The sequence below is a fragment of the Rhinatrema bivittatum genome, chromosome 7, assembly GCF_901001135.1.
Source record: "Rhinatrema bivittatum chromosome 7, aRhiBiv1.1, whole genome shotgun sequence".
NCBI lineage: Eukaryota > Metazoa > Chordata > Amphibia > Gymnophiona > Rhinatrematidae > Rhinatrema > Rhinatrema bivittatum.
This window is the reverse complement of record NC_042621.1, coordinates 198,195,626-198,320,600: the sequence shown is the minus strand read 5'-3', so window position 1 is coordinate 198,320,600 and position 124,975 is coordinate 198,195,626. Positions and strand designations below refer to the sequence as shown.

Below are 124,975 nucleotides of genomic sequence, written 5' to 3'. Positions count from 1 at the left end.
TCTGCATAAGTCACCCTGCTCCTGGCCTTTCGTTCACTGAGTTTGTGCGGTGTATATAGTAGAAAAGCGGCAAGGAAAAGTCATTCCCACCCTTCCTACCCCATAACCAATCCCCACCCCATTAAACTCCAGAATTTTCCCCCTAACATTCCTGTTTGCCACCTACCCAGAGCTGTTTCCCACGGCCTCCCCAATTACAATGAAAATGTTTAGAAACAGCAATGGTTACTTAACCCACCCCACCATCCTCTATGCCCCTGCCACTCCCCCCCCCCCCCCCAAAAAAAAAGTTCCATAAAAATAAAAATGTTTGGCATATAAACTTGTAAAAGGATATACGGCATCTGTACTGTGCTCGACCCGCTGTCTAGTAGATCAGTGTTGACAATCAAAGAGTAATTTCTAGCCCAAGATAACACATTGCAGATCACTCTGGGCCTTCCCACTCCATGTGTGACTTCTGCAAAGGAGATGTCGCCCCTGCAATAACAATCGCACCATTTGACTGAGTGCCGTTCTTCTGTCTGGCCGATCCCATCATATCTGTGAGGTATCTCCTACGGGCGATGAGACTCGGCCATTCCTCCCTATCAGTTATTGCCGGCATTTCCTGATTATCTCGAGGACTGACACAGCGAGTTTGCCTCCCCTTCCCAAGGCCACCCACACGTGCCACTGCCCTGTTGTTCCTTGGAGCTATATGCTCCACACTTGCAGCATGTGCCGAAGAAGTGCCATTTTGTCCACATGCTGTAAAATATGCCATCACCTCAAATGTAGAATTGAACCCCTTCCAGGTACCATTGATCTGCACCATTAAAATGTAGAATTGAACCCCTTCCAGGTACCATTGATCTGCACCATTAATTTTGCTGGGTACAAGAGCTGAAACTGGAGCTGTTTCTAGAGGGAAGGAGAATGTGTGGTAGCCCTTTACTCCTCCCATTTCTTTTGTGTGCCATATTGTCAGGAAACAAAGCAACCCTGCTCCCTCTTGTATGTTAGAGGACCTGACTCTAGCTCGAGAGTACCCACTCCTTTGATTGAAAATATGTGAAACTTCAATAAGAAGGCTTGAGGGATATTGTTATTAGCGCAATTGCTTCCCGAAACCTGATGCCTCCATTCTAACTTCAGTTTAGGGTCATCCCCTGCAAGACTCAGCAACTCATGTAGGAAACACTCAAGGAAATTCCCTAGCATTCGAGCCCTCAGAACTTTCAGGGATGTTAGAATGGTGCAATCTGTCCTCAAGATCCAACACCTTGTCCTCAAGAGTCTTAACCTACTTCTTCACGGTTGCTAGTGTATTAGCCATGGTGGACTCCAAATCTTCCACCACTGATACCAGATTTTCTAACTCATTCACTCACAAGCACATGACATCAATTGGGGTCTTAATATCAGCCACAGAAGCAGTCATCCAACCTAGATCTCAAACTAAGTTGGTGCGAAGCTCTTTAATTTCATTTAGAATTTGCACCATTGTAATTTAATCTGCTGTTGCAGCCACCCCTCCATTCCACCAAACCTCTCCTTCGCTCCAGTCTTGCTCCCTCTGTCTCTCCGGCCTCAATGTTAGAAGTCAGTAATAGGCCGTTCCAGCATACCACAAGTCTGCCCAGAACTCATCCTATAACCCAGGGGTCAGGAACCTATGGCTCGGGAGCCAGATATGGCTCTTTTGATGGCTGCATCTGGCTCGCAGACAAATCTTTAATAAAAAAGTAAAAATCTAACAAAATCCCCCCACCCTCCTGATGCCCCCCCAAGACCTCCAAAATTAATTTACTACAACCCCCACCCTCCTGACCCCCCCAAGACCTGCCAAATGTCCCTGTGGTCCAGCGGGTGTCCAGGAGCGGTCCCCTGGACTTGGGCTGTCGGCTGCCAGTAGTCAAAATGGCGCCGATGGCCCTTTGCCCTCACTATGTCACTGGGGTCGACCAATGGCGGCGGTAGCCCCTGTGACATAGTAAGGGCAAAGGTCCGTCGGCTGTCAGTAATCAAAATGGCGTCGACGGCCCTTTGCCCTTACTATGTCACAGGGGCTACCGCCGCCATTGGTCGACCCCAGTGACATAGTGAGGGCAAAGGGCCATCGGCGCCATTTTGACTACTGGCAGCCGACAGCCCAAGTCCAGGAGATCGCTCCCGGACCCCCGCTGGACCACCAGGGACTTTTGGCAGGTCTTGGGGGGGATCAGGAGGGTGGGGGTTGTAGTAAATTAATTTTGGAGGTCTTGGGGGGAGTCAGGAGGGTGGGGGGTTGTAGTTAGTATGGCTTTCACGGAATTACATTTTAAAATATGTGGCGTTCATGGCTCTCTCAGCCAAAAAGGTTCCCGACCCCTGCTATAACCTCACACACTACTGCTTCTGAATATTCCAAAAAGTTCAGAAGCACTTCCTATGTAATTAATATCCAGTTAACCATAAATTACCATTAGAGATATTGGGAGAGGGGTCAATAGCTCTGGCAGTTGAAGAGCTTCAGTGAAATTCGACTATCCCCATTGTGCTCAATAGTGCTCCCAACAAGTTGTTTTCACAATGGAAAATCTGGCTGCAGTTATCTTTGACATCTCAAACTTCTGTTCCAGGGAATCTGGCTCTACGAGTTTCATTGACTCCAGTTTTCGCTATAGCTCTTTTTGTGGTTCCAGCTTCCCCAGTGAAGATTTTGGATTCAGTGATTTGACACCTGACAATTCTAGAGACTGCTCTAGCTGCATCAGGGATGGAGTTCCAGAGACTCTAATTGCAACCTTTCCTGACTTCGATCTGGCTACGACCAGGCCTGATTCTGGGACCTTACTTCTTTAAGGTGGCTTTGAGATCCTGTGAGCACTTGGGATATCCAGATTTAAGTCCAAGTGAGCCCTGGGGCATTTAAAAATGCAATTCTTAGCAAGTCTTTGTATCCTCCCAGTATTCTACTTTGCTCTCATAAAACCATATATTCCAGAGAATATTCAGAAAAAACAGGACTCAAAGCCCCACGATGGGGTGTAAATTTGACAGGGGTAATGACGGTGCAGTATGGAAACTTGCAGCAGGGCTATAGAGTCTGCTGACTCTTTAGGCAGTCATAGAATTCTTATCCTTTATCCCCAAGAGAGCTAGTCATGCCTCTGCAAGTTGCACACCTTGGACTCTTTAGTGTCTGCCCTATAAAAATGCTGTTTGATTTGTTGTTGCCCAAGTCGTCTTAGTAATTCCAGTTCCTGGCTCTCCATCTACCATTGGATCTACATCACCAGCTCCTGGCTTCAGTTTCGGGGCTCTACCATGACCTTCTGGCCTAGCCTCTCCAGGTATACTACCTCCTTGCCAGGCTGGAGCCTGATACCAGCGGAAGAAGAGGAAAAGTGCTCGTATCAAAGCAGCAGGGCTGGTGGAGTTTCTCAGGTCCTGCCAGCTGAAGAGGAGTCAGTCAGGTTAGAACAACTGGAGATTGACTGCTGTTCTCTGCCACTCTGCCTTCTGTACCAGCATGTGTACATATTGAAAACTTGCAACTGGTGCTCTCTGACACTGATCTTGTGCATTGTGAGATTAGCAGCAGGATTTGCCTGCTGTAAGTTTTGAAAAAATGCTTGTGATGCCTGTACAGAGAAGACAGACTAGCAGAGAGCATTGGTATAGATAACAAATATGAGAGCCTTATAAAGAGGCTCTATCTCACTGGAGCAGCATAAAACAAGGAAATCCCTAAACACGCCCCTTTTTTAAAATCGCTGGCGATATTGATGCGAAATTTATAGCATTTTGATGACTCTAGAGGTAGGTTAGGTGGCTAAAATTTAGCTGGCAAAATTAGGGGGTATTCCGGGGGAGTAACTGGGAGGTGTTGAATTAGCCAGCTAAGATAACCAGCTAAATCCAATATTCAGAGTTAGCCGGCTAAGTCTGTATCAGGCCAAAGAGCTTCCCTAAATTTAGTCAGCTACCTTTTAGATAGCTGGCTATAGACAATAACTATTGAATAAACTTCCAAAGTTAGCTGGATAAGTTTATTCAGCTAACTTTGCTATCCTGACTGTGTCTGAATATGGACCTAAAAAAAAACAAAAAAAACCGCAAAATGGGATGTACAGAATGTATTCTCTTTGTAGTTAGTCATGGCTATTTTTGTACCTGTCCAGTGTTTCTTGCAGCATCTTGGGTCAATTTCATGGATGTAATAAATATAATAATGATGCATTGTTAATAAAATGCAGTTCTTTCCCCCCCCCCCCCCCCTAACCTAATGCAATTTTGATTGCTAGTGCATTACTATTGACCAAATTTTGTGTCTGGATATTTAGTTTTATTTACTTGCAATGTTCAGGACACAAAGGGTGGAGTTATATTTAATATCTGTAAAGAGATACTTTCAAAACACCATTCACAGACAGTATACCTAAACCCCAAATCATTCTCCCAACAGATCTGTCTGAAAAACAGATCAGACCTTTAGCTACTGTAAACCAATACTGTAACTACCCTGAACATGATAGCTTAAGACATATCCAGCGGATTTCTTTTGCTGTTTCTATACCAACAGATGGTAAGCAGACTATGCAGGAAAATAAGATTGTCCAATCACATGGCATGATTCAACATCCAATCAGAAACTTCCTTACAGTTGAACTTTAGGAAGAAGAAAACGGGCTTTACTTGCGTTGTCCTGCGAAGACACTCTCGGTGCCTTCGTAGTTATTTGTGTCAGACACCACCTGATTTACGGCTGTGCTGAAAAGGGCTTTTACAGCAGCTATAACAGCAGCAACAAGTCAGGTAAGTCTGTTGAGCACTCTGATTGCAAGAGTATGCACGCAGTTTAATAATTATTTGAGGATGCTTTTCAGCTGTACAAGCCCTGGAAAAATTTGGTTGTCAAAGAAACCTAGGCTGCTGCACATATGGCGGGGTAACAAAATGGTCCAGACTGATGAACCGAACTGGATATTTTCTTGCAATTAACATGCACAGATTAAGTACAGTGAGAACGGAGGCGGCTCTGTACTATCTCATTCTGTTGAGCTAATTATCTTTTCTCAGTTATCTCATTATATCGGTCTAATAAAAAAAAATTCAGTAAGATCTTGGCACCAGTATCCCTTTTATTTGCCCATATTATGGCTTCTACGACTGTATCTTTATTATAGGGCATAATATAATAGATCTGGTGGAATAGCGAAGTTTCTGTATAATGAAACTTACTATGAGTTACCCACATACGGTAGTCACAACACAATATATAAGATTTGCCATACTGGCAAGATCAAAGGTTCATCAAGCCCAGTATCCTGTTTTCAGTAGTGGGTAATCCAAGTAAAAATCGATAGATTCTATGCTGCTTATCACCAAGCAAGCCCACCTTAATAATGGTTATGGACTTTTCTTCCAGAAGCTTTGTCCAAGCCTTTTTTTAACCCAGCTACACTACCGCTTTTACCACACCCTCCGGCAGTGAATTCCAGAGTTTAATGATGCGTTGAGTAAAAAACATTTTCCTATTTGTTTAAAGGTATTGCTACTCCCCTGGTCTTTATATTTTTTGGAAGAGTAAACAACTGATTTCCATTTACCCACTCCACTCATATCTCCTCCTGTCAGCTGTCTCTTTTCCAAGTTGAAGAGCCCTTACTTCTTTAGCTTTTTCTCATAGAGGAATCGTTCCATCCCCTTTATCATTTTGGCCATTTTCTCTGTACCTTTTCTAATTTCACTATATCTTTTCTGAAATGCAGTGACTAGAATTGCACACAATACACAAGGTTTAGTCATATCATGGAATGTTACAGAAGCATTATAATATTCTGTTTTATTCTCCTTTACTTTGTTAATAATTCCTAGCATTCTATTGCTTTCTTTGACACCGGCACACTGAGAAGAGAATTTCAACATATTATCCACAATGATGTCTAGATCCTTTTTCTGGGTGGTGACGTATCACAATGTAGACCCTTGCATTGTGTACCTATAATTTGGGTTGCTCTTCCCTGTTTGCATCACTTTTCACTTGTCCACATTAAGGGATAGATTTTAAAAGAAATGCATGCGTGTCCATGTGTGTGCAGTTCCCAGCGTGTGCACATGGATGCACTGATTTTATAATATGTGCTTGCTGACGTGTGCATGTTAGAAAATTTGTTGGCCGCGTGCACATGCGCACCTGATTTTAAAATCCTCCGTATGTGCGGGCAGCGCATGTGGAGGGGGGGGGGGAATTTTAGTAAATTACCCGTGGCGTTGCAATTAGGCCTTCCCAGTTCCCTCCAATTAAGGAGCAGACTGGGAGGGAACTTTCCTATCCCTAACCCTACTCTTCCTACCTTTTCCTCTCTCCACCCTGACCTCTAACCTAACCCTAACTATCCCCCATTTTTTTTGTATTTTTTACTTACTGTTCCATCTGAGCAGAAGTAACTTCTGCGTGCCGGCCCGCTGCTGGTGCGTGCTTCCCCGGAACAGCGGCTAATGGCCGCTGTCCTGGCCGGCATCTGCCACGCCCCTCCCCACTCAGACCATGTCCCCCCCCTCCCCTGGCCTGCCCCTTTTTCAGAGCCTGGCACTTGTGTGTATATTGGGACTTACGCGTGTGGCTGGGCCCTTTGAAAATGCGCACAGGGCCAAGCCACATGTGTAAGTCCCAAATTTTACGGGCACGGCCCTTTGAAAATTTGCCCATAAATATCATCTGCCATTTATATATATAATCTCACAAGGTTCTCTTGCAATTTCTCACAATGCTCTTGTGATTTAACAACTTTGAATAATTTGTCTTCACCTCATTCGTTGTTCCTGTTTCTAGGTCATTTATAAATATGTTAAAGAGCAACTGTCACAGTACAGAACCCTGGGGCACTCCACTACTCATCTTTCTCCATTGAGAAAATTGACCATTAGACCAACACTCTGTTTTTTTATCTTTTAATTAGTTGTTAATCCACAATAGAACATTGCCTCCTATCCCATGAATTTTTAATTTCCTTAATCTCTCATGAGTTACTTTCTCACTTTCTGAAGTGTTTGGCAAACTACCTCAAGAGGGATTCATTAAGAAAAGGAATGGGAGTAGCCTAGTGGTTAGAGCATGGTCTGTGAACCAAGGAAACCAGCATTCAAATCCTGCTGCCAATCCTTGTAACCTTGGGCAAGTCACTTCCCCTTGCATTGTCTTAGGTACAAATGTACCCCTAGATTTATGAAAATGCAGCAGCCCAGACAGGTATCTATTCCTGAGAGAGAGAGACTATTTATAAGGCTTTCATAATACTCAACTATTTATATCTCTATAGGAGGGCCAGCTAATAGCTCGAGGTGAGGTTTTGATGATGGTTTAGGGTTTAGAGGCCAGTTTTACATAATAGTACCATGGTAGAGAGTCCATTAAGCTAAGACGAGAGAACATTGTGGAAATATCATCTTTGTGAGACTTTCCTCACTCCAAATGACATCAAATCTTCACCGAGGTGTACTGTGCTGTTCGTACGTCTCACTCTGCATGTAAAACTGGCCCCTAAACCACCACCAACACCTCACCTCGAGCTATTAGCTGGCCCTCCTATAGGGATATAAATAGTTGAATACTGTAAAGGCCTCCCCAGAGGTGCCCTTCTCTCTCTCTTTCTCTCTCTACTCCACTCCACTCTCCTCTCCAAGCCGAGAAACAGCTGAAATGCAATTTGCAATCTTTAACACAAATTGTGTTACAGCCATTTCAGGCACAGCTTAATGCCAGGAAAAAAGGTGTAGTTATTTCCAACGTTAAAAACATGCAAAAGCATGTGTTATGCTATTGCACAGATCAATATTGCCCCTTATTTTAATTAATCCCGCCCAAACCCGTCCCCAATCCCACCCCTTCAAAAATTTGCATTTGCACCATGTGGTAACATGATTAGCACATGCGTTAATGCCATAACACATTTTAATGAATGACCCTATTAAATTGTAAGTTCTCTGAAAACGCAGAATATAAATAAGATACAGTATATCAACCAGCTCTCCTTTAGTTTATTCATATCTTCAAAAAATCTAACAGATTGGTGAGACAAGACTTCCCTTGTCTAAATCCATGTTGCCTTTGTCCCATTAAACTATCTACATGTTCATTAATTTTGTTCTTTAAAATAGTTTCAACCATTTTTCCTGGCCCTGGTATCAGGCTCACCAATCTGTAGTTTCCAGGATCACCTCTGGAACCCTTAATCATGGTATTAGTGTATTTATTCATGGTATAGTGTTGAAAGAAAAATGAGTATGCAGCTTTCCACTTCAGTATTTTTATGTAGATACCTCTTCTTTCATAATCTTAGGGCCTTATTCAATTAGGATTTTTTTTCTGTAATCACAGAATGGAGGAAAAGTCTTATTTGACTAAGGCCCTTTTATGTTTAAAGAATTATTTATTTTCATGATCGGTGCCAATATACTCTTTATTTGTTACATTAACTAATAGAAGTCAACTTTAGGTAATGTAAAAAAGAAGAGCGACCATAACAAGTGTTATATTTATACTGCTTTTTGTTGTTATTATGCATTTTTCTTTTCTAAATGAATATTTGGAAAACATATTCTAATTAGTTTTTAGCTAAAGTATTTATTTTGCAAACATAGCTATAATTTTGGAGCAGGCTATTTTGAAGCATTTTCCTTGTATAAGTTTATGAAACAGAGCCGTAATTAGGCAAGGAGGAAAAATTTGAGGGGATCTGAATGTATGAAAGCATTGCTGATTATTTATTGGCTATGATGAAATGCAGCTTTTAATGAACCATTGATTTATGTGAAAGTCCAACACCTTGTGATTGTATTAAGGAGGAATATGTAAGAGGAGGCTATTTAAATAGTGGAAAGTCATAGACAGCATATGTTGAATACAATGGATAGTTATTTGGTATCTTTCTTTTCCAGGAGTTTTGAGCATAATGCAACAGAAAGCTGCAGAAGGAAGCCAGTCCCCTTGGCAGCAGTCATTTGAAAATGTTAATGCTAGTAAACCTTTTCGTTGTCCGCAATGTGGTGAGCACACCAGGTTCAGAAGCTTGAATGCCTTAAGAGCACATTTGGACTACAACCACAATTATGAGGAAAAAACCCTCATGCAGAATGCCAGTTTGCTTGCTTCTAATAAAATAGATCTAAAAACTTCCCCAGCACTTTGGATAAATGGCATATTGGGGAGCACCAGAAATCTTATAACACAAAAATCTTCATCTGTTAATTTGTGTGATATGTCTTGTGAAAACATAAAGAACAGGAATCCATCGGAGGTAGTGGCTGAAAATGCTGCATCTCTCATGGTAACTCAACTACCCATAGATTCCATTATTGATCAGAAGTCTGGGCATTCAATAACTGATACCAAAGCCTCTTTGGAAGCTCATGTGAAAAGCAAGTTTAATCAGATGGTGGAAGCTGTGGATAGAACGATAGAAAAGAGGATTGAGCAGCTTACCAAGGAGCTGTCGCAGAAGACCACTGAGTTGTTGGAAGTCCGTGCAGCCTTTTTGCAGTTATCTCAGAGAAAACAGGAAGTACACAAGCGAGAAAGAGCCCTGAATAGGCAGGTAGATGTTGCAGTCGAGCTGATTGCTGTTCTGAGGCAACGTCTAACAGAATCTGAACAAGAACTTCTCAGGAAAGAGGAGTAAGTGAAACTCAAGCGAAGGAATCGTAGAAATGAAATACAGTGAAATTGTATTAAAAATCCAACTTTTAATGTAAAAAAAATATAGATCAGTGTTTCTTATGTTATGTGATAGGTAATTTATGCTACAGTTTAGACATTTATATAACTGCAAAAAAAGAAGGTACGACAGGCCAGTCTTCACAGTGGGTTTCATCCCCTACCAGCAGATATAGGCAGAGTTCCAGATTTCTTCTCTGACGTTCCCTCCTACCGTATATAGGCTGGTTCAGCAGGGAAGGAGTCAGTAGGTTCTTAACCAAGCTGGTCCCTAAACCCTTTTCATCCTCTGCTTGCTGCATATTATTTGTGTGCCTCTGAACCATATTTCTTTTCTCCCCTTTTGCATTTGTGTCCCTCCCCCCTTTTTTTGCATGTATTTCAAAAGAAAGTGAATGAAAAGATGCACCGTGCTCCCTTGTGTGGGGAATATTCTTTGCTTGAGCATTTCTCCTGTTCTTTCTCCCCCTGGGTGTTTATTTCTGTTGAAAAAATTCTCCTTTTTTAATGGCCTAAATATGGCTTGAATTGCAAAAGAAAAGGAAATAGGTGTGCCCTCACCATTCGAATAGTCCTCTAAGGGGCAGTAATCATTGTAGTCTTCTTTAGCTCCCCTACTCCCCCCCCTTAATGTGCTCCATCTTAAGTGCTTATTTTATATGTTTATATATGTTGCTATATTTTCTCCTCTTCTTTTTACTTTCTTTTTTACTACAATTTGGGGTGGGATTTGGACTGGACTGTCAGGAGGAAAGAAAATTAGCAGATAAGATCTAAATGTACCTTCTTCTTCGTCCAGTCAGAGCAGTCTTCACAGTGGGATGCACTTGAGCTGTACTCAGGGTGTGAAAGTCCCAGAGCTGCTTCTAGTACTCCCGTGGTGAACTTTATTTCCTCCCTCTCATGGGATGCAGTTTGCAGCCCTTCGTAAATGTATCCACCAAGACCTATGTGGCTGTCGATAGGTACCACCAATCTAAATTTTGCCCAAGATGCCACCTGTACCCTTATCACATGTGCTTTTAATTTACGTGGCACTTCCTTACCATTTACTATGGATGCTGAGGCTATGGCTTCCTTAATCCATCTTTAATTGAAGTCTTGGATGCTGCCCTTCCTTGATGTTCTCCTGTATATAGGACAAATAGCCTGTCTGTCTTCCTGAACCCATTCGTGGCCTTTAGGTATTTATGAAGAATTCTTCTGATGTCTTAAGAAATGAAGTTCCTTCCTTTTGTTAACACATTCTGTCTTCTTGATTCCTGATCAGGAAATAAATTGGTTGAGGTGGAACACCGTCACCACCCTGGGGAGGAATGATTAGACTAGCTTAATCGTTATCCTCTCCTTTGAAAAGGAAAGATACAGTTAGTGGCATAAGAGGGCCTGGAATTCTGAGATTCTCCTTGCTGAGCATTTGCCACCAACAAGGCCGTCTTCCATGTCAAGCCCCTTAACTGGATTTTGTTGAGAGGCTCAAAAGGAGCCTTTGTTAATGCCCTCAAGACTAAAATTCAGCCCATACCAATCGTTCCTGCCCAAGGTGGTGATGGTGTTCCACGTCAACCAGTCTATTTCCCTATTGGGATTTAGGAAGACAGCATGTGTTAACAAAAGGAAGGAATTTCACTTCTTAAGACATCAGAAGAATTCTTTTGAAATATCTAAAGGCAACGAATGGCTTCAAGAAGACAGAGGTTTATGCAGTGGACATAGGTGTTTTACTTCCCTTTAAGAAACAAACTAATCCGGTAGTGATGCTATGGATGATCTAGTCACCTGTCCCCGTAGCACGTGATTGCTGCCACCTGAACTCAGAGAATTTACCAACAGTCCTTTGTCTAGGTTGTCTGGTAGAAACCTTCCTTGTGTATCTGTTCCTTTGCATGCACCATTTCTCAAAGTTTCTCCAGATTCTGGTGTAGGTTTGTGATGTAGACCTTTTTTTGCTTTAAAAAAGGTTGTGATTGCGCATGTGGAGTATCCTTTTCTCCTCAACTTGTCATAAGAGAGAACTGTGCCAGATTTTCCATTCTGATTGGGCCCTGCCTCAAGAGTCCCGGTTCTGTCCCGAACCTAATTGGTTCATGTAAACTTAATTTCATTAGGTCTGTGACCATCAAGTGCACAGAATGTGACAGTGACCCTCATATCAGAACTGTACACCCTGAAAAGGTAAAATCCAAGCCTCCGGATACCCTGGCCTCTGGTGGGAAGGAGGAGTCAGTACAGGTATCAGAGCCTGATATTACTCCAAAATGCACTAAAGTGTGCGGCGGAGGTCACAGCAGAAGATCCTGCACCAAGATATGCTTAGCTAAAGTATATCCTAGAGAGCAACCCGAGGAAGTAAAAAATTATGTTATCATAAGTGAGCAATGCAATAAATCTTTGGCGAGATCAGAATACTTTGACTAGTTTAATGTCCATGATAATTACTCTCTCTACAGTCTCAAAACCTGTGTAGGGACGGGGAGAAGAGTGAGCAAATATGTCATAGAAGCAATAGATGGCAGCAACAAGTCAAATTTACCTATGCTCATCAAATGTCATCAGATACCCGACAACAGGGATGAAATTCCCTCACCAGAAGTTGCTCAACACTAAACTCAGTTAAAGCCTATAGTCAACTAATCAACCTTTGGATCCAGATGCCAAAATCCTGCTGCTATTGCATAGAGATATGCCAGTGCTGAGTAGAGTTCAGGAGTTCCATGCTGGTCCAGATGATGCTCCTTAAGCCTATCAACTTACCTTAGGATGGGTAATAGTAAGTGAGGTCTGCCTCGAATAATGAGACCAAGCATTGGTGTGAAAGCCACAAGTATCTTGATGAATGGACACACTTTGTTACTTGAGCCATGTACTAAGGATGCTCCTGGAATTGAGCCCTAACTTTAACTACCTGCCAGTCTATGTCCCCTGCAGACTTGGGAGAACACCTGGGAAACTCAGTGTTCCAGGCTACAGAGGATGATGACAAACCTACTCTTTCTAAAGGAGATAAAAAGTTTTTAAGAAACATGGACAAAGAATTCTTTAAAGATGAATCAGACTGCTGGGTGGTGCTTTTGCTATTACGGACACCCAGACCTCAGCTCCTTAACTACAGAACACCTTAAAGAGAAAACCAGAAACAAACAACCCTTTGTAACCTTTATGCAAGACATGTTGACCAATGTTCATGCAGAGCCAGTTCCATCTTTGAAAAAGGATGAAGAGTGTTGGTACCTACCTACTTTTGGGGTGTATCACCCTCCAAAACCAAATCAGATTTGAATTGTATTCAACTTCAGTGCTCAATTCCAAGGGTCTCACTTAATGTTCTCCTCTATGGGCCTGATATGCTCAACAGTCTATTGGGGGTCTTAATTCATTTTAGGAAAGAGCCCATTGCCATAATAGCTGACATCTAGCAAATGTTGTATATTTTCATAGTATACCCAGAAACTACCTAAGATTCCTGTGGTATCACAATGACGACATTAGCAAAGAAATTGTGGAGTATAGAATGCCAATCCACATCTTTGGTAATAGTCCATTGCTTGCAGTGGCCATCTATGGGCTCAGAAGGATGGACCAAGAAGGAGGAAATGAATATGGCAAAGATGCCAGACATTTTGTAGAAAAAGACTTTTATGTGGACGATGGATTGAAGTCCTTATCCACTGAGAAGGAAGCCATTGACTTGTTAAGAAGAACACAAGCAATGTTAGCAGAGGCCAACTTGAGACTCCACAAAGTAGCCTCCAACAGTGCAGAAGTGATGACATTTCCTTCAGAGGATTATGCAAAAGATCTAAAGAATTTACACCTGACAGTAGACATATATCTCCAGTTCAGCGTAGCCTTGGCTTAAGTTGGGATCTAAAGAGAGAAGTCTTTACTTTCCAAGTCTCAACCCAAAAGAAGCTATACGCTCATTGAGGTGTCTTGTCCACAGTCAGCAGTCTCTATGATCCATTGGGGTTTGTGACTCCAGTTACTATCCAGAGCAGATCTCTGCTAAGAGAACTTTCATTAGTGGATACTACACTGCCTACAGAACTGAGACAAGAATGGGAAAATTGGAAAGATTCCCTAAAAATTCTTGACTAGCTCCACATTCCACATACAGATGTTTTTGTACAACTTGCTACTGCCTGCTGCAAAATGCTTTGCATCTTCTCAGATGCATTTGTAAAAGCTGCAGTGGCCTACTTGAAAGTAACAGATGCAAAAGGAACACCTCAAGTGGGACTCATCTTCGTCAAGGCCAAGTTGGCTCCACAACCAAATTATACCATTTCACACCTATAGTTGTGGGGAGCAGTATTTGCAGTAGAAGTGGCAGAGCTGATAACAAGTGAAATGGATATTCTAGTAGATATAGTCAATTTCTACACTGACAGTAAAGTAGCACTGGGCTACATCAGGAGATTTTATGTATATCTCAGTAATAGAGTGGAGCATATATGAAAGTCAACACGTCCAGAAAAATAGCATTATGTGCCTACCAACCAGAACTCATCTGATCACGCCACAAGAAGTATGCCATCTAACAAAAACAACATGGTTGACAGGGCCAGATTTCCTTTTAAAGCCTGATCACATAACTCCAGGGAGCTCCTTTGAGCTTAGGGACCCTGATTCTGATGCAGAAGTTCATCCAGGAATGACTGCTCTTGCCACCAGCATTGTTTAAGAGAGTAATCTGGGAGCTCATTGCTTCTCAACATGGGTAGCACTAAGGAGAGCCATAGCGCACCTCATTCATATCACACTTTCATTTCATTAACCTATTAATAGGAAACCAGACACCTGCCATTACTGGCATTATTATAGGAAGCTTCTCTCAGTCAACGAGCTTACCATAGTAGAGAGTACCATCCTCAGCTGTACCAACAAAGTATGTGCTGAGGAATTTAAATACATAGGCAAAGTTGTGAACCTTTCTAAAGATAGTCCCCTGAGGAAGTTGAGCCCTTTAATTGATAAGGATGGCTTGTTGAGAATTGTTGGCCATCTCATCCATGCTGAATTAGACAAGGGAGAGCAAAACCCTCTCAATGTACCAGGTCAACACCACATATCTACTCTGCTTGTATGCATTATCACAAGCAAGTCAAACATCAAGGTCGACATTTCACAGAGGGAGCTATTAGAGCTGTGGAATTATGGATCGTTAGAGCGAAACGATGCATTGCTTTTGTAATCTTCAAATGTGTTAAGTGCTGCAAACTACGTGGCAAGCATCTAGGACAGAAGATGGCAGATTTTCCAGTAAACTGATTAGCACTGAGCCACCATTCATTTATGTGGGTTTAGACATATTTGGACCATAGCCAGTCATCGCAAGTTGAACCAGAGAAGGATGTGCAGATAGCAAGCAATGGGCAGTAATACTCACATGTATGAACATCCACGTGATCCACATCAAAGTAATCGATTCTGTGAACACATCAAGTTTCATCAATGCCCTTAGGAGATTCTTCTTAAACCATGGTCCAACAAAACAAATAAGTTCTGATTGTGGATCCAACTTTGTGAGCACCTGCAAGGAGTAGAACATCAACTCAGAGAAGATCAATAGTCAAACTGTTAGGAGTACCTGACTGGCTAATTTTAAAAGAATGCATATGTGCCCATAAACACGCATATCAGCATGCAAGTAGAGATACGCTGCAATTTTATATCGTGCACAAACATACACGTGTATCATTTAAAATAACCCGCCGTGCATAGGTGTGCATGTGTCCTCCGCGTATTACCAGCAGGGCTTTTACATGCATATACTCACACAAGGGCAAAACCAGTTTTTTCATAGAGAAAGAGATAGAGGGCACTGTAGGAGAGACAATATGACACTATATGTACCACTGTAAGAGGGGCACTTTCAACTCAGGGTGGGTTTGGGGAGGGAGTGCAGTGTTACAATGGTGCTACAGACCCTTGCACCCGGGCCATGGGGGAGGGAATGAAGGATTTGAACAAGTAAATGTAATCAGATATTTACTCTCTCAGATATTAGAAGGACTAGGGGGCACTCCATGAAGTTAGCAAGTAGCTCATTTAAAACAAATTGGAGAAACTTCTTTTTCACTCAATGCATAATTAAGCTCTGGAATTCATTGCCAGAGGATGTGGTTATGGCAGTTAGTGTAACTAGTTTTAAAAAAGGTTTGGATAAGGTTCTTATGATTTAAACCCACCCTGAGATGAAAGTGCTCCTCTTACAGTGGTAGATATATACAGTGTCATATTGTCTCTCCTGCAGTTCTCTCTCTCTCTCTCAACACCACACCTTGAATACTGTGTACAATTCTGGTCGCCGCATCTCAAAAAAGATAATAGTTGCGATGGAGAAGGTACAGAGAAGGGCAACCAAAGTGATAAAGGGGATGGAACAGCTCCCCTATGAGGAAAGGCTGAAAAGGTTAGGGCTGTTCAGCTTGGAGAAGAGACGGCTGAGGGGGGATATGATAGAGGTCTTTAAGATCATGAGAGGTCTTGAATTTGTAGATGTGAATCGGTTATTTACACTTTCGAATAATATAAGTACTAGGGGGCATTCCAATAAGTTAGCAAGTAGCACATTTAAGACTAATCAGAGAAAATTATTTTTCACTCAATGCACAATAAAGCTCTGGAATTTGTTGCCAGAGGATGTGGTTAATGCAGTTAGTGTAGCTGGGTTCAAAAAAGGTTTGGATAAATTCTTGGAGGAGAAGTCCATTAACTGCTATTAATCAAGTTGACTTAGGGAATAGCCACTGCTATTAATTGCATCAGTAGCATGGGATCTTCTTGGTGTTTGGGTACTTGCCAGGTTCTTGTGGCCTGGTTTGGCCTCTGTTGGAAACAAGATGCTGGGCTTGATGGACCCTTGGTCTGACCCAGCATGGCAATTTCTTATGTTCTTATGTTCTCTCTCATATATAGTAGTTCAGCAGTCTTGAAAATCCCTAAAACTTGAGATTTCCAGACTTGCTCTTCATCAGGACTAGCAGTAAAGTTACATGGATAACACACCGATGTGTGCCATGGTCAGCTTTTCTAAAATTCGGAATTTTGCGCCTAACTCTTGGGAACCCCTTGCCCCATCCCTTTTCCACCACCTTGTTCTTGACACGCACATGGGTATTTACACACGTACTTTGCAGCTTTTTAGAATTTATGTTGCTCATACATGGCCCACATACGTGTGTATGGGGCCGTTTTTGTGCGAACAACGCTTTAAAAATCTTTCTGTGAGTGAGCAGCATTGCAAGTGGGTTTTCAATCCTCCTCATTCTTCACATATGGGAAGAGCTTGGGTGCGCAAGATGAGGATTGCTTGTTGTATCCTAAATTCCATGCACTTAGAAACTGGAATAACCTGACTCACCTACGAAGTTCTGATTACACTCCTGGCAGAAGTGTCTGCCATCATTAATGCAAGACCTTTGATTCCAATATCTTCAGACTCAGAGTCACCTTCGCTATTGACGCCAGCCACACTCTTGACCCAAAAACTGGTATAGCTCCAAATCCACCTGGAGATTTTGATAAGAAAGATCTCAGACAATAGTGGAGGCAAGTACAAAACCTTGCCAATATGTTTTGGAACAGTTGGAGATGTGAATACCTCCCAACCCTGCAGACTTGCAATAAGTGGCAGTTCAGTTAGGCAAACATCCAAGAGTGGCACTTGCTACCCTTAAGAGAAACATGGGTGTAACTGGACAGCATGGCAGATACTACCATAACAAACTTGCTGGCAGATCAATGGACCATATTTCCCTTTTCTGCCATCATTACTATGTTACTAAGGCTCTGTATAAAATTTGCAGGGCTGCTTTTTCATAGGTAGGGTTGCTGCTGTTTGATCGCTGTTAAGATATGACAGGTTTGTGCTTGTTTTGGAAGGTGTTTTTTGCAGAGATTTGCATTACTTCATAATGTGCCCGGCATTAGAGGGAAATTGTGTTGTTGTTACTAAAGTGATTCTAGAATTAGAATACTCATTTGAAGTTTATTATTTAATCATAAGGGGTAATTTTTTAATTGACTACATTGACATAAAGTATGCAGGTACTTTTTACTTGCAGATTTTATGCTGATTTTCAAAGGGAAAGTAAATGTGTACTTATCTTTTGAAAATGATCCCACAAAGAATACCCACCTATGTTTACACCTGCTAATGTACATGCATAGTTTTTTTCCAGGGAAAAAAGCATGCATATTTTGAAAATTCAAAAGTATGCATGTAAGTGCAAACTCCACTTCAATGCTGTCTCTAGGAACACCTCTGCTTACTGCAGGTAAAGTTACCTAGATACAGGTCCTACCTGCACAAGTTTACTTTTCTTCGCAGATCTCCGCCTCACATCCAGCAGCCCGAGTTCCATTTGGCAACAGGAGATTGGAATCTATGGTGCAGTGGGCCAGGTGCTTCTCTAACCTGCTCTTCTTGCCATTGGTGCCTCTCCTATCTGGTTCACAGCTTCTTGAACCACTGTAGACATGTGTGGTGAACTGCACTATTTAAATAGCTGATCTGAGAGAAGGGTCAGGTTCACTATGCAGCCAGCTGTGCTTTACTGCTGTCAACTGGGATTGGGCTTCTGGGGGGGAGGCCAAAATGAACACTTGTACCAGGGCCCAAGTGATTATTACTCTGCCACTGGAGTTTTTTTGGGGCACATGTTAGCCTGGCTTGCCAGTTGTTCCTCTTGCCTTGCAGTATGGTAAAGCATTAACTTTTATTTTGTGACTGTAATAAGCATTTTTTTCTGTGCATTTAAGTGCTGCTCTTTTCCCTATTGATTCCTAGGGAACTGAGGTGAATAGCTGTGTTTCAGTGAATATCAAATAAACCAACTAACTAGCTAGTATGCAGATAGACAGTATGCGAGTAAATGTTTTGGGCTTCTTGTTCTTAGCTTATGCTGATATCGCAGCCCAAACATGCTTAGTATTATCTCCTTGCTTTTCTATATAAAGCCAACATCAGGTGAGTGACTTTGCATGTCTGAGAAAGGTTAATGAGTTTCACGGCTAGAAAAATAAAACAGTTAATATAATCCACGGCTTGGAGCTGGGTAGTCCTAAAATGTTTCATAAAACTCCTATTGTTGTATTGTTCACTGCTATTTGGCCTTCTCTGCAGCCTCTGTGGGTCTGAGTAACTAAGATTTTATTTGCCACCTTGCCAAAATAGCTATAAACCTCTGGTTATTTTCCAGTAGCAAAATGGGTGAGTCAACTCCATTATGCCTAGTTCATTTTCATATGTTTTCAGAATCAGCTCAAAAGACAGTGTCATCACTCTCAAATTTGAAAACAGTTGCAAAGAAAAAAATGTGTTACTGAATCTTGAGAAGTGGTAATTTCCACTAACAATTGTAAAACAGATAGGTTACGACAGTAGAATATTTTCTTTGGACTTGTATTTTCAGATGTTCTGTATGGTAGCATTGACAATATAAAGTTAAGAGGGCAGTTGAGTTGTGCAAGTGGTAAAGGTTGATGCAGTCAAGTCTGTTAACTGCCAGGTATGTGATTGTACACTGAAGTATTTATTGTTGTTAGGATCCCCGTCCACATAAGGCCGCAGCCGGGTCCCCTTACCTGCGCTGGCAGGCGACCCACTCCAGCTCCCCTCCGTTGCCGCTCCTTGCGGCTGACACCAACCGCTGCTACAGCGGCCTGCTCTCACGGCGTCCCTGCATGCCACCACGTCGAGCTCTGCGTCTGGACCCCCTAGGAGCACGTGCCACTGCTGTGAATTTAAAGGGCCCGCAGCGGGAAAGTTCCCTGCGGCCCACAAAGATGACGTCAGACAAGGTGGGTATATATACCCTGCCCTGCCACTAGCACTTTGCCTCAGCAACTGGGCCAGCTCAGTCTTGAGTGTGAGTTCTGCGTTCCTGATTCCTGCCTGACCCAGCATTCCTGCCTTGCTCCCTGTTCCTGATTCCTGATCCAGTTCCAGCTTGCTTCCTGTTCCTGATTCCTGACTCCAGCGTTCCTGCTCCTCGTCCCTTCAGATTGATCTTCTGGTTCTAACCCAGCCTGTTTAACTCTGATTGACCTCCACCTGTCCACCTCTGCTTGGCAAACTGACTCTGCTTGATCTCTGCCTGTCCTGACCTCAAGCCTGATTCTCTGTTTCTGCTTGTTAGCTGCCCACCTTGACCTCTGGCCTGTACCTGGTTCTGCCTGTCTGCCACCCGCCTCGACTTCTGCCTGTCTGCCGCTTCAGCCTCTCTCTCTGGTTCCACACCTTGAGAGACCTCCGCCTAAGTCCTGCCAGCCCCAGCACCCAAGGTCTCAACCTGCGGTGAACGAGGGTTGGTATAGGTGAAGCTCCAGTAGGATCTTCTCCGCCCGTACTGCCTCCCGACGACGAGGACCAACAGGGGTTCACTCCTGGTAGCACCAACCTCGTCTCGGCTCAAGGGTCTCCGTTCCTAACAATTGTTTAACTTTGATTTACTATGAATTATTCTCAAAGCACTTAAAACATGGAAATATCGTTTTGTAAAACGCATTTTATCATTGCACTGAAGTTGCTAAATAATAAAGCAGTTGTTCAATAGTACAAATCTAAGACAAAGTCAGTGAATCTGACTTCAGTGTCAGGAAAAATAGTGGAAACTATGCTAAAGAACAAAATCACAGAACATATAGAAAGACATGGTTTAATGGGACAAAGTCAGCATGGCTTTACCCAAGGCAAGTCTTGCCTTATAAATCTGCTTCAGTGTTTTTGAAGGGGGTTAAAAAAAACATGTGGATAAGAGTGAACCAGTAGATGTAGTGTGTTTGGATTTTCAGAAGGCATTTGACAAAGTCCCTCATGAGAAGCTTCTAAGAAAACTAAAAAATGATGAGATAGGATGCGATGTCCTTTCGTGGGATGCAAAGTCCTTTCGGGGGATGCAAAGTTGTTAAAAAACAGGAAATAGAGAATAGGATTGAATGGTTAGTTTTTTTTAGTGGGAAAAGGTAAACAGTAGAGTTCCTGAAGGATCTGTACTTAGACCGGTGCTTTTCAATATATTTATAAATGATTTGGAAAGGGATATGATGAGTGAGGTAATCAAATTTGCAGATGACACAAAATTATTCAGAGTAGTTAAATCATATACAGATTGTGATAAATTGCAGGAGGACCTTGCGAGACTGGACGATTGGGTGTCCAAATGTAGGATGAAATTGAATGTGGACTAGTGCAAGGTGATGCATGTAGGGGAAAATAACCCATGGTATAGTTACACGATGTTAGGTTCCATATTAGGAGTTACCACAAAAAAGATCTTGGCGTCATAGTGGATAATACATTGAAATCGTTGGCTCAGTGTGCTGTGGTGGTCAAAAAAGAAAGCAGAATGTAAGAATTATTTGGAAGGAAATGGTGAATAAAATGGAGAATGTCATAATACCTTTGTGTCATTCCATGGTGAGATCGCATCTTGAATACTATGTGCAATTCTAATCGCCGCATCTCAAAAAAGATATAGTTGCACTGCAAAAGGTATAGAGATGGGCGACCAAAATGATAAAGGGGATAGAACAGTTCCCCTATGAGGAAAGGCTAAAGATGTTAGAGCTGTTCAGCTTGGTGAAGAGATGATGGTTGAGGGGGGATATGATAGCAGTCTATAAAATCATGGGAGGACTAGAATGGGTAAATGTGAATCGATTATTTACTCTTTCAGATTATAGAAGGACTAGGGGCACTTCATGAAGTTAGCAAGTAGCAAATTTGGAGAAATTTCTTTTTCACTCAATGCACAATTAAGCTCTGGAATTCTTTTTTAGAGGATATGGGAAGGGAAGTTAGTGTAGCTGGGTTTAAAAAAGGTTTGGATAAGTTCCTGTAGGAGAAGTCCATAAACTGCTATTAATAAAATTGACTGAGGGAATAGCCACTGCTATTACTGGCTTTAGTAGCATGAGATCTGTTTAATGTTTGGGTACTTGCCAGGTACTTGTAACCTGGATTGGCCACGGCTGGAAACAGAATGCTGGGCTTGATGGATACTCGGTCTAAGCCAGTATGACAGCTTTTTATGTTCTTAAAGATTTCTTAATTCTTGAAGTAAGCTGGCAAATCGTATTCCTTTTTATTTTTATTGTAAAATGCAGCAGATAAATGTTTCCGGCTAACCTTAGATTTATTTATTTATTTATTTAAATGATTTATATACCGGAGGTTCCTGTATAATATACATATCACCCCGGTTCACAAGGAACAGAAACTGTCGCTACATTTAGCGGTTTACATAGAACAGAATAAGAATAAAACAGGAGTTTTTACATTGAACAAAATAAAGTAAACAAGTTTTTTACATTGCACAAATTATTTATTTATTTTATTTATTTAGCATTTTTCTATACCGACCTTCAAAGTTAAATACCTTATCAGGTCGGTTTACATCGAACAGGGACATAAACAGTAAACATAAACAACTTATTATAATCAGGAGAAAAACAAAGTTACATTTAACAAGGACTGCAAAACTTGGAAGCTTAGAACAGCTGGAAAGAAGGCTTAAAAGGGTAGTAAGTTAAGAAACTAAGACCTAAAAGTCCGTGCTAGTGCTAGTTGAGCTGTTAATCGAAGTAGGTTACTTTTCTTCGTGTTCTTGGCTCTAGGGGAAAGCTTGTTTGAACAGCCAAGTCTTAAGATTCTTTTTAAATGTAGAGTGGCATGGTTCCAGACGAAGGTCTGGAGGGAGCGAGTTCCAAAGTGAAGGGCCCGCTGTGGATAATGCACGTTTTCTCAGAACGGATTTCGCCGGTTGTGTGATTAGTCTGTTCTGATAGGCGCTTCTGGTTGGTTTCACGGATGTGTGAAGTTGAATTTGAAATGTTAGGTTGAGAGGTGCGATGTTGTGTAAGGCCTTATGTATCATCATTAAAGACTTGAACTGGATCCTGAATTTAATCGGAAGCCAGCGGAGATGGTGGAGGATTGGGGTGATATGATCTCTTTTTTTGGCATTTGATAAAATTCTTGCAGAGGCGTTCAGGACCATCTGAAGTGGTTTGATGGTGCATGCTGGTAGGCTTAGGAGGAGAGAGTTACAGTAATCCAGCTTAGTGAGAATGATGGCTTGTAAAACCATGCAGAAGTCTCTGTATAGGAGGAGTGGTTTGAGTTTCTTTAATGTTTGAAGTTTGAAGAAACATTCTTTTGTTGTGTTGTTGACGAATTTGTTGAGACTGAGTCTGCTGTCTATGATGACTCCCAGGTCTCTAACTTGTTGCGTGGTGGAGAGCCCTGCAGTGTCCGGATGTTGGTTAGTGTTAGAATGTGAGGAGGGGGTATAGTTTTCCGGTGCTATAATGAGGATTTCAGTTTTGTTTTTGTTTAGAACCAAGTTGAGGCTGGTGAGTAGATTGTTGATAGCTGACAGACATTTATTCCAGTATGATATAGCTTTGTGTAGGGAATCTTCTATAGGGATGAGGATTTGAATATCATCCGCGTATAGGTAATGTCTTAGCTTAAGGTTAGTGAGAAGTTGACAGAGCGGGAGCAGATAAATGTTGAAAAGAGTTGGGGAGAGGGATGATCCTTGTGGTACCCCCCTCTTGGATTCGATGGTATGGGACTCTTTGTTATTTATCTTGACCTTGTATGATCTGTTCTCCAAAAACGATTTTAACCAGTTAAAAGCTACTCCTGTAATGCCGATGTCTATTAGGCGTTGCAGGAGGCATGAGTGGTTTACGGTATCAAACGCTGATGAGAGATCCAGGAGAGCGAGGAGGCAAGGTTGGCCCTTTTCTAGGTTGAAAATGATAGTGTCGGATAATGATGTTAATAATGATTCGGTGTTCATAGTCTTACGAAAGCCAAATTGGTTTGAGGTGAGGATATTGTTTTCGTCAAGATATTCAGTAAGTTGTTTGTTTACAACTTTCTCCATAACTTTGGCAATGAAAGGGAGGTTTGCTATGGGTCTAAAGTTGGCTGGGTCTGAGGTGGGTAAGTTAGGTTTTTTGAGGAGCGGCTTGAGCATGGCTAACTTGAGTTGGTTCGGGACATGTCCTTGGGTGAAGGAGCAGTTAATGATGTCTGCTAAAGGTTTGGCTATGGTGTTGGTGATCAGACTCAATTTGTTGGATGGAATATGGTCTGATGGATGGGAGGATGGTTTTATCTTTTTGAGAATATTCTCTATTTCTAAAGTGGATGTGAGTTCAAAAGTGTTGAGCACTGTTAGTGAAGTGTTGGGTTGTTTGACATTTGGGTGTGATGGTTGTTGATCTGTTGGGAGTGGTGGTTGTTGAGCGGTTGAGTGTGGTGTTTGTTGGGCGGTTGATCGTGATGATTGGGGGCTGAGGTTGATTACGTGTTTTGGATGTGTAGATGGTCCCTTGAGGGGGGCTAGGAGTGAGGTGATTTTGTTGTCGAAGAAGTCTGCCAGTTCGTTCGCTTTATTGAGTGCTTGATCGTCTGGAATGGTAGGTGCCGGGGGTTTTGTGAGGGTTGATACAAAGGAGAAAAGAGCTCTTGAATCAAAAATGAGGTGGTGGATTTTTTGTATATTCAATAGTGTAGCCGCACTATTGAATATAGCCAACTATCTTATTTATTTAAATTATTATTTATTAAAAACATTTCTATTCCGTTTATCCACAATACTAAGTGGATTACATAAAAACATATGCAATAAAATGAAGTCGAAAATAAAAACAACACATAAACATTCACCAATAAATCCATAAACTAAAGTAAAAATGTAAGTAAAACCAAACGACTATACACAATGTTCTCACATTCGCCTAGGTACCTGTTAGAATACCTGTCCATGATAGTATCTCGGTCATCTTTTAGATTCTGGGTCTGTTTCTTTCCACATCTTAAGATCACTGTTTCTAAACACATTCATATGCTTGCTTGAATAAATATACATAGAAATATAGAAATGACAGCAGAAAAGGACCAAATGGTCCATTCAGTCTGCCCAGTAAGCTTATGGTAGTTTGTACTGTGCCATGTAGGTTACCCCATGCTTATATGTTTCCCAGAACATAAAAGTCAGGGCCCTCATTGGTTGTTTGAATTCAGTTCCTGTTACACTTATTTTCTCATACTTATCTGTTACTCCGACTGCTGAGTTCAGGGTCCTTATTGGTAACTTTTTTGTTTCTGATTTCCTTCCACCCCTGCCATTGATGCAGAGAGCAGTGTTGGAGCTGCATCAAAGTGAAGTATAAGGCTTAATGTTTGAGGATAATAACCGTCGTATCGAGCAAGTTACCCCGATGTTTGAACTCATACTGCTCAGATTAATGCCTTGTTTGATGTTGTTTGGATGTAAATCCTATTTCTTCATTCCCCCCTGCTGTTGAAGCAGTGAGCTGCGCTGGATATGCATACAAAGTGAAGTATCAGCAGGGGAAAAGGGGAATTGGATTCATTCAGCAATCAAAGGCCCTGACTTTTATGGTCTGGGGAAACAAGTATGGGGGTAACTTGCTGATGCAGCGGTTGCTACCCTTAATCAATAAGACTGTTACTTTGATGCAACTCAAACATTGCTCTCTGCTTCAACAGCAAGACGTAACAGGGAATTGGATTCAACATCAATCAATGAAGGCTAGTGTGGGAAACAGATAAGCATGGGAGGGGGGGAGGTAACGGGGAACTGAATTCAAACAACCAATGAGGGCCCTGACTTTTATGTTCTGGGAAACATATAAGCATGGGGTAACCTACATGGCACAGTACAAACTACCATAAGCTTTTTTGGTAATTGAAGGTCTGAATCATATCACCCCTGCACCTTCTCTCTTCCAGGGTATACATATTCATATCCTTCAGTCCCTCCTCATAGGTTTTCTGATACTGAACCCACACCATTTTGGCAGTTCTTCTCTGGACCACCTCCATCCTGTCTCTGTCCCTTTTGAGATGGCTCCAGAACTGAACACAATACTCCAGGTGAAGCCTCACCAAGGACCTGTACAAGGGCATCACCACCTCCATTTTCTTGCTGGTTATTCCTCTCTCTATGCAGCCCAGCCATCTTCTGGGTTTAGCTTTAGCCATGTCACATTGTACAGCCACCTTCAGATTGCTGGAAACTATCATCCCAAGATCTCGCTCTTGGTCTGTGTACATCAGCCTCCCCCCCCCCCCCCCCCATCTCATACTGCTCTTTTGGATTATTGCATCCCAGATGCATGACTCTGCACTTCTTGACATTGAATCCCAGCTGCCAAATCTTCAACCATTCTTCAAGCCTTCGTAAATCACTTTTAATTCTCTCTACTCCTTCTGGCGTATCCAGCTAGTTGCAGATCTTGGTATCATTTGCAAATAGACAAACTTTACCTTCTATCCTTTCTGCAATGTCACTCACAAAAATATTGACCAGAACCAGTCCCAATACCGATCCCTGTGGCACTCCACGTAACACGGCTCTCTCTTCAGGGTAGGTTCCATTTACCATTGCATGCTTTTCCTATCAGTCAACCAGTTTGTAATCCACTCCACCACCTTGGCACTCACTCTGAAGCTTTTCATTTTGTTCACAAGTCTCCTATCTGGAACGATATCAAAAGCTTTGCTGAAATCCAAATAGATGACATCGAATGCACTTCCTCGATCCAATTCTTTAGTAACCCAATCAAAAATAAATCAGATTTGACTGACAGGACCTTCCCTCTGGTGAATCCATGCTGCCACGGATCCAGCAACTTACCGGATTGTAGATAGTTCAGTATCCTTTCTTTCAGCAGTGTCTCCATTAATTTTCCCACCACCGAAGTGAGGCTAACCGGCCTGTAGTTTCTAGCCTCCTCTCTTCTGCCACTCTTATGAAGCAGGACCACAATCACTCTTCTCCAGTTTCACGGCACCACTCCCTTTTCCAGATTTCTATTAAACAGGCCATTTAGCAGACCTGCCAGGACATCTCTGAGTTTTTGTAGTATTTTGGAGTATACCTCATCTGGCCCCATGGACTTGTCCACATTCAATTTTCCTAGCTCTTCCCATACCTATTCTTCTGTAAAAAGACTAATATCTAGCCCATTCTCTTCTACGGTCTTGTCAACCAGTAATGGTCCTTCTCCAGGGTCTTCTTTAGTGAACACAGAACTGAAGAATTTGTTTAATATTTCTGCCATTTCCTTGTCTGTCTTGGCACATTGCACCTTGTCACCTTTCAATTTCACTATACCACTTCAGGCTTTCCTTCTTTGTCTTGTATATCTGAAAAATGTTTTGTCACCTCTTTTTAGCTCATGGGAAATCCTTTCTTCTGCTTGACCTTTTGCTTTTCTGATTTCTTTCTTTGTCTCCCTCCTTTCACCAGGTATTGATCCCTGTGTTCCTCTTTTTGGGAACCTTTATACTTCTTGAACACTGATCTTTTTGCCTTTATTTTTGCAACTAACTCCTTTGAGAACCAAATTGGTTTCTTTTTCCTTCAACTTTTGTTTACTTTTCTAACATAGATTTGTTGTCTTTTTAATATCTCCTTTTAATTTAGCCCACTATCATTCCATTTCGCCCATTTTCTCCCAGTTTTCTAATTCTTCCTCCATTCATTTTTCAAAGTCCGTATATTTGAAATGCAAAACTCGGTTCTTCGTGTGACTTCTTTATAACTTATTCGCAATATCAACCCCTACTGTCTGATGATCACTTGTTCTCAGGTGGGCACCTGTCCGGACATTATAGACATTATCCCCATTTGTGAGCACGAAGTCCAGGATTACACTGTCCCTCGTGGGATCCATTACCATTTGTTTGAACATAGCCCTTTGGAGGGTGTCCAGTATCTCTCTACTTCTCGTAGATTCTGCAGAAGGGATACTCTGGTCTACATTGGATTAAAATCTCCAATGAGCAACACTTCTGCATTCTTTCCCATCTTTTCGATGTCTCTCTGTTGTGGGACTAAGGGCGGGAGCGCTAGGGGGCGCTCCCGACTTCTGGGGAAGGGTGCCCTTGCAGCGAGACATACTCATCTGGAACGGAGCAACCCAAGCCCTGCCAACCTGGTCTCAGTGAGACCAACAATGCAATGTTGGTCTCTGAATGGTCCTCTGACCATTCCAAGCCCTTTCAGACCAGCCGCTGGGTAACGGCAGAAGGCGGCAGGCTGGACTAGGCTGAGATAGGCGAGGACTGGAACATGGAAGCTGATGGCTTCAGGATCAGACAAACTCAGGATCAGATGGACTCAGGATCAGACAAGTTAAAATCAGAGGACATCGGAGGAACTCTGAAGGAGAAGCCTCTAAGGCGAAGATCCAGGAAGACCAAGACAGCACTCTGGACACTCAACAAAGAGCAGCCAGGACGGACGAAGTGGAACATCCTGAAGACTATAAGCCTGGAGGAAGAAGAGCTCTTCAACTTCACCAGATGAGGAAAAATCCACCAGCGCCCTACACACCGCACCTGGGGTGGTCGCGGACCACTGGGCCACAGCGCGCCCTACACAGCCCAACCGGCTGGTCACGGATCACGCTGGGATGGATCAAGGCGAGTCCAGGAAGACCTCTCAAAGACGGACATCAGGACATGGTAACGAGGTCAAGGAACATGAAGGCTAAGACAATGGAGACATCAGGATGGGCGAAGCATCAGCAAAGACCAGGAGAGAAGACAATGGAGGATCCAACGAAGAACATGGAATGCCAAGCAGGAGTGAGGAGTACACGGAAGTCAAATAGAAGACCAGCTCCTGAAGGACAGTTCCAGGAGGGAACAAGCTCCTTGTGAAGGCAAAGTTGAACTGAGCACGGAGCCCTTTTGTAGGGCGAAGCAGGAAACATCCAGGGAGGAGCCTGAAGAGAACCACACCTGCACGTGTCCTTTAAATCTGGAAGGAAGCCGCGGGCCCGCCCCTAGGAAGGAGCAGGAACAGGAAGTCAGGGCCCTGGACAGCGGCAATGCAGGGCAGCGAAGGGAGGAGCCGGAGAGGGCCTCAAGCAGGCCCCGACATCATCAGCGGTGTTAGCCACGCAGGAGAGATCCGGGGGTGGAACAGCCGAGCAGGTCCCGGCTTCAGCGGCCCCCAGGCCGCAATGGAGAGAACCAGCATAGCTCCTGCTGTGCCAGCAAGATGGCGGCTGGGCTGCTAGGGTCCGCGGCATGGGAGGCTCCAGGCTGGCTGCGAGAGCGGTGAAGATAACGGCCTCCGGGCCATGAGGGAAGTCAGGCTGCGGCCTGGCCAGGCTGCAGGGCGGCGGATGGCGGTAAAAAGCGTCTCGTGGTTCCAGCCACGGGCCGCATCGCAACACTCTCATCAGATCTCTGGTCTGACCCAGTATGGCATGTTCTTAATGTTCTTATGTCCCTGCACTTCTCTCCAGAACTCCCCATTAAGGGGAAGCCTAAGCCCCGGAACGTGCATATGTCCCAGGGCTTCGAAAAAGAGGCGGGAAGGGGGCGGGTCCGGGGTCGTGGTGGCGGTCCGGGGTGGTCCCGAGTCCTCCATCACAATGGCCTGTGCCAGGGATGGTGTGCCGGCGCGTGCAAGTTATGCCTGCCTTGGGCAGGCAAAACTTCTGAAACAAAGGTAGGGGGAGATCTAGTTAGGGCTGGGGGGCGCGCATGTTATAAAATCGGGCGTAGATTTGTTTGCGCCGGGTTGCACAAACAAATCTGTGCCCGCGTGCAGGTTTTAAAATCTGCCCCTTAGCGAGGACCTCACCTTTTGCCGTTGCTCATTCCAAAAGTTAGGGCCTGCAACTTAGATCACACACTCTAGAGTCTCACATACCATTCAGAAGGAACAGTCATTATAAACTGAGAAGACAACCTTAGAGTAAGCATAGGCTGAAAGACTTTTAGGATTGAGTTAAGACAACCCAGAGCTATACCATAGAGTGCCTTATACACAGTCATAATGATTCTGAACGTAATCCAAAAAAGAATGGGTATCCAATGAAGACATGGAGTAATATGCTCACAGATGCTTTGCCCCATCACAATTTGAGCAGCAGCATTCTGTATAAGCTGCAGTGCTTTCAACAATGAGTCTGGTTATCCCAAGTATAAGGAATTATAATAGTCAATGTTGGAAATTATTAAACTATGGAGCACAGTTTTTAAATCACTTTAGGAAAGAAATGGCTTCACGTGCTGGAGCATACTGAGTTTAAAAAATCAATTCCATGCCAATACTTTAATCTGAGATTTGAAGAATAACTACGGGGTTATTTTCTAAGCCCTTTTCGCGCGCGATACGGCTGTATCGCGTGCGAAAAGTTTGCAAACCACGCTAAAAGCAGTTATCGCGGTTCGCGAATGCAAATTTGGAATTAAGTATTCAGGGGCGGAGTTGGGGCGGGGCAAATGTAAAGTAGGGAGGTCTTATCATGAACCGCGAAACAGCTGCGCTGTTGGCGTGGCTCCTAACGCGGCCAATAACTACACCTCTTTTAATTGCGATACACTGTATCGCGGCGTATAGCGCACACCGCGATAATATCACGGCTAACGAAAAATGTAGAAAACCAATCCCCACACACCTGCAAAGGTAGTGCTACCCAATAGAAAGGCCTGTTCTTAGTAGGTCTACCTTCCCAACACCATCCACACATTCACAGTGTATGGGCCAGGCTCACTCCATGGCTGAGCAGGCCCGACACAGACATCAGGACGTTGGTCGATGTCGCGGCAGGTACAGGCAGCGCATCTATCTCCCACGAACCTCATTACTGGGTATGCCAGAGGATGTTGTAATGATAATAAAGGCATTTTACAAACAAAGAAAATTTTAAGCAATATTGACAATCCAATTTGAGATTTTATACATTATATTAGAGCATTATTAGTTATATTACTGAGGGGCTGCTGCTGCTGCTGGGACACTCTCTATATTCTTATCAGAAATAAATTTAATCAAATGAGATGGTTGAAAAAAGCAATATTTAACTGACTTATAAGTTATACAACATTTGCATGGAAATTTTAGCTTGTATTGCGCACCCATTTGCAAAAGTTTAGGTCTTAAAATAAGGAATACTTTCCTTCTCTTTTGTGTCTCTCTTGTTACATCAGGGAATACTCTTACATTTAGTTGGCAAAATTTTTCATTAATATTTCTGAAGAATAATTTTTGGATCCATTCTTTATCCGAATTTAATAAAAAGGATACAATCAAAGTGGAATGCTGTGCCTCTTCCACACTTGTGGATTCCAATATTTCAGTCACATTTAAAGGTGAAATTGATTGAAAATCTTGCCCGCCAGAGGATGTTGTGATCAGCAGGTATCGCCTCAGCTCTCGTGCCATCCTGGAAATATATGAAGACATACGAGTTGCCCTTGAGCCTCGAACCCGAAAGAGCCGTGCCATCCCCGGCCTGACCAAACTCTTGGCCGCCCTGCACTTCACAGCAAGTGGCTCCTTCCAATCCACGGTAGCTGTTGTGGGTGGGATGTCACAGAGCACCTTTTCACGGTGTCTGCACCAGGTCACTGAAGCAGTTATGGCCCGCATGCCTCGATACATAGCTTTTCCGCGCGACAGACAGGACCTGATGGACCGCAAGCGTGGTTTTTATGCCATTGCCCGCTTTCCGAATGTCATTGGAGCTATTGACTGCACTCATGTTGCCATCATTCCACCCCGTAGCCTACCACAACAGAAAGCAGTTCCACTCCCTCAACGTGCAAGTGGTGTGTGATGCTGGAATGCGGTGATGTCCAGTTTTCCGGGATCAGCGCACGATTCCTTCATACTCAGGCGATCATCTCTGTTTCGCAAATTTGAAGCTGGCCTGTACGGTGATGGTTGGCTTGTAGGTAAGATATAAGTTTCCATACATCTAACATATTAGCAATGTTCATCTCTGTTATGGCACACAAATGTGACGTGTACGCCCTATCCGGATGGAGTGATATGTCCCCATCACAACAGGTCTCAGTGGCTCATAGTGTTACCCTAAGTGGTGGAATGGCTCATGCATCCAAACACTAACTATGGGCTGCCAAGCAAGAGGTACACAGCAGCCCCAGTATGGCCTGTATGTGGCATGGCATGTTCACCTCACCGCACTAGTGAACAGCCTACACTTAATTCGGTATAGCCATGGTTAATGGCATTGTCCAAGGTGATTCTACAGTTGTGCTGTAAGGACAACCCACAGCCACTGGTGTTCCTGAGGTCCTGACGTACATGATACTTCGCATGATCACTTCTAGTCAGTTGTGCACATTCAGGGGCAGCCAGTTGACATCATGCCTGTTATTGGGAATGCATACCTACATAAAAGGTCAGGTTGAGCAGATATGTCTGTACGCAATGACTACAGTGCATGATGCGTATGATCCGAACACAGGGATATAATCTGTAAGGACCGTGAGGTTAAGGACCTACCGCATACACACAGCTGACATAAATTTCAGTGTCTAGGGGCCCTTCATGTGCTATACCTCCTATTAGCAGCACACCTGCTATGGCACAAAGCAAGCATGGAGCCCCACAAATAGGGTGTTAGGGAACAAGAATGGCCTACCTCGTCCCATCTGGTTCTACTGCATGTAGTGATCACCTAAACGCATGTGACATCAACATCAGTATTTGTAATGGCTTGCCTATTTCATTGGTACAGGAGACTCAGCCTATGGATGTAGGCCCTGGCTTATGACCCTAATCCTCCAGCCTGCCACGGCGCAACAGATGGCCTATAATGAGGGCGTACGAGCTACACGCTCAGTCATCGAACGTACCTTCGGCCTTCTGAAGAGCTGCTTCCGGTGTTTGGACAAGACTGGGGGAGCGTTACTGTATGCTCCCCCCAAGGTTGCAAGGATAATCTTGCTTTGCAGTGTGTTCCATAATGTGGCTCTTCGGCATGGGATGCCTATGGCTATAGATCCAGACCTCAGACCTGATCCCCCATGTGTGCGTGCACGATGGCATGAGAACACAGTCAGTGGCAGGCAGCTTCGGCAACACCTTATACAGACACACTTTTAAGGTGTCTGTATAAGGCATGGGACAGAACCATGCCCCTGCAGGGCAGTTTGGCCACTGATGGGTTAGGACATAGTTGCATGTGCAGACCTCTTTTTCAGTCTGCTACTTCCCAGACCTGCTAGGTCTGTCCACCCAACAACTGTTTGGGGGTGGTGCTCTACATCTGAGGGTATAGCCCATAATAGGGTGGCTAAGTGCTGGCTCGAGGCACTGGTGAAGTGCTCTATGTGTGTGACTTATTAAGTGCCATTTCATTAAGCACTTGCTACATACTGACATGCCACCAAGGATGACGGTACTGTACACACTTGTCCTCATGAGACACAACACACTCACACGCCTCCCCAGATTAGCTTACACCTTACAACAATTGTAGCTGTATTGGGCCATACCTCTGTCAGTCCCTAATGCCATCACGGTGACATGCACAGACGTATGTGAAGGTGCCTCATCACTGTAGCATCCCACAGCATCAAACCTCTGGGGTCATTGCAGCTGGCCGAAAGGAGAGCCAGCTATCTGGTTGCATGCACATGGTTGTGGCGGCTGTATGCTGCTACAAGGAATCGCTGCGAAGGAAAGGAGATGCATGTACAGTTCCCCCCCCCTCCCCCCCCACACACAGCTATGGCAGTATGTAGGCCACTGTGCTGTCATGGGTCCACTAATACTGTGTATCAGCCTCCATAAACACATGTAGTACAGACATGAAACATCGGTCACGGTTTGTACAGTGCCAGCTCCCATGAGTCGGTGGTTCTGTTTCACACACACCTTCCACTGGGCTCCCTGTAACTGACTATGCATGTACATGTGTTCTGGCCTACATATTCATGCAGTACCACTTGAAAACTATGGCTGCTCACATCATGTATCTGGCTGTGACTGTGAAACCAGTGATGTGGGGCTCAATGGGTAGCCTGGCATAGCTGTCACAACCGGGCAGTTGTGGCTGCAAAGGGTGCAGCCACCGTGTATCTTGTGTAGGAATGTCAATCCTGAGATGCTCATGTGCACATTGTCTACCGTACATGTATATGGTCTGTGAATATTTGTACAGTATGTAACGCCTTGCCCATCATGTCCCCAGTAACAGTCTGAACTGTTTAGTCACAGTACAGCTACTGATGGAATAGCAGCAGAGCTCAGGGTTGGTGTCCAGTGCACACCTGCCATCCAAGGCGTACCACACACCTGTGTCATGCCAGATATGGCACACATTATCTGATGGAGTTAGTGATCAACACAGTGCGCATGAGAAGCAAGGAAATAACCACCTGGCCATGCATGGTCCTGGAATGAGCACACACACAGGCCGTCAGACTCTTCATGATATAGATGTCCCCTGTTGGGACACACAGCCACCATTTAATGCAGGCCGTAAATGCTCCTGTCATAACATGTCACTTGTAGAAAGTATCAGCAGTGCTGTCTGCACTGAGCTGCCACATGGGGGTACCCACCCACATGTCACATATTCCGCCACAAAGGTGATGGGCTGACTGTTGGCAGCCACCTCGCAGACAGACTGTCACCAGCAGCACAGCTGATGGGCCAGGCTGGCAAAGGGAGGATGCATGCATGTGTACACTGCTCTATTGAGTGATAGATGGCCATTACTGAGGAGTGAGCCCTCACAAGCGGACTGACAGGTGGATGTGACGATGATGCAGTCCCCCTCAATGTGGTGTCAGGGGCCCTTCGAATGTGTATAAGGTGCAGAAAGTAGCAGGCTGCAATGTATTAAGACATGGAGATCTGTGCAAATTGCCAATGAGGCTCTCAGGACTGTAACAGAGTGCCTCTTCACCCAGGGCCTCAACAGATGGGCTGCGCAACCGCCTACAAATGGGTCAGTGCGGCACAAGGCACAGATCTGGGTGTGGCTGGTGCCACGTAACCCACTGCAGTTGGTTCAATAGCACAGAAGGCATGCTGTGTACTGTGGAAGCACCTCCGACCAGGCATTTGTACCCTGACAGCACGCTCCTGGTGAGCAGACACACAGTCATTGACGCTCGTGCAAACACAGCCCATCATAACCGTGTTGGTTCCACCAACGCCCTCATCATAGCAGCCTTACTGCTGAGTATGATGACTAACTAATGTCGCTGTTGACAGATGATCACACAGCCCTCCAAGCACAGGTCCTGATGTCGAAATAAAGGACTTCAATACTCATATGTGAATGTGTCCCTAGAGCCTAAGCCTTTCGCTGAACCCGCATTACCCATGTGTCGGCCGTATGGAGGTGGCAGAATACAAAAGGAGGCTGCACAGGGTGGAATGTATGCATGAAGGGGGCCAGATATACAGCTAGGCAGGTGATGAGGTATATTGATGTACAGCCCACGCCCCTTTCCTAACATGTGTACTACCCCTTTGCGGCAACAAACCAGGCGTGGTATAGGAAGAATCGGTGATCAATGAGCGGGAACAATGAATATGTGCTAGGTGTCCTGATAGAGGCGACCAGCCTTTCAGCACACAACCTATGGACACCATATTCCAGAGCTGTTTGGAACACCAGCACATGCATGGGTGTGAGTGATAATCCACTAGCTGACACATATTACTGTACAGCAATAGCTGTTTCCACACTTGCTACTTGCAGTGATGAGGATGACAGGGGTTCAGACCGGTGACAAACTAATTTCTCCCTCTATCACAATATTGGAACCATTTGTGGGTGGTAAGGTATGTAGGATTGACTGCACTGTCGCCCTCATACTGTACAGTACAATGGTAGGCTGTGCAGGAAGGGGAACAGTTGGGATGATGTTAGGTCTGCACTCTGACCACAACCCTATCTCCGTCCAGTCCGCCCACAATATATGGAAGCCCATCCCACCCAGCTTGTGTAAATGCCACGGGTCGGTGTGTGTCTCAGCCATTATGACACCAATGTTGCTGGCCACAGCACCAGCCCATACCAGGATGGCATCTCGGGGTACAGGTAGTACCTAGCCTCTGCGTAACACGCCCTTCCTCTGCACCAACCGCTCTCAGGTTTGCCCCTCAACCATGATACCATGTAGATTTACATATAAATAAATAAATAAATATAGAGCTGCCATGTACTGTACCTTATAAGGGTGCATCCTTCTGGCAGCACGCCACATGGCTGCATCCGGAGATGTCCTCCACAAGGGGATATCAGGAGGGCCAACGTAGCCATGAGCCCCTGCCATTCCCGGCTACAGTGTGGTAATACCTGACACTTGGCCAAGCACATGTGCATCCTTAACAATTGTGCTCCATGCAGCACCAAAGTTCTGTGGTCCAGGAGCTCCATTAGCTGGATGCGCAGACGTTAAACAGGCTGAACGCTACATGCTGTATCCTCAGACATGGCAACCTGTCCTTCATGAGGTGGAATGTGCCAGGGAAGCAAGATGTGCCTAAGGGCGCTGACAAACAGCATTGCAGTGTTCAGTGTTGCACCTGGCCTGTGAACCACTACATACACAGGCCACACAGTGGGCTGCACATCTAGGCAACACCTTACACCATGTATGGCAAGAGGTAGACTGCTCAGAGCTTCCGGATGTCCACTTACAGTGGCAGACCATCTGTCACAGATTGTGTCCTCCACGGATGCACAAACCTACTCATAATTGAGTACAGAAATGTGTGACACCCGGTGATACAAATACTCGGTACACTTTACTGACTAATAACAGAACAACAATCATTTAGATGCAGCAGAACCCCAGTGGACTTTCCCTCCTATAGGTGTGCTGTTCAGAAGGTTACAGGTAACCAATGTTGCTCACACATCATTATCAGCAGAATATTAGTGTTTCCACATACTGTATGACCTCTGGCAATGCCTGACAGCCTATATGTGGAGAAGACCCCTTTACCTCACTGGCCAAATATGTATTCCACAGGAGCTGGCAGACAGTGGTTTTCCCATTCACTGCTAACTGAGCTGTGTGCAACGATAGAGGGAATATGGGCCAGACATGGGCCTACATGTCCCTCCGATTGACATAGATGCACCCATTTTGCTCCATTGGGAGGGTATACGTCCCATTCGCATGATGTCCCTCAAGAAAGGCTTGCAGGTACAGGAGCTTCAAGACAGAGTATGTAGAAGAACAGGGTTGAGGTGGGTATATTACGTGCTGGTGACACAGGTCATACAGTATGTGGAAACACTAATATTCTGCTGATAATGATGTGTCAGCAACATTGGTTACCTGTAACCTTCTGAACAGCACACCTGTAGGAGGGAAAGTCCACTGGGGTTCTGCTGCATCTAAATGATTGTTGCTCTGTTATTAGTCAGTAAAGTATACCGAATATTTGTCAACACTGACAGATACCTGTCAGTGGACTGGACTGGTTGTCCAAACAACATGCGCTATCAACAATGACAGTTAATCTTGGAGAGTGGCTGGTATATGTGTGTGTGGCGAGGTGAAATATGTGAAGACACTGTAGGACTGTGGACCACACAGTGTTGGCTGTCAGACAGTGTTCACATGGTGGACGTGGCCAGCATTATAAAGGGTCCATGCACACCCCACAGCTTGGAGACGGCACCGGAGGGATGTGTGTCACAACGGATGGTGACCCCTTCTTGCAACCCGTGCCCTTTTCTGGCTATCAAAGTAATATACTGGTGGTTAACAGTGACTGCACACCAGCAGTCACCACATCTTTGTGCACAGGGACACCAGATCAACACACTTAAGGCCTGTTGAGCATGCCTTACACCGGTTGCACCATGTAAACGGGTATGACACATTAGCATTAATATATTCACCTCTCCGTACGACTAGCAACAACCTAGTTACCTGGCCGCTGACAGTCTGTGCAATTCCTTTAATACACGGCATGCAGATAGCAACATAACCCTTCCCATGCCTCACCTTTCAGTGGCCCACAACCTTAAGGCTAAGACAGTAACTATAGGAAACCTTTCCTGCCACACAAGGAATCCATGGACATGCTGCCATGGTGGGGATGTACACTGATATATGAGTATGCACAGGGTACATGCTTAGCATGTGCAGATGAGAATGGCGGAATGGCTACATACTATTGTATGCCAATGGCGCCTGGAAATTAAGCGTATGCATGAGCCACCACTATCATGGATGTCCTGCATGGCACCAGAGGTTGGAAACTTGTCTGTCAGTCACCCAGCGTTGGTCGAAGGCATCTTCCGTTTACCAGGACATGTGAGAGACCAATCTAGGAAGCAAATTCGGTTAGGCTCACATATGTGGTGTTTGTCAGGCAGAGATAGCTATAATACTGAATACTGGTAAGAATACGTGTCTGGACTCATCACCGCCAACAGTGCCTGACATGAGCACTGCAATTGCAATAGACTGCTGGCCACCCCTTCCCACACAGATCATGAGAGCAGACATACATCAGAACGCTCCCTTACTGTGCATTCCCTGTACTGAGGAACAGTACCTCTTCTAATGTGAGGGACATGTCATGTACTCCCCTAATGTTTACTCTGCAGGGTCCCCCTTACCGCCATACTACTATTTGAACATAACTGTAAGGTTTTTCAATAGCAAGTCCAGATGTTGCTATACTGAACCTCAGACAGGGGGCAGTTGTGAAAATCAGCATTGGTCCAACGTGTGATGCAGCATGCTAGGTGTGGCGGGTGTACACCAGGGGCACATTAGGAACATAACGAGGACACAAAAGGTGGCATGGTAAACCGGAATTTTATTCCTTACAACATTGTGCAGGGTATAGTGATGTATTAGATCATCAGTTTAACCATACATTAGATGTTCCTAGGTAGTCATAATCTGCAAGTACTAGATAGGTAATAGATCCAAAGTGGTCCAATTCCATGCTACTTACTTCACTCCACCATAAGGCGTATATACTGATATGCAGGTAGTGGGTGTTATCAGTACTGGCAAAGCATGATTACCTAGGAAAAGAGAAACAGGAAGTGGCACCCCAATAGCTAGGATCCTGCAATACATAGATTACCGCTGGACAATATACAATGTGTTGACTGGCATAGGCCCCAGGCGATCCATGTTGAAAGAGTGCACTGAAAGGGGACTGCCTGAGAGGCCGGCCGGCAGAGTGAAAGTCCAGGCCCCAGGCGGTCCATGTTGAAAGAGTGCACTGAAAGGGGACTGCCTGAGAGGCCGGCCGGCAGAGTCAAAGTCCAGCCAACAGACAAGGTATCCAGCAGTTCAGCATGTAGGCAGCAGGCAAACACATGAAGGGTGTGGCAACAGCAGTGAAGGCCCAGGAACAGACAGCAGCGGCATGGCGAGGAGGCCCAGGAACAGACAGCAGCGGCATGGCAGCAGCAGTGAAGGCCCAGGAAGAAACAGGCCAAGTGCCATTTGGCCACATGAGGCACAGAACGCACCCCACAACCAGCATTAACAGTCCTTGAGCAGACAGGTCATCCCACAGCACACTGCCAGAATTTACAGCCCTTGAGAACAGAAGGCGGTACACAGCAGAGTGGCGCAGCAGATGCAGATGACACACAGCAGAGTGGCGCAGCGGATGCAGACGGCACACAGTAGAGTGGCGCAGCGGATGCAGACGGCACACAGCAGAGTGGCGCAGCGGATGCCGGTGGGCCAGGTGACCAGGTGGGTGGGAGGTGGCGCCTCATCAGCTTTGCATGGTGCATCCTCTTCCATCTCGACGGCACTGCCCCTCTGTGGGGAGCAGCCAGTGGTGCATCCTCTTCCATCTCGACGGCACTGCCCCTCTGTGGGATGGCCATCCCAGTGGTGGGTGGGACTACTTGCCCTACCCGGTTTGTGGTGCCTGATGGTCCCCTCAGGGCCCCTTGCCACGTCGTGATGGTCCGGTGGGAGGTGGCAGGTTCTTGGGGGGACGGCCCCGGTGGCCTCGGGACCCTGAGGGACTTGGCTGGGATGTTGACGTTGTGGATGATGAGGCCTGCTGGTCCGGCATCCGCTGCAGGATTTGCAGCAATATTGTATTGTGTGTGCCAATCGCTGCTGCGAAGCTGGTGCCTGCCTGTGTGAATGCTGCAGTCTGGAGCTGGGAGTCGCGGCTCAGCTGTCTGACGGCTCTCCTCAGGCCACGCAGTTCCAACCTGATTTGCTCAGCCTGTGTGGAAGTCATCGGGTCGGGGTTGGGTTGGAAGGGTGGCGCTGCTGGAGGTGCTTGTGGTGCTGGTGTTGGGACTTCCGGTTCAGGGGGATGTACCATTGCTGCCCCAGCTGCTGGTGCAGGGCTGCATGGAGACATGACTGGTGTGGACAGAGTGGGCGGAGTTTGCTCAAAGGGCATCGGGCTGCTTGGGTGCTGAGCAGTGGGGGAGGTCCCTCACTCCATATCCTCAAGGGCCTCACTCAGGGTGAGGGGGCTGCCTGTGGCTGCTGTTGTGGGCCGCACCTCTTCCTCCTCCTCCGATTCCGACCACTGTGTCATTGCATCTATGTAATAGGGCCTAGTTAGCATTGGTGGCCGCCTTGTCCCCGGTGGGTCACTGCTGGTGCCTGGGCCCTCCCAGCTGGCATCTGACGTCTGCTGCCTGGGACCAGAGTGCTCTGTAGAAGATGGGGGAAAAAAGGATATACAGCATCAGTACCACAGCGTTTGGTTGAATTAGAGTAACATCAAACATGGACATGTAATCTTTGACCAACATGTCATTCTGCTTATACAGTTATGATGTTTATATGTACCTAATGGCATGGGGGATGGGGCCTGAATCTCGGCGGTGCAGAGCACAGGGGGAAACTGACATTGTCAACAGTTGTAAGCATTTCTTTCACATCTCAGACTGGTAGCCTCTGCCTGGGGGATGGGGGGGGGGGGCAAGACTGTTCTCGAGAGCACATGGGGAACTTCAACAGAAAATAGGACTAAACATTGTGTATGAACCTTGCACAGGACAGGGGGGTATAGGCCTACTTACCATCTTCGAGGTGGGAGGTATCAAGGCGTGGATCCAATCCCTCGAAGATGTCTGGTCCCAGCCGCTGCATGAGACTCCTCTCCATATCCGTGAAGCGGATTGGGCACGGGGACCTTCCTCCTGTCTCCCACAGGTATTCATTCCGCTCCGCAATCTTCACCTTGAGCTGCGCCTTGATGTCCCTGTAACGGTGGGCCACCTGCTCCCTGGTGCGAGGTATGCCACTTTGGCGTCTGATGTCCGCAGCTATGGTGGCCCATAGCTGTGCCTTGGCTGCCTTGCTTGTCTTCACTGCCAGGTTGCCAAAGAAATGGGCATAGTGACAGAGGACGCCTTCAATCAGCCGATCGTTGTCCTCCTGGCTGAAGCGTATAGAATGCTGCCTGACCCTTGCCTGGCTGCCTGGTTTGGGTGCCACTTCCGGAGGCACCCCATTCCCACCATTCTCTCCTGCCTCACCCGTTCCCCCTCCCCCACCCTCCTATCACTTCCCTCCTGCCTATCTCTCCCACTAGCCCTGTCCCTGCTCCTACTCCTCACACCCCTACGACTAGGTCCCTCTTCCTCCCTCCCCTTCTCCCCCTCCTCCCCCTACTCTCAACTCCCCTCTTCTGTCCTCTCCTCCCACTCCTGTCACGCTCCATCCTCCATCACATTCCTCCTCACCACCACCACCACCGCACTCATCCTCGCCACCACCAACAACACCACCACCACACTCCTCCTCCTCCTCCTCCTCCTCCTCCTCACAGATAGGGACAAACAGGGAACTGACAATATTTCACTCTAACACTGATTACACAAGACACAGGTAAAGGGAAACAGATGACAACAGTGAATATTACAAGACAGCGCACTCAGTAATCAAATTTCTAACTCCTCCAAAATTCTAAACCTCCAACACCTACCTCCTCTCCAAATCTCCTTCCAAACCCTCAAAGGAGGAGGGGCAGGAAGTGACCTTTTATACATGTCACATTATCGCAGAGCGCGGTACTTGGTTTCACTTTTGTCCGCGTACTGCGAAAATGTCACGCAGCGCGATCATTTTTTACTCTTTTCATCGCGAAACGCGAAAACAGTTTCGCGATTCACGAATACATTTTCACGAGTCGCAAAAACTTCGCGGCACGCAAATTTTTCCTGCTGCACGGAAAGAGCCTCATTTGCATGGGAACGCCCCTTTTATTAACACGGGCGGTACCCATGCGATACCAATGCGATATTGGTAAATGAGGCCCTATGTGTCCATAATTACTCCTAAGTTTTGCACTTGTTTAGAAATCATAATTTTAATGCCTTCAAAGATTAAAAAGGCTGACAATTTCCTACTTGGAAATTTTGAAAGATATATTTCAGTTTTACTGATGTTTAAAATGAATCCATTCTCAGTTAACCAATTCTTGACTACTGCAAGTGACCATGTCCTCAACAGAAGACTCAATTGGGACATAAAACTGAATGTCATTAGCATATAAAAAATAGCCAACATTCACATTTGCAAGAAGCTGACACAACGTGAACATATATAAATTAAAAAGTAAAACTGAAAGAACTGAACCACTTGGTATTCTGGAATCCAAACCTATTGGGCTTGAATAATCACTGTTTATTACAATTTGTTGAGATTATTCACACAAGATAATTGATTATGGTTGCATTCAAACCTATGTCACGCAATCTTCACAGCGGTACCCTAGGATTCATCATGTCAAATGCGGCAGCAACATCCAACAGAATCAGAAAAAATTATTTCCTATTGTTGAACCTCTGTTGAATTACATCAGTAAGTGATAATAATAAGATTTCTGTACCATGCATTGGCCAGAAGCCAAACTGAAATTTATCCAGCAATTCCTTCTCTTCAATATATTCATTACGTGTTCGATATTCAAAAGCCGCGTAATGAGTTATGTGGCTAGAATTTAGCCACATAAGTCAGGGGTGTTCCGGGGCCGGGCAGGAGGCATTTTAGGGAGGAGCGGAGTTAGCCGCATAAGTCATGTGGCTAACTGATATTCGGAGTAAGCTGCTTAACTTATGCAACTAACTCTGGTCATGCCATAGCGCTGTCCTAAAGTTAGCCGGATGCGCGCATGTTAAAAAATCCGGGGTCGGCACGCGCAAGGGGGTGCACACTTGTGCACCCCTTTGCGCGCGCCGAGCCCTAGGGGAGCCCCGATGGCTTTCCCCGTTCCCTCCGAGGCTGCTCCGATTTCCGATTTCGGAGCGACCTCAGAGGGAACTTTCCTTCCGCCTCCCCTCCCTTCCCCTATCTAACCCAACCCCCAGCCCTACCTAAATCCCCCCCCCCACCTTTATTTTTTATTTAATTACGCCTGTCTCTGGGCAGGTGTAGGTTGCGCACGCCGGCCAAGTGCCGGCGCGCGATCCCCAGGCCCAGCAGCAATGGAGAGGCCTATGGTCATGCCCATGCCCCGCCCCCAGACCACCCTGCCCCCACCACGCCCATTTTTTCAAGTCCCGGGACTTACTTGCGTCCTGGGGCTTGCGCGCATCGCTGGGCCTATGCAAAATAGGCTCGGCGTGCGCAGGAGCGGGTTTTCGGGGTTACGCGCGTAACCCTTTAAAATCCACCCCTAAATATTCAAAGTTAGGAATAGGAAAAATACTAAGTCTTTTCAAATCTAACTCTGATTTAGCAATTAGCATAAACCCATCTCCCCTTCTTCCCAGCCTTGGACAATTAAAAACAGAAAAGGGAGGAAATGACATCTATTTAAGAGGCAAAACATCCATATCAGTTAGCTAGGTTTCAGTAATGCAAAACAAATCAGGAGATAACTTCTTAATCAAATCAACTATTACCGGAATTTTCTTCTTTATTGCTTGCCCATTGATCAGCAGAATCACAAATAGCTGGTAAACCATACAAACACAAGGACAAATTTGCTCGAATTACAGTATGTAGGAAGGAGAGCCCCAAGGAGCATGTTTCTTAGTTGTGCACCTCACTCTGGTGTGCCATGGCTCTGGCATCGGCCCTCAGCTGTTATAGGGCTGGTGAATGATGTCAGCAGTGGCAGAACCAAGCCCGGGAAACCAGGGACTGCTGGAATCAAATGCCAGAGGCACACAGAAGCAGGCTCAGGTGAAACAGAGCATTTGGTAGAAGATTTGCAAAGCAAAGCAGCTCGATGTAATCAGCTGAATCCACTGGCGTTGGCCCTCAGCTGTTATAAAGCAGGTGAATGACGTCACAGTTGGCAGAGCCAATCTCTGGAGACCAGGGACCACTGGAATCAAATGCCAGAGGCACACAGAAGCAGGCACAGATGTCAACAGAGCGCTTGGTGGAAGATGTGCAGAGCAAAGCAGAACTAACTTTAGGACAACTCTTTGGCCCGATCAGACTTAGCCAACTAAGTCAGCTGGCTAACTGAATATTGGAGTTAGCTGGTTAACTTGGCCGGCCAACTCAACTCCTCCCAGTTACACCCCTAACTTATCCAGCTAAATTCTAGCCTCCCCCCCCCCCCCCCCCCCCCGTCTTATTAGCTGGCTAGAATTTAGTCAGATATATTCCCAAATATTCATTTTAGCCTGCTAATGTCTGAGTTAGCCAGCTAAATATTTTTGAATATGAACCTCATACTGTTCAGTAAATGCATTAATGCAGGGATAATGCACAAAATTGCAAATTGCACGCATTATGCACCCCTTAAAAATTGGCATAATGTATTTAAATGACTTGATTTGCATGTAAATGTATGCAGAATAGGTCATGCATATGGAAATCAAATAGTGCAGCTTGTGGTGAAGTTGGCAAGCCATGTTACTTGATGGAAAATTACCTACAGTTCAAGTACAGCATTATATTATGGATTGCAATTCTTGATGTACATGTTCCATCATTTGGGATGAATATGTTTGTATAATATACTTGGAACCTAGCAGGGAAGATGTGTAATCAAATATAAATAAATAAAGAAGATCAGCCTTTGACAGTTGCAGTTAAGTCTATGTAAATGAATGTTGCTTAGATATATGTACAAATTAGATGATGATCCATGTTATGTAGCTCTCAGATGCATACTTGCAGATATAAAGTGCTTCTCATTTGCTGTAACAGAATAAAGACATTTGGGGTGTGCAGTATATCTAGCCATAGAAGGCAGTCTGTAGAAGAGAGACTTATGAATGTGTATGATGTTTAAATATTGCTCTATTTTCATAACTTGTGTCTTGCAGGGAAGTTGTTACTATCAACCATTTTCTGGAAGCAGTAGCTGAGAAGGAGGTTCGGGGGAAAGCGAGGCTCCAGGATTTCATCGAAAATCTGCTACAGCGAATTGACAGGGCAGAAAAACAGTTAAAATATTATCAAAGTCAGAAGAACGAGTGCAGTTATTCTAACATTCCAGAACATGTGGTAGGCCCAAAAATCAGATTCTCTGAACTGAACTGTTAATTAAAAGCTCACTATTGGTGTTCTTATGTTAAATGTGAGCGGTCAGAAAACTTCCATATTTTGAATATCTTGCATTCCAACCACATGTTCCTTCTAAGGTTTTTACCTTTGCCTTGACTTAAATCTTTGCTCTGTTACCCTGCTTATGATAACAAAATATGGAATGGGACAGGATGATGGTGCTAAATAGCTTGATAGGTGCCAGCATTCTATGTTTCATTCTCCAGTGCTGGGGCCGTCTCTTTCTTCTCTCAATGTTGTAATTTTATCATTTGCTTAAAAAGTCCTTAACTTAGCAGTATCTGCTTATATATAAAAATATTCAGCTGACAGTTAAAATGCCTGAGCTCCTTTTTTCATTCTCATATTTATTTAATTTCTGATGGTAGGATCAATGTCAAACTCTTGAAAGTGCTTCAAACTTGGTCTGTACCATCATTATATATCCAAGTTAAGTCAAGGCATTTATATACTGCCACTTCATAACCCAGCCCAGCATCACATGGTTTCATGTAAAGCAAGAATGATTGATGAGTAGATTTGGACAAGGACATTTTTAGAAAAAAAGGGGCATATATATTAAGAATACACTAATAAAAATGTGCATTAAACAATAGCACATGTTACAAAACAAAATTATGACCAGTGTAGTAAACTAATGATATACATAGTGAATGTACATATGAAAAGTGCCCTAAATATAATGTATATGTACTATGATTAGTGCAAGTGTTAATAAGGCCTTTTATGCATATAATAACCCGACTCCTCTAAATGCACAAGACTCTTTCAGATTCCCCCAAAATTGCAAAGTCTCCTCCATTCAACTTTAGAAGTCCTTGCTCACCCCCCACCTCCTTCAGGATCCTTCCAAAAGGGCCCTCATACTAATCCAGCAGGAAGATAGTCACAAATCTCCTGCTGGCTTGGCATCTAATGATGAGCTAGTGCTGCCTTGATCATTTAAATATGAAGGATATATATGATTTTCCATTCCTTCTTTCTAGATTAACCCACAGTGCCACCTTTATACCTCATAAGCCCTGTAGTTCTGTCACTTTAATATTATTTTTTTATATGGCACCACTCCTTTCCCCCTTCCTTCCTACTCCATCCTTCCTGAATAGATTAGAGCCTGGTATAAATAGATTCCAGTAATAGTTCTCTAGATAGTATGTATCTGTGATCGCAACTATATCCATTAGCCTTCACCATGACTGCTTCTAGATCTGGGACTTTATTTCCCATACTATGGGTGTTTGTGTACATAGCTTTCCACCTTTTTTTCCATTTCTTACCTGTACTTACCTGAGGACCTTAGTTTAAAGCCCTCCTTAGTAGGTTTGCCAGTCAGTTTTGGAAGGTGCTGCACCCCTTCGACAGGTGGACTCTCTGCTCAGCAGTCCTTATAACATTATTCCATGGTCCAGACAACCAAAACGCTTTCTTCCATGCAACCATTTATTCATCTTTCCTGTCTAAGCCTTTATCCTTAATTGAGACGACTGAGGAGAATACCACCTGTGCACAGACTAATGTCTCTGCAAATTACCCCCCCCCCCCCCGGCGTGGAGGAGATAATACGTCGATAACACAAAATTTCAAGTCCGAGATACTGTGAGCTAGGGCGACCCAATGGATGACTAAAAGAGCATTTTCCCGCTGGTTGACAAGACTAGAACGATGTTCGATAATCCTGGTTTTGATCTTTTGAGGCGTTTTTCCGATATAGAGCTTCTGGCAAGGACATGTGATGACATAAACAACTTCCGATGTAGTACAATCTGAATTGAAACGCAAAATGAGTGTTTTATTCAAAGAAGGATGACATAATGTAGACAAAGATAATGAGTGAGAACAAACAGAACAGGTACCACAGGAACTGTGGCCTTTAAAAACTGATACAGGAGGGGTGACTTGAGATAGTTCAGAGTGGACTAAAAGATCTTTAAGGTTTTTCCCCCAATGAAAAGTGAACCGGATGGGGCGAGCAAATACCTCATGCATTGATAACAGGGGCCAATAACGGCGTACAATTGATGTAAGAGCTTTGCTCTGTACTGAAAATGGCAGGATACAATTAATGATACCTTCAGAAGAGCGGGACTGTGGTAAAAAAAGGAGATCTTGGTTGACATACAAGGCGTGTTTAAAAGCTTTTTTCAAAATTGAATAGGGTTACCCTCTCTCTCTAAACTGGACTAGCATCTGCTTAGCGTGGGTAGTAAATTCAGATCTAGATGAGCATAGCCGCCAAAGTCTTAAAAACTGGCCAAAGGGAATATTGTTTTTCAAAGCATAGGGATGATGACTATCAAAGGACAATAGAGTGTTACGATCCGTTGTTTTCCTGAAAATAGATGTCAAAAATGTGTTTGAATCAGATGAGATGAGAATATCTAGAAACGAAATGCAAGAACGATGAATATTGAAATTAAATTGTAGATGACCATTCCAATTATTCAACCAGTCTAGAAATAAGACAAATTGAACATCTGTGCCTGTTCATATTAGAAGAATGTTGTCAATATAACAGAGCCAGAGGGAAATATACATCCCCCAATTAGAGGGGTAAATGAATTTTTCCTCAAAGTCAGAGACGTAGAGGCAAGCTAAATGCAGGGCCATCATAGCACCCATTCAGGTGCCCTTAATTTCCTGGTAATAAACAGACTCAAAAAGGAAAAAATCTTTTGTCAAAGCTATTCTAGTTAATGAAACCAAGAAATCAGTGGGAACACGAACCGGAGCCAGGCGTAAATTTAAGGTATCTTCAGTCAGGAGGAGAGCCTCCTCCTCCTGAGGTATGTTAGAATAGAGTGAGACAATATCCAGTGTTACAAAGAAGAAAGGCACATTAGGAATAGGTAGATTCTGTAACAACGTGATCAAATGTGAGGAGTCTCGGACAAATGAGCGACTTTTAGGGACAAATGGCTGGAGAAAGAAGTAGACAAATTTTAAAGAGGCTCAAGCAGAGAGACTGGATCCCAATTTTTCAATATCAATGCGCACCAATTTTTTAAATGTTAAAAGGGCAGGATCAAAGGGAGCAGGTGGATTTTTTTGACATAATAGAAGCATCACGTGATGATACAGAATCAGAAAAAAAACATTTTAAAGTTTAAGCATTCGGAAAAACCTATATAAATGTTTTTGGACATCAAATGGATCATACATGATAGTGGGTATAAATGACATGGCGAAACACGGGACCCTGTCGGGGGATTGATTGAAATTTGATGATATGTTCAATGTAAATCGTGGAGTGGACGTACCAACTAAAGAATTATCACATTAATTTTGATTCAAGTGTGGATCTTTAATATAGCTTTCCTGCACTATTCCCCTGAATTTTTAATTCATTATGAGCCATACAATTCTTCTGGTTGTCACCTCCTGATCACCCATCAACACCGCTTCCCCCTGTTCCCTTTCACACTATCATTGTAATGCTTTTTATGATTCACTTATGTTTTCTGGTAAATGTCATCTTTTTTTCATTGTGTTCTGACCTCCAGAAGGGAGTTTTAACTCCCCAGAGGTTGCCGAGAAATGTAATAAGTTAGTCCAAGAGAAAGATATCACCTTATTTTGTTTTTTTATTTTATTTGTTAACTTTTATTTCCATGGATGTACATGGCTGTCCACACTGCTTTATCTAAAACAAATTATGTGACTGAAAAAAATGAATAATCATCCATCCAGTCACTATACGTCAGGCCCAAATGTAACTTCACAGAATTAATTGAAATGTGCTCAACCCAAATAATCAAAAAATGTGAAAAACACATCTGCAGCATTCCAAGGGTTTGACTATGTATAAAAGCTCCTCTAACCACAGCTAAATACTGAGCAAGCAGGAAGAGGCAGATCACGTATTTCCTGAAGAAAGTGAATCACAGACTATTGTAGGAAGTCGAATGTAGCCTGCGCTGGCAGGCTAACTGAAAAGGTTTCAAGTAATGAAACTCAACTCTCCCTACAGTTGTTTAGCATCAAATGCTTGAAGCCTGATGGTAAAGATTTACAGGTGCATAGAGCAAGGTAAAAATGTTACTTGACGGATCTGAAGTATTTTATTTACGGTACGCGTGCCACTCTTTAAAATAGAATGCACTAGGGCTAGATCCTTGTAGAATGGCATACAGCAGCGTTAGTTCCCTTTAGAATGACACACAGCAGGACTAGATCGCACACCACTGGATAATAAAAATGTACAAAAAGCTATTGCTTACCAAACGATATGTCAACTTAATGAAAAACTAAGAATGTTTTTGGTCATTACTGTATTGTTAGTGGCTAGTGTTTTTAACTAGTTTTTCTGGTGGATGTCTCCCAAATATAATCATAAAAATGTGGACTTCCTCATGTGCTTCGAGGTATAATGCAGAGGCTTCTAACAATGGAGTTTGTGCTAAAGGTGTTTTATATGGTGTTCTTCTGTAGTATACATTCTTCACTGTGCTCTGTTTCATTACTTTAATGGAGAAATGACCTGTAAAATCAACTGTAACTTTATATCAAATGTTAAAATCTGGTCTAATGCACGTAGCGGGCAGTTTTTAAAAGCATTTGCATGAGTAAAGAGTGTTTTACCCCTATAAATCAACCATCTGAAAATTTGCCCTCCCTTAGGGCCTGATTTTAAAAGGCATTTACTCACTCATAAGGGCGCTTTACTTGAGTAAATGGCTTTTGAAAATTGCTATGCTAGTATGTTACATTTACGAGCATAACTCCTTTGAAAATTAGCTCATTAATGTGGATAAAAGTACGCATGTTGTTCTACAAGGTGCAATCTGCATTAAGAGAATGCATTCTCGGGGGGGAGGCATATTTCAAATCATACTTTTGCTTTGCAATGTGAAGCAAAGCCCGAAGTTACAAAGTACCCAGTGTGGACATTTGGAAAATCGCCACCATAGTTTTAGCACCAAATATAAAATCTGGGAATCGGAAAGGAATTTCATTTATCTTATCTTTCTCTGTCATCTGTGGGTCTAGTAAATCTGTATTGTTCAAATCCTTTCTGACATACATGTATGACATTAAGGTGTCAATAAAAAAAAAAGTAGTTTATGGCTAAGTTTGTTTTTAAACAGTTGCTTAAAGAAGATTTCCACTAACATGCACATTATGAATGTTATAAAAATCATATGTCTGTTTTAATACCATTTCTGCCACTATCACTTTTTTAGTTTTTATGGTTTTAACAGTATATTAGTGCATAAACATTATATTAGAAGCATAAATACAGCGATATCTTCTAGCATTTTGACACGTGTCTTTGCAGGTTACAAGCATTCACAGGTTACAAGATGGATGCCAAAACGGAGCACAGAAAAAGGTAAAACTAAGAATATTTCTATATTTAAAATTTGGAGTTTTCTTGTTTGCATACTATATAATCAGAGGAGGACAGTCTAAAAAGTGATATGAAAAATTAATATTTTCATCCCTTTATTTGCAATAATCAGATAATGGTTAGATGGGCAACATATAGAAATCAGAAACTGAATCTAAACAATCCAGACCTATAGCTTGACTTGGCCACTGATTGGCTTCTCTAGTAAAGAGTGAACTAGGAATGTGGCTTGCATGCTCTGCTCACATTTTCTGTATATTGCAGTTCTGTAAATTGGGGTTCTTAACATTTTTGCTTCTGAGGCATCTCTCTTAGTTGCAAAATTCCTCGGTCCTTCTGTACTACAGCAGGAATATTTTTTTTTTCAGGGGTGTGGGGAGAGGGCAGCAGGAACTTTCTTCTCTATTGGACCTCCAGCTCATTCAGAACTGGGGTTAGTAACTGATATCTTGAGCCTTCATTTACTAATACTGAGGAATGTTTTCCCCCTATTTCTATATCCCCTCCCAATTGAGCTAGCCCAGTTATCTTCAGAGCCCTGAAATCATGCTCCCTAAGTCTGGCCTTTAAGACTCACTTGCACAATGGCTGGGATTCCCTTCCTTCTTTCAAGGGGCTGTGAATGCTGCCTGTGTAGCATCTCTAGCCCCAGCCAACCCATAGAGTGAAAGACCCGACCTGAGAATCAAACCCAGGCCCTCTGCATGGCAGTTCACCAGCCCCAGAAATATTTTTCTGTGTGTTAATCAATCATGTATATTTCAGTTTTATTTTTATTAGTTTTTGTTAGATTTGACAGAATCCCAAAACCCTCTCACAGACCTGAAACTCCGGTTGGGAACCTATGTTCTAAAAATTACCAAGAAGACTTTCCAGTTGTTTGGAAAGTTGGATGTTTAATACTTTCAAAGAAAGGATGCTCACAACAAATGTGGAGAGATTTACTTATTTAATTAATAAATTGCAATCCCACAAGACCCCAGAACCCAAAGAGTTGTGGTGTGGTAAGGACATTTTGAGAATCCTTTACTGAAATTCGCTCTTCGGTGGGATGTTGATACAAACATTATTTAGATAATAGGTCAATGACTGTTTACACAGACTACTACATAAGGTCATAGAATGGCAATCAATAAGATGTAACTAGTATTTAGACTGTAGGTCAGTGACTGTAGGTTTTTAAATCAATCTTACTGGAGTTCTCAGATATAAAAGACTATTGCTTAAATCAGTTGGAAAGGTATACTCTATGGCAGGGGTCAGGAACCTATGGCTCGGGAGCCAGATATGGCTCTTTTGATGGCTGCATCTGGCTCGCAGACAAATCTTTAATAAAAAAGTAAAAATCTAACAAAATCCCCCACCCTCCTGACGCCCCTCAAGACCTCCAAAATTAATTTACTACAACCCCCACCCTCCTGACCCCCCCAAGACCTGCCAAAAGTCCCTAGTGGCCCAGCGGGGGTCCAGGAGCGGTCTGGGAGCGATCTCCTGGACTTGGGCTGTCGGCTGCCAGTAGTCAAAATGGCGCCAATGGCCCTTTGCCCTCACTATGGGGTAGATTTTCAAAAACCGCGAATAGGCGTACTTTTGTTGGCGCTCCAGGCTCCCGACACGCCCCGACACGCTCCGACACGCTCCCGACACGCCCCGAAAACGCTGGATTTCAGTAGATACGCGCGTAGCCGCTGAAATCCGGGATCGGCGCGCGCAAGGCTATCTATTTCGTATAGCCGGCACGCGCCGAGCCGCGCAGCCTACCCCCGTTCCCTCCGAGGCCGCTCCGAAATCGGAGCGGCCTCGGAGGGAACTTTCTTTTGCCCTCCCCTCCCCTTACCTTTGTTGGGGGATTTACGCCTCCCGGAGGGAGAAGTAAATCCCCGCGCGCCAGCGGGCCGCTAGCGCGCCGGGCCGCGATCTGGGGGCGGGTCCAGAGGGCGCGGCCACGCCCCCGGGCCACCCCGGGCCGTAGCCATGCCCCCGGGCCCGCCCCCGGAAGGCTCCCGACACGCCCCGAAAACGCCGCGTGGTTCGGGCCCGCCCCCGACACGCCCCCTCCGAAAACCCCGGGACTTACGCGAGTCCCGGGGCTCTGCGCGCGCCGGTAGGCCTATGTAAAATAGGCTTACCGGCGCGCAGGGCCCTGCTCGCCTAAATCCGCCCGGATTTGGGCAGATTTAGGCGAGCAGGGCTCTGAAAATCCGCCCCTATGTCACTGGGGTCGACCAATGGTGACGGTAGCCCCTTTGACATAGTAAGGGCAAAGGGCCATCGGCTGCCAGTAATCAAAATGGTGTCGACGGCCCTTTGCCCTTACTATGTCACAGGGGCTATCGCCGCCATTGGTCGACCCCAGTGACATAGTGAGGGCAAAGGGCCGTCGACACCATTTTGATTACTGGCAGCCGACAGCCCAAGTCCAGGAGATCGCTACCAGACCCCCACTGGACCACCAGGGACTTTTGGCAGGTCTTGGGGGGGGGGGGGTCAGGAGGGTGGGGGTTGTAGTAAATTAATTTTGGAGGTCTTGGGGGGCATCAGGAGGGTGGGGGGTTGTAGTAAATTAATTTTGGAGGTCTTGGGGGGCATCAGGAGGGTGGGGGTTTTTGTTAGATTTTTACTTTTTTATTAAAGATTTGTCTGCGAGCCCTGGACCCCCGCTGGATCACCAGGGACTTTTGGCAGGTCTTGGGGGGGGGGGGGGTTAGGAGGATGGGGGGTTGTAGTAAATTAATTTGGCAGGTCTTGGGGGCGTCAGGAGGGTGGGGGGTTGTAGTTAGTATGGCTCTCACGGAATTACATTTTAAAATATGTGGCATTCATGGCTCTTTCAGCCAAAAAGGTTCCCGACCCCTGCTCTATGGGCTATACAAAATATCCAAAGATGTTCATTACCTTGAGCATAAATTTCCAAATTCTATTTCTGTGTGTGAGAGAGGCATGGGGAACGATGTTTGTGCATGTAAGCGAGAGTTAGACTTTGTTTTTGTGTGTGTGTGTGAGAGAAAGAAGTCATTTGTGAGTGTGTATGTATATGTGTGTGAGAGATAGAGAAAGAAAGGCAAGGAGTTTGGTTGTTTCTTGTGTAAGAGGGAAATTGTGTGTATATGTGTGAAATTGAGACTTTGTGTATATTTGAGAGAGAGAGCTTGAATTTGTGTGTGTTGCCGACAGAGATTTTGCCACAGCGTGTGTGTCTGTGTATGTGTGAAATATAGATTGTGGGTGGGTGAATGTGTAAGAAAGGGATTGTGTGTGTGTATGTGTAAGAGAGAAGGAGGTAGTGTATGTTTGAGAAATGGAATAGATGTGTGCATACGTCCTTGCAGATTTCCATTCATGTAGTTTTTCAACTTATATGTGTAACTTTCCGGTGCTCTCAATTTACATGCCTTAATGGATTATTTTCCAACTCATGTTATGGCCTTTTCGCATGTGTTAAGGTGTTTTTGCATGTGAAAAACGCCTTAACGCATGGTGCGATGCTAATTTTTAAAAGGGGAGGAGTCGGGCGCGGGATTTTTGTACAAGTGGGCTGACTTCACATTTTACCCAGGTAGAGAGTCCATCAAGCTAGGTTGAGAGAACATTATACAAATCTCATCTGTGTGTGAGTTTCCTCACGCCGAAGGACATCAAATCTTCACAATAGTGTACTGTTCTGTTCGTACGTCTCACTCTGCATATCAAAGTGGCCCCTAACCCCTACACTACTACCTAAACCTCATCTCGAGTTACTAGGTGGGCTTTCTATAGAGATATACATAGCTAACTACTAGAAGAGCCTTATAGATAGGCTGGCTCTCTCCCCCCCCCCCCCCCCCCAGTGGTTGCAGGTAGGAAATGCGAAGCACTAAGATAGCCTATTTATCGCCATGTGCGCTATTACCATAAAACACGCCCCTCTTCCTATCACATGCGATAGTTTGATGAATCTAGCCCTAAGTTACATGGGATTGGAAAAATAAGTGCTTATGTGAATGGGAATGAATGTCATCCTGCTGCATCTGATATAGTCAACATCCATGCCTTTTTTTACTGAAGCCACATAACTGAATGCATAATTTTCCAGGCAACAGTTAATGTGCCTGAGTTGATAAAGGTCATAAATGGAAATCAGCATTGACATAAAGCTGATTTCCTGTACTTCCTGTAAAGAACATTTAAAGACATGGCTATGCTAAGATAACATTTTTATTTAAATTTAAATTTTTTTAGGAAGCTACAAAATATAACTTCTAATTACGTGTGGCTGCATCATATAAGTTTTGTATCCAAGTTCAGATTTTTGTGTGTGAGGGGAGAGAGTGTTTGGGGAAATGTTCACATCTTTAGGATTTTTCAGAACATTGTTACTACTGCTTAGGAATCAACAGTTAGAAAACAGCTCAGATAATGTTGTTAAAATTAGAAAATTGTTTTTCGACAACATTCACTTGGTGGCTTTTATGAAGTCAATTTATATTGCTTAAAACAGAATGAGGATCTTTTCTAAATTTGCGTGCAAATAATTATAATAAAAGTGTTAAATCTGCCTTAAGATGGATGGGAATGCTCTTAAAATTATCATTTCCTAAGCTATATGGTTTTGCTGCTTTCACACTTTTCTAACATATCTTGAAAATAACAAGTCTAGAATTGCATGGCAACTTAAAAGATTGCTTTTTGTGCTGCTTTTCCTCCTCCTTTGAGCCTCACCCCAAAATGTATTCCATCCCACCAGTTGCTCTTCCCTTTTCAGCCTGATTTCAGTTCGTCTCTCCTCCTCTACCCATCTTTTTTTCCCTCCCTCCAACCAATAGGATGGCTCTCCTTGACCTGGGCTTGGCTGAAGCAGCAGAGGCTCTCCTGCCCTTGACCTAGATCCACCAAAGGCAGCTCTGAGATGACTCTCCTGCCATCACAGCGATGGGAGGGAGGTCAACCCAGAGGATAGGCAGTTTGCTAGCATGTACTAACTGAAGCTCTTTCTCCCTTGGCCTGGGCAAATTAGATAGGAGAAGAAGAAGGGGAGGGGAAGGGGTTGAGTCTCAGTAGCTACTGCCCTTCCCTCAAGACATGATAGTTATTGCCACCCTCACCCCCCTGCATCTTCCAGAGACACAGAAAATTAGTACGGTTCTTATCTGCCATTGTATCCTATATAAGAAATTAAGACTTGCCATACTAGGTCAGACCAAAGGTCCATCAAACCCAGTATGCTGTTTCCTACAGTGGTTAATCCAGGTCACAGGTACCTGGCAGGCTCCCAAGGGGTAGATAGATTCCATGCTGCTTATCCCAGGGATAAGCAGTGGATTTCTCCAAGTCCACCTTAATAATTGTTTATGGACTTTTCCTCCAGAAACCAGTCAAAACTTTTTTAAACGCAGCTATACTAATAGCTTTCACCACATCCTCTAGCAATGAACTCCAGAACTTAATTATGCGTTGAGTAAAAAAAATATTTTCTCTTATTGGTTTTAAATGTGTCACCTAGTAACTTCACTGTATGTCCCCTAGTCTTTGTACTCTTTGAAAGAGTAAACAACTGATTATCATTTACTCGTTCCATTACACTTATTATTTTATAAACCTCTATCATATCTCTCCTTAGCCATCTCTTCTCCAAGCTGAAGAGTCCTCTTTAGCCTTTTCTCATAGAGGAATCATTCCATTTCCTTTATTGTTTTGGTTGCCCTTCCCTGTACCTTTTCTAATTTTGCTATATCTTTTTTAGATGTGGTGACTAGAACTGCACACAATATTCAAGATGAGGTCGTACCATGGAGCAATACAGAGGCATTATATATTCTCTATTTTATTCCTAATTTCTTTCCTGATAATTCTTAGCATTCTATTTGCTTGCTTGGCTGCTATTGCACACAGAGCAGAAGATTTTAACGTATTCTCAATGATGATGCCTAGATCCTTTAATGGTGATTCTTACATTGTGTAGCTATAAATTGGGTTAATCTTCCCTAAGTGCATCACTTTGCACTTGTCCATATTGAATTTGATTTGCCATTTGCTTGGCCAATCTCCCAGTTTGGCAATGTCCTCTTGTAATTTCTCACAATCCTCTTGTGATTTAACAGATTTGAATAATTTGTTAGCAGCTAAGTTGATCACCTCACTCGTCTTGAGGTCGTTTATAAATATTGTTATGATATTGAGGTGTTTGGTGAATTCTCAGGGGCAACAGTGATGTTATCTCCTACGGGGAGGAGCCCCGTAGGGAACTGAAGCACCGGGCTAGACTCAGATGCACAAACACAGAGAATGTATCTTTTATTATACAGCTATTGTGGTCCACCAGAGGTGGCAGTAGAGAGTAGATTTGATAGCAACAGTCTGTGATCCTTGGTGTAAGAGACCCATCCCACAATGGTGGTGTAAGGCCCCGATGCAGATGTCCAGTAAGGCACTGTAGGCGAGACGGACTGGCAGATGTTATACACACTCCTTGTAGCTGAGTAGATAGAGTTCCCAGTGAGCAGTAGAGAGAGGACCCTAGGTATCAACAGTCTGAAGTCCTTGGCAGAGGAGACCCGTTCCACAATGGTGATGTAGGGCCCGATGCAGATGAACAGCGAGGAGCTGAAGATGGACAGACTGGAGAAGTAGTACTCACTCTCTGTAGCTGTAGGTAGTGTTCCAGCAGGTTGAAGAATATGGAGCAGGCACCAGGATAGACACACAGGCCCTCAAGGAGCGAGTACCTGTATCAGGATAGGCACCTGGAAATAAGCAAAGGGCCCCCGAGGAGCGGGTACCCAGGTTAGTAGACCCCGAAGGGTGAAGGTGGCTTCCAGCAGAGTAGAAGCGGCAGAGCAGCTTTAGCCCGGAACGAATCCAATCTGTTGCTAACTCAGCAAGAGTCAGCAAATGGGCAACCTTTTGAAGAAGGAAGCAGTGACGTCACTCAAGGGGGGTGCCCCCGAGGTTCGCACCAACACTGCTACAAGTCGAGAGGCATGCGCGCCAGAGCTGCTCCGGGGAAGCCGGAGGGTGCGGCAAGGAGATGCTACGGACGCCATTCTTCTGATGCTGATGGAGAAGGCTGAAATAGAGGTGAGGCATGTCGGGCGAAGCCGTCTAAGACCGATGGACGCAATAAATATATTAAAAAGCAGTGGACCCAGGCCAGAACAGATCCCTTGGGCACCCCACTATTCACCTTTGTCCATTGGAAAAATTTACCATTTAGCCCTAGTCTCTGTTTTCTATCTTTTAACCAGGTCACAATCCACAATTTGACATTGCCCTCTATGCCATAACTTTTTAATTTCCTAAGAAGTCTCTCATGAGGGACTTTGTCAAATGCTTTCTGGAAATCTAGATACACTATATCATCTGGCTCACCTTTTGCCACATGTTTATTAACGTCCTCAAAAAAATGTAAAGATTGGTGAGGCAAAACTTCTCATGACTAAATTCATATTGGCTTTGTCCCATTAAACTATGCCTATCTATATGTTTAGCAATTTTTTTTATAACTCTTTATTTATCATACTTTTTCGGCATACATTATACATATAGGTCCAATGTACATCAAATACACAGCACAATACAAAAAGGAAATCAGGGTCAACAGGTAAAGGAAACCCATAATACAAGTGATATAAACCCCATACTTTTCCATATCTGTAAAATTCCCCCTTTAGGTCAAAGTGAAGTTTTTCTAAATCAGCAATATCTTGGACTTGGGTCCACCAGTATGCCAAGATAAGAGTGAATTTCCAAAAGGTGGTGATAGTGAATCGTGTCGCCAGTAGCAGCTGTCCAACTAATTTCCTGCACCTCACCAGTACCAAGGATCCATCCCACTTCCCAAGAAGACCTAGCAAAGGCTGAACATGTACAGCAATATCCATAACATCAGCAATCTCTTGTACAACTTGGGACCAAAATGTTCGGATTACAGGACAATACCATCACATATGATAAAAGAACCTCTCTGGCCACATCCCCTCTAGGAATCTAAACTAGCATCAGCAGAAATCTTTGAATAAAATAACGGGGTGCGGTAAGTCCTATGCAATAAACTGACCATAAGCTCTGTACATCTTGGCAGATGGTAATATGGTGAGCAGAGGTCTAAATAATTTTCCAAGCTCTAGAATCGAGATCCAGACCCAAATCTGCATTACAAATATCAATCAACTTTTGGGAAGTAACTTTACAAATCTAGCAACTAGTATACCCCGATAAATGACCACTACACCTTAAGGGAACCCTCCCCAATGATGAAACTTTCCATGCCATTTACAGGACAAATAGTCTAAGTGACCATCTAATGCCCATCGCAATTGGAAGTAGCAGGCTCGAGAACATTGATCTAACTCATAATCACTCTGAAACTCGATAAACTCCATAAAACCATTTTAGTCCCACAGCTGGGCTACACATAGGAGGCCCTTATCTCACCACTCTCACACATTGAACAAGAAGGCACAACCGGAAGTGTCCAAATTAGCATAAATAGGGGCAACAGGTAATAAACTCCCATGAATCTTACCCAAGAATTTATTGACCTGTGCCCAAATCTGCAATGTATGAGCTAGCACTGGACTGGTTCCACAAACCCTTTGGCTTTGTGCAGAGTCTGAGAGCAAAAATATTAAAGTAGTCAGATTAGCCAAATCCACCTGTTCTCACTGTAGGGCCATCCAAGAATCTGCATGGTTGCTAAACCAGGCTTTTAGACAGACCAAACATGTAGCCCAGTAATAGAGACGAAGATTGGGTAAGTCCACCCCCCTCTGGCTCTTGGGTAGCCATAATTGATCCATCTTAATCCTAGCTGGTCACCTTGTCCAAATAAATTTAATCATGGAGCTACATAAACCAGTGAAAACATGGGCTAGTATGAGACAGGGAACATGCTGAAACCTATACAGCAGCTTCGGCAAAATGTTCATTTTCAATTAACTAATTCATCCAGCCCACAATACATTTAAATAATCCCAATTCAACATATCCTGTTTAATTTTACTTACCAGCCCAGAAAAATTTGTCGCATACAAATCTTGACATGAATTAGGGATACAGATACCTAAATACTTAAACATCTCGCACACTCGCCGAAAAATTGAGAAACAATCCAGCAAGGTCAACCTAGGACCAAAAGAAAGAGCTTGGACATATCCAAGTTTATTTTATAGCCAGAGAGAGAACCATAGGAGCTTAGAAGGTCAAGTGGAACTAGATCTGACATGTGCAGGTTAGATGGAGATAGCAGACCATCATCAGCATATAATGAGATTTTGTGCTCTTGGCCCCCTAATTTCAAACTATGGGTAGATTCTTAAACTGTCTCTTATTTCCTACTGTTATTAAGTAACAGTAGCTGGGTTGTGCCTTACCGCCACCGCAAGAGGCTCAATAGCCAGATCAAACAGCAGGGGTGAAAATGGACACCCTTGATGGATGTCACGTGCTATAGGAATAAAAGTGGATAATACTCCATTAATTAAGAGCCTGGCCCTAGGCCTTTCAAACATAGATGATCCCAAGAGACAAATTTCTTCGGAAAACTAATATGAGTCATCACCTCAAATAAGAAAGCCCATGAAAGCCTATCAAAGGCTTTTTCTGCATCTAGGGAGAGAATTAGGGCTGGTATACCTCTTCTACGAGCCATAGTAATAATATTAAACAATCGCCTGGTATTAGATGTGGACACCCTACCCTTCACAATACCAATTTGCTCCTCTGAATCAAACTAGGAAGGATCTGCTGCAGTCTCATCTGTAACATTTTAGTCAATATTTTAATATCAGAATTAAGAAGAGATATGGGCCGGTAAGCCCAACAATCTGCCACATCCTTACCTTTTTTGTAAATCAAAATAATGATAGCATTAGTCATCGCCCCCAAAGACCCACTTACTAAACCAGCTGTGTTAAAAAGTGGGAAAAGAAATGTCCTGGTCCCATCGGGACCAGGACATTTACCACCTGGGAGGGCCTTAATCATAGACTGAATCTCCAGCATAGGGGCTGATAGCGATTCTATCTGAGCCTCCGTAAGCTTTGACAAATTCAAAGTACAAAGAAAATCTTTGATAGCCTGTGAACCAGGCCCAGTAGCATCCTTATAAAGCTCTGGGAAGAAGAGAACAAAAGCCTTCTCCACCTCCACAGGGTCTGATGTGACACCCCAATTTACTTTTTTAGTTTTATGAATGTGAGTGCGATTAGTTTTTTGCCGGACCGCCCTAACTAGAAACACCCAGACTTATCACCAGATTCATAGAATTTGACCCTAGAGTATTTTAAGCTCTCCCAATCTTGCCTATCTCTAAAGATGTGAGCTCTCTTCTCAAAGACTCCAAGTGCTGTCTCATATGATCTGAGCACTCTCTTTTATGCTGGATTTCCAGAACTCTTATCTGACCCCTAAGCACCTCTGCTTTCTTTCTCCTCTCCCTTTGCAGAAAACTAGCATAACTGATAGCTTTAAAAGCTTCCCAGCGTAATGTGGGCATATCCAAGATTGCAGATTTCAACAATATAGGTTGAGGAATCAGAAAAATGATAATTTCAATTACATGTGCAAGTTTTAAAATATATAAATTTACATGTGTAAATCCTGGTTTTGTGCGAGTAATTTGTATTTTTTTCACACTTAAAATAAATGTATATGTTTCTAAAATAGGTAGGAAAAGTATGTGTGTACAATACATTGAAATACATTCTAAAATCTACTTTGTGCTGACTGGGTGTGGTGTGTATTGTTTTGTGTTAACAGATCCTGTCAAGGGGGGACCTGCATCATATTGTTTTGTGTTTAGGGAAGTGGGTCTCACCAGGAAGGAAGTACTTGGGGGATTCCAGCCCCGTTTGTGTTTCAGAGTAGAGAATCTCTCCCAGGAAGGGGCCTGGGGGTTCTGGTCTTGTGTTTTGCTTTACACACATAATCACAAAAGTCTGAAAAAAAGTGCATACCACCAATACAACCTGGGGTTGTGGTTGTCTTTGTTGGATTATTATGCTTCTTAGTTCAAGCATAATAATCCAACGCGATAATAGCCTATCATGTTTTAGCCAGTTAGTCCCTTTGCCAGTAACCCTAATATTCAGCACCAACTGGTTAAATGTAGCCAGATAACCCCAAGTGAGTAAAAGACATGCCTACATCTCTTGGCTCAGATTTTGACCAGGTAGATTTAGCTGAATATTCAGCATCACAACTAATAATGTAACAATATCTGTATAAAGATAACTGAGAGAATTTACCCAGTTATGTGCTTATCGAGGTTTTGAAGATAATAATACCAAAGTTAATATTTCTATTTGAAATTACAATTAATTTCTTGCCTGTACTCCAGGATGGTAACAACTGTTTCATTGGTGACTGCTCAGTTCATTTTCATTTTTCTGATAAACTGTAAAACAATTTCTTTCATTATTCTCCCCAGTTTGCCGATGTCACAGCAAGTAGGAAGCCTAAATGCCTGTATGTATGTTTGTTATAAATCTAAACCTTTAATATATCTAATACAGCATGCTTGATCATATCTGTCATTGTCATCTTATCTGTTATAAAACACATTTCTAACTTTCTTTGAAGAAGCTGAAAAACAAAATGTGAACATTGTTCTACTTTGTAATGTGGTTCATATTTTGAATAGGGTATCGGTTATTTTGCTAAATAAAAATTAAAGAAGCACTTTGGCGTAGCTGACTCAGAAGCTGACTGGTTGAAATGCTTCAGTATCTTCATAATAGTAAAATATATTACTGTTTTCTCCTAACTACAGGAAATAAATTCATATATTATAAATCTGGCATGAGAACAATAGGATTTCCCAAATCTGTCATAGAGTGCTATGTTCTATTGCAGGGATTCCCAAACTCAATCTTTGGAACCCTGACTCACCAGCAGTTTGTCCAGACGCATTAAAGATATATAGTTTGATAAGATATGCTTTCATAAATTTTGATAAGGTCCAAATACAATTAACTTTTTGTCTTATATGATGTAGTACTGAACTGAAGAGAACTAAAATTCATTTTATTTCAGAGTGTACCGAATCAGATTTTTTTTTTAAACTTCACTTATCATGTCTGATAACTTTGGGAGTTACCTGGATTAAAAAAAACACCTTAGGGGCGCTCTTCTGCCGGCAAGCAAGATGGCCGCGTAAGGAACTTGCTCCGCTCCCGACACAGCAAAAATAGCAGCAAAACCCCGATTTAAATAAGCTTCCCCTCAGAAAAACCAGCGTTACGGCAAGCGCTAGCACTCAAGCATACTTTGGCATGGCGGTGAGGAAAAAAGCCTTGGATTTGAAGCAGTTCCAAATTAGCAAGCTACCTCCTGATCTCGGCGGTGACCACGAGGCAGGGCCGGAGCAGGCCGCGGACACAGCGAGCGAGACGCCGTTCCAGGTACCTGACCCTTTGACTGGGGGGAACACGGAATGGGCAGAGACAACTGCCCAGCTTAAAAATGACATTTGCGGCTGGTTTATTGAATTTCGGGCCGATTTAAAAACACATAAACAGGAACTGATGGCCTCAATGGCGGACATCTGCGAAGACATAGCAGGCTTAGGCCATAGAGTTGATGAGCTTGAGACAAGAGTGGATGCGCAGGGGGCTTCATTAAATAAAGTGGCTCTGCAACAGGACACTATGGAAGGAGAACTTGGAACACTACAGGAAAAATTAGAGGACTTGGAAAATCGCTCCAGGCGGTGCAACATCAGAATTAGGGGAGTCCCCTGAATACACTGATGCCATGCAAATAGCCAGTACCATTTGCAAATATATTCTATGTCAAAGCCAGGAATCAGGAGATCAAGAAATGGGAACTCTGACTGACCCCATATGACTAGAGAGGGCGCATAGGGCCCTGGGACCAAGAACAGACTCAAGGCCACGAGATATCATTCTATGCTGTCATAGCTTTTTGCAAAAATCCAAAATTATGGAAGCAGCCAGCAAAAGAAATTCCTGGTCGTGGGAAGGCCACTCACTATCCCTCTTTCAGGATCTGGCCCCATCTACTCTCCGCAAACGATTTGAATTGAAGGAAATTACTGCATACCTTTGGGCTGAAAATATCAGGTATCGCTGGACCTTCCCGTTTGGACTTCAATTCATGATCAATGGCATGACTTCTTGTGTCAAAACGCTCGCGAAAGCTATTGGAGCCCTTAACAAGGCTGGCCACCAACCTAAGGAGAATGACTTCGACCAGATTCTGTATTACTGTTCAAGACAGAGTCCAGCAAGGCCCTATTACTTGTTCCCCTACTAGAGTACTCAGAGTAAGGTACAGGCTTACAGGCTGGATTAAATTGGATCCTAGAAGCAGAGGAGCAGGATTTTGCCCAAGAAGCTGCTCTGTGCAGATCAGCACAGAGGGGGGCAGAAGGGAAGAGAGAAAGGAAAATCGTATTGGAGGGGAGTGAGGAGGGGCTGGAGTGTGAAAGAGGATCAGCCAGGGATCTTAGAGAAGAGCTTGGTATAGGGGTGATTGAGGGGAGGGCTTAGTCGATATGAAGTAAAAGTTTCTTATGAAAGAATGGGAGCAGATGATTACAATTAAACCAGTACGGTAACTAAAACAAGGGTGATATACCAGTCTTTAACAAAACACAATATCAACTAAGGACATAAATATCTGTTGTTGTATATAATAAACATGACATACATGTATTCAACAATTATAGTCATTAAATCACAAGTTTTCTTTAAAATTTATATAATTTATTAAAGATACATCTTGTCACAACTCAACATATAACCTATAAATGTCATATCAATATATTTAATCAAACATAATCTCATCTGAAACATGTATTCAACGCTATTCAACGCTATTCAACGGCCAGTCAACGGACTTGACGGGCCGTTGAATAGCGGCGGTATGAGGACGCGTTGAGTTATGGCGGCATGAAGAGACGCTGAGTTGTGGCAATATGAGGAGACGCTGAATTGCGGCGGTATGAGAAGGCGTTGAGTTGTGGAGAAAAAGATATATGATATTGGAGAAGTCCTTTTAAAGGATGGAATTGGAGACTCTACGGTGTTTCTGTTGAAGACGATCGTGGAACCATACATTCTAACTTGCATTTCAAAAATTATAGATACGTGTAGTGTGGATACCGATATGTTAGCAGTTGGTTTAGGACAACGGAGAATTGAGGCTCCCATGTGAGGGGGAGTACATATGAAAAAGTAGTGTTAAGGATAACCCCTGAAGAAGCTAACTTGCGAAACAAGGTCCTTGTCGGGGATTGACAACATAATACAGTATTGAATATGTGGGGATTGTTAATATTTTACACAGTATTAAGTATGTGAGAAAATTAAAGAATTGAATTAAAAGAAATGTTGACTCTGGAAAGTTAACGCTTGTAAAAATACTGTATCAGGGTTCATTCATCCTTAGTTTGTGTACTGTGTACTGCAATCTTCCTGTATGTAAAATATGTTCTTGGGTAAGGTGCAATAATGATGGGTAATTTTAAGTAAAGGATTGGTTGGATGTGAGTGAATGGTTAGTAGATTTTATGGGATAATTTGTGTTTGGATTTATGTGTATTTATGGGAGAAATTTTGGGGGGTTTGGGTATCCACACAATGTTGAAAAATATAAGTAATAAAATAAGAAAATGCTGGAAGCAGGCGTAACTTTGCGTGCGCCGGGCTGGCTGCCGTGCTCCATGTTCCGGTCCGGGGGCTGGTCCAGGGGCCGCTGTCACGCCCCCGGAACGCCTCCGACCGGAACCACACCCCCAGACACGCCCCCAAAACGCCATTGTCACTCCCGACATGCCCCCGAAACGCCGCGTCACTCCCGGCACGCCCCCCTACATGCCCCTCCATGCAAGCCCCGGGACTTGTGTGCGTCCCGGGGCTTGCGCGCGCGCCGCCGAGCCTATGCAAAATAGGCTCGGTGCGCGCAGGGGGGGGTTGGGGTAGGTTTTCGGGGGGTACACGCGTATCTTATGCGCGTACCCCTTTGAAAATTTACCCCACAGGCTTTCTCTCTCCCTCATACTCACAAACAGGCTCACATATATACACAGGCTCTCTTTCTCTTACACATGCATGCTTACATTCACACACACACACACACACACACAAGTATTCTCATACACACATGCATGCTCACACACACAGGCGCCCTCTCATAGACATGCAGGCTCACATACACAGGCACTCATCCACATGCAGATTTGCATGCACACATGCACTCTCTGTCTTTTACATATGCAGCCTCTTACCCACACTCTTTCTCTCATACACATGCAGACTCACACACACACACAGGCTCTCTCATACACACACACACACACACAGACTCTCTCATACACAGGCAGGTTCACACACACACACACAGGCTCTTTTTCTCTCATATATACGCAGGCTCATAACACATATCTAGGCTCTCTCTCATACACACAGGCTCACACATACAGCCGCTCTCTCTCTCTCAAATGCATGCAGACTCGTGCACACACACACACACACGTAGATACACAGGTTCGCTCTCATATACATGCAGGCTTTCACACATAAAAGTTCTCTTTCATATATACGCACAGGCTCACTCCCATACATACAATCTCATTCGCTCTCATATACATACAAGCTCTCTCATAAACACACACAGACTTGATTTCTCATACACATAAGCTCTCTCTCTCACACACATACACAGGCTCTCTCATATTCACACGCAGTCTCTTACTTATACATATGAGGCTCTCACACACATGCTGCTTTAAAACATTAAGGAAAACAGTTATGAGGAATGCAAAGAAATTGGGCAATGTTGTATACTTGGAGAGGAACTTACTATAAATTAATTTTTCTAATTGTATTTCCTTTAGTTTAAATATTGGCTGTTTTTCCCTAATTTCAGGAGTTGGGAGAATCATCATGCCACTTCCAATATTCCAGATATGAAAATTAGTTCCACACAGAAAGCAAGCATACTTCTGAAAAAAGGCAATGAAGATAGAACTAGAGCTCAGCAAGTCAAGTTCTGCTATGAACCTGCAGATGGTCCAAATGAAACATGCAACCTCCAGAAGAAAGGAGAACACATACCTGCTGCTAGAAAGGCTAATATTAAATCCAAGGCAGGAAAGAAAATTAACACTTGCAATAATAATCAGAAATAGAGAGATATCAACTCTAGACTTCTGCAAAGATAGGCTTCCATAAATTATTTGTTTACATTGTTATTATTAAGAAAATGTTTGGTACATAAGCTGAGAATTTAGTTGTATAATAATGTTTGTACCAGAACAACTTCAGCACTTTATATCTTTACTAGAAAAATAATGAACTCTTAAAGTAAAATGTCTAATCTATGACTAGATGCCATAAAAATTAGAATGTATTGTGCATACATTTGTAACAATTATGAGTGATTTCCCCATTTTTGCATATAAAAATAGCCTTTAATTGTGTCAAGTTCCTTTTCAATTGTGTTCATTTCTCAAGAAGCAGTCTGCATTATGAGATGCAGATGATGCTTTTTTATTGGACTAACTAGATTTCAAGAATAGAAAGTTATACTTCTTTTTTCAAGACACTTAAGATTGGCCTTGATGTTTATACGTAAAGCAAATACTACAACAAATTAGAAGCAAGTACCTCACATACAATGAAAAATATGTAGTTTAAAGATGCAATCAACAAACAACTTCACTATTAAAAAAAAATTGGTATCAGAATATTCTTTACTTTTCAATTATAATCTGCTGTCTTTTGCCCACAACGGACTATAAACAGAATCATTAGTAAGCAACGAAGCTCAAATCGTTTATCATTTCCTTTTTTAGATTTGTGACAGGTTTACTAATATCAACTATTCATATCAACCTTTATTTGATATCAAAATAGCCAAAACATACGTATCAATTTGTGTTTTCTTTCACGCATCACCATTCTTGTTGCTTTAATATATATCACCCAGCACCAACAGTGTTTTGACAATAAGCTGCCTATGGCAGGGGTATATGTAAATCTCACTAGGAACAAAACAGACGAAAAGGATATGTCAATAAATTCTAATGCTGTAGTGCATTTAAAAAATATATAATGCTTTACCTTAACTTGACAACTAGTCTCACACATATACAATAGAGCAATTCTGTTCAAGAATGCTTTTCACTCTTACCCTGTTTAAAGCCTATTGGCTAACACAATAGACACATAGAAAAATCCGTTCCCTTAATCATTTAAAGCTAATGTGTCAAAAAAATGATCACACCGAAAAATGAATTGGGCAAACATTCATATAAAAACAGACCATTCAATTTCTTTATTAAGGCTTGCAGAGGAGCTATCTGTAGTCTATAGATCCATTTTAGTTCATGTCTCAAAAAACTAGAATCATATATTTCTACTGTGAATGTTCACTCAAGGTTTTGATGGAACTGAAAGCTCAAATCCTTGAAAACATGAATAGCGGTAAGGCAATGTCCAACTAGTGAAGCTTCTATTTTCTGTTGATGAACTGCAGTCCGATATTCAATCATGCAAACCCTTAATGCCCTTTTAGTTTTACCGATGTAAATCATTTTGCACAGACATGATACTAAATATATAACACCACTAGTAGAACAAGTAGTCCAAATGATCAATTTATGTTTTTGAAGTACATCAAATGGCAAGGTATTACCTTCAAACACTTAAAGGCACACAGGATAGTGCCGACAAACATAGTGGCCTCTTATTTCCTCTGTCATAGATGCAGATGAAAACTCATCATCAAACACTGAATGGACAACTTCATCCTGAATGTTAAGATCTCTGCGTAGTGTGAAAAAGTGGAGAAGTTTTAAAAATAGAATGCAATTGTGTTTCCTAATACTAAGCTGCACTCAGTAAATTTGTGATGAATAAGGTAGAACATATACCAGCCATGAGTCCAAATGACGGATTTGAGGATGGAGCAACAGTTCATGATTGCTCCACTGTACTTTCATTTTAGACTTCTTTATAACTGTGGGAGAGTAACCCTTCTCAATAAATCTATCTTTTTTATCAGCAGCTCCAACTTTATACTAAACCACAGGAGAACATAATTCCTGAAAACGGAAAAACTGGCCAAAAAGTAAATTATTATGTAACTTCTGTGGATGACAACTTGAATATTGTAATAAACATGTTGGTTTTCTAAGTATGGAAAAGACAAATTTGTCCACCACTTTATTTATCATGATATCTAAAAATGGAAGACTGCTCTTACTTACTGAAGATGTAAATTGTAAGTTATGATTGCAGCCATTAAGCTTTGTTAAAAATGCTAGTAGCATCAATGCACCTCCTGTCCACAATAATAAAATATCATCTATAAACTGATGCCGCAGGTTAAGAACTGTTGAAAGGGGCATTGAGAAAGCCATTGATTTTCAAAGTTACCCACATATAGATTGGCCTCATTGGGAGTCATAGTGACCTCCCTCTCTGTGCTTTTAACTTATTGAGGTAGGGACTCTCAGTTGACCAACACGCGTCTACAAAACGTCATTAAGTACTTGTAAAGCTCCATCTCTAGTGAGATTTAATTCTGACGCAGGTAGCTTCTTGCTGAAACACCATTGTTATGTGTTAAGTTGAAGCATAACAAGAAGGGTGATATGTGAAAGAAAGCACAAATTGATAAGCATTTTTTGGCTGTTTTGATATCACATAAATGTTGATGTGAATATAGATATTGGTACATCTGTCACAGAAGGTATATAAAAAAAAGAAGTGTTAAATGATTTGAGATTTGGTGTTTAACCCATTGTGGGCAAAAGCAGTTTATCCAAAAAATCACTAGTTGATGTAACCAATGTTGACACAGAACTAAATCCCAATATTTGAAGTTATATAATAGGAATTAAAATATTCTTTTTATTATCATGTAATTAAAACTATTATCTCATTTTTAATGGTTGATAATAATATCTATGAAAAAATCTTTTTATATAGAAAGATAAGACCTCAGCACCGGTATAGAATCTGATATTTAACAGAAACTAATTAACCGGTCGGTACAATCACTGGTCTATTATCTTCCTTTTGTTTTTTTCTTTTTTTTATAAAAACAGTCTCTCAATTTTCCATTAAAGTGCTGGAACTTGCATTGAAGCTTTAACCCGACTATTGAGGCGGAAAGTCCATTGCAAAAAAAGCCCGCCCTGATGCAGGTTACGAAACATTGACAACGTCAGCAGTTTGGCGGTTCTAAAAGAAAAAAACATAGTGGTTGTATTAGCCTAAGAAACACAATTGGGCGCAACAGCACACAACTAGTTCATAAGCAATTGAACAAGTTGTTAAGATAAGCACATTTATGTTGGGACAGTAACTCTCTATGCGGGAGTACAAGAAAATTGAAAGTAATTTTGCTCGCTTTGCAAATGCTTAGTCAGGCGGCACAGCTCAAAACTATCATAGTTTAAAGCTTTTCCAACATTTTGAAGTTGCAATGTGTTTAATATATAGCTTCAATGCAAGTTCCAGCACTTTAATGGAAAATTGAGAGACTGTTTTTATAAAAAAAGAAAAATACAAAAGGAAGATAACAGACCAGTGATTGTACCGACCGGTTAATTAGTTTCTGTTAAATATCAGATTCTATACCGGTGCTGAGGTCTTATCTTTCTATATAAAAAGATTTTTTCATAGATATTATTATAAACCATTAAAAATGAGATAGTAGTTTTAATTACATGATAATAAAAAGAATATTTTAATTCCTATTATATAACTTAAAATATTGGGATTTAGTTCTGTGTCAACATTGGTTACATCAACTAGTGATTTTTTGGTTCAATTATTAACTAGTTAATCCCTTATTTTCTTACTGCTATATCAAAAGCAGTTTATAACTGAAGTGCAGAGAATATTTGTATACCACTTTATTTTTAAATAGTGAAGTTGTTTGTTGATTGCACCTTTATACTACAGATTTTTCATTTGTTGTTTGTACGTACGAGATCCTGCTCCGGGAATTTGAATGCGAAGGTTCAGGCATGTTTGGTATGGGGTGCAAAGGGAGAGGAAGAGGAACACAAGGGTGGAAACAAAGGCAAAGTTTCATAGTTGGGGGTCCTCCTCGACCTACGGAAGCACCACATGTTTATATGCAGTCTGAAGTTTTCTGGGTTATTTTTCACCCACAAAAGTGCAGGATAGAGTCAGGGGAATTGGAACAATTTTTATAGTTAGGGTATGAAGAAATGTTTTTAACTCATGTATAATGGAAGTGTGCACCATCAAGGGGTGTTGCCACGCTGTTAGTAACCCTAGTTATAACACTTTTGGCTAAATTAACAGTAAAAAATAAACACAAAAATAAAATATTAGCAACGTATCCAGTTTGAAGAGCAATTTTTCACTGGTAAACTTCTCAACTTCTATACATAAATCATAGGGAAGTTTTACCATCCATCGCTAAAATGACAACGTAGCTAGGCAAGCAGTTGAGCAGTTTACAGTCTAGAAGAGTCTTACCTATGAAAAATTAAAAAAAATGTGTATGTATAGCTGTATAGTATGACATCCCAATATTCTGTAGTATTTATTTACTAAGATTCCGTAACAGAGGGGGTCATTTTCTAAAGGGATCACACTTGAAAATTGAGGTAGAGCTGGGACGGAGTCCGCACCTTTCACGGTGGTGCTATTGGGTGCGAAAGCTGGCAGCGATCGCACCGCGGAGTTGCGATTGCTGCCGGATTTCGCAGGCCCGCCCCCCGCTTCGCCTCCCCATTACCACCGGATTCTCTAAGGTCTGCAAACTTAGAAAATCCAGGCCAGAAAAACAGTGGTTCCCAAACCTGTCCTGGAGGACCCTCAGCCAGCCGGGTTTTCAGCATATCCATATCCACAGTGATTATGCATGAGATAAAATTTTCATGTTATAGAGGCAGTGCATGCAAATTTATCTCATGCATATTCATTGTGGATATGCTGAAAACCCGCCTGGCTGGGGGTCCTCTAGGACAGGTTTGGGAACCTCTGCCTTCGAACATTTGAATGTAAACAGGACTCATTACTCTTTCTGAAAATAAAATAATTTTTCTTACCTGTTTCCTGACTCTAGTTTATTCTAGGACTCTCATCCATTCATTTCTATGTCTATTTTTATCCTTTTGGTTTATAGATCAATACATTAATTGAGATTAAAATTATATTCTCGTTTATTCTTTTGTGTAGTCTTTCCAGCATGCCTCTTACTTCCTTGTCCCTGGTATTTTCTCCTATATTTTCTGTTTGTTTCTTCTGGTTTTCTTTCAATGGGTCTGCCTCACTAATTTCTAGGGATGTGAATCGTTTTAGGACGATTAAAATTATCGTCTGATAATTTTAATATCGTCTTAAACCGTTATGGAACACAATACAATAGAGATTCTAACGATTTATCGTTATAAATCGTTAGAATCGTGAGCCGGCACACTAAAACCCCCTAAAACCCACCCCCGACCCTTTAAATTAAATCCCCCACCCCCCCAATGACTTAAATAACCTGCGGGTCCAGCGGCGGTCCGGAACGGCAGCGGTCCGGAACGGGCTCCTGCTACTGAATCTTGTTGTCTTCAGCCGGCGCCATTTTCCAAAATGGCACCGAAAAATGGCGGCGGCCATAGACGAACACGATTGGACGGCAGGAGGTCCTTCCGGACCCCCGCTGGACTTTTGGCAAGTCTTGTGGGGGTCAGGAGGCCCCCCCCAAGCTGGCCAAAAGTTCCTGGAGGTCCAGCGGGGGTCAGGGAGCGATTTCCCGCCGCGAATCGTTTTCGTACGGAAAATGGCGCCGGCAGGAGATCGACTGCAGGAGGTCGTTCAGCGAGGGTTCCGGCGCCTCGCTGAACGACCTCCTGCAGTCGATCTCCTGCCGGCGCCATTTTCCGTACGAAAACGATTCGCGGCGGGAAATCGCTCCCTGACCCCCGCTGGACCTCCAGGAACTTTTGGCCAGCTTGGGGGGGGGCCTCCTGACCCCCACAAGACTTGCCAAAAGTCCAGCGGGGGTCCGGAAGGACCTCCTGCCGTCCAATCGTGTTCGTCTATGGCCGCCGCCATTTTTCGGCGCCATTTTGGAAAATGGCGCCGGCTGAAGACAACAAGATTCAGTAGCAGGAGCCCGTTCCGGACCGCTGCCGATCCGGACCGCCGCTGGACCCGCAGGTTATTTAAGTCATTTGGGGGGGGGTTCGGGAGGGTGGGGGATTTAATTTAAAGGGTCGGGGGTGGGTTTTAGGGGGTTTTAATGTGCCGGTTTTGCGATTTTACGTTTTTTTGATTTTTCACGATTTTTCACGATTTTTCACGATATTTTACCCCCCCAAACGGCAACAATACGATTCCCTCCCCCTCCCAGCCGAAATCGATCGTTAAGACGATCGAGGACACGATTCACATCCCTACTAATTTCTTTAGTCTGGGCATGTATTCTTTCCCCAGTTTTCTTTTTACTCCTGTCCCTAGTTTATATATGTTTTTCCTTCCCAATTTCTCTCTGTCTTATGAGTACTACCTTTGCCTATTCCTCTCTTTCTTTCTCAAGTCTCCCCACTTAAATGTGAATTTTAAAAGCCCGGCGCACGCCAAAACTGGGAGATACGCAACAATGTTGGGCCAGCCTATGCCGAGCGGATTTTAAAAGGTGCCTGTTATGTGCATACTTGCCACTATGCGCACACATGAGAAGGTCTGAAATGGGGCAGGGTGTGGTCTGGGTGGGGCACAGATGCGCGCCAGGATCCCCTACCGCATAACTTTACTTCTATGAAGTAAGTATGTAAGTAGTAAAACAAAAAGATATAGGCAAATCAGTGGGGTTTTAAAGGTAGGAGCTAACAGAGGAAAAAGGAGGCTATTAAACTAGGGGAGTTTGGAAGTCCTAGTTCTTACCTGGCCGAACTGGGAACAAACTGTGAAACCTGGTAGTGCCGTCAGCATGCATGTCTTTTAAAATCCCCCCCATTTACGTGGTAGAAGTGACATTTGCGCGGGTAGGTGTGCATCCACTTAAAATTGCATGCAGTCAGGCTATTTTATAACATATGTGCATATACACGCCTATGTTATAAAATGGCCACATCACTGGGCGCAAGTCGACAAATGTGTGTGTACATGTGTGCCCGCACGCTAGTTTAAACGTTACCTTCCCTGGGTGGTCCTGTGTACTTCTGAAGCCCTTCCTCTCCAACCTGTCCCCTTCTCCCTCCAGGACACTGTAAATCTTTTGTCCCTCTTAATCCTTTTCTCATGTCAAGCATTCTCCCTATTCTTGCAATGTTAAACTTTTGAGGCTATTAAAGTTCCTTTTTTTGGGGGGGGGGGGGTGGAGTGTCGAAACAATGAGCTGACAGCACCTTTACAATAGAGCATCTTAATACTATTTGTTATTCCTTTTGAGACTGTATAAATGAGACACCGTGGATCTACATCCTGTATTCACAATTTGTTCTTTTCTCACAGGACAAGCAGGATGGCAGTCTTCACATATGGGTGACATCACAGGATGGAGCCCAATCATGGAAAACTTCTGTCAAAGTTTCCAGAACTTTGACTGGCCCCTACTGGGCATGCCTAGCATGGCACTAACCCTGCAGCCAGCAGGGGTCCCCCTTCAGTCTTCTTTTTTCCGCGCAGCAGTAGCCTCGCGGTAAAGGAGCTCTGCAGAGATTCCTGACAGAAATTTTCCTCACGGAATTACTAAAAGTAAGTTTGCCCCACAGGGGTCCCTCCTTTAACTTTTTTCAGACCGCAGTACTCCGGTAAGTTTTTACCTGCTTTCTGTCGATTACCGTCGAGTTTGGCCCTCGTGGCCTACTGGCCGTCGACCATACCGTGGCTCGATTTATTTCCATGGCCATGGCGTCAGGGTTCTGTTGGTGCCCGGACTGTACTCGCCTGGACATGTCCATCATAGACCCCCATAAAGTCTGTGTTATGTGTCTAGCACGTGAGCACGATGTCTTGACAGGCACCAAATGTGCCCTAATGACACCAAAAGGTCGCAAGGCCAGAATGGAGAAGATGGAACTTCTCTTCCATGCTCAAACCCCGACTCCGTCCATTGCATCGACATCGTCAGAGCCGGCACCGTCGACTTTGTACCAGCATCGACCACCGGCCGGTGACCGCCCAGCATCGACGACTTCTCGGCCTTCGACACCCGCTATTCCCCCTCAGGACCGAGGGGATCGTGGAGACAAACATCGCCATCAACATCGTAAGTCTCGGACCATCGAGGGAGCGAAATCATCGACCTCGCCATCGTCCGAGCCGCTGAAGAAACCCCGTCCAGAAAAGGCACCGGCCATTTCTGCGACTGGGTCACCAAGGCAACCCTCACCCGACAGGGGATCAGGAGCCGCGACTCCGCCTTTAATGGTGGTCCCTCCAGCTATGCCTCTGCCTCCTTCTTCTGTTCCAGAGCCGGGGCTGCTTGCTCCAGGTCTCCGAGAAGAACTGGACCGGATGGTTCAGGAGGCCATCGACAAGGTGATGCAATGACTCCAGGTGCCTCTGGCACCGACACCGGTACCAATTGCGGAACCGTCCACTGACCCGATTCCGGCAGCGTTGGTACCGCTGCTTTCCAGGATGGAAGCGCTCATTGCCGCTCTTCCACCGATGGATCCAGGGTCTCCGATGGCACCGGTGCCCTCCCCGCTTACATTGTCATTGGGAGGAGAAACACCATTTTGCATCCCTCCATCGGGAGTTCTGCCTCAGCTATTGATGCCGATATGTCCCTCACCACCGATCCAACCATCGGTGCCGATATGTCCGTCGGTGCCACCGAGCCATCCATCGATGCCTGCACCGGTGCCTCTGATATTTCCTCCGATTCCTTTGGAGCCTAGACCAGGACCTTCAGGTATTCCACCACCCTGTCCCCCTCTAGTTCCTAGAGGGACAGATGCTGATCCTTACGACACCTGGACTGATGATTCCTCTACAGACACCGATGATTTACCTTCACCCACTGAAAGTAGGAAGCGTTCTCCTCCAGAGGACCTCTCCTTTATAAATTTTGTGAAGGAAATGTCTGAATTGGTCCCCTTCCAATTGCAGACTGAACAGGATGATAGGCATCAGATGATGGAGTTGCTCCAATTCCTGGATGCCCCCAAGGTAATAACCTCCATTCCTATCCACCAGGTTCTTCTGGATCTCCTGAAGAAGAACTGGGAACATCCTGGCTCCAGTCCACAGGAAAATTGACACTACCTGTTTGGTGCAGTCAGCTCCAGGCTTTCAGAAATCACAATTGGATCACCACTCTGTAGTGGTGGAGTCTGCAGAGAAGAGAGCAAAGAGGTCAAAGCCTCACTCTTCTGTTCCCCCTGGCAAAGAACAGAAGTTCCTAGATGCCATGGGTTGCCGAGTCTTTCAAGGGTCAATGCTCATCTCCCGGATTGCCGCCTATCACCTCTATATGACCCAATATAACAGGGTCATTTTTAAACAGATACAAGACTTGTCGGACTCCCTGCCTCAGCAATTTCAAGAACAGCTACAAACCCTAGTAAACAAGGGTTTTGAGGCAGGCAAGCATGAGATCAGAACATCTTATGACATCTTTGATACTTTTACTAGAGTATCTGCAGCTGCTGTTTCGGTGAGAAAGTGGGCCTGGCTCAAGTCTTCTGACCTTCGCCCTGAGGTACAAGACAGATTATCCGACATGCCTTGTCTCAGAGATAATCTGTTTGGCGAACAGATTCAACGGACGGTGGCGGAACTCTCATCATGAGACCTTAAGACAGCTCTCTCTGATGCCTTCCGACTATTCTTCTAAGCAGCCCTTCAGGAAGGACTCTAAAAGTCATTCTTCCGCCCAAAGAAATCCTATCTGCCACCAGCCAGATCCCGTGCCACTAGACCTTTTCAAATAGCACAGTCTCGTCAAACACGTAAACAAAAGCCACAAGCAGCTCCTCAACCAGGGCCTGCTTCAGGTTTTTGACTTCCACCTAGAGAGCAGCAGCCAGATTCCACTGCCTCACATACCAGTGGGAGGTCGATTGTGCCACTTCCACAACATATGGAACACACAACACACCCTCACCCAAGCTTACCCACTACAATTCCACCAAAGAGCGAGCCCTCTCCATCGCAGGCCCTACACTCTGGAGTACTCTACCCCCCGATCTCAGGCAAGAATCTAGCTCTCAAAAATTCAAACAAAAACGAAAAACCTGGCTGTTTTTGCAAGCATACACCTAATCTATCTCATACATACTCTTCCTCGCTTTACCCACCCCCTAACTGCCAACATCTCTATAAGATATAATAAATTATTGAATTTTTTAATTCAATTTCTATTCCGCTTGTAAATAGTAACCCGTCTCCCCCATATTTTTTCTCTCTTTAAAATATATATATTCCCTTACCTTAACCAAACTCCCTCAAGCTCCCACTACCCTCAACCATCTATACCCTTGTTGATTGGATCTCCCAAGTTTTTTCCCCTTTATCCTTTTTCCCATGTAGCCACAATTTATGTTGTTAAGTTCTCTTTTTTCCCCCCTGTAGCCTCAACATACTGTGTTTAAGTTCTTTCGTTCCTTGTAAAAACAAATTGTTGCTGCTGTTTATGTTATAATGTAAACCGATGTGAAATATCTAACGAACGTCGGTATAGAAAAACCTTAAATAAATAAATAAATAAATAAATATGGCACTCAAATCACCTCATACCAATGGGTACTGGCGATAATTGCTCAGGGTTACCATCTGAACTTTCTCTCCGTACTACCGGACTCCCCACCTCTACCGATGCGGAGAACATCCGATCACTCCATCATTCTGGATCAAGAGGTCTCCCTCCTTCTCCAGTCCAAGGCAATAGAACCTGTACCCTGCTCTCAGCACGGCCTAGGGTTCTATTCCCGGTACTTTCTAATCCCCAAAAAATCGGGAGGTGTTCATCCTATTCTGGACCTATGGGCCCTCAACAAGTACCTACAGCGAGAGAAGTTCAAAATGGTAACCTTGGGCTCGCTTCTCCCTCTTCTACAAAGAGGAGACTGGCTCTGTTCTCTAGACCTCCAGGACGCATACACTCATATTGCGATAACTCCATCTCATCCCAAATACCTGATGCTTCTAGTAGGCCCTAAGCACTATCAATACCAAATGCTTCCATTCAGCCTAGCGTCTGCTCCACGAGTCTTCACAAAATGCCTCGTAGTAGTTATAGCCTTCCTCAGAACCCAAAGTGTTCATGTCTACCCCTACCTAGACGACTGGTTAGTCAGGGCTCCCACTCAGCAAGCTGCTCTGTCATCCCTCAATCTAACCTTACACACTCTAATTTCATTAGGATTTCTCGTCAACTACAACAAATCCATTTTAGTCCCATCTCAAACCTTGTCATTCATTGGGGCAGACATGGACACCTTGCAGGCAAAGGCTTTCCTGCCTCGACAGCGAGCACTAACTCTTGTGTCTCTTGCTCACCAGCTACGGTCTCAGCACTCTGCGACTGCACGCCAATTTCTCATTCTCCTGGGACACATGGCGTCCTCAGTCCACATCACACCAATAGCCCGCTTGGCCATGAGACTCATGCACTGGACTCTAAGGTCACAATGGACTCAATCCACACTACTAAACCAGCTGGTGAACATCGGCATTACAGGAACAGCACTAACCTGGTTCAAGACATTCCTAGAGAACAGAGGGTTCAAGGTTAGAATCCACAACAAAGAATCCCACAGATACCCGTCCTCACTAGGAGTTCCTCAGGGCTCCTCACTCTCACCAACACTTTTCAACATCTACCTTCTCCCGCTTTGCCAGTTGCTAAACAAATTGAACCTAAAACACTTCATATATGCCGACGATGTCCAGATCGTGATCCCCCTCAAAGAATCCATCACTAAAACTCTGGAATTTTGGGAAAACTGTTTTCAAGAAATTAATGGCCTCCTCTCCAGCTTAAACTTAATTCTAAACTCATCAAAAAGCGAATTCCTGCTCATCTCTCCAGAAAACTGCAATATCACTATGAACCCGCCAGCCAACTTGCAAATCTCAAAAGTAAGAGATCTAGGAGTCACTATAGACAACCGGCTAAACCTAAAATCATTTATTAACCAAACTACTAAAGACTGCTTCCACAAACTACATGTATTAAAAAGAATAAAACCCCTCTTTCATTTCCATGACTATAGAACAGTGCTGCAAGCAATAATCTTCGCTAAGATAGACTACTGTAACGCTATCTTACTAGGTCTTCCATCATCCCATACTAAACCTCTCCAAATGATACAGAACACTGCAGCCAGAATCTTAACAAACAAGAGGAGAAGAGACCACATTACGCCCGTCCTCAAAGACCTTCATTGGTTGCCAATCCATTACAGAATAATCCATAAGTCCCTCACCACAATCTACAAATCTATCCATGGACTTGCTCCACTCTATCTACAAATAACTCTCAAAAAACACTCCTCCTCCAGACCCATTAGAGAAGCGTACAGAGAATATCTTCAGGTACCACACGCCAACACCACCCAACATATAACATTGAGAGATCGGGCCTTCTCCACAGCAGGACCCCCACTATGGAACTCCATCCCCCTAGAACTACGACAAGAACCTTGCCTTCCAACCTTCAGAAAAAGACTCAAAACATGGTTATTCAAGAAAGCATTCCCGGACCCTTACTGATTATCCTCCATCAAACTGAGCCTTACTGATTATCCTCCTTCAAACTGATCCAGACATCACTAGTTACTGCAACGTTCTATCACTTATGTTAAACAGCTACTATCTTCTTCTTTTACTCCCAGTTCGAATCATCCCTGTTTATTGTAACTTCTTTTTTCCTTGCACTTGTTACAGTTCGTACTGTTTATACTCAGGTTATAATTCTGTACGTTATAATTTATTGCTCACCCCCTGTTCTATGTAAACCGTCATGATACGACCAACCGTGAATGCCGGTATAGAAAAGCACAAATAAAATAAATAAAAATAAATAAATCCATTCAGCCCCTGTCAACCGTTATCCATGTCACAGACTCACTCCGTCTGTCTCTCGCCTGGTGGAAAAATCAGATCAATCTCCTCCAGGGCTTGCCCTTCCAGGCTCCAGGCCCTCAAATCACGCTCACCACCGACGCTTCCAACCTCGGCTGGGGAACCCATGTGGCCAATCTGCAAACACAAGGATCTTGGTCTCCAGAGGAAGCCAAACACCAAATAAATTTCCTGGAGCTTCGAGCAATCAGATATGCTCTCAGGGCTTTCCAGGATCGCCTCTGAAATCAAGTCATCCTGATTCAGATGGACAACCAGGTGGCCATGTGGTACATCAACAAACAGGGAGGCACAGGCTCCTTCCTTCTGTGTCAGGAAGCTGCACAGATTTGGGCAGAAGCGCTCTCCCATTCGATGTACCTCATGGCCACCTACTTGCCGGGAGTGGACAATGTGTTGGCAGACAAGCTGAGTCGCGTCTTTCAATCGCACGAGTGGTCTCTCAACCCCTCAGTAGCAAACTCCATCTTCCAACAATGGGGATATCCTCAGATAGACCTTTTTGTGTCTCCTCAAAACCGCAAAGTAGAGAACTACTGCTCTCTCATTCGCAGCAAACACTCTCAGCCCAGAGACGCATTCTCCCTCTCATGGGCAACCGGTCTGCTCTATGCATTCCCTCCACTTCCTCTTCTCTCGAAGACTCTCGTGAAGTTACGTCAGGACAAGGGAACCATGATCCTGATAGCACCTCACTGGCCACGCCAAGTGTGGTTTCCAATACTGCAGGATCTCTCCATTCGCAGGCACATTCCCTTGGGAAAGGACCCGCTTCTGATCACCCAAAACGACGGGTGCCTACGCCACCCCAATCTTCAAGCCTTGTCCCTGACGGCATGGATGTTGAAAGGTTAATCCTTCAGTCACTTAACCTTTCTGAACCAGTTTCCCGTGTCTTGATTGCTTCACGGAAGCCTTCCACGAGAAAATCTTACTCTTACAAATGGAAAAGGTTCATGTCACGGTGCTCTTCTCAGTCCCTTGACCCCTTTTCCTGTCCAATCCCGAAGTTTCTGGACTATCTCTGGCATCTATCAGAGTCAGGTCTTAAGACTTCTTCCATCAGAATGCATGTCAGTGCGGTAGCTGCCTTCCATAAAGGTGTCGGGGATGTTCCTATATCAGTACAACCCCTTGTAACACGTTTTTTGAAGGGCTTGCTCCACATCAACCTCCACTACGTCCTCCAGCCCCTTCTTGGGACCTTAATCTGGTTTTGGGTCGGCTCATGAAACCACCATTCAAGCCTCTTCACTCTTGTGAACTTCGATATTTCACATGGAAAGTGATTTTGTGTTTGGTTATCACTTCAGCTCGCAGAGTTAGTGAATTACAAGCCCTAGTTATCTATCCGTCTTACACTAAACTGCTGCAGGACTGGGCGGTACTCCGCACTCACCCTAAATTCTTACCTAAGGTAGTTTCGGATTTTCATCTCAATCAATCCATCATACTACCTACCTTTTTTTCCCAGGCCACATGCCAATCCAGAACAGACTCTGCATACCCTTGACTGTAAAAGGGGTCTAGCATTCTACCTAGACCGTACAGCTGCCCACAGGGAAAGCACTCAATTGTTTGTCTCTTTCCACCCTAATAAGTTAGGGAAGCCTGAGGGTAAGCAGACTCTCTCCTCCTGGTTGGCAGACTGCATATCCTTTTGCTATCAGCAAGCGGGCATTCCATTTCAAGACCGTGTTAACGCACACTCTGTGAGGGCCGTGGCGACTTCAGAGGCACACCTGCGATTGGTGCCGCTTCCTGACATTTGCAGGGCTGCAACCTGGAGTTCTCTCCACATCTTTGCAACCCACTATTGCTTGGACAAAGCCGGAAGACAAGATTCCATCTTCGGCCAGTCTGTCCTTCGTAACCTATTTACAACGTGACGTTTCTACACCCTTCCGCCTGCCTGGTGGGGTTCAGGATGCCCTCTACCAAATTCCACTCCAGTTGTTGTGCCTGTTGCACGCCTTTGGGTACATTTGGTGCCTGTTCGGACATCCTCAGCTCGGTATTCACACATGTGAGGACTACCATCCTGCTTGTCCTGTGAGAAAGCAAATGTTGCTTACCTGTAACAGGTGTTCTCACAGGACAGCAGGATGTTAGTCCTCACGAAACCCGCCTGCCGCCCCGCGGTGTAGGGTTCGTAATGTTTATTATTTTATTTTTCGGCACTGCCTGTAGCTTTTAAATAAGACTGAAGGGGGACCCCTGCTGGCTGCAGGGTTAGTGCCATGCTGGGCATGCCCAGTAGGGGCCAGTCAAAGTTCTGGAAACTTTTACAGAAGTTTTCCGTGATTGGGCTCCATCCTGTGTTGTCACCCATATGTGAGGACTAACATCCTGCTGTCCTGTGAGAACACCTGTTACAGGTAAGCAACATTTGCTTTCTCCTTTGGATAAAGTACATCAGCTTTATAGAACACTGGTTGATGAATGGACTTTAGGACTCCTTAAAGTTGCATCTTAAAATGTTTGTTAGCCTAGTAGCAGTGTGTATCCAATTATTTTGTTACTAATGTAACAAAATAATGTAAAAACCCACAGATCTAGCCCTTATCAATCAATTACCCCGTCACCTCTATGACATCTATTCAATACCTAGACCTAAAAAAAGAGGGGGGGGGGTGTCTCTGCTTAGCTGAAAAAAATGAGCTGAGACTATCCCTACAGATCACTATACATACCTCCTGTCTGGAATTTGCCCTCTTTAGCTCAAAACAACTCCAAATTTGTTTACTCTACGCCCCGCCCGGCCTCCTAGACTCAGATCCATCTCCACTCATCGAACTCACAGCCAAACACATCAAAAATGATACCCCAGCAGTCATCTTGGGAGACTTCAACTTTCACATTGATGCGATTCCCCTATCCTCCAACTGCGAAATGCTATTATCTTCCTTCAAGGCTATGGGCTTCTCACAAATCGTTAAAAGTCCCACGCACAAAGCGGGACACACACTGGACCTTATATTTATAAATTCTGGCCTCTCACCATCTTCCATGCCGCTTTGCTCCCCTATCCCATGGTCAGACCATCTAATGATCACAACGGATCTCTGTATCAGGGACAACCTGGTGTCAACAACCACCAAAACCACTATTCACTACAGGAACTCTTGCTCCATGGAAGACCTAACCTCCCACCTCTCATCAGAAATCTCTAACCTCGACCTTTTTGACACAGAAACAGCCATCTCTACATGGCATAGCATCACAAACAAGGTAGCAGAAGAACTATGCCCCTTAAAAACTAAAGGGGCGTGGGATAAACACTGCGGATCCATAAAGTCAAGAGGCCACCAATGAAGAGTGGGTGACTCGCCAGAATGATGGCTATTGACACAATACCCTTATTAAATAAACATACACATGCTTACTGTGACTCCTACATCGCTCTAAGCTTCAACAGCAAGAGGTAATGGAAAAAAGGATTTGCACTCATAAAGAGGGGAGTAGCTGGCTTGTTACGGCGGTTACTACCCCAAACCAAATATGCCTGATACTTCACTTTCAATGCATATACAGCATAGCTCTCTGCTTCAATGACAGGGGAGAAGAATAACTGATACTTCACACATCCAGCAGAGCTCTCTGCTACAACGGCAAAGGAGAAGAAAAAGGGTTCGCACTCAAAACGCGGGGAGTAGCTGGCTTGTTACGGCAGTTACTACCCCAAACCAAATGTGCCTGATACTTCACTTTCCATGCATATCCAGCATGGTTCTCTGCTGCATCGGCATGGGAGAAAGACTGATACATCACGCATTTCCAGCATAGCTCTCTGCTTCAACGGCAGGGGGAAAAAAAAAAAAAACAAAACAAAAACAAAAACAAAAAACTGATGCTTCACGCATATCCTGCATAGCTTCAACGACAGGGGTGAAGAAAAAAAAGGATTCGCAATCACAAAGCGAGGAGTAGCTGGCTTGTTACGGCGGTTACTACCCCAACCAAATGTGCCTGATACTTCACTTTCAATGCATATCCAGCATGGCTCTCTGCTTCTACAGCAGGGGAGAAGAAAAAAAAAACCAACAAGAGCTGTACAACATAGTCTAGGTAAAACAAATAAGCATGGGTGTAGCTTGCTTATCGCGGCGGTTACTGCCCCTACTACCCCTAACTAATCAAGCTAGATATTTCACTTGCATGCAGCTCCATCACTGCTCTCTACATTAATGGTGGGGGTGGAAGGGGAATAAAACAAGGAGCTAAGAGTAACAGATAAGAATGAGAGAAAAAATGTGTGAGGCTTGCTGGGCAGACTGGATGGGCCATTCGGTCTTCTTCTGCCGTCATTTCTATGTTTCTATGTTTCTATGTAAAGAGCTCGACCCATCCTGTAAAAACAAAAAACCATGGTTCACACAAGAACTAAAAAACATTAAACTAGAACTGAGAAAAAAGGAACACACATGGCGAAAGAGACCATCCAACGCCACACTAAATGAATACAAAACCCTCATGCACAGTTACAGAAACATCATCCTTCACACAAAGAGAGATTTTTATGCCCACAAAATTCACAACTTCTCCTTTGATGCCAAAGCGCTGTTCTCATATGTCTCAGAGCTCACAAAACCCACCTCCTCAGTTATCCCTGACGATCAGGCTCAATCCAGATGCACTGAACTGGCACAATTCTTCGAAAACAAAATCCTTAAGCTAATAACACCTCTGGCTACGCACAATATAGAACCTCCTTCCCTCTTCTCTCCCCCCTCCAGCCAGTAAGCAAACCTAGATTCCTTCGAACCCACTTCCTCACTCGAAATTGTATCGATTCTCAAGAAAATGAAACCCTCCACTCATCCAATAGATGCCATTCCATCTAAATTACTACTCACCATCCCAAACATCATTGCAAAGCCCTTAGCAGAGATCATCAATTGTTCGCTAACCCAAGGATTAGTACCTGACATGCTGAAAATAGCCACCCTCAAACCTCTCCTCAAGAAACCAAACTTGAACCCAGCAGACCCAGCCAATTTTCGCCCCATTGCTAACCTACCGATTGTAGCCAAAATTATGGAGAGAATAGTCAACAAACAGTTGTCGGAATTCCTAGAAGATCACAAGATTCTCACAACAGCGCAATTCGGATTCCGCAAATCCCTCAGTACGGAATCCCTCTTAAATCTCTTTGACAGACAGAGTACTCTCTGGACTGGAGAAAAAGACCCCCTATCTCCTGGCACTTCTCGATATATCTGCAGCATTTGACACCGTAAAGCACTCTATCCTCATCTCCCGGCTCTCAGACATAGGCATCTCTGGTTCAGCCCTCGAATGGTTCAGATCATTCCTTAACAACAGGACATACAAGGTCAGAATAAGCAACAAGGATTCTCACCCGGTCAAGTCCACTCTCGGAGTCCCTCAAGGATCATCTCTCTCCCCAACCCTGTTTAACATCTATCTTCTCCCTCTATGTCATCTGCTCTCAAGTCTAAAGATCACACACTTCATATACGCCGATGACGTCCAGATCCTGCTGCCAATCACTGAATCTATCTCCAACACCATCAACTACTGGAACAATTGTCTACAGTCCATAAACTCCCTCCTCACTAGCCTCAACTTAGTTCTCAATACTTCAAAAACGGAGCTCATACTGATCACCCTTGATGACAACTTTCAGGCCACCAACAATCTAATCACACCGCTAAGGACCTCCCACACACACGTAAGAGACCTAGGCGTTACTATTGACAATAGGCTGAATCTCAAACAATTTGTCAAAAACACTACGAATGAATGCTTTCACAAGCTACACATATTGAAAAAGCTGAAACCTCTCCTCCATTTTCAGGACTTTAGAACAGTCCTCCAAACAATTCTTTTTTCAAAAATTGATTATTGCAACTCTCTGCTAATTGGCCTCCCAGCTGTCACCACCAAACCACTACAAATGTTGCAAAACTCAGCTGCCAGGATTCTAACCAACTCTAATAGAGGTGAACACATCACACCTATTCTAAAGAACCCTCACTGGCTCCCCATTAAATCTAGAATCATATTCAAAGTACTAACCATAACACACAAGACCATTCATTCACAAACATCGCTAGATCTGAGCGACCCACTTCGTCCTCACGCATCACTGAGACCCATCAGAACCAGCTATTTAGGCACCTTATATGCACCTCCAGCCAAGTCACTGCTCAAGAAACGAGCTTTCTCGACTGCCAGCCCCTCTCACTGGAATGCACTCCCCACGGACCTTCGTCTAGAAACTTGTAGTCGAGCGTTCAAAAAGAAGCTCAAAACTTGGCTTTTCACTAAAGCCTTCACTTAAAGGTCTCCCCCTTAGGGATTAACTTACTCATTTCATACTCCAAGATGCTAGATGTCGGATGCCGTAACCATAAATCCTCCTAGTTAGTTAGACTTTATACTGTTAGTTAGGTCATAAATCCGAGCTTTAGACTTTTATTGGTTAGCTGATATCCGTAATATGTTATAAGTTATCTGTAATAATTTTAATTTTAATTTTAATTTAAGTCTTTCTTAGCTTATCTATAAGTTCTTCGAAGTTAGCCCTGTTAATTGTTCCTTCCTGTTTGATGTAATTTCCAACTTTGTTTTATGTAAACAGACGTGATATGTACCAGTACATGAACATCGGTATATAAAAGCCTTTAAATAAATAAATAAATAAATAAAATAAATAATGTAGGTTAATAATATAGTGTAAGTGCCAGTGAGTTGAGTTGAAAACTGGTTGCTAAAGAGGCACATAACATACTTGTCCAAACATGACTAGTTAACTGCACATCATCATCAACATAGACAGGAACAGGATACATCATGTATTTTCTTTCATATGAAACAGAATATGACATAGTGTTGCTAGGTGATGTTATGACAGAACTTGTAAATGTTTTGAAATGTGCCCTCTTCAGGAGAATAATAGAAACACAAGAAGAAGAAATACATTCTATTTTAATTCTAAATCTGTTACCTGTCCTACAGGTTTCTTTTAACATAATTTAGTTTTAATAGACTCACCTTTTATTTTCAAGTTACAACAGCACAATTGTCTATAATCCAGATTAACATCTGATGTATATGTTTAGAGGGCATCCTGCTCATTCTCCACTGATTTGAGATAGGGTTTAATATTGTTGTTTAATATTTATCTTGCACCTATCACCAAATTGTTAGCTACTATTGTGGACGGTTTTAAGATATACGCAGACGATATTCAGTTTTATATCAAAGTCCAGAATTCATGGCAGGATACAGTAAATTCATTATCTGTCTGTTTAGATGCCATTAAGACATGGCTGAAACAAAACAAGTTATTGTTAAATACTGCTAAGACCACTATGCTATTAATTCACCGACCTCAGATAATACCTTTATCGGATACAGTTTCAATAGGTGATTCTTCTTTCCTCTTGACTAAGCCTGTCAAGAGCTTGGGTATCATGATTGATTCCACTTTATCATTCAAACCCCAAATAAAATCGTTGATCAGATCAGGTTTTTATAAACTTCGCCTATTATGTGGATTACAGCATCTGCTATATGACAAGGATTTCCTTATGGTTGTTCGTGCCATTATTTTCCCCCACATTGACTATTGTAATGGGTTATACATTGGTCTGCCGAAATATATAATTCAATCAGTACAACTCTTATTGAATTCTGCTGCGAGGCTGGTTTCTAACGTTCCACGTTATGAACACATTTCACCAATTCTCTATAGACTTAACTGGTTATCAGTGAAGGAACACATTGTGTTTAAAATAGGGATGTTAGTTTATAAATTACATCTGCCTGAGTTTATGTTTTGGTTTAATGCCTTATTACGGACGTACAATCCGGTCCGAACCTTAAGATCGTCTCAACTTAATATGTTAGAGATTCCCCTAGTTCGCCAGGCTCGGTTATCTTCTACTAGGGAGACCTCTTTTTCTATAGTGGCACCTACTGTATGGAATCTCCTTCCTTTTGTTCTTAGATCTCTCGATGAAATTAGAAAGTTTAAAACAGCTTTGAAGGAACATCTGCTTCACTTTGCATTTAATGGTAAATAAGTGGGATGGACATCACTATTCTGCCTTTTGTAATAAAAATGATATGTTATGCTTGAGATTTTAGTTATAGAACTGTAGAGATGTTTACAACATTATATGTACTATTAATCTCTAGTACTGTTGTTTTGGTTTCTGTGAAACTAACACTTGTCTGCAATGTATGGTTTTATGTTGTAATATGTATGTACTTTTGAATATCGCCTAGGCCTTTCTAAGTGTTAGGCGATTAATAAATTTTAATAAATGAAAAAAAAAAAAAAGAAAAGGGTGTAGACTAACTCTTTTTGACTCTCAAAAAGCATCTACAGATTTTAAGTTTAATTGACTTATTTTTTGCTTATTCAGTGAGGTAACAAGGGTACCACAATTCTCTTCCAGTTTCAACTGTTTTTTTTTTTTCTTTAACTGACCACATTATCTTTGGATGCTGCTGTTTTATATGTAATGTTTCAGTTTCCAGCATATTACTTGAATTCTGTTAAGCAAGAACCTTATAAGATGCTTTAAAGACTACATAATAGAAGGTAACGTCTCCTCCATTTTCAGTATTTCTATTTTTAAAATGTCCTTTGCTTTGCATATAGTTAAAATTTTGAAGTAGCAGTTTTGCAGTATTAGCTACATACTGATTCCCTAGGGTGCATAGGGTCTGGCTTTAGAAATGTGATGATTCTTTATATCTAGGGCTGCCATGGACTAAGAACATCTGCAATATATTAAACTTCTGAATTTAAGATGAGGCTAAACAATGCTTCTAAAATCCAAACCTTAGGAAACAACAAGAAATTTGCCATTTTTCTAATTTTATATTGACATTGTTTTATAGTGCTTAAATTTGTTGATTTTTGTAGGCTCTCCATGGACAAGCAGGGATAAATTCAGCCATACAAATGGGTGACATCAGCCAATGGTGCCAAGATGGAGTGCACTCTTACCGAGTTATTCATCAAAATGTGTTAGGGCCCGAACGCATGTTAAATAGGTATAACGCACACAATAAATATTGTAACACAAGTTAACATGCAAATTTTAAATCTTTTATGCAAGTGTGAGGAGTTAATGCAAATTGGGATCTTCGACCATGGAATGTGGTCGATTAAACCACAGTAATGCGGGATTTAATGCCAGAAATAACTAAACCTTTTTTTTTTGTGGTAAAGGGGGAAACTGTTTTTATCACGCAACCACAGCCATTATCGTGGGGAGAGAGAGAGAGCACTGAAACAGAGAGAATAGGATTCTGTATATATCTAGTACTGTAGATGGGCACATTCAGCTCAGGGTTTGGGGGGCGGTGTTACATACATAGTCAAAGGCATTAACTGCAAATTTGAAATCACTGAAGAATTTCTATTATTTGAATCGATGAAAGGTACAAGAGGAGTTGATTTGTACAATGTAGTCTCTAGTACTGAAGATATGGCTAGAGTTTGTCCACAAATATATGAAGGAAATCCCATCTGCTATACCTCTTCCATCTTATGACCCAGTTTTAGAAAGAATTAGATCTCAGATTGAATCACAATCTTCTGTCCACCTGTTTCATGAATCTCCAGATATATCTTTGGAACACACTCAATCTCCAGTAACAGAAAAGTCTGCAATGCATATCCTCTATATATTAACATTGATTCAGAAGATGACTCAGTCTCATCATATACCTTCTTATTATTCTTTGGATCATTGTCTTGGGTTGTTCCCAGAACCCTACCCTGAAAACCCAGAATTAGTTCCCCATGGGAAGATCTTTTCTATCCAACTTATAATGGAAAATTCAGAATCAACAAGATTTTCCAGGGATTTTAAATATTTAAAATCTCCAAAGCAACCATCTGCAGTACCAGGCCATAGGAATTGTTAGCGCTTCAAACCAAAATGTGGGAGATGCCTTTGTCTACTTTTCCATTAGCCAAGAAAATAGATCTAAAATACAGACTGAAAATTTATCCAGGCCATGAAAAGGTTCAGCTTTTGCATGATTCAGTTGTCATTGAAACAACTCTTAAAAGAGCCATGAAGTCAAAGATTTATTTCCTTCACTCCCCTGGGAAGGTCCCAAGTCTCTTAGATACCACTGGAAAAAAATGTTTTAAATCAGCAATGCTTAGGAACAGGATCTTTGCTCATCAGAATTTGTATAATTCTTTACAAAAGGTAAGAGAGTTTTTAGTCACCACTTCCAAGTGAGCTCTAGTCTTCCATCATTTCACATCTCGGTGAGACTGATGAATGCATGAAACATCTGTTCAAGACTATGTCAGCTTTGATGCATGTTCTCATTCTTTAGCTACAGCCATAGGTTCGAGAAGATTGGCTTGCCTAAGAGCTTCAGGATTGCAGGCAGATGTTCATGATAAATTAGCCAATGTTCCCTGTTTAGGTGATAGCTTGTTTGGAGGAAAGGGTCAAAAGACAATCAGTCTGATAAAGGAACATTGCATCACTGTACACACACTAACTATGGCCACCTCTATCTAACCCTTTTTCATCTTAGAGGAGGTATCTTTCTCAGGTGAGCAGATGACAATATTATTATGCTCGCAAATGTTGCCAACTATATCAATGTCAAAGGCAGTGTTACCCAGTACAACTTCCAAACAGCTTCAGTAACCACCTACATCTACTTCTCATTCTAGGGAAAGTTCTCAGCAGAAACCTGTGCAGCAACCTTCCCAAAAATGAACTCCAGGTTTTTGATTATGTGAAACATTTTCTTGTACCCCTCAAAGCTCTTATAGTGGGGGGAAGGCTTCAGGTTTTCTTTTCTCAATGGTCTGTCATCACCTCAGACCAGTAGGTTCTAAGCATAATTCGCAAGAGATACAGATTGAATTTTCAAAAATGCCCTCCCCCTCATCTTACTATTCCAACACTTTCCCTTGCATCAGATTCACATCCTAAATGAAGAGCGGTCCTCTCTACTGTCAGCTCAAACAAACAAGTTCATTATTGGAGAGAAGGAAAGGATTTTATTCAAGATACTTTCTCATCCCCAAAAAATTAGGTAGTCTCTGCCCAATCATGGATCTGAGGAATCTCAGTCAGTACCTCAAGAAGGAGAAATTCAGAATGAACGCCTTCAGTTCCATGCTTCTTCACTTAGATCAAAACTCTTGGAACTCAAGAACACTTACACTCATGTTCCCAGTCACACTAGCCACAGAAAGAATCTTCAGTTCACAATAGGGGACAAACATTGCCAGTTCAACGCTCTACCATTTGGCCTTCCTGCAGCTCCAAGTCTCTTCACCAAATACACAGCCATGGTAGCTGTTCACCTCAAGAAACATGATATTTTGTTCTTGCCATACTTAGATGATTGGTAAATATTGAGAAGAACCTTACAGGAGTTAACAACACATCCTTTACTATCCCAATTCTCCTTTCTCTGGGATTCATCATAAATTATCAAAAATTCCATCTTATTCCAACACATCAATTAGAATTTATAGATTCATGCATGCTTACCCAAATAGGAAAAGCATTTCCCCTTGCTCAAAGAATGCACAATCTAATTCTCAAGGATCAAAGCCACCTCAGCAAAACATCAGTGAATGCTTAGACCTTCAAGGAAATGTTGGGGCACATGGCAACCAGAGTCTATGTTATATCCTTTGCTCGCCTCACATGAGAATGGCTCAATGGCACCTCAAGTTTTATTGGGCCAATATTCCCAACTTTTATTTCACAAAATGCCCCTCTCTACTCTCTTATTCCTTTCTTTGAAATAATGGATTCAACTGGCCAATCTTTTTGTTGATCATCCTTTCCATCTTCTGAAAATACAGGAAACTTTGACACATATAGGTCCAATCAAGTGTGGGGAGCACACTTTAACACAATCAGTTCCCAAGAAGTGTGGACCATTTGAGAACAGAAACTCCACATAAACATTCTGGAGCTAGGTGCTCTACATAAGACCCTTCTACTTTTTAAATCTTTTATAAAAAGGGAAAGTTCTTCACGTTGAAATGCACAATGTAGCAGCAGGGTACTACATAAACAAACAAGAAGGTACAGAATCCAGAAAAATTTGCCAAGAAGCAATCAAAATATGGAACTGGGTGACCAAAAGAAAATTCTCTTCATTGCTATCCTCCCAGGCAAGCTCAATATTTTGGCAGCCACTTTAATTTGTCGACTTCAACCTCACCAACAGTTTCTTTGGTCCAGTGTCTTACAGCACCTCTTTCAGCAGTGGAGAATTTCTCACATATCTGTTCTCAGCTCCTTTCAATCACAAACTTTCTCTATATTATTAAAAAATGTCTTCTCCAAATGTCATAGTTTCAGTTGCCTTTGCAGTTCCATGGATGGAAAACCTAATATATGCTTTTCCCCACTTCTGCTCATTGCCAAAATAATTTCCAAATTAAGAAGAGACAAAGGGAAGATAATTCTAACAGTTTCTTTCTGGCCAAGCCAAATATAGTATCTGGCTTCAAAAGCTAGCTGTGATTCAATGTGATTCACATCTCTTCTGATTTTTTTAACCCAGTCAGTGGATCTCTTCTTCACCCATTCTTCAATCTCTAGCTCTCACAGAATGGATTTTGTATTCAAAATAAGGCAAGACAAGCCTTTCCTCTTAGATATTAAAAAATAATTGCTAACAGTAAGACAACCATTTACAAGACATAATGTTAAATGGAAAAGGTTCTCTATCTGGTGTAATTCTCATAACCAAGATTCCTTTCACTGTTCAACTTCATTTATACTTCAGTAACATAGTAATGATGGCAGAAAAGGACCAGATGGCCCATCCAGTCTGCCTAGCAAGCTTCTTATGGTAGTATTTGCTGCTCCATGCAGGATACCTGTTAGGATTCATGGGTTTGTGGACCCTTGGCCCGAGGTGAGTGTTGTTACAGCCTGAGGGGAGGAGCCACACAGGTCCTCACTGTTGGGAGGCGTGGTCAGCAGTAGTAGAACATACAACTGTAGTATAACGTAGTAACAGAGTCTCTGGTATGATGACATAGGGGCTGCCCCGAGGAGCGGGGAAGGGTGGAGTCAGTCCTTGCAGCAGTGATGTAGGCTGCCCTGAGGAGTGGGGAGCAGGAGCAAAGTCACTCGAGTAGAGATGTAGATGCTGCCCCGAGGAACGGGGAAGTGTGCAGCAGGTTGCTGATGCAGTGACGTAGGCCCTACCCCGAGGAGCTGGGAAGAATGGAGCAAGTCTCTGGCATGGAGACGTAGGCACTGCCCCAAGGAGTGGGGAATTGCAGAACAAGAGTCTCTGTATGGTAGTTCCAGGGCAACACCGAGGAGCCCGGAGGCCAACAGGCAGGACCTCTGGAGAGGCACAGGGACCACCCCGAGGAGTGGGGATGTCTGGAGACAAATTTCCCGAGAAGCATACACAGGCCCCCGAGGAGTGGGTACCCGAGCCAGAATCCAGGAACTGAGGTAGAGATCCGAGCAGGAACAGACATCTGGGCAGACAGGCACAAGTACCAGTAGCGAAGGAACTCGTTGCCAAGTCGATTAGTGCAGCCCAAGGCGGGGCTTATGAATTCTGGCTGGTGATGTCATCAATAGGAGACACCCCTGAGGTTTACAGCATAGTGTCCTTAAAAGTAGACTCAGTGGCGCGCGCCTAGGAAGGCCCGGCGGAGGCATGGAGGTCAGAGGCGTCCCAGCCACCATGAGAAGTCCTGGGAAATAGGCGGCAAGTGTTGGGAGCGGCTAGCCACAGCTGCAAGTTCGCCCGGAGAGGAGAGCAGGGCCGTACATGACGTGAGTTGGTTCAGCCAAGGCCGTCCGTCATAACAATACCCCATGTTTTTCTCATGGGGAGTAACTGCCGCTGCATGCATTTACTCCCAAGCCTTATGATAAGGGTAATAATATTTACAATCAAAACCAAGCAACTGTCAAACCCATTACTGATAGCAATATTTTTTACTGGGTGAGGAGCCTTCTTGAGACCATATTTTCTAGTGTATAAGTTGAGTTTTTTCAGTGATTTCAGTGACTGCAATTTATACATCGGTGTAACTTATATAATGTCATAATCTCTCTCTCTCTCACGTCATCTCAGATTGAAACACAATCTTCAATCCATCTATTTCATAAATCTCCAGATGTACTTTTGAAACACACTCAGTCTCCAGTAACAGAAAAGTCTACATCTTCTCTTTATATTAACATTGATTCAGAAGATGACTTCTGAATCATCACTGTACAAATAGATGCGTCTTATACAAAGGTGTGACTTATCTATCAACTTTTTCATCAAAATGGCAGTTTATAGAGGGCTGAGACTTATACACTGAAAAATACATTAATTTAGACATTGCTGCTTGATGTTCTTTGCTTTGGGACCTTAGAAGCCTTCCTGTGCTTTTTCCCTTATGTCTGCGTGTCAGTACCCCAGACTGTAAAAGTCAGGGATCATTTTGGTGGTTGTCTGTATCCAGTTTTCCATTTCCCCCACCCCCACTCATCTTTTCCAAAATTAAAATCTAATTTGGTTAGAGTACATTTGAATGCCATAGCTGCGTATCATCATTGGTCATGAAGTTTTCCAGTATCTCCTCTTTTAATAGTAGCAAAATTCATCAAAAGCCTTTATCATGTTTCTCCTCCTTTAAAAGATCCCTTAAGGCAATGAGATCTTAATCTGATACTTAGAAAACTGATGAAGCGTCTTTTTAACCTATGACTACAGCAGACATCTTTGAAGGTACTATTCTGAATGGCAATAAACTCAACCTGTAGATTAAGTGAGCTCCATTCAGGCTTTAGCAATTTATGAATCTTACTTCAAAAACATGGTTGATATGAGAACTCATCTTAAGTTCATACCAAAAATAGTTTCTAAATTGTATTCAAATCAATCTATACTACTGCCCATGTTCTTTCCAAGGCCTTGTTCTAACAAAGCAAGGAAAGCCCTGCATATTTTGAACCTAGAAGAGCTCTCCCTTTTTACATAGAAAGGAGAAGTTCCTTCAAAAAATGATCTCCACTGTTTGTTTCTTATAGATCTAAACAAGCAAGGATTCTGGTAAAGAAGCAGTCTTCACCTGGATTTCTGACTGCATCAGATATTGTTACAACAATGCAGGCATCCATGTCCTAATAAGATCAAAGCTTGTCAAATCTAAGCTACTGAAGCTTCCTGTAGCTCATCTGCATTCTATATCTGCTCAAGAAATATGAAAAGCATGTACATGGTCTTCTATTCACACTTTTATCAACCATTATTTTTTTAACAAGATTCTTGCAGAGACATGCAATACTCAAAAACCTATTTAACTAATAGCTTCAACTCTCACTCTATCCTCTGTTTAAATGGGTTGCATCTGAAAAAAATAATAAAATTTCTTTAGGCAGCACTCAGTTTAGGAGTCTCCACTTGTGTGGCTGAATTTCTTGTGGATTGTCCATGGAGAAAATTAAGTTGCTTACCTGTAATGGATGTTTTTCTTGGATAGCAGAACAAATCAACCACACAATATCGTCCTCTTCCTTAAAGAGTTGCAGCTCAGCTTGTGAAAGATGAGGACACTAGTGTGGAGCAGCTGTGAGGGAACGCCTGTGCATGCTCAGAAAGATTCTCTCTTTCTGAACTCTGAGAGAGCACTCCGTCTCGGCATCATTGGATGACATCACCCACTTATATGGCCAATTTGTTCTGCTGGCTACCAAGTACACCCATTAGAGATAAGCAGCTTCGCTATGTCTCTTATCCAGAGGAGCCCTAAATACATCAAGTTGTTATACTTCTAATATGAAGTCCCATGCATGTGAGATTTCCACATGGAATGGAAGCGACTCATTTGCAATGATTAAACTAAATCTAATGAGGAATAACCAAATTAATCCACCTCAAAATACAAGTGCACACTATACTTTAAATCAGTCTAATGAGAAGTATGGCAACCAGAATTCATCGCAAATTTCTTGTCAAACTTGTCATCATAAATTATTATCAGAGGGCATTCATACGTGGGGTCCAAGTACATTTGAAACATAAATGTCCCATTTATATTATATAAAAAAGAACCCACTAATCTAAACACACATCCGCAAAACAGTTCTTTCCTAGCATGTAGCAGATGGACTCAGGACCAATGGGTATAGTGTGCTCCTGATAGCAGTTGGAGACGGAGTCAGATTTCAATCTGACGTCAGCACTACATATACCCCTGCAGGAAGCTCTGCTCTTCAGTATTTCTCCATCTCCATAGCAGTTTGGGACTCTACACATGCTTGCACAGCGTTAGAAAATCCAAACCAAAAGAAGAAAGAAAATTCCAAAATAAAGAAGAAATAATCTTATCTCTACAGACGAGCCCCGCTCTCCTGTGGTGATATCCAAGGGTCCCTCCCCCAGTTGAGAATTCCTGAGGTGATTTCCAAGATCCCTCAGAGGTAAGCCTCGGTCTGGTAGCCGGTTCCCGGCGTGGACTTAGCCCCCAGGAGGGAGCAGCTGAGAGGTAGCGGGTGCAAGACTGAGCACGGCGGTGAAGGTATTTCCCTCTCCCCCTGCAGCTGGAGACTGCCCAGCACAGGACCGGAAGCGCCGAGACAAAGTAAGGTAGAAAAATTTCTTAAGTCTCCAGTCTCCGAGGCTCGGATAGCCACACAGATCGCCCGTCGGTATCTGTCCCATCGGGTTGAGCAGCCCCGTCCAGGCTAGACCCTGATCCGGCTCGAGGGTCCTCCACATGGAGACCCTCCAAGGAGGGGGGTGTCGCCATTTTAATCATGTGGTTGCTGGCGCCATTTCCCCCCCTTGATCGCTGTACTGTCTACCTAATTGAGCCGTGTGCACAGCGGTGAGCCGGGCGCATAACATACATGTGCGCAAAGTGGCGTGCACATAGGTGCCATGCACAAAGCGAGGCGCACGAGGGTGCCGGGCGCATAGCGCCACACTCAACAGCACCGGGCGCACAGGTTCGGCTGCGCGCAAAGGTTCGGCTGCGCGCACAGCGGCACGCGCATCCCCGTAAGCGCACATACCGGCCTGCACGCACACCCTCAGCGCACCCGGAGCGCATATCTAAGCCTCCCGGCGTGCGCATATAAATGCACAGACCGGATTTGAACGTCCCTACGCGCACAAACCATGGCACCACCGGCCAAGAAAGCCAAAGCACAAGCCCTCTGCCCAGCCTGCCACATAAGAGCTGCGCAGCATGAAGAGGCTCTGGGAGAAACAGGGCAAGGTCTACCCCAGCCAGTACAGGAATCCAGATCCACTGATAGTACCCCGGACCTCTCTATCCCCAGCTTGACCCTCCAGACGGGACCCTAGGGGAACGCCGATGGGTTCAATATAGACCCAGGAACCTTTTCCTGGGTGGAATTATTTAAAGGTCTGCAAACCTTTGTCCAAGCGCAATTGGCGCCATCGATGACACAGCCTCCACTAGAGGATCCAAACCTCCCAGGCCCTTCTCAGCCTCCCAGAGACTTGTCTCCTCTGGACAAAAGCCTAACCTTAGGGGACACAGACACCTCGGAGGAAGACCAAGACTCCCTAGAGCAGGGGTGGGCAATTCCAGTCCTCAATGGCCACAAACCTGTCGAGGTTTTAGGATATCCTAATGAATATGCATGACAACGATTTGCATACAACTGAGGCAGAGTGCATGCAAATCTCTCTCATGCATATTCATTAGGAATATCCTGAAAACCAGACTGGTTTGTGGCCCTCGAGGACCGGAACTGCCCACCCCTGCCCTAGAGGAAGGGGAAATCCCTCTCTGAATGGAACCATACCGAACCATGATGCGTTTCTTCTCCAAAAATGAACTACCAGACCTCGTGTCTGGGAGCCTGAGGGAGCTGGCCATCCCAGACACAAACGCAGTGGAGCCAAAGACGAACCCTCTTCTGGTCGGGCTCCGTCAGGCCTCATGCCATTTCCCATTGTTGCAAGCCATACAACAGCTGATCGACCTGGAATGGAATGGCCCGGAGGCCAGTTTCAAGGGAGCATAACAAAAGCCCGACTCAGGCCGAGTTTCGCTCTATGAGCTGCTTCAGGGGCTAACAAGACAAAACATATATAAAAACATGTAAATACAAGTAAAGTAAATACACCATACATACATAATTAAATCATATTAAAAAACTAATAAAGAATCAAAATAATGACTGACAAACTTAATAACAACACAAAAGGTTGGTGCTTATTGATCCTCTTTTCTTTTGGTCGCTACTGCAACTTTGGATCAATTTCCGATTTATTTTTTCAGTTTCAAGGGAGGACAGGCCCTAAAAGCCCTATATCCACTGGAATCCTCAGCCAAAGAACTCCTGCGGTTTCCCAAAGTGGACGCCATGGTCTGTGCAGTCACAAAGCGCACCACCATTCCAGTCGAAGGAGGAACGGCACTCAAGGATGCCCAAGACAGACGTCAGGAGTCCATCCTTAAACAGTCATTTGAGGCAGCAGCTATGTCACTGCAGATCGCTGCATGTGCCATAGTGACACGCGCATGCTTGTCACAGATCAGGAACACAACCCTGCCCGTCGAAACATTAGAACCAGCAATATCCTTCCTCATGGATGCGACCTCCAACCTGGTGCGCATTTCAGCCAGGGGCGTCTCATCCATTGTGGCAGCCAGAAGGCAACTTTGGCTGCAAAGCAGTCCAAGACGAAACTCACGAGAATGCCATTTAAAGGAACCCTCCTGTTCGACAGCGAACTGGAGAAGTTAGCCGACAATTGGGGTGAATCTCCAGTACCTCGATTACCAGAGGACAAGATCAAGAGAAGCCAACGCCTCTCTCCCCAAACATCCAGGGGCAGAGGATCACAGCATTTCAGACCATACAAGAATACATACCAAGCACCTCGCCCTGCAGGCAGGGGCCAGTCCTTTCAGAACAAACACAACAAGAGGGGAGCCAGCTCAGGTCCAGGCCCCAGTCGCACCCCACAATGAGAATCAACAGACCCATCCACAGGAAGAAGCTATAGGGGGCAAGCTTGCCCGGTTCTACCAAAGATGAGTCAAGATAACGTCAGACAAGTGGGTGCTAACCATCATTCAAGAGGGATACTTTCTGGACTTCCACAGCATTCCTTCAGACAAATTTATAAAATCTCCCTGCCATTCCCCCTCCAAGAGGATGGCAGTGGAAACCACACTGACCAAATTGCTCGCCTTAAAGGCTATAACACCGGTGCCTGCGCACCAACGAAATACTGACACTATTCCATCTATTTTATCGGCCCCAAGAAAGAGGGAACGTACCGGCTCATACTGGACCTCAAGTCGGTCAAACGCTACCTGAGGGTACCACACTTCCGCATGGAAACCCTAAGCTCAGTCATAAGGGCGGTATAGCTGGGAGAATTTCTGACCTCCCTGGACCTGTCAGAAGCCTATCTGCACATCCCAGTCAATCACGATCATCAGCACTTCCTATGGTTTATGATCCTGGACCATCACTACCAGTTCTGAGTTCTACCCTTCGGGCTAGCTACAGCCCCTCGGACATTCACCAACATCATAGTCATAGTGGCGGTGACATTGAGGAAAGAAGGAATCCTTGTTCACCCATATCTGGACAATTGGCTGATCAGAGCAAAATCTCCAAAGGAACATCATCAGACAACCACCAGAGTCAAGAATCTCCTGGAGAACCTCGGCTGGGTCTTCAATGCAACCAAGAGCTGTCTGCAGCCCTCCCAATCTCTGGAATACCTCGGAGTCCGGTTCAACGCCCAACAGGACAAGGTCATTCTTCCCCCTACAAGGAGAAGGAAATTGATGGACCAGTTGAGAAAACTGTTGAACGGTGCTCGCCTCATGGTATGGGACTACCTACAAGTCCTTGGACTCATGACATCAACCCTAGAATCATACCATAGGCAAGGGCCCACATGCAACCACTACAACATTCCCTACTGTCACGATAGAACCTGATTTCCCAGGACTACACTGTCCGCCTCCAGTTACCGGAAGAGGTACGGATCCAGCTTCTATGGTGGCTACAAGAAGACCACCTGAGCAAGGGAGTAAGGCTATCCCCACCGACCTGGGTCTTGCTCACCACGGATGCGAGCCTATGAGGGTGGGGAGCCCACTGTCAGGAACAGACGGCCCAGGGACAATGGGACAAGGAAAAGTCGGGATGGAACATTAACCGTCTGGAAGCCCGGGCAGTCTAACCTGCCTATGCTTCAGTCACAGACTCCTGGGTGAATCTGCCAGAGTCATGTCGGACAATGCCACAACAGTGGCCTACAGCAATCAACAGGGAGGAACCAGAAGCCAACAGGTGTCCCTGGAAATAGACCCCCTAATGGCATGGGCAGAAGCAAACCTACAAGGGATCTCGGCTGCCCACATCGCGGGAAAAGACAATGTCGCTGCAGATTACCTCAGCAGGGAAAGTCTGGACCCAGGGGAGTGGAGACTGTCAACCACAGCCTTCCAGTTAATAATAGACCACTGGGGAACTCCAGCCATGAATCTTCTGGCAACTCGGTCCAATGCCCAAGTCCCCAAGTTCTTCAGCCGCAGACGAGAACAACAATCCCAAGGGATCAACACCCTGGTTCAGACCTGGCCACAGGAACACCTGCTGTATACCTTTCCGCCATGGCCACTACTGGGTGGGATCATCTGCAAGATAGAACACCACAGGGGACTAGTACTTCTAGTGGCCCTGGACTGGCCAAGAAGGCCGTGGTACGCAGACATGCGAAGACTTCTGGAGGGGAACCCTCTGTGTCTACCTCCACACAGGGACCTGCTCCAGCAAGGACCGATCCTCCACGAAGACCCAACTTGATTCTCGCTTACGGTCAGGTCATTGAGAGGACTCACCTGAAGAAGAGCGGATACTCGAGGGCAGTGATTGACACCTTGCTCCAAGCACGCAAGTTTTCCACATCTTTACATACGAATATGAAGAATATTCAAGGCCTGGTGCGAAGACCGTGACATCCTTCCGCGGACAGTCAAAATTCCCATGATCTTGGAATTTCTGCAGGACGGCTTGAAGAAGGGGTTGTCTCTCAACTTCATCAAGGTTCAACTGGCCGCGCTGGCCTGCTTCAGAGCCAAAGTGGACGGCATCAGTCTACTTTCCCATCCAGACATCTCTCGCTTCCTGAGAGGGGTCAAGCAAATCCAACCACCTCTAAAGTGGCTGGTACCCCTATGGAATCTCAATCTAGTTTTCGACTTCCTAGCGGGTTCTTCTTTTAGACCTTCACGCGGTCTATCCCTTTGGCTCTTGACCTTGAAGACTGCATTCCGACGGGCAATATGTTCAGCCAGTCACATCTCCGAACTTCAAGCACTATCCTGTTGAGAACTGTTCCTCAGATTCACACCGGGATTCATACAGCTATGCACTGTCCCCTCCTTCCTTCCAAAGGTGGTTTCTCATTTCCACCTAAACCAAACCATCTCGCTGCCATCTCCAGACGAGCATAAGGACTTGGAAGTCTCACGCCTCCTTCGCCATCTTAACATTGGCAGACTCCTAGTCCGATACCTGGAAAGATCGGAATCCATGCGAAAACCGACCACCTATTTGTCCTTCACAGTGGGAAAAAACAAGGGGAAGCGGTCTCGCGGGCAACCATAGCCTGCTGGATCAAAGAAGTAATCAAGGCGGCCTACGTAGAGGCAGACAAGTCTCCACCTCTACAAGTCAAGGCCCATTCCACCAGAGCCCAGGCAGTGTCCTGGGCAGAAACCAAGATGCTGTCACCCGCCGAGATCTGTCGGGCGGCGCCATGGTCCTCCATTCACACCTTCTCGAGGTTCTACCACCTGGATGTTCAGGCCCAGGAGGACACAGCATTTGCAAGGGCAGTACTAAGTAGAGATGAGCTTTGTTTTTTTCTACCGGTTAGTTTTTTGGAAAAACGAACAAAAAACTAAGCGGGGAAAAACAAAACGGGCCCAAAAAACGACGCGGGAAAATGAAGCTCAAAAAAACCCACCCCAAGCATTAAAATTTACTATAATACATTAAATACAATCCCCCCGACCATCCCGATCCCTCCCCAAGACTTACTAACATCCCTGGTGGTCCAGCGGGGTCCCGCATGTGATTTCTCCCTCAGTGCCGTCAGGCTGTCGGGCCTGCCTCACATCAAAATGGCGCCGATAGCCTTTGACCTACTATGTCACAGGGGCTACCGATGCCATTGGTCAGCCCCTGTCACATGGGTTGCGCAAACAAATCTACGCCCGCACGCATGTTATAAAATCTGGCCCATAATGAATATTAGTTATACAGCTTTACAACAATTGTATTGTTTCCTCTCTTTTTTGGTTTGTATTGATTGAGGGGAGTTTGGCTTCTGTGGTTTGATTTGAATGTAGTTTATATATAATGAATATTTATTGATGTGGCATAACTCCTGAAATAAAGGTAGGGGGGATTTAGGAAGGGCTGGGGGGTGGGTTAGATAGGGGAAGGGAGGGGAAGGTGGGGGGGAGCGGAGGGAACGGGGAAAGCCATCAGGGCTCCCCTAGGGCTCGCCGCGTGCAAGGTGCACAAGTGTGCACCCCCTTGCGCGCACCGATCCTGGAACGTATAACATGCGCGCGGCGACGCGCGCATGTTATAAAATCGGGCTTACATTTGTGCGTGCCAGGTAGTGCGCATAAACGTAGGCTGCGCTCACAGGTTATAAAATCTGACCCAGATTGTTCTAATTTGACCTTGCAAATATTAGAGGCTAAAACAAAGACGTAGAGATCAATGTCGAAGAAGTGTAGCGGGTGGATAGTGATGTGATAGAGTAGGGGGTTAATATTTGAATGAAGTTTTGAGACAAAAAGGCAGTTTGGTGAAAAATCCTTAAAGACGGATTCTTCAAACTTATGGTGCTAAAGAAACTCAAACCCCTACTACACTCCCATGACTTTAGAACTGTGATCCAAACCACCCTATCATCAAAACTGGATTATTGCAATTCACTCTTCTTAGGACTCCCCTCCTCCACCATAAGACCACTACAAATGCTCCAAAACGCCATGGCAAGAATCATATCAAATGTCTGCAAAACCGACCACATAACTCCCATTCTCAAAGACCTGCACTGGCTCCCCATCCATTCTCGCATTCTGTACAAAACGCTCACAATCATCCACAAAGCCATTTACTCCCACCACGCCAACTGGCTCGACCACCGTTTCACCTCCACACAGTCGAATCATCCCACCAGATCAATCAACAAGGGATCCCTTCATGTGCCCTCTCTAAAAATGGCACACCTTTCCACCACAAGGGAACATGCCCTCTCAATCGCAGGCCCCTCACATTGGAACTCCCTGCCATCAACACTCCGTCTCAAATCCTGCCACTTCAAATTTAGAAAGAAACTAAAAACATGGCTGTTCACACAGGCATTCCCCGACTAGCTACAATCTGCCTTCCCCAGATCATACCCCGCCTTCATCTCTAATACCACTATAATCTGTACACCTATGCATTCTTGTACATAATGTATATAATAATAAGCAAAAATGTTGATGTTACCTAGCTTGATATGTATTAATAGTTTCACTATGTTAAGAACCGATGCTATGAACCTTTAATTACCTAGGTTCAAAACCATTTGCCAGTTGCACTATACTTCTATGCCTTTCTTTGCGTTCACCTGGCCCATACCTTGTTATCCCCTGTTAAAAGTATTTCTAAGCTTTTGTTATAATGTAAACTGATGTGATGTACACACTAACACCAGTTTATAAAAGCTTTTAAATAAATAATAAATAAATAAATAAATCTGTAGGGTATAAAGGAAGATCAAGAAGAAAGGGCATAGAATTGTGAAGCCATTTACTCAGAATGTGAGGGAACAGAAGATGAAGTTTTGAAGAAATAAAAAATAGGAGCCAGTAAATGATGGAACTCACTGTGGATACTCTAGCAGTTATGAAGTGCTAAAGAAAAAAAGAGCATGATTGAATCACTTAATAGTGTTGGTTATATGAGTGGTGACTGAGCTATAGAAGAGGATGTGTTAGGACCGTGGTTTCCAAACCTGTTGTGGGACCCCACATCCATTCAAGTTTTCACAATATCCACAATGAATATGTATGAAATATATTTGCACAGACTGGTTTTCAAAAGTGTGCAGATTCATAACGTGCATATTTATTGTGGATATTGTGAAAAACCTGACCGGATGTGGGGACTCAAGGACAGGTTTGGGAGCCACTTTGGTAGGAGCTATGTTAGGGGAAAATATGGGACTAATAATTAGAGGAACATAAGAGTATAATGTGGGGAGGCAAGGTGTGAGCATAAAGGAAGGACAGGAAGCTAGGACGAAGATGGGGAAAGGCAATGTAGAGGAAAAGTGTACATGAGATGTGAAGAAAGCAATGATAGAAATGACGTTGTCAATGAATGCTATAAAGTAGAGTAAGGTACAATATATGAGGGAAGAATAGGTTCAGGATAGAGGGAATTAAAAAAGAAGGAATAAGAGATTCCAGAAATAATTTCCTTTGATTTGAATGAAGCTTCCAGGAGCAACTCCAGCAATTTACTCCTCCCTGAAGCAAGAGTCAATATATTAATTTAGATTGCATCTGTGCCATTGGCAGTAGGTTCCAGTGAATTTTGCAAACTAGCTTTATCATCCTCAGCAGAAGGGAGGGATTGTTGGTATATATGGTGCTCCACTGAGAGGCTCTTGCATTGTGGCAGGCATAAACCTCCATGGTCCCCAGTTGATTATCTTCTATGAATATTGGAAATATGTCTGGTAGAATGTGAAAAAAAAAATGCTGCAGGTTGAATATTTGGAGAGATTTGGCAATTTATGCATCTTTTAAATTTGGCAGACTAGTAACCTTTGTTTTTAATGACTCCATTCAGACAGCACTGTTTGCATTATTAACTAAAGGCTTGTTTGTTCTTAGAAACATCCAGTATGAATACAAATAAAAAATGGTTTCTGTTCTGAAAGTAATTACTGTGAGTCTCTTACCTAGTTGTTAAGAGGTACAAAAGCTGCTTGAAAAATAACTTGCAGAAACATACAAGAGGAAGATGTCATTCCTAATAGCACATTTTCTTGCTCATGGATTTAGCTAAAAGTGTAATGACATACTAAATATAGGAAAACTTGTCTGGTTAGTTGGAAAATATTAGATTGCAGGAGTAAAATGTTGCTTATGATTATTGGATCATTGTGCCACACTTTATGCTTCAAATACATAGCATTTTTAAAAGCTACTTTTTGATTCTAAACCAAAGAAAATGGTGAAAAGACATGTTTTCCTTTCCTCAAAATGTTTCTTGCAAGTGAAACATCATAAACTTTAAACTGAATGCTACCCTTTTCCCACAATAAAAATAAAAAACACTTATGGCATTGTATCAAATTGATATGGCTTTTAGGTAATATATGAAAATGATACCTAGCGGCTGTTCTGCCATTTTTGAGCAGGATGATGTTACATTCAGACAAGGTGAATCTTGAAGCTGTGTTAACGCTAAAATTATTTTAATCATGTGCAATTGTGATAGGTAGTCAGGTATGAGAAGTTCCTTCTCAAAAGATCTTCCAATCTAAGTGAGTGCCTGAGGTAACAATAGATAAAATGACTTACTGAAGGCCATAAAGAGTGTCATTGGGAGAAGTAAGATCTGAACTCTGGCTTTCTTTATTTTCAGCTCATTGCTTTAACCCAGGGTAGACAACTCTGGCCTTGGAGGGCTACAAGCAAATCTGGATTTCAGGATATCCACAATGAATATTGTAACCGCTCACCGGATGGTGTTCTACTGTTGTAGGTTCCTCGCTGCAGCATCCCAACGTCTCCCGATGTCTGGCTATGACTTTAAACAAAGATCAAACCCTTGAGTGCAGTTCCCTGAAGCTTGGCCTGCTTTCAGTGGTCTAATCCAATCACAGTCCCAGAGTGTCCTTCCCTCCCCTAGCCCAGGTGGCTCTCCAAAACTGAGGCAGATTACCTTCTCCCCTTCAGTTGGAAAGATCAAAAGCTGAAGAGAACACATTCCAAACAAACATACCTACCTCAACATTTTCCTACTCCACCCTAAACAATTCACCAGGGCTTACTGCTGTCATTAGGTATGAATTGCTTCCTCCTCCTGTCACTTCCACCAGTCTTGTATGTGTGGCTGCTTTTCTTTAATCAGCCCAGCATCTGGTGCCTGGCCTGGCTCAACTTTCTCTCCCTTCAGCCCCTTTGCCCTCTGGGAGTTGTAGTCCTCCCCTCCCCCAGCTGAGCTTCCATCTAACTCCGCCCTCATCTGTATTCCATGCCCTTGTAGCTGTTGTAATGGGACATATCTCCCATTACATACCTCCCCCCTTTTTTCAGAGGTCCCTGCCTCCTTTTCCTTTTCGGGGGGAATTGCATCTCGGGATAAAAAGTCTGCATTCCTGTGCTCTTTTCCCGCCCAATGTCATAGAGAACCTAAACTGTTGTAATGTCATATACCAGCTTGTAAGGCGAGCATTAGAGGAGTGCATTTGGTTGAGACACTTCAGGGGAGCATGATCTGTGACTAATGTAAAAGACCTTTCCAGGAGATAATACTGGAGGTTCTCCATTGCTCACTTGATGGCTAGACTTTCCTTTTCTTTTGTGGCACAATACTTCCCATTTGGACTCAACTTCCTGCTACAGTAGAGGACTGGGTGTTCCTCTTCTCCCTCCTTCTAGGATAAGCCTGCTCCCAACCCTACATCTGAGGCATCTGTTTATAACACAAACAGGCACTGGAAATCAATGCTATGTGGCATCGGATGTTGACATAACTTTTGTTTTATCTCTACAAATGCCTTTTCAGTCTGTTGGTTCCACTGTACTTGATTTGAGTGATCCTTCTTTAGTAACTCCATTAAAGGGGTTGTTAAATCAGCAAAATTGGGGATGAACCTCCTATAATACCCTGCCAACCCAAAAAGGTCCTCACCTGCCTCTTTGTTTTAGGCTGTGATGTCTCTTCAATGGCCTCTACTTTCTTTAACCTAGATTGTATCTGTCCATGACCGTCCACATGTCCCAAATACTGTACTTCGGTTTGCTCCAGTGCACATTTCTTTGGATTCATGGTTAATCTTGCCTGGCACAAGGATTGTAGGACCCCTGTGAGATGGCTTATATGGTCTTACCAAGTTTTTGAGAAAATTACAACATCGTCCAGATAAGCCCCTGCATAACCCTGATGTGGCCATAGGACTATGTTTATCGCCCTTTGGAAGCTGGTGGGAGCCCCATGTACTCCAAATGGGAGCACTTTGAGTTGATACAGGCCCTGGTGTGTAATAAAAGCCATTTTTCCTGGCTCTTCTTTTCTAATGGGATTTGCCAATATCCCTTGGTTAGGTCCAGGGTGGACAGGTAGCAGGTTCCTCCCAACTGCTCCAGAAGTTCCTCAGTTCTGGGCATTGGGTATGCATCGATGCATGATATGGCATTCACTTGTCGGAAGTTGATGCGGAACCGGGTTGTTTCTATCCGCTTTTGGGACTAAGACCATGGGACTTGCCCACTCACTATGGGATTCCTCAATCACTACTTGTTCCAGCATTTCTTCTAGCTGTTTCTCCACTTCCTTCCTCTTTGCCTCAGGAAGTCTATAAGGTTTCTGTCTTACTACTTTCCCAGGTTCCTTAAATATCCTATGCTGAACTATCTACGTCCTTCCTGGGTACATAGAAAATACATCCAGGAACTGGTCAATTTCTGCTTGCAACTGTTGCCTCTGTATTTGGGTGAGTGTGGGGCTCATCTCTGTGTCCTCCCTCGGGACCCAGCTCCAGGTCTTCCTCTTCCTCTTCTCTCCCTACCACCAAGGCGTCCCTCTCAACCCAGGGTTTGAGCAAGTTCACATGGAACACTTGGGTTCGGTTTCTGCCCTGGTCCACCTCATAATCCACTGGCCCTAGCTTTTGACACACTTCACATGGTCCTTGCCACTGTGCCATCAAATGGTGTGGGGAGATGGGCAATAACACCAAAACCTTGTCCCCCTCCCTGAACTCTCTCACTGAGACTCCTTTGTCATAATAGGTCTTTTGGCATTCCTAGGCCTGCTGTAGGTTATCTCTAGCTATTTCATGAGCTCTATATAACCTCTCTTTTAGCTGGACTACATAGCTCACTATCAGGCCAATACAGTAGGGTGCGCTTGGTCGAGCGCACCGTTAGCCCCTTATGCAGTAAGGGGTAATAGCGCATGGAAAATGCTATTACCCCTTATGCAGTAAGGGGTAATAGCGCATGGAAAATGGGCAGTCAACCCTCCCCAAAACTAATAGCACCCGCAACATGCAAATGTATTTATTTATTTATTTTTATATAACGACATTCGATCTGACACATCACATCGGTTTACATTCAGGTACTGTAGGTATTTTCCCTGTCCCCAGAGGGCTTACAATCTAAGTTTGTACCTGAGGCAATGGAGGGTAAAGTGACTTGCCCAAGGTCACAAGGAATGACAGCGGGACTCGAACCCTGGACTCCTGGTTCATACCCCACTGCTCTAACGACTAGGCTATTCCTCCTCCCAAAAAAAAAAAAAAAAATCTTAAAAAAAAATATATATATATATGCCTGTGGCCTGGAAAACAGACACTCAATTTTGCTGGCGTCCATTTTCCGAACCCGTGGCTATCAGCGGGTTCAACAACCGATGCCGGTAAAATTAAGCATCGGCTGTCAAACCCACTCACAGCCGCCGCGTCTGCCGATAAGGAGACGCTAGGGACGCGCTAGGGTCCCTAGCGCCTCCTTATTAGCACAGACCCTCATTTGCATAATGATTCGCCAGCCCAGGAGAGTGGCCTGGTCGTGCGTCAGGAGAGTGGGCGCTCGCCTCGGAGCACCGGCTCTCCCATGCACTTTACTGCATCGGCCCGTATATTCGTAGGGGGTGGAGTCTGGCCCTCCCAAAAGTTGCTAAGAGCTTCCAGGACACCCCATGGTTACCTTCCAAATAATAATTCAAGTGGAAAAAACCCGGTGGAGGTTTGGGGAACTCCTCTGACTGCAAACAGGAGGAAGGGGATTAACTGGTCCAAATTCTGGAGGTATCCCTGAATGCACTTTCGTAGCATGCCCTACCAGTCCGTCCATTTGTGGGTAGTAGGCAGTGGTTTTAATATGGTAAATCCCAAACAAGACCCATACCTGTTTGAGAAACTGGGACATAAAATTCGTCCCCCTATCCATTAGGAGTGTTCTAGGGAAGCCTACCTGACAAAATATACAAATAAGTTCCCCCGCTATCACCTTAGCTGACGCTGTTCGGAGGGGAATAGCCCAAGGAAACCATGTAGCGTAGTCCACCATTACTAGAATATATTGGTGGCCCCTAGCACTCTTCTCTAAGGACCTAACTATGTCCACCGCTACTTGACTCAGGGGCTCAAATATTATAGGCAGGGAGATCAGGGGACTCCTGGATGGCATGCCTGTGGCTGTCTTCTGGCACACCGGGCAAGACCTACAAAAGTCTTTTACCACCTGAGCTATGCCTGGCCAAAAAAATGCTCTGTCAAACGGGACAGGGTAGCCTTACTGCCTAAATGTCCGGCCATTGGGGTGTCATGAGCAAGGGACAACATAGTTTTCTGAAATGTCTTAGGGATGATTAGCTGTTTTTTTCTAGCCTGCCGGTCTGACTCAGGGTTAATCCAATACACCAAGTTATTAATAACTTCACAAAATGGATACCCTTAGTTTCCGCTTTTATTCCCTTTCTTGTCTGCCAACTTCTGTTTCAGTTCACAGATTACTCCATCCACTCTTTGCTCTTCCCTAAAATAGGGTAGCTTTTGTAATATTTCCGAGCCAAGCCCTGCACTCCTTCCGTCTTCCCCAGAATGATAGTTCCCCTACTCTTTCGGGGGGCTTTCCTTGGGTATTGAGATCTGGTTGGGGCATTGATTTGCGGCTTGTACACTATATCTGTGTTGATAAATTGAAAAATATCCCCACATCCCTCAGGTCTTCCTCCTCGGGGAAATCCCACCGGGGGTTGGGGTTGGCCCTAGTGGCTACACAGATGTCCTGCCCCTGTAGCTGCTGCCCAATCCTTCCCACTCTCTTCCCAGGATCAAAGGGAAAGGGAGTCTCTTGACTATGGCTAGCTTTAGGATTGTTTCCCTTCTCCCCCAGGCTAGGGGAGCTTCTATTGAGGGGCACGTTCAAGTGTTCCCATGTACACATCTAACCCAGCCCTTTCATTTCCCCTGTTGCTGGTGCCTATAAGCCTCAGGTTCCTTGCCATGGGGCCTGAAATTAGTGACTGGTTAGTCCCTATGTCTACGATAGCTTTTACTGGGGTGCCCCTAAGGCGCACCTCCTATACATATCAGGTCTCCTGCAACCCTCCCCGTTTGTCCTTGACTCTTCCCCAGCCTGTGAACGAGCAGTCCATATAGGGGCAGTCTCTCTTAAAGAGGCCCTTCTCCCCACAGGTAAAGCACCAGATTGGACTCTGTTCCGGTTACATGGAGGACCTCCCCAACTTCCCTAGGGGTATCCTCTCCTCCGGTTTCCCTTCACCTGGGTCAGACTTCACCTCTCATGGCTCCTTCCCCCTGGTAGGGGACCCTCTCCAATTGACCTCTGCACCTACAAGCCTTTCCTCGAGAACTCCATGGCCTCTACTCTCTCTGGCTGGTTGCCTATTGGTGACCCCTGCCTCCTCAGTGTCCAGGAAGCGTTCACTGTACTGTACCACCTCCCCTAAATTTCAGGGTCCTTGGCGTCCCACCCAGGTTTGCACAGAAGGTGGTAATATGCTCATATATTGCTCTAACATGATTGCCCCCACCACCTCCTCACTAGTTTGTACGACCGGGCGAAGCCATCGGGTTGCTAGATCCTTGAGCTTCTGCCAGTATCAAGAAGGGTTAGACTGGCCGCTGCGATCCCTGATGCAATCCCACTGCTACCACCATATATAATCACTCACTGGGTGGTGTTCCACTGTTGTTGTAGCTTTCTCCGGCAGTTCCTCGCTGCAGCATCCCAACGTTTCCCAATGTCTGACTATGACTTTAAACAAAGGTGAGTCCACCCGCACTTGGGTTGTAAGCAAAATAGATCCTGGAAATAAAGACCAGCCGGGTTCTGCCTGCCACCTACACCTCAGCCTACAGCATCAGTGGCCTTAAACACAGGTCCAAGAGTCCAGCTCTCCCCGGGACCAATGCTTCTTCACACTCGCACCCTCCGGCTGTGCCTGTCTCGGTGCCACAGCCTACACTAGAAAGGCTTTTAAACTCTGGCCCTAACACTGGGCTCGGTCCTGGCCCAACAGTCCCTCCAAAACAAAGTTCAGTTCCAGCCCCACTGCTTGCAATGGCCAAGCCCTTGAGTGCAGTTCCCTGAAGCTCAGCCTGCTTTCAGGAGTCTAATCCAATCACAGTCCCAGCTGTGCCCTTCCCTTCCCCAGCTCAGGTAGCTCTCCAGAGCTGAGGCAGATTGTTCCTCCCCTTCAGTAGGAAAGATCAAAAGTTGAAGAGAACATGTTCCAAACAAATACACTGTACCTCAGTGTTTTCCTACTCCACCCCAAACAATCCACCAGGGCTTAAGGCTGTGGTTAGGTATGAGTTTCTTCCTCCTCCTGCCACTCCCACAAGTCTTGCATGTGTGGCTGGTTTCCTTTAATCAGCCCAGTACCTGGTTCCTAGCCTGGCTCAACTTCCTTTCCCTTCTGCCCCTTTGCCTTCTGGGAGTTGTAGTCCCCCACCCAGCTGAGCTTCCATCTAATTCCGCCTCATCTGAATTCCATTCCCTTGTAGCTGTTGTAATGGGACATATCTCCCATTACAATATGTATAGGTTATATTTGCATATACTGCCTCCATTGTATGCAGATATATCTCATGTATATTCATTGTGGATATCCTGAAATACGTTTGTTGAACTCCTGGACCAGATTTGCCTACCTCTAGGGCAGATGCTTCCATTAGGTGATCTAGGCTGTTGCCTAGAGTGTCACATCTTAATGGAGGGCACATTAAAATCATAGGAGGCGGTGCAGAGCCACCAGCAGAACCCATCCTGCAGGCAGCTGAAGTAAAGAGAAAATGCTGCCAGAGGGTAAGTCTCAGAAGGTAGTGGAGTGGGAGGATTGGGATGCAAGACCAATGGTTACCTATGGAACCTGATACTTTTACACTGGTCCTGCCTACCCCTGTTTTAACTACTAGGCTACTACATTTTATTCTTTATGTATATGCTGAAAACTAGACCTGATGAATAAAACTCTCTGACTAGGCTGGGAAACACTGGGGTAATTTATGAACTGTACTATAAAACAGAACTGGAGGAGCCTACAGTCTGGCCAGCAAACCTAAATGAAACAGCCTCATGCATCGTCTATGCCTTGTTTTGATTCCTGCAGTCAAGTCTTTCAGCGGAGGAATGTACTGGTAATGATAAATGTCTAGAAAACAATATCTTTCATAACTGTAGCACTCACCCCATTTGGAGGAGCATATGTGTTAGTACCGGGTTGCAGTATTTAATGCAGCATTTTTTTTACCATGGCTCCACAGGAGAATGTCCCACCAGTAACATGGTAGGCGACCAGTTTGGGTGGCTTTACAACATAAAGACAACAGCCATACTGTGAACAAGCTAATTTTTGAACTGGGCAGTCTAATTCAGCATTCGGATAAAACATTTTCCATTATCTTAGATTCTGATTTATGTTTATGCCGAGTCAACTCCTGTGCTCACAGTGACCAAGAGAGGCATTTGAGAAGGACTTTATTCCATGGTGGTCTTTGTGTCAGAGTTGTCCCCATGAGGAAGCCGTTATCGGCGAAACAAGAACCTTGTCGGGGATTCTACATCACACCCAGGAAAAGCATAATACTGATTCATAATTAGTTACAGAGTGTCATAGCTCGAAAGTAAGGCATTAGGGATTCTCACCAAACCAGGGAAATGTATTATATTAGTTCATAATTATTTATTGTCATAACTCATAAGCAAGATATTTGGATTATAGCCCAAATTGTTTGGGGATATTATAGTGAATAAGGAATGTACATATTTAGCATCGTTTTACATATTTGAAATTACTATATGACATTATGGTGAATGTTTATATATATATATATATATATATATATATATATATATATATATATATATATATATATTTGTTTATGTACCTGGTAAGTTCTTTAGTGTCATATATATTACACAGCAACACTGAATCAAAAGGTGTGTGTAGATAACCACTATATATGCTTGTTGCATTGACTAATAATAACACAACCTAGTTCTATCTGATGAAATATATGTATGTGAAGATGTATGTGTGTACAGTCAGTGATCTAGACTCATAGGTGCTCATTTATTTAATCTTTTTAGATTTGTTAATAAAGATTTGTTTTTCTACTGATTAATATGAACATTGGTGCTCTTTTCTCCTTTTTTCTAGGATATTTTCTCTCTCTTTCTTTATAAATATCTATATGGAAGCCTGAGCAGTCTGCTGATGTCATTGACTGCTAGAGATAAGAAAATCAGCCTGTAGGGTAAAATGCACATGAAGCTGCAAAGAACCAAGACAAATGTTTCAAAGATTTGCTGCAAGTGAAGTCAGAATTTTGGGGATGAGAATAAATTGGTGTCTCCTGTGATGCAAATTGCAGCCATGATTTTTCATTAATGAAAGCAGTATTATGTCACGTTTTTAATGAAACTGACACTAGATGCCTCAGTTCCTAGCAATTATAAGCCAATTTCAATCTGCTCTTTTTTGGAAAATTGATTTAACAAACAGTAGTTTCTCAGCACTAGGATTTTCTGGATGTTTATGATTTTCTGGACTCTGTATGGGTCACAACACTGAGACTTTGCTGCTTTTAGTGCTGGACAATTTATAGCTCAGCCTAGATAAGGGGGATGTAGTTTTAATAGTATTCCTAGATGTGCTGTCGATATTTTGAACCACTGACATTTTGATTAGCCATCTAAGAACAGTAGGCATCAATGCTCCCATTTTAAAATAGTTGACATCATTTTTGACTGGCAGGTTTCAACAAGTATGATCTAGTTGTAAACCCCTTAACACAAGTGTTCCACAAGGCTATTTATTTCTCTGGTAATATTTAACACATACTGTTCCCCTTCCATATCAGGAAAGTTATAGCAGCTGCTGTGACTCATTTTCATAACTCTACAGTTACCCTTAAATGTAAGAATACAGAAAATGAAAAGCAACATTTTGAAAACTGAAATTATTCCACTTCCCTCAGTTATCAAATACTTCCTTGACGTTTTGCCCCCGGAGTGCTATGTATCTTTATCATTAATAGAAGAGGTGCAGCAGGAACCACAGTGTAGGTTGGTATATCACTGCTACATGTATTACTCTTACCATAGTTTCATGTTATTTTAAAGTACAAGTGCAATTAGTCTTACAAGTGTTAGTATTTCTGCACAAGCAGTGAAATGCAATACAGTACAAGTGGTGGGCTGCAGGTACGGTAAAAAAGAAAATCTACAATAAATACTCTTTTATAGAAACAGTGATGTTGGAAACCCTCATGCTGATTATAAGGCAAAAATCAGATTATGTGACTGGAAGCACATTAACCCAAGATGTCTGATTGTACCTACAGTACAATTTTCTGCAGAAGAACTAGAATAGACTGGTCTAGTCTGATACGGTGGGGAAGTTGTTTTTAGAGTAAGATTTTTCTTATTTATGTAAAAAGAAAATTACAGAGTACTTAGTGTAACATTTGGCTAGTTATAGGGTGGCCCAACGACCGGCCACACTCATCCCTAAATGCCGATACCATCAATGCGGCCCGGATACCACCATGTCACTCTGCTTGCAGTTCCCCTTTTGTATGTGTATGTGCTGTGCAGCTCCTTTTGAAGGTCCAGCGGCGGAAAACTACCTCATTGGTGCCCAGAGATGACATCACATGGCTGAATACTTAAACCCCAGCTGCGCTCCATTCCTTCCCTCAGCAACAGGTCCTCCTGCTTCCTTGCAGTGCATGTTCCTTCTCCAGCCTTGTTTCCTGATCCTGCTTTGCTCCTTGTTCCTGCTCTGGACCCAGCCTTGCCTCATTTAGCCTACCTTGCTTTGTCCAACTTGCCTTGCTTAGTCTACCTTGTCCCATCCTGTCCCTCATCTGCCTGATCTCCTGATATTGACTACTGCTACAGACCCTGACGATGCCTTGATCACTCTCTGCTCTGACCCTTGGCCTGAACCTGGTATTGTCTGCTCGCTGCCTTTCCCTAACGAACTGTCTAGGTCACGCCGAATGCTAGTGGACAAGATCTCGGCCAGAACTGAGTTGGACCTTCACCTGCACCTGCCCTGTTCTCCGCAGGTTGAGCCCTTGGGTTCCAGGTGCCTGCAGGACTTAGGGGAATGTCCCTGTGGGTGGTAAGAAAAGGAATGTCTAAAGGAAAGCTGAGGTCAGGGCAGGCAGTGAGCAAACAATTACCAAATTCAGGCTGAGGGTCTGGGCAGGCGGCAAGCAAAGTGTGGTCTGGGTTCGAAGTACAGGTCAGTACCAGGTGGCATGCAAGAGAGTGGTCCGGGTATATGGCAGAATTCAGTACCAGGAGGCAGGCAAAAGAGTAGTCTGGGTCCATAGCAGAGGTCAATAAAAGGCAGGCAAAAGTAGGATTGGGACAGAGCAAGCAAGAAGTAATAACAAGACAGGCTGTGACAAGATACGCTAGGCAAGGCCAGCTGAAGCAAGGCAGGCTGGAACGAGACAGGCTGGACAAGACAGGATAGAATGAGGCTTCCAGATGTAGCAACACTCACCACACAAGGCAGGAGGACCTATTGCTGAGGCAAGGCTATGATATACCCAGCTGTGTGATGTCATCTGTGAGTGCCAGTGGCCCTGCTTTCCTACCGAAGGGTCTTCAAGTAGCAGCGCGCCTAGGGGGACCTGTAGGAGAAGCATCATGACAGTGTCTTGCTGCATCAATGTCTTGAGGATGAGTAGGGCCAGTTGTGGGGCCATCCTGCACCTGGCCAAACATTACAGTACCTCCCCTATTAAGCCTCTGCCTCAGGGTTCTAGACGTAGGCTTCCAGGGAAAGTGCCAGTGAAAGTCCTTTAGCAGTTGAGAGGCTTGGAAATTAGAGACATGAGTTCTCATGAGTTCTCCTTGGGGCCAAAGCTTTTCCAAGAAATGAGGAATTGTATTTTATTTCTCACTCTTCTAGAGTTTAAAATCTTTTGGACTTCATAATGCATATCTTCCTCAGAAATGACCTCCACAGGTTTGAGAGGAGGCCTTGAAGGCCACAACAGGACCACTGGCAGGGGCAGATAGCAGAAAAACATCAGCCTGGGGTTTTTTTTTTCAAAACCAGCCCACAGGGTATCTGACTGACTCTCTCGTGCACTTTCCCTGCAGTGCATAATTCCACAGCTCCCAAAAGCAAGCCAAACTGATTTTTGAGAGGTATTTCATGTGTCTTAGAGCCTGGCAAAACTGAGTTAAAAAATCTCGAACGGAGCGCACTGTTAGCCTGCTCTTGCACGAGCATTTTCCCTTACCTATTATTCAGTAAGGGGCGGAAAACGTGCGTCCAACCCGCAGCACCTAATAGCGCCCTCAACATGCAAATGCATGTTGATGGCCCTATTAGGTATGTGCGCGGGATACAGTAAGTAAAATGTGCAGCCAAGCCGCACATTTTACTCTAAGAAATTAGCGCCTATCCAAAGGTAAGCGCTAGTTTCTGACGGCACCGGGAAAGTGCAAGGAAAAGCAGTAAAAACTGCTTTTCTGTGCACCCTCCGACTTAATATCATAGCGATATTAAGTCGGAGGTCCCGAAGGGTGTAAAAAGTAAAAAAAAAAAGAAAAAAAATTTAAATTGGGCTGGCGGCTGTCGGGCCGAAAACCGGACGCTCAATTTTGCTGGCGTCTGATTTCCGAGCTCGTGGCTGTCAGCGGGCTTGAGAACCGACGGCAGCAAAATTGAGCGTCGGCTGTCAAACCCGCTGACAGCCGCCACTCCGGGTCAAAAGGAGGCGCTAGGGACGCGCTAGTGTCCCTAGCGCCTCCTTTTGCCCGTTTCTACCTCTGGGCCTAATTAGCATACAGAATCGCACGCACAGGCGAGTGGCTGGTGCGCGTGCCGGGAGAACGAGCGTTCGTCCGCTCTCCCACGTTTTTACTGAATCGGCCCGTAAGTAGTACAGCACACCCTAGACCAGGTGTGAGCAAACAGAGCTACAGTCACCGGTCTACCCACGGAATTGATAGTGCCCCCCACAAGTTTAGTTACATTGCTCTTATATATAGACCCTGTAGTTTTGGAGGTGAGGGAAGGGGAGGCTGAGTCATGCAAGACAAAATGGCGACACCCAAAAGCAGCAGTGCGACAGCAGTCTTGACTTAGCATTGACAATGTAGCGCAGGCACTGTTTGCTTCTGATTCCGATGAAGAATCATCTTGTGTGGGATTCTCATCAGAAATGGAAGCCGTAATAGCTGACAAAGGTTTAGGAGGATCCGTTAGTCCTGTCTTAGCCTCCACTTCAGTGCTGCGAGATGAAACTGATGATGATGAGGAGGAAGAGCAGTCAGCACAGGCACAGAGTGTGACTGATGCCCCTGGCATTGCTTCTCAGGGTGCATCCACTACTTCAGCTAGGACAATAAAGGAAGTAGATGCCAAGGTCTTTTTCAATTCTTTATTGAAGTGGAGACGTGTTAAAATATTACAGCCCAACTCTGGCCGATTTTTGCTGTTCACTCAACGGCTGCCTCAGGGGCTTAGGTATGTGTATTTCGTTTGGACTCAGGGTTGCTGAGCAAGCGGTGGGCTTGTATATCAATAAAATATGTGCATACGTAATCTGCAATGACATTGAATCTTATCTCTTTTAAAAGTGAATCATAATCTTGTAGATACAATTCTTCTATAAATAACTGCAAGGTCCATCCAGTCTGGTCATCCACATCTCTTGATTAGCTTTATTGTTCCTTCCTCTCAGAGATTCTCTGTGCTTTTTCCATGGTACTGTCCTTGTCTCTTCCACCTCACAGGGAGCCAATTCCAAACATCTACTGCCTTTATGTAAAGAAATATTTCCTTGGATTACTCCTCCCTTTCATCCTCATCACATGGCCTCCTCATTCCACAGCCTCCTTTCCAATGAATGAGGCCTGCCTCCTGTGTATTTACTCCTTGACAGTATTTATTTGTCTCTGTCGTATCTCCCCTTTCCTTCCTTTACTACAGAGTATACATGTTTAGATCTTTGTCTGTCCCCATATGTATGCTTTAATATGAAGAACACTGACCATTTTAGTAGCTGTTCTCTGGACTCACTCTATTCAGTTCATATTAGGGATGTGAATCGTTTTTTGACGATTTAAAAAAATTGTCCGATATTTTTTAAATCGTCAAAAATCGTTAGAGTGCGCGATACAATAGAAATTTCCCCGATTTATCGTGAAAAATCGTTAATGGGTTAGTGTCCACTAATGGGAGTTATTTGGGGGAGGGCGGGAAAACCTGCACACCTAAACAACCCCTAAACCCACCCCGACCCTTTAAAACTAAACTCTTACCTTCCCCCACCCTCCCGAACCCCCCCAAAACTTTTTACGAGTACCTGGTGGTCCAGTGGAAGCCCCGGGACCGATCTCCTGCTCTCAGGCCATCGGCGCCATTTTGGCTGCCACAAATAAAAATGGCGCCGATGGCCCGACAAAAAAAAAAACCACCGACCCTTTAAAAATGACCCCTTTGCTTTCCCCACCCTCCCGAACCCCCCCCAAAACCGTTTTAAAATTACCTGGTGGTCCAGTGGGGGTGCGGGGAGCGATTGCCTGCTCTCGGGCCGTCGGCTGCCACTAATAAAAATGGCGTTGATGGTCATTTGCCCTTACCATGTGACAGGGTATCCGTGCCATTGGCCGGCCCCTGTCACATGGTAGGAGCACTGGATGGCCGGCGCCATCTTTAAAGATGGCCCTGACCATCTTTAAAAAGGGCTGGATACCCTGTCACATGGTAAGGGCAATGGGCCTTTGGCGCCATTTTTATTAGCGCAGCCGATGGCCTGAGAGTGGGAGATCGCTCCCTGCACCCCCACTGGACCACCAGGTAATTTTAAAATGGTTTTGGGGGGGTTCGGGAAGCAAAGGGGTAATTTTTAAAGGGTCGGGTGGGTTTTTTGTTTATCGGCTTGGGCGCAGCCGATAAACAAAAAACCAATCGTGCCGGACTATAAAAATTGTAAGATTTGAATCGGAAACGGAACGGAACTGATTCCAGTTCCGATTCACATCTCTAGTTCATATCTATTTGAAGGTGCAGTCTTGTTACGACTGTCACTGCCCGACGTCTTCACTCCGCCCTCCTTACCTCTTTGGCGACTCCTCCCGCGGTTGACGGACGTCTGGCTGCCGCGGCGTCTGCCTGCCATCCTCTGCCTCCCGCCATGTTGTCCTGCTGCCATAGGGCACGCGCGCCACGCGGCCCTGCTTCATATGTCTTCTTTGGCGCGAACCTCAGGGGCGTCCCCCTGTGATGACGTCACGCATCCCGGATACATAAGCCTACTTCGATTGCTAGCTAATCGAGTTAGCAAAGGGATTCATTTCAGATGGGATTACATAAGAACATAATAACATAAGAAATTGCTATGCTGGGTCAGACCAAGGGTCCATCAAGCCCAGCATCCTCTTTCCAACAGAGGCCAAAACCAGGCCACAAGAACCTGGCAATTACCCAAACACTAAGAAGAACCCATGCTACTGATGCAATTAATAGCAGTGGATATTCCCTAAGTATAATTGATTAATAGCCATTAATGGACTTCTCCTCCAAGAACTTATCCAAACCTTTTTTGAACCCAGCTACACTAACTGCACTAACCACATCTTCTGGCAACAAATTCCAGAGCTTTATTGTGCATTGAGTGAAAAAGAATTTTCTCCGATTAGTTTTAAATGTGCTACTTGCTAACTTCATGGAATGCCCCCTAATCCTTCTATTATTCGAAAGTGTAAATAACCGAGTCACATCTACTCGTTCAAGATTCGCTCTCCGTACCTAGCTACTCTGCCTCTCCTTTATTGGACTTACTCTATTAAGGTACCCGCTCCTCGGGGGCCTCTCTCTTCTCTTTCAGGTCGCTGTCTGGAACCGGTACTCGCTCCTCGAGGGCCCATGTTCCCAGATTCGTTGCTGAACACTACTTCTGCTTGGAGGATACCGCTGCCTACACCATCAGTGAGTTACCATCTACTTCTCTCAGAGCTGTTCCCTGGAACCAGGTACTCGCTCCTTGAGGGCCTGCCTCTATTCCAGCTCCTGTGTTTCCTACCGAGAGAGACCGCTGTGTGAGTACTCAACCAAGAGCTCTATTCCAGAACCCTGTGTATTCTCCACTGTACTCACTATCTCAGTTTCTCTTCACTACAGCACAGCCATTGAGGGATCGTTGTTCCAGTATCCTGAGGGACTACAAGCCCAGCCGGGCTTCATCTCTTCTCACAACCGCCACCTCTGGTGGCTCCTCAATACTGTTAATAAAAGATCTATCTGTGTTGTGTGTCCTAAGCTGAGCCTGACCTGTGGCCCCTCACGGGACTTCCCCCCGTGGGTGTGGTCAGCAGCCACAGTGTCCAAGGGTCCACCCAAAACCTTACAAACAATAACAAGTCTCCAGAACTGTACACAGTATTCTATGTGAGGTCTCACCAGAGACTTATACAGAAAAAATATCACCTAATTTTTCCTTCTGGCTAGTCCTCTCCCTATGCACCCCAGTTGTTCCTGCCCCATTGACATTGTCATTCAATATGATGTTGAACGCTCCCTTTCAGCCGTTTCTTAATTTCCACACCAAGAATCTCCCACATTCCAAGTTCAACAGCTCTACAGACACATGGTTCACCGAGCAACAGTATCTCTAGGCAGTTTGAAATCCAGAAATCCCTCCTAATATTATCCAGACTCATACTCGCTTCTACTGCCAGCAGCCAGATCAGACCCCATAGCACAGACCCAGAGCTGGTTCAATCTCACCACCAACATATGCCTGACCCAGTTCACAGAGGCACCACATTTCATAAGGAGAGTCCTGTCTCCTTCCGGCTCAGTCAGTGGGCTCAGCCCACTGGGAACTTATGCTAACACCCGAGTACAGCAAAAAGGGGAAGCCCGGCACACTGTAATGCCTCACTGCTTGAACCATTGGTTACATATGAGCCCCGGTGCAGCTGCCAGACTGCAACATGGAGGCTCAAGCACACAAAAACTCACAGAGATTGCCGGGCTTCACAACACAGGGTCAATGTGACAGGCATTTAAATAGCCTTTGCAATGTCTGTCGACTAATTTACACCTTGGAGAACATGCATTTTATCATTTTATTGGTGGAAGAAAGAAAGGTCAGAGAAATGTGTTTAAGCATCCATCTTGTATTTTCCTTCACTAGTGCCTCCCTTTTCCTCCCAGCTTCTTTTCAAGCACATGATTTCATCCCTTTGTTTCATAATAATTTGGAGAATCTTAGACTGCTGGCCAAGATTTAACATGCAAATCTGACATCAATGGAATTGATATTCAGACAGATCTTTCCATTTAGAAGAATGAGAATCAATGAGAGCTGTTACTTTACCTCCAAAATTGCTACTTGTTTTGTTCTTGGTAATCTGCTAAAGGGGCAGTCAGCTCCTTGAGTCTACTTCAGCCAAATCCTGCTATTCTGTTCCCTTATTTTGCGTCACTAAATGTTTGCTGCTCTTTGTTCCTGCGTCAGCCCTAATGCTGATTATTTCTGTACATCCTGTCTGAAGTGCTTGCAGTAGGACTATTTTAATGTTTTGTGCACAAGCAGGTTTTTTTTTTTTTTTTTTTTACTAGAAATGATCCTATTGGATAAAATGTTCAATAGACACATAAGCACTTTATAAATAGAACCTGTTGCAATGTTGACAAGATGTCCAGGCTTTTCTCTTTGCTACTGGCGGGTTGGATTCATCTGTAACTTTTATAGGTGACTGCCTCTCCTGCGAGGGGAAACAGGAGCAAATAATGGGCTTAATCCAGCCGGATGAAATTGATAATTTGGGTATATGACTGTAGTTATCTGTTATTTCATTTAGGAAGGGTGTGTATAGCATCAATATACTGTAAGTCAAAATCAGTTTTTACTAACATTTACCAGCAATTCCAGGAAATTCATATTTTTATGATAAGTAAGAACTGGTTTTATCCCTTTTTAAAAAATAAACCAACTTTTTAAAGCTAGGCTGTGAAAGAGTTTGGGAGGCATTAATGATAACTGATTGCAAAAAAACTTTTGTTTTCTTGTGCCATAATTCCATATTGAGATGGTACATTTTTCCAGTGCACAAAATGTCATCAATAAACAATTCTGGTGATTTCTAACAGTATTTAACACTCATTTTTTTTGCATATGATCCATATTTATTTTTCATATTTTGAAACTCGATATGTGCTAATGGAAAGCAGTTTACAAAGATGAATCTTTGGGATTATCGTCATTGCATTTATATTACAAAGCTGATATAAAAAAGGGCTAGAAAACAAAGCCCTCCATTTGTCCACTGAATAGGCCGAGCATAGAGATCAACAGTGCAAGCTTCCCCATATTGCTGACAATTTAACTCAGCTCTGTCCTGTAAAAATGAGAAGGAAATTCAGCTGTACTTCTCTTTCAGACATGGTCCTCCCTACAGACTGTCAACAAGGGTGTTGATTTATGCAAATTATAATCATGTGTTCCTAGTTATGTAGACCCCAGGTCCCACTCTTCTTTTGATTACTGAGGTTGTTTGTTGGATTCTCAGTGTTTATAGTAATCTCATATCAATTTCAGGATTACTCCTTGACAGGTCCATGCAATAAAGTGTGTCCTGCCTTGCATATGGGTTTACATGCAGTTGGGCATGCGTTTTGGGTGTGCAATAATAGCATCCAATGCAGGAAGAAGATTAGCGCGTCTGAAATATGCGCCCATCGCATTTAAATTCCATGAAGACATTAGCTATTACCGCCCGATGCAGGAAAGCACGCCCAAAGGCTGGCTGCCCAAAGCACATATTTTAATGTGGGGAATATAACTCCAGCTCTGGAGGTGGACTAAAGTTAACTTGCAGTCAGGGCTCATAAAACACATAAAAAAATATGGTCCTCTGTGTTGCAATAAATGTGTCCTCTTCCTTGGTATCATTTTGACTCTTGAATTTACTGCTTCCGTCGAGAAAAAACTATATATACATTGATTTGATCAAAAAGAAGCACACTTTTTTTTATGAATGCCCAATTTAGATGCCTGTAGCAATGAGTGCCTGATATAATCAACTTTATCATAAATTTGGCAAAATAACCAAAAAGAAGTGCTCTCAAAACTGAAGCGCATATTGAGCATCCATTGCAACTAGCACCCAATGCAATAAACTCGTTTGAGCACCAGAAACGCACAATTCTCCCTCAGAGCACCCTTTTTTATGCTGCCCCGATTTCACTCTCATTTAAAAAACTGCATCAGGTGCACAGGGGATATGGAAGTGCGTGCCTTAGGAAAACAGGCGCTCACCTCGAGCACCTGTTTTGAGCACGTGTCTTATTGCATTGGCTTGTCAAAGTGCTTACCTGTAGAATGAAGCAAAAGAAAAACCTGAATTTTTGCTGCTTTGTAATTAAAGATTTGCTTAATGGATTAAAAAAAAAAAGATTTTCTCCACTGAAATGCTGCTAGAATAAAAAACAAATAATTAACCAAGACTATTCTTTGATTTTCAAGTATTAGCCAAGGAAAACTGAATAACAGAGCTAAACCACTTAGGAACTGCAGTAACTAAAACAGAAGCTAGACCTCTAGCCTGGAAGTGAAGCATTCTGATTATAATCAAAATATAATAAAGTGCTCACATTGTTACGAAGGACGAAATCCGGAAGTGGATCCTTAGGCCGACTGACCCGAGGGGGCAGTCGGGAGGCAGAACTCCCACTGGGCAGATGGAGCTTCACCTGGAAACCCGTGACTCCTCCAGAGGAGCTGTGGGAGCCCGGGTCGCTAGGACTTAGGAGTCTTCGCCCTGGAAGCCCGAGGTCCCCCCGGGAGGAGCCCGTAGGGACCCGGACCGCTGGGACTTAGGCGAGGACGGAGAAGCCCAGGAGTGGAATACGAACCGGAGTCTAGGCAGGCTGAAGACAAGCAGGAATCGGAGTCACGGACCGGGGTCAAGGCAGGCTGAAGACAAGCAGGAATCGGAGTCACGGACCGGAGTCAAGGCAGGCTGAAGACAAGCAGGAATCGGAGTCACGGACCGGAGTCAAGGCAGGCTGAAGACAAGCAGGAATCGGAGTCACGGACCGGAGTCAAGGCAGGCTGAAGACAAGCAGGAATCGGAGTCACGGACCGGAGTCAAGGCAGGCTGAAGACAAGCAGGAATCGGAGTCACGGACCGGAGTCAAGGCAGGCTGAAGACAAGCAAGAATCGGAGTTACAAACCGGAATCAAGGCAGGCTGAAGATAAGCAGGAATCCAGGAACCAGGCAGGAGTCAAGCAGGCAGGCAGGCAATCAGCGGGGAACAGGAACGACGGCAACTAGCTCTTCAAAGAAGGAACCTCGTTGCAAGGCACTTTGGTGAGGAAAGAGCCCGGTTTAAATCCCCCGGTCGGCGTCTGACATCACGGGGGGCGTGTCAGCACATCCGGGTGCTGACAGCACAAAATGCTGCCCTTCGCGCACGCGCGTTCCCTCGCCGAGGGGAGGAGTCTCCGGCGACGTCTCCCTCGTGGAGACGCCGCTGCCAAGCCGCGTGGAGGGCCCCGAACCCGGCGGTTCGCAGCGCGGGTGAGAGAGGTAAGCTCCCGGTCACTAGTCTAGTGACCGGGATCGTAACAGTACCCCCCCTCTTACGCCCCCTCCGAAGAGGACCGGCCTTCCCGGGATTATCCAAATGAAACTGTGTCAACAATGACTTATCCAAAATATTACGGGCAGGTTCCCAGGAGTCCTCCTCTGGACCGCAACCCTCCCAGGACAGTAGATACTCCCATCGACGGTTAGCGAAGCGCACATCCCGAACTTCATGAACTTGGTACACAGGTTCCCCAGGAGAGGAAGCAGAAACATCATCTGGAGTAGGCCGATGAAAACGTGAGTATACTACTGGTTTCAGGAGGGAGACATGAAACACATTGTGAACTCTCAGACGAGACGGGAGGCGTAACCTGTATGATACCATGCCAATTCGTTCTGCCATGGAGAAAGGACCACAGAACCTGGGTTTTAACTTGTGACTGTGGCCTGGGAAGCGCAGGTTCTTGGTGCTCAGCCAAACCTTAGTACCAGGGACCAATTCTGGCGCAGAACGCCGATGACGATCTGCCACTGTACGAGTTCTCTGAGCTGCCATCGATAGTCGCTGCTGAAGGACCTTCCAGAGTCGATGGAGCTGGGAAGCTATAGACTGAACCGCTGGTGAGGGAACCTCCAAGGGAAGCGGTATTGGAGGCTGAAGATGTCTTCCAAAGACGACTTGGAACGGAGTATGACCCGTAACGGAGTGTTGGTGATTGTTGTACGCAAATTCAGCCCAAGGCAATAGAGAGA

At 44.1% G+C, this 124,975-nt stretch overlaps 1 protein-coding gene across 2 annotated transcripts; it reads left to right on the top strand.

The window, feature by feature from the left end:
* The first annotated feature begins 4,449 nt into the window (after window positions 1-4,449).
* ZNF365 (zinc finger protein 365) lies at window positions 4,450-69,121 on the top strand. Of its 2 annotated transcripts, XM_029609738.1 has the most exons (6): window positions 4,451-4,782; window positions 8,908-9,643; window positions 44,735-44,915; window positions 50,251-50,304; window positions 61,727-61,764; window positions 66,190-69,121. In XM_029609738.1, the coding sequence occupies exons 2-6, from the start codon at window positions 8,922-8,924 to the stop codon at window positions 66,449-66,451; spliced, it is 1,257 nt and encodes a 418-aa protein (XP_029465598.1). In that variant the 5' UTR covers window positions 4,451-4,782; window positions 8,908-8,921; the 3' UTR covers window positions 66,452-69,121. The 2 variants fall into 2 exon arrangements, with proteins under 2 accessions (XP_029465599.1, XP_029465598.1); XM_029609739.1 differs by lacking the exon at window positions 61,727-61,764 and having other exon boundaries at window positions 4,450-4,782; window positions 66,190-66,369.
* The last annotated feature ends 55,854 nt before the right edge of the window (window positions 69,122-124,975 follow it).

Coding starts and splice junctions, on each gene's coding strand:
- ZNF365 (XM_029609738.1), top strand. CDS start 8,922: ATGCAACAGAAAGCTGCAGAAGGAAGCCAGTCCCCTTGGCAGCAGTCA. Junction 44,916..50,250: donor CTAACATTCCAGAACATGTG/GTAGGCCCAAAA, acceptor GTGTCTTTGCAG/GTTACAAGCATTCACAGGTT. Junction 50,305..61,726: donor AAAACGGAGCACAGAAAAAG/GTAAAACTAAGA, acceptor TATTCTCCCCAG/TTTGCCGATGTCACAGCAAG.